This window comes from Pristiophorus japonicus, unplaced genomic scaffold, assembly GCF_044704955.1.
Source record: "Pristiophorus japonicus isolate sPriJap1 unplaced genomic scaffold, sPriJap1.hap1 HAP1_SCAFFOLD_718, whole genome shotgun sequence".
NCBI classification, from domain to species: Eukaryota; Metazoa; Chordata; class Chondrichthyes; family Pristiophoridae; genus Pristiophorus; species Pristiophorus japonicus.
Window position 1 is genome coordinate 50,403 of NW_027254633.1, and position 140,403 is coordinate 190,805.

Here is a 140,403-nt window from a genome sequence, read left to right on the forward strand (position 1 = left end):
CTCCCCTCCATCTGAGACACTCTCTCCTCGCCCCGAGACATTCTCCTCTCCCCCCGAGACACTCTCCCCTCCACCTGAGACACTCTCCCCTCCCCCCGAGACACTCTCCCCTCCCCCTGAGACACTCTCTCCTCCCCCCGGAACACTCTCCCCTCCCCTCCCCCCGAGACATTCTCCCCTCCCCTCCTCCCGGGACACTCTCCCCTCCCCCCAATACACTCGCCCCTTCCCTCCCCACGAGACACTCTCCCCTCCCCCCGGGACACTCTCCCTTCCTCCCGGGACACTCTCCCTTCCCCCCGGGACACTCTCCCCTACCCTCTCCTCGGGACACTCTCCCCTCCCCCCCGAGACACTCTCCCCTCCCCCCGGGACACTCTCCCCTCCCCCCGGGACACTCTCCCCTCCTCACGGGACACTCTCCCCTCCCCCCAGGACACTCTCCCCTCCCCCCGGGACACTCTCCCCTCCTCACGGGACACTCTCCCCTCCCCCCGGGACACTCTCCCCTACCCTCTCCTCGGGAGACTCTCCCCTCCCCCACGAGACACTCTCCCCTCCCCTCGGGACACTCTCCCCTCCCCCCGAGACACTCTCCCCTCCCCCCGGGACACTCACCCCGCCCCTCGGGACACTCTCCCCTCCCCGCGAGACACTCTCCACTCCCCTCCCCCCGGGACACACTCCACTCCCCCCGGGACACTCTCCCTTCCCCCGGGACACTCTCCCATGCCCCCGGAACACTCTCCCCTCTCCCCGGGACACTCACGCCACACCTCGGGACACTCTCCCCTCCCCTCCCCCTGGGAAACTCTCCACTCCCCTCGGGACACTCTCCCATCCCCTCCCCCCGGGACACTCTCCCCTCCCCTCGGGACACTCTCCCCTCCCCTCTCCTCGGGACACACTCCCCTACCTGCGGAGACACTCTCCCCTCCCCCCGGGACACTCTCCCCTCCCCCCGGGACACTCTCCCCTCTCCACGGTACACTCTCCACTCCCACTGAGACATTCTCCCCTCCCCTCGGGACACTCTCCCCTCCTCACGGGACACTCTCCCCTCCCCCACGAGACACTCTCCCCTACCCTCTCCTCGGGACACTCTCCCCACCCCCCGAGACACTCTCCCCTCCCCCCGGGACACTCACCCCGCCCCTCGGGACACTCTCCCCTCCCCGCGAGACACTCTCCACTCCCCTCCCCCCGGGACACTCTCCCCTCCCCCCGGGACACTCTCACGTCCCCTCCCCCCGAGACACACTCCACTCCCCCCGGGACACTCTCCCTTCCCCCGGGACACTCTCCCATCCCCCCGGAACACTCTCCCCTCCGCTCCCCCCGAGACATTCTCCCCTCCCCTCCCCTCGGGACACTCTCCCCTCCCCCCGAGACACTCTCCCCTCCCCCCGGCACACTCACCCCTCCCCCCGGGACACTCTCCCCTCTCCCCGTGACACTCTCCCCTCCAACTGAGACACTCTCTCCACCCCCTGAGACACTCTCCCCTCCCCCTGAGACACGCTCCCCTCCCCCGGGACACTCTCCCCTCCCCCGAGACACTCTCCCCTGCCGCCGGTACACACTCCCCTCCCCCCGAGACACTCTCCCCTACCCCCGAGACACTCTCCCCTCCCCCCGAGACACTCTCCCCTCCCCCCGGGACACTCTCCCCTCCTCACGGGACACTCTCCCCTCCCCCCGGGACACTCTCCCCTACCCTCTCCTCGGGACACTCTCCCCTCCCCCACGAGACACTCTCCCCTCCCCTCGGGACACTCTCCCCTCCCCCCGAGACACTCTCCCCTCCCCCCGGGACACTCACCCCGCCCCTCGGGACACTCTCCCCACCCCGCGAGACACTCTCCACTCCCCTCCCCCCGGGACACTCTCCCCTCCCCCCGGGACACTCTCACGTCCCCTCCCCCCGAGACACACTCCACTCCCCCCGGGACACTCTCCCTTCCCCCGGGACACTCTCCCATCCCCCCGGAACACTCTCCCCTCCCCTCCCCCCGATACATTCTCCCCTCCCCTCGGGACACTCTCCCCTCCCCCCGAGACACTCTCCCCTCCCCCCGGCACACTCAACCCTCCCCCCGGGACACTCTCCCCTCTCCCCGAGACACTCTCCCCTCCAACTGAGACACTCTCTCCACCCCCTGAGACACTCTCCCCTCCCCCTGAGACACGCTCCCCTCCCCCGGGACACTCTCCCCTCCCCCGAGACACTCTCCCCTGCCGCCGGTACACACTCCCCTCCCCCCGAGACACTCTCCCCTCCCCCCGAGACACTCTCCCCTCCCCCCGAGACACTCTCCCCTCCTCCCGAGACACTCTCCCCTCCACCTGAGACACTCTCTCCTCGCCCCGAGACACTCTCCCCTCCATCTGAGACACTCTCTCCTCGCCCCGGGACACTCTCCCCTCCCCCTGAGACACTCTCCCCTCCCCCCGAGACACTCGCCCCTTCCCCCGAGACACTCTCCCCTCCCCCTGAGACACTCTCTCCTCCCCCTGAGACACTCTCCCCTCCCCCTGAGACACGCTCCCCCCGCCCCCGGGACACTCTCCCCTCCCCCCGAGACACTATCCCCTGCCCCCGGTACACACTCCCCTCATCCGAGACACTCTCCCCTTCCCGCGAGACCCTCTCCCCTCCCCCCGAGACACTCTCCCCTCCCCCCGAGACACTCTCCCCTCCCCCTGAGACACTCTCCCCTCCATCTGAGACATTCTCCCCTCCCCCCGAGACACGCTCCTCTCCCCCCGAGACACTCTGCCCTCCCCCCGAGACACTCTCCCCACCCCCCGGGACACTCTCCCCTCCACCGGGGACACTCTCCCCTCCCCCCCGGGACACTCTCTCCTCCCCTCCCCCCGAGACACTCTCCCCTCCCCCGGTGACACTCTCCCCTCCCCTCCCCCCGGGACACTCTCCCCTCTCCACGGTACACTCTCCGGTCCCACTGAGACATTCTCCCCTCCCCTCTGGAAACTCTCCCCTCCCCCCGGGACACTCTCCATTCCCCCGGGACACGCTCCCCTCCCACCGGGACACTCTCCCCTCCACTCGGAACACTCTCCCCTCCCCTCTCCTCGGGACACTCTCCCCTCCCCCTGGGACACTCTACCCTCCCCTCCCCCCGGACACTCTCCCCTCTCCACGGGACAATCTCCGCTCCCCCTGAGACACTCTCCCCTCCCCCCGGGACACTCTCCCCTCCTCCCGGGACACTCTCCCCTCCCCCCGGGACACTCTCCCCTCCCCCCGGGACACTCTCACGTCCCCTCCCCCCGAGACACACTCCACTCCCCCCGGGACACTCTCCCTTCCCCCGGGACACTCTCCCATCCCCCCGGAACACTCTCCCCTCCACCGGGGACACTCTCCCCTCCCCCCCGGGACACTCTCCCCTCCCCCCGGGACACTCTCCCTCCTCACGGGACACTCTCCCCTCCCCCCGGGACACTCTCCCCTCCCCCCCGAGACACTCTCCCCTCCCCCCGGGACACTCTCCCCTCCCCCCGGGACTCTCTCCCCTCCTCACGGGACACTCTCCCCTCCCCCCGGGACACTCTCCCTTCCTCCCGGGACACTCTCCCCTCCCCCCGGGACACTCTCCGCTACCCTCTCCTCGGGACACTCTCCCCTCCCCCCCGAGACACTCTCCCCTCCCCCCGGGACACTCTCCCCTCCCCCCGGGACACTCTCCCCTCCTCACGGGACACTCTCCCCTCCCCCCGGGACACGCTCCCCTCCCCCCGGGACACTCTCCCCTCCTCACGGGACACTCTCCCCTCCCCCCGGGACACTCTCCCCTACCCTCTCCTCGGGACACTCTCCCCTCCCCCACGAGACACTCTCCCCTCCACTCGGGACACTCTCCCCTCCCCCCGAGACACTCTCCCCTCCCCCCGGGACACTCACCCCGCCCCTCGGGACACTCTCCCCTCCCCGCGAGACACTCTCCACTCCCCTCCCCCCGGGACACTCTCCCCTCCCCCCGGGACACTCTCACGTCCCCTCCCCCCGAGACACACTCCACTCCCCCCGGGACACTCTCCCTTCCCCCGGGACACTCTCCCATCCCCCCCGGAACACTCTCCCCTCCCCTCCCCCCGAGACATTCTCCCCTCCCCTCCCCTCGGGACACTCTCCCCTCCCCCCGAGACACTCTCCCCTCCCCCCGGCACACTCACCCCTCCCCCCGGGACACTCTCCGCTCTCCCCGAGACACTCTCCCCTCCAACTGAGACACTCTCTCCACCCCCTGAGACACTCTCCCCTCCCCCTGAGACACGCTCCCCTCCCCCGGGACACTCTCCCCTCCCCCGAGACACTCTCCCCTGCCGCCGGTACACACTCCCCTCCCCCCGAGACACTCTCCCCTACCCCCGAGACACTCTCCCCTCCCCCCGAGACACTCTCCCCTCCCCCCGAGACACTCTCCCCTCCCCCCGAGACACTCTCCCTTCCCCCTGAGACACTCTCCCCTCCATCTGAGACACTCTCTCCTCGCCCCGAGACATTCTCCTCTCCCCCGAGACACTCTCCCCTCCACCTGAGACACTCTCCCCTCCTCCCGAGACACTCGCCCCTTCCCCCGAGACACTCTCCCCTCCACCTGAGACACTCTTTCCTCCCCCTGAGACACTCTCCCCTCCCCCTGAGACACGCTCCCCTCCCCCGGGACACTCTTCCCTCCCCCCGAGACACTCTCCCCTGCCCCCGGTACACACTCCCCTCATCCGAGACACTCTCCCCTACCCCCGAGACACTCTCCCCTCCCCCCGAGACACTCTCCCCTCCCCCCGAGACACTCTCCCCTCCCCCTGAGACACTCTCCCCTCCATCTGAGACACTCTCCCCTCCCCCCGAGACACGCTCCTCTCCCCCCGAGACACTCTGCCCTCCCCCCGAGACACTCTCCCCACCCCCCGGGACACTCTCCCCTCCACCGGGGACACTCTCCCCTCCCCCCCGGGACACTCTCTCCTCCCCACCCCCCGAGACACTCTCCCCTCCCCCGGGGACACTCTCCCCTCCCCTCCCCCGGGAAACTCTCCCCTCTCCACGGTACACTCTCCGCTCCCACTGAGACATTCTCCCCTCCCCTCTGGAAACTCTCCCCTCCCCCCGGGTCACTCTCCCTTCCCCCGGGACACGCTCCCCTCCCACCGGGACACTCTCCCCTCAACTCGGGACACTCTCCCCTCCCCTCTCCTCGGGACACTCTCCCCTCCCCCGGGGACACTCTCCCCTCCCCCTCCCCCCGGAAACTCTCCCCTCTCCACGGGACAATCTCCGCTCCCCCTGAGACATCCTCCCCTCGCCCCGGGACACCCTCCCCTCCTCCCGGGACACTCTCCCCTCCCCCGGGGCACTCTCCCCTCCCCCCGGGACACTCTCACGTCCCCTCCCCCCGAGACACACTCCACTCCCCCCGGGACACTCTCCTTCCCCCGGGACACCTTTCCCATCCCCCCGGAACACTCTCCCCTCTACCCGGGACACTCACGCCACACCTCGGGACACTCTCCCCTCCCCTCCCCCTGGGAAACTCTCCACTCCCCTCGGGACACTCTCCCCTCCCCTCCCCCCGGGACACTCTCCCCTCCCCTCGGGACACTCTCCCCTCCCCTCTCCTCGGGACACACTCCCCTACCCGCGGAGACACTCTCCCCTCCCCCGGGACAGTCTCCCCTCCTCCCGGGACACTCTCCCCTCCCCCCGATACACTCGCCCCTTCCCTCCCCACGAGACACCTCTCCCCTCCCCCCGGGACACTCTCCCCTCTCCACGTACACTCTCCACTCCCACTGAGACATTCTCCCTCCCCTCGGGACACTCTCCCCTCCTCACGGGACACTCTCCCCTCCCCCACGAGACACTCTCCCCTACCCTCTCCTCGGGACACTCTCCCCACCCAACGAGACACTCTCCCCTCCCCCCGGGACACTCACCCCGCCCCTCGGGACACTCTCCCCTCCCGCGAGACACTCTCCACTCCCTCCCCCCGGCACACTCTCCCTCCCCCCGGGACACTCTCACGTCCCCTCCCCCCGAGACACACTCCACTCCCCCGGGACACTCTCCCTTCCCCGGGACCTCTCCCATCCCCCCGGAACACTCTCCCCTCCCCTCCCCCCGAGACATTCTCCCCTCCCCTCCCTCGGGACACTCTCCCCTCCCCCCGAGACACTCTCCCCTCCCCCCGGCACACTCACCCCTCCCCCCGGGACACTCTCCCCTCTCCCCGAGACACTCTCCCCTCCAACTGAGACACTCTCTCCACCCGCTGAGACACTCTCCCCTCCCCCTGAGACACGCTCCCCTCCCCCGGGACACTCTCCCCTCCCCCGAGACACTCTCCCCTGCCGCCGGTACACACTCCCCTCCCCCCGAGACACTCTCCCCTACCCCCGAGACACTCTCCCCTCCCCCCGAGACACTCTCCCCTCCCCCCGGGACACTCTCCCCTCCTCACGGGACACTCTCCCCTCCCCCCGGGACACTCTCCCCTCCCCTCGGGACACTCTCCCCTCCCCCACGAGACACTCTCCCCTCCCCTCGGGACACTCTCCACTCCCCCCGAGACACTCTCCCCTCCCCCCGGGACACTCACCCCGCCCCTCGGGACACTCTCCCCACCCCGCGAGACACTCTCCACTCCCCTCCCCCCGGGACACTCTCCCCTCCCCCCGGGGCACTCTCACGTCCCCTCCCCCCGAGACACACTCCACTCCCCCCGGGACACTCTCCCTTCCCCCGGGACACTCTCCCATCCCCCCGGAACACTCTCCCCTCCCCTCCCCCCGAGACATTCTCCCCTCCCCTCCCCTCGGGACACTCTCCCCTCCCCCCGAGACACTCTCCCCTCCCCCCGGCACACTCTCCCCTCTCCCCGGGACACTCTCCACCCCCTGAGACACACTCCCCTCCCCTGAGACACGCTCCCCTCCCCCGGGACACTCTCCCCTCCGCCGAGACACTCTCCCCTCCCCCGGGACACTCTCCCCGCCCCCGAGACACTCTCCCCTGCCGCCGGTACACACTCCCCTCCCCCCGAGACACTCTCCCCTACACCCGAGACACTCTCCCCACCCCCCGAGACACTCTCCCCTCCTCCCGAGACACTCTCCCCTCCCCCTGAGACACTCTCCCCTCCATCTGAGACACTCTCCCCTCCATCTGAGACACTCTCTCCTCGCCCCGAGACATTCTCCTCTCCCCCGAGACACTCTCCCCTCCACCTGAGACACTCTCCCCTCCCCCCGAGACACTCGCCCCTTCCCCCGAGACACTCTCCCCTCCCCCTGAGACACTCTCTCCTCCCCCTGAGACACTCTCCCCTCCCCCTGAGACACGCTCCCCCCCCCCCGGGACACTCTCCCCTCCCCCCGAGACACTCTCCCCTGCCCCCGGTACACACTCCCCTCATCCGAGACACTCTCCCCTTCCCGCGAGATACTCTCCCCTCCCCCCGAGACACTCTCCCCTCCCCCCGAGACACTCTCCCCTCCCCCTGAGACACTCTCCCCTCCATCTGAGACACTCTCCCCTCCCCCCGAGACACGCTCCTCTCCCCCCGAGACACTCTGCCCTCCCCCCGAGACACTCTCCCCACCCCCCGGGACACTCTCCCCTCCACCGGGGACACTCTCCCCTCCCCCCCGGGACACTCTCTCCTCCCCTCCCCCCGAGACACTCTCCCCTCCCCCGGGGACACTCTCCCCTCCCCTCCCCCCCGGGACACTCTCCCCTCTCCACGGTACACTCTCCGCTCCCACTGAGACATTCTCCCCTCCCCTCGGGAAACTCTCCCCTCCCCCCGGGACACTCTCCCTTCCCCCGGGACACGCTCCCCTCCCACCGGGACACTCTCCCCTCCACTCGGGACACTCTCCCCTCCCCTCTCCTCGGGACACTCTCCCCTCCCCCTGGGACACTCTCCCCTCCCCTCCCCCCGGACACTCTCCCCTCTCCACGGGACAATCTCCGCTCCCCCTGAGACACTCTCCCCTCCCCCCGGGACACTCTCCCCTCCTCCCGGGACACTCTCCCCTCCCCCCGGGACACTCTCCCCTCCCCCCGGGACACTCTCACGTCCCCTCCCCCCGAGACACACTCCACTCCCCCCGGGACACTCTCCCTTCCCCCGGGACACTCTCCCATCCCCCCGGAACACTCTCCCCTCTCCCCGGGACACTCACTCCACACCTCGGGACACTCTCCCCTCCCCTCCCCCTGGGAAACTCTCCACTCCCCTCGGGACACTCTCCCCTCCCCTCCCCCCGTGACACTCTCCCATCCCCTCGGGACACTCTCCCCTCCCCTCTCCTCGGGACACACTCCCCTACCCGCGGAGACACTCACCCCTCCCCCCGGGACAGTCTCCCCTCCTCCCGGGACACTCTCCCCTCCCCCCGATACACTCGCCCCTTCCCTCCCCACGAGACACTCTCCCCTCCCCCCGGGACACTCTCCCCTCTCCACGGTACACTCTCCACTCCCACTGAGACATTCTCCCCTCCCCTCGGGACACTCTCCCCTCCTCACGGGACACTCTCCCCTCCCCCACGAGACACTCTCCCCTACCCTCTCCTCGGGACACTCTCCCCTCCCCCCGAGACACTCTCCCCTCCCCCCGGGACACTCACCCCGCCCCTCGGGACACTCTCCCCTCCCCGCGAGACACTCTCCACTCCCCTCCCCCCGGGACACTCTCCCCTCCCCCCGGGACACTCTCACGTCCCCTGCCCCCGAGACACACTCCACTCCCCCCGGGACACTCTCCCTTCCCCCGGGACACTCTCCCATCCCCCCGGAACACTCTCCCCTCCCCTCCCCCCGAGACATTCTCCCCTCCCCTCCCCTCGGGACACTCTCCCCTCCCCCCGAGACACTCTCCCCTCCCCCCGGCACACTCACACCTCCCCCCGGGACACTCTCCCCTCTCCCCGAGACACTCTCCCCTCCAACTGAGACACTCTCTCCACCCCCTGAGACACTCTCCCCTCCCCCTGAGACACGCTCCCCTCCCCCGGGACACTCTCCCCTCCCCCGAGACACTCTCCCCTGCCGCCGGTACACACTCCCCTCCCCCCGAGACACTCTCCCCTACCCCCGAGACACTCTCCCCTCCCCCCGAGACACTCTCCCCTCTCCCCGAGACACTCTCCCCTCCCCCAGAGACACTCTCCCCTCCCCCTGAGACACTCTCCCCTCCATCTGAGACACTCTCTCCTCGCCCCGAGACATTCTCCTCTCCCCCCGAGACACTCTCCCCTCCACCTGAGACACTCTCCCCTCCCCCCGAGACACTCGCCCCTTCCCCCGAGACACTCTCCCCTCCCCCTGAGACACTCTCTCCTCCCCCTGAGACACTCTCCCCTCCCCCTGAGACACGCTCCCCTCCCCCGGGACACTCTCCCCGCCCCCCGAGACACTCTCCCCTGCCCCCGGTACACACTCCCCTCATCCGAGACACTCTCCCCTTCCCCCGAGACACTCTCCCCTCCCGCCGAGACACTCTCCCCTCCCCCCGAGACACTCTCCCCTCCCCCTGAGACACTCTCCCCTCCATCTGAGACACTCTCCCCTCCCCCCGAGACACGCTCCTCTCCCCCCGAGACACTCTGCCCTCCCCCCGAGACACTCTCCCCACCCCCCGGGACACTCTCCCCTCCACCGGGGACACACTCCCCTCCCCCCCGGGACACTCTATCCTCCCCTCCCCCCGAGACACTCACCCCTCCCCCGGGGACACTCTCCCCTCCCCTCCCCCCGGGATACTCTCCCCTCTCCACGGTACACTCTCCGCTCCCACTGAGACATTCTCCCCTCCCCTCGGGAAACTCTCCCCTCCCCCCGGTACACTCTCCCTTCCCCCGGGACACGCTCCCCTCCCACCGGGACACTCTCCCCTCCACTCGGGACACTCTCCCCTCCCCTCTCCTCGGGACACTCTCCCCTCCCCTCCCCCCGGGACACTCTCCCCTCCCCCTGGGACACTCTCCCCTCTCCTCCCCCCGGACACTCTCCCCTCTCCACGGGACAATCTCCGCTCCCCCTGGGACACTCTCCCCTCCCCCCGGGACACTCTCCCCTCCCCCCGGGACACTCTCCCCTCCCCCCGGGACACTCTCCCCTCCCCTCGGGACACTCTCACGTCCCCTCCCCCCGAGACACACTCCACTCTCCCCGGGACACTCTCCCTTCCCCCGGGACACTCTCCCATCCCCCCGGGACACTCTCCCCTCTCCCCGGGACACTCACGCCACACCTCGGGACACTCTCCCCTCCACCGGGGACACTCTCCCCTCCCCCCGAGACACTCTCCCCTCCCCCCGGCACACTCACCCCTCCCCCCGGGACACTCTCCCCTCTCGCCGAGACACTCTCCCCTCCAACTGAGACACTCTCTCCACCCCCTGAGACACTCTCCCCTCCCCCTGAGACACGCTCCCCTCCCCCGGGACACTCTCCCCTCCCCCGAGACACTCTCCCCTGCCGCCGGTACACAATCCCCTCCCCCGAGACACTCTCCCCTACTCCCGAGACACTCTCCCCTCCCCCCGAGACACTCTCCCCTCCCCCCGGGACACTCTCCCCTCCTCACGGGACACTCTCCCCTCCCCCCGGGACACTCTCCCCTACCCTCTCCTCGGGACACTCTCCCCTCCCCCACGAGACACTCTCCCCTCCCCTCGGGACACTCTCCCCTCCCCCCGAGACACTCTCCCCTCCCCCCGGGACACTCACCCCGCCCCTCGGGACACTCTCCCCACCCCGCGAGACGCTCTCCACTCCCCTCCCCCCGGGACACTCTCCCCTCCCCCCGGGACACTCTCACGTCCCCTCCCCCCGAGACACACTCCACTCCCCCCGGGACACTCTCCCATCCCCCCGGAACACTCTCCCCTCCCCTCCCCCCGAGACACACTCCACTCCCCCCGGGACACTCTCCCTTCCCCCGGGACACTCTCCCATCCCCTCCCCCCGAGACATTCTCCCCTCCCCTCCCCTCGGGACACTCTCCCCTCCCCTCCCCCCGAGACATTCTCCCCTCCCCTCCCCTCGGGACACTCTCCCCTCCCCCCGAGACACTCTCCCCTCCCCCCGGCACACTCACCCCTCCCCCCGGGACACTCTCCCCTCTCCCCGAGACACTCTCCCCTCCAACTGAGACACTCTCCCCTCCCCCCGAGACACTCTCCCCTCCAACTGAGACACTCTCCCCTCCCCCCGGGACACTCTCCCCTCCCCCCGGGACACTCTCCCATCCCCCCGGAACACTCTCCCCTCCCCTCCCCCCGAGACACTCTCCCCTCCCCCTGAGACACTCTCCCCTCCATCTGAGACACTCTCTCCTCGCCCCGAGACATTCTCCTCTCCCCCCGAGACACTCTACCCTCCACCTGAGACACTCTCCCCTCCCCCCGAGACACTCGCCCCTTCCCCCGAGACACTCTCCCCTCCCCCTGAGACACTCTCTCCTCCCCCTGAGACACTCTCCCCTCCCCCTGAGACACGTTCCCCCCCCCCGAGACACTCTCCCCTCCCCCCGAGACACTCTCCCCTGCCCCCGGTACACACTCCCCTCATCCGAGACACTCTCCCCTTCCCGCGAGACACTCTCCCCTCCCCCCGAGACACTCTCCCCTCCCCCCGAGACACTCTCCCCTCCCCCTGAGACACTCTCCCCTCCATCTGAGACACTCTCCCCTCCCCCCGAGACACGCTCCTCTCCCCCCGAGACACTCTGCCCTCCCCCCGAGACACTCTCCCCACCCCCCGGGACACTCTCACCTCCACCGGGGACACTCTCCCCTCCCCCCCGGGACACTCTCTCCTCCCCTCCCCCCGAGACACTCTCCCCTCCCCCGGGGACACTCTCCCCTCCCCTCCCCCCGGGACACTCTCCCCTCTCCACGGTACACTCTCCGCTCCCACTGAGACATTCTCCCCTCCCCTCTGGAAACTCTCCCCTCCCCCCGGGACACTCTCCCTTCCCCCGGGACACGCTCCCCTCCCACCGGGACACTCTCCCCTCCACTCGGGACACTCTCCCCTCCCCTCTCCTCGGGACACTCTCCCCTCCCCCTGGGACACTCTCCCCTCCCCTCCCCCCGGACACTCTCCCCTCTCCACGGGACAATCTCCGCTCCCCCTGAGACACCCTCCCCTCCCCCCCGGGACACTCTCCCCTCCTCCCGGGACACTCTCCCCTCCCCCCGGGACACTCTCCCCTCCCCCCGGGACACTCTCACGTCCACTCCCCCCGAGACACACTCCACTCCCCCCGGGACACTCTCCCTTCCCCCGGGACACTCTCCCATCCCCCCGGAACACTCTCCCCTCTCCCCGGGACACTCACGCCACACCTCGGGACACTCTCCCCTCCCCTCCCCCTGGGAAACTCTCCACTCCCCTCGGGACACTCTCCCCTCCCCTCCCCCCGGGACACTCTCCCCTCCCCTCGGGACACTCTCCCCTCCCCTCTCCTCGGGACACACTCCCCTACCCGCGGAGACACTCTCCCCTCCCCCCGCGACAGTCTCCCCTCCTCCCGGGACACTCTCCCCTCCCCCCGATACACTCGCCCCTTCCCTCCCCACGAGACACTCTCCCCTCCCCCCGGGACACTCTCCCCTCTCCACGGTACACTCTCCACTCCCACTGAGACATTCTCCCCTCCCCTCGGGACACACTACCCTCCTCACGGGACACTCTCCCCTCCCCCACGAGACACTCTCCCCTACCCTCTCCTCGGGACACTCTCCCCTCCCCCCGAGACACTCTCCCCTCCCCCCGGGACACTCACCCCGCCCCTCGGGACACTCTCCCCTCCCCGCGAGACACTCTCCACTCCCCTCCCCCCGGGACACTCTCCCCTCCCCCCGGGACACTCTCACGTCCCCTCCCCCCGAGACACACTCCACTCCCCCCGGGACACTCTCCCTTCCCCCGGGACACTCTCCCATCCCCCCGGAACACTCTCCCCTCCCCTCACCCCGAGACATTCTCCCCTCCCCTCCCCCCGGCACACTCACACCTCCGCCCGGGACACTCTCCCCTCTCCCCGAGACACTCTCCCCTCCAACTGAGACACTCTCTCCACCCCCTGAGACACTCTCCCCTCCCCCTGAGACACGCTCCCCTCCCCCGGGACACTCTCCCCTCCCCCGAGACACTCTCCCCTGCCGCCGGTACACACTCTCCTCCCCCCGAGACACTCTCCCCTACCCCCGAGACACTCTCCCCTCCCCCCGAGACACTCTCCCCTCCCCCCGAGACACTCTCCCCTCCCCCCGAGACACTCTCCCCTCCACCTGAGACACTCTCCCCTCCCCCCGAGACACTCGCCCCTTCCCCCGAGACACTCTCCCCTCCCCCTGAGACACTCTCTCCTCCCCCTGAGACACTCTCCCCTCCCCCTAAGACACGCTCCCCTCCCCCGGGACACTCTCCCCTCCCCGCGAGACACTCTCCCCTGCCCCCGGTACATACTCCCCTCATCCGAGACACTCTCCCCTTCCCCCGAGACACTCTCCCCTCCCCCCGAGACACTCTCCCCTCCCCCCGAGACACTCTCCCCTCCCCCTGAGACACTCTCCCCTCCATCTGAGACACTCTCCCCTCCCCCCGAGACACGCTCCTCTCCCCCCGAGACACTCTGCCCTCCCCCCGAGACACTCTCCCCACCCCCCGGGACACTCTCCCCTCCACCGGGGACACTCTCCCCTCCCCCCCGGGACACTCTCTCCTCCCCTCCCCCCGAGACACTCACCCCTCCCCCGGGGACACTCTCCCCTCCCCTCCCCCCGGGACACTCTCCCCTCTCCACGGTACACTCTCCGCTCCCACTGAGACATTCTCCCCTCCCCTCGGGAAACTCTCCCCTCCCCCCGGGACACTCTCCCTTCCCCCGGGACACGCTCCCCTCCCACCGGGACACTCTCCCCTCCACTCGGGACACTCTCCCCTCCCCTCTCCTCGGGACACTCTCCCCTCCCCTCCCCCCGGGACACTCTCCCCTCCCCCTGGGACACTCTCGCCTCCCCTCCCCCCGGACACTCTCCCCTCTCCACGGGACAATCTCCGCTCCCCCTGGGACACTCTCCCCTCCCCCAGGGACACTCTCCCCTCCCCCCGGGACACTCTCCCCTCCCCCCGGGACACTCTCCCCTCCCCCCGGGACACTCTCACGTCCCCTCCCCCCGAGACACACTCCACTCCCCCCGGGACACTCTCCCTTCCCCTGAGACACTCTCCCATCCCCCCGGGACACTCTCCCCTCTCCTCGGGACACTCTCCCCTCCCCCACGAGACACTCTCCCCTCCCCTCGGGACACTCTCCCCTCCCCCCGGCACACTTACCCCTCCCCCCGGGACACTCTCCCCTCCCCCGAGACACTCTCCCCTGCCGCCGGTACACAATCCCCTCCCCCCGAGACACTCTCCCCTCACCCCGAGACACTCTCCCCTCCCCCCGGGACACTCTCCCCTCCTCACGGGACACTCTCCCCTCCCCCCGGGACACTCTCCCCTACCCTCTCCTCGGGACACTCTCCCCTCCCCCACGAGACACTCTCCCCTCCCCTCGGGACACTCTCCCCTCCCCCCGAGACACTCTCCCCTCCCCCCGGGACACTCTCCCCACCCCGCGAGACACTCTCCACTCCCCTCCCCCCGGGACACTCTCCCCTCCTCCCGGGACACTCTCACGTCCCCTACCCCCGAGACACACTCCACTCCCCCCGGGACACTCTCCCTTCCCCCGGGACACTCTCCCATCCCCCCGGAACACTCTCCCCTCCCCTCCCCCCGAGACATTCTCCCCTCCCCTCCACCCGGGACACTCTCCCCTCCCCCCGAGACACTCTCCCCTCCCCCCGGCACACTCTCCCCTCCAACTGAGACACACTCTCCACCCCCTGAGACACTCTCCCCTCCCCCTGAGACACACTCCCCTCCCCCGGGACACTCTCCCCTCCCCCGAGACACTCTCCCCTGCCGCCGGTACACACTCCCCTCCCCCCGAGACACTCTCCCCTACCCCCGAGACACTCTCCCCTCCCCCCGAGACACTCTCCCCTCCTCCCGAGACACTCTCCCCTCCCCCTGAGACACTCGCCCCTTCCCCCGAGACACTCTCCCCTCCCCCTGAGACACTCTCTCCTCCCCCTGAGACACTCTCCCCTCCCCTTGAGACACGCTCCCCCCCCCCGAGACACTCTCCCCTCCCCCCGAGACACTCTCCCCTGCCCCCGGTACACACTCCCCTCATCCGAGACACTCTCCCCTTCCCGCGAAACACTCTCCCCTCCCCCCGAGACACTCTCCCCTCCCCCCGAGACACTCTCCCCTCCCCCTGAGACACTCTCCCCTCCATCTGAGACACTCTCCCCTCCCCCCGAGACACGCTCCTCTCCCCCCGAGACACTCTGCCCTCCCCCCGAGACACTCTCCCCACCCCCCGGGACACTCTCCCCTCCACCGGGGACACTCTCCCCTCCCCCCCGGGACACTCTCTCCTCCCCTCCCCCCGAGACACTCTCCCCTCCCCCGGGGACACTCTCCCCTCCCCTCCCCCCGGGACACTCTCCCCTCTCCACGGTACACTCTCCGCTCCCACTGAGACATTCTCCCCTCCCCTCTGGAAACTCTCCCCTCCCCCCGGGACACTCTCCCTTCCCCCGGGACACGCTCCCCTCCCACCGGGACACTCTCCCCTCCACTCGGGACACTCTCCCCTCCCCTCTCCTCGGGACACTCTCCCCTCCCCCCTGGGACACTCTCCCCTCCCCTCCCCCCGGACACTCTCCCCTCTCCACGGGACAATCTCCGCTCCACCTGAGACACTCTCCCCTCCCCCCGGGACACTCTCCCCTCCTCCCGGGACACTCTCCCCTCCCCCCGGGACACTCTCCCCTCCCCCCGGGACACTCTCCCGTCCACTCCCCCCGAGACACACTCCACTCCCCCCGGGACACTCTCCCTTCCCCCGGGACACTCTCCCATCCCCCCGGAACACTCTCCCCTCTCCCCGGGACACTCACGCCACACCTCGGGACACTCACCCCTCCTCTCCCCCTGGGAAACTCTCCACTCCCCTCGGGACACTCTCCCCTCCCCTCCCCCCGGGACACTCTCCCCTCCCCTCGGGACACTCTCCCCTCCCCTCTCCTCGGGACACACACCCCTACCCGCGGAGACACTCTCCCCTCCCCCCGGGACAGTCTCCCCTCCTCCCGGGACACTCACCCCTCCCCCCGATACACTCGCCCCTTCCCTCCCCACGAGACACTCTCCCCTCCCCCCGGGACGCTCTCCCCTCTCCACGGTACACTCTCCACTCCCACTGAGACATTCTCCCCTCCCCTCGGGACACTCTCCCCTCCTCACGGGACACTCTCCCCTCCCCCACGAGACACTCTCCCCTACCCTCTCCTCGGGACACTCTCCCCTCCCCCCGAGACACTCTCCCCTCCCACCGGGACACTCACCGCGCCCCTCGGGACACTCTCCCCTCCCCGCGAGACACTCTCCACTCCCCTCCCCCCGGGACACTCTCCCCTCCCCCCGGGACACTCTCACGTCCCCTCCCCCCGAGACACACGCCACTCCCCCCGGGACACTCTCCCTTCCCCCGGGACACTCTTCCATCCCCCCGGAACACTCTCCCCTCCCCTCCCCCCGAGACATTCTCCCCTCCCCTCCCCTCGGGACACTCTCCCCTCCCCCCGAGACACTCTCCCCTCCCACCGGCACACTCACCCCTCCCCCCGGGACACTCTCCCCTCTCCCCGAGACACTCTCCCCTCCAACTGAGACACTCTCTCCACCCCCTGAGACACTCTCCACTCCCCCTGAGACACGCTCCCCTCCCCCGGGACACTCTCCCCTCCCCCCGAGACACTCTCCCCTACCCCCGGGACACTCTCTCCTCCCCCCGAGACACTCTCCCCTCCCCCCGAGACACTCTCCCCTGCCGCCGGTACACACTCTCCTCCCCCCGAGACACTCTCCCCTACCCCCGAGACACTCTCCCCTCCCCCCGAGACACTCTCCCCTCCCCCCGAGACACTCTCCCCTCCCCCCGAGACACTCTCCCCTCCACCTGAGACACTCTCCCCTCCCCCCGAGACACTCGCCCCTTCCCCCGAGACACTCTCCCCTCCCCCTGAGACACTCTCTCCTCCCCCTGAGACACTCTCCCCTCCCCCTAAGACACGCTCCCCTCCCCCGGGACACTCTCCCCTCCCCGCGAGACACTCTCCCCTGCCCCCGGTACATACTCCCCTCATCCGAGACACTCTCCCCTTCCCCCGAGACACTCTCCCCTCCCCCCGAGACACTCTCCCCTCCCCCCGAGACACTCTCCCCTCCCCCTGAGACACTCTCCCCTCCATCTGAGACACTCTCCCCTCCCCCCGAGACACGCTCCTCTCCCCCCGAGACACTCTGCCCTCCCCCCGAGACACTCTCCCCACCCCCCGGGACACTCTCCCCTCCACCGGGGACACTCTCCCCTCCCCCCCGGGACACTCTCTCCTCCCCTCCCCCCGAGACACTCACCCCTCCCCCGGGGACACTCTCCCCTCCCCTCCCCCCGGGACACTCTCCCCTCTCCACGGTACACTCTCCGCTCCCACTGAGACATTCTCCCCTCCCCTCGGGAAACTCTCCCCTCCCCCCGGGACACTCTCCCTTCCCCCGGGACACGCTCCCCTCCCACCGGGACACTCTCCCCTCCACTCGGGACACTCTCCCCTCCCCTCTCCTCGGGACACTCTCCCCTCCCCTCCCCCCGGGACACTCTCCCCTCCCCCTGGGACACTCTCGCCTCCCCTCCCCCCGGACACTCTCCCCTCTCCACGGGACAATCTCCGCTCCCCCTGGGACACTCTCCCCTCCCCCAGGGACACTCTCCCCTCCCCCCGGGACACTCTCCCCTCCCCCCGGGACACTCTCCCCTCCCCCCGGGACACTCTCACGTCCCCTCCCCCCGAGACACACTCCACTCCCCCCGGGACACTCTCCCTTCCCCCGAGACACTCTCCCATCCCCCCGGGACACTCTCCCCTCTCCCCGGGACACTCACGCCACACCTCGGGACACTCTCCCCTCCCCTCCCCCTGGGAAACTCTCCACTCCCCTCGGGACACTCTCCCCTCTCCTCGGGACACTCTCCCCTCCCCCACGAGACACTCTCCCCTCCCCTCGGGACACTCTCCCCTCCCCCCGGCACACTTACCCCTCCCCCCGGGACACTCTCCCCTCCCCCGAGACACTCTCCCCTGCCGCCGGTACACAATCCCCTCCCCCCGAGACACTCTCCCCTCACCCCGAGACACTCTCCCCTCCCCCCGGGACACTCTCCCCTCCTCACGGGACACTCTCCCCTCCCCCCGGGACACTCTCCCCTACCCTCTCCTCGGGACACTCTCCCCTCCCCCACGAGACACTCTCCCCTCCCCTCGGGACACTCTCCCCTCCCCCCGAGACACTCTCCCCTCCCCCCGGGACACTCTCCCCACCCCGCGAGACACTCTCCACTCCCCTCCCCCCGGGACACTCTCCCCTCCTCCCGGGACACTCTCACGTCCCCTACCCCCGAGACACACTCCACTCCCCCCGGGACACTCTCCCTTCCCCCGGGACACTCTCCCATCCCCCCGGAACACTCTCCCCTCCCCTCCCCCCGAGACATTCTCCCCTCCCCTCCACCCGGGACACTCTCCCCTCCCCCCGAGACACTCTCCCCTCCCCCCGGCACACTCTCCCCTCCAACTGAGACACACTCTCCACCCCCTGAGACACTCTCCCCTCCCCCTGAGACACACTCCCCTCCCCCGGGACACTCTCCCCTCCCCCGAGACACTCTCCCCTGCCGCCGGTACACACTCCCCTCCCCCCGAGACACTCTCCCCTACCCCCGAGACACTCTCCCCTCCCCCCGAGACACTCTCCCCTCCTCCCGAGACACTCTCCCCTCCCCCTGAGACACTCGCCCCTTCCCCCGAGACACTCTCCCCTCCCCCTGAGACACTCTCTCCTCCCCCTGAGACACTCTCCCCTCCCCTTGAGACACGCTCCCCCCCCCCGAGACACTCTCCCCTCCCCCCGAGACACTCTCCCCTGCCCCCGGTACACACTCCCCTCATCCGAGACACTCTCCCCTTCCCGCGAAACACTCTCCCCTCCCCCCGAGACACTCTCCCCTCCCCCCGAGACACTCTCCCCTCCCCCTGAGACACTCTCCCCTCCATCTGAGACACTCTCCCCTCCCCCCGAGACACGCTCCTCTCCCCCCGAGACACTCTGCCCTCCCCCCGAGACACTCTCCCCACCCCCCGGGACACTCTCCCCTCCACCGGGGACACTCTCCCCTCCCCCCCGGGACACTCTCTCCTCCCCTCCCCCCGAGACACTCTCCCCTCCCCCGGGGACACTCTCCCCTCCCCTCCCCCCGGGACACTCTCCCCTCTCCACGGTACACTCTCCGCTCCCACTGAGACATTCTCCCCTCCCCTCTGGAAACTCTCCCCTCCCCCCGGGACACTCTCCCTTCCCCCGGGACACGCTCCCCTCCCACCGGGACACTCTCCCCTCCACTCGGGACACTCTCCCCTCCCCTCTCCTCGGGACACTCTCCCCTCCCCCCTGGGACACTCTCCCCTCCCCTCCCCCCGGACACTCTCCCCTCTCCACGGGACAATCTCCGCTCCACCTGAGACACTCTCCCCTCCCCCCGGGACACTCTCCCCTCCTCCCGGGACACTCTCCCCTCCCCCCGGGACACTCTCCCCTCCCCCCGGGACACTCTCCCGTCCACTCCCCCCGAGACACACTCCACTCCCCCCGGGACACTCTCCCTTCCCCCGGGACACTCTCCCATCCCCCCGGAACACTCTCCCCTCTCCCCGGGACACTCACGCCACACCTCGGGACACTCACCCCTCCTCTCCCCCTGGGAAACTCTCCACTCCCCTCGGGACACTCTCCCCTCCCCTCCCCCCGGGACACTCTCCCCTCCCCTCGGGACACTCTCCCCTCCCCTCTCCTCGGGACACACTCCCCTACCCGCGGAGACACTCTCCCCTCCCCCCGGGACAGTCTCCCCTCCTCCCGGGACACTCTCCCCTCCCCCCGATACACTCGCCCCTTCCCTCCCCACGAGACACTCTCCCCTCCCCCCGGGACGCTCTCCCCTCTCCACGGTACACTCTCCACTCCCACTGAGACATTCTCCCCTCCCCTCGGGACACTCTCCCCTCCTCACGGGACACTCTCCCCTCCCCCACGAGACACTCTCCCCTACCCTCTCCTCGGGACACTCTCCCCTCCCCCCGAGACACTCTCCCCTCCCACCGGGACACTCACCGCGCCCCTCGGGACACTCTCCCCTCCCCGCGAGACACTCTCCACTCCCCTCCCCCCGGGACACTCTCCCCTCCCCCCGGGACACTCTCACGTCCCCTCCCCCCGAGACACACTCCACTCCCCCCGGGACACTCTCCCTTCCCCCGGGACACTCTTCCATCCCCCCGGAACACTCTCCCCTCCCCTCCCCCCGAGACATTCTCCCCTCCCCTCCCCTCGGGACACTCTCCCCTCCCCCCGAGACACTCTCCCCTCCCACCGGCACACTCACCCCTCCCCCCGGGACACTCTCCCCTCTCCCCGAGACACTCTCCCCTCCAACTGAGACACTCTCTCCACCCCCTGAGACACTCTCCACTCCCCCTGAGACACGCTCCCCTCCCCCGGGACACTCTCCCCTCCCCCCGAGACACTCTCCCCTACCCCCGGGACACTCTCTCCTCCCCCCGAGACACTCTCCCCTCCCCCCGAGACACTCTCCCCTCCCCCCGAGACACTCTCCCCTCCCCCAGAGACACTCTCCCCTCCCCCTGAGACACTCTCCCCTCCATCTGAGACACTCTCTCCTCGCCCCGAGACATTCTCCTCTCCCCCCGAGACACTCTCCCCTCCCCCTGAGACACTCTCTCCTCCCCCTGAGACACTCTCCCCTCCCCCTGAGACACGCTCCCCTCCCCCGGGACACTCTCCCCTCCCCCCGAGACACTCTCCCCTGCCCCCGGTACACACTCCCCTCATCCGAGACACTCTCCCCTTCCCCCGAGACACTCTCCCCTCCCCCCGAGACACTCTCCCCTCCCCCCGAGACACTCTCCCCTCCCCCTGAGACACTCTCCCCTCCATCTGAGACACTCTCCCCTCCATCTGAGACACTCTCCCCTCCCCCCGAGACACTCTGCCCTCCCCCCGAGACACTCTCCCCACCCCCCGGGACACTCTCCCCTCCACCGGGGACACTCTCCCCTCCCCCCCGGGACACTCTCTCCTCCCCTCCCCCCGAGACACTCACCCCTCCCCCGGGGACACTCTCCCCTCCCGTCCCCCTGGGACACTCTCCCCTCTCCACGGTACACTCTCCGCTCCCACTGAGACATTCTCCCCTCCCCTCGGGAAACTCTCCCCTCCCCCCGGGACACTCTCCCTTCCCCCGGGACACGCTCCCCTCCCACCGGGACACTCTCCCCTCCACTCGGGACACTATCCCCTCCCCTCTCCTCGGGACACTCTCCCCTCCCCTCCCCCCGGGACACTCTCCCCTCCCCCTGGGACACTCTCCCCTCTCCACGGGACAATCTCCGCTCCCCCTGGGACACTCTCCCCTCCCCCCGGGACACTCTCCCCTCCCCCCGGGACACTCTCCCTTCCCCCGGGACACTCTCCCATCCCCCCGGGACACTCTCCCCTCTCCCCGGGACACTCACGCCACACCTCGGGACACTCTCCCCTCCACCGGGGACACTCTCCCCTCCCCCCCGGGACACTCTCTCCTCCCCTCCCCCCGAGACACTCTCCCCTCCCCCGGGGACACTCTCCCCTCCACTCCCCCCGGGACACTCTCCCCTCTCCACGGTACACTCTCCGCTCCCACTGAGACATTCTCCCCTCCCCTCGGGAAACTCTCCCCTCCCCCCGGGACACTCTCCCTTCCCCCGGGACACGCTCCCCTCCCACCGGGACACTCTCCCCTCCACTCGGGACACTCTCCCCTCCCCTCTCCTCGGGACACTCTCCCCTCCCCTCCCCCCGGGACACTCTCCCCTCCCCCTGGGACACTCTCCCCTCTCCTCCCCCCGGACACTCTCCCCTCTCCACGGGACAATCTCCGCTCCCCCTGGGACACTCTTCCCTCCCCCCGGGACACTCTCCCCTCCCCCCGGGACACTCTCCCCTCCCCCCGAGACACTCTCCCCTCCCCCCGGGACACTCACCCCGCCCCTCGGGACACTCTCCCCTCCCCGCGAGACACTCTCCACTCCCCTCCCCCCGGGACACTCTCCCCTCCCCCCGGGACACTCTCACGTCCCCTCCCCCCGAGACACACTCCACTCCCCTCCCCTCGGGACACTCTCACGTCCCCTCCCCCCGAGACACACTCCACTCCCCTCCCCCCGGGACACTCTCCCCTCCCACCGGGACACTCTCCCATCCCCCCGGAACACTCTCCCCTCCCCTCCCCCCGAGACATTCTCCCCTCCCCTCCCCTCGGGACACACTCCCCTCCCCCAGAGACACTCTCCCCTCCCCCCGGCACACTCACCCCTCCCCCCGGGACACTCTCCCCTCTCCCCGAGACACTCTCCCCTCCAACTGAGACACTCTCTCCACCCCCTGAGACACTCTCCCCTCCCCCTGAGACACGCTCCCCTCCCCCGGGACACTCTCCCCTCCCCCGAGACACTCTCCCCTGCCGCCGGTACACACTCCCCTCCCCCCGAGACACTCTCCCCTACCCCCGAGACACTCTCCCCTCCCCCCGAGACACTCTCCCCTCCCCCCGAGACACTCTCCCCTCCCCCCGAGACACTCTCCCCTCGCCCTGAGACACTCTCCCCTCCATCTGAGACACTCTCTCCTCGCCCCGAGACATTCTCCTCTCCCCCCGAGACACTCTAGCCTCCACCTGAGACACTCTCCCCTCCCCCCGAGACACTCGCCCCTTCCCCCGAGACACTCTCCCCTCCCCCTGAGACACTCTCTCCTCCCCCTGAGACACTCTCCCCTCCCCCTGAGACACGCTCCCCTCCCCCGGGACACTCTCCCCTCCCCCCGAGACACTCTCCCTTGCCCCCGGTACACACTCCTCTCATCCGAGACACTCTCCCCTTCCCCCGAGACACTCTCCCCTCCTCCCGAGACACTCTCCCCTCCCCCTGAGACACTCTCCCCTCCATCTGAGACACTCTCCCCTCCCCCCGAGACACGCTCCTCTCCCCCCGAGACACTCTGCCCTCCCCCCGAGACACTCTCCCCACCCCCCGGGACACTCTCCCCTCCACCGGGGACACTCTCCCCTCCCCCCCGGGACACTCTCTCCTCCCCTCCCCCCGTGACACTCTCCCCTCCCCCGGGGACACTCTCCCCTCCCCTCCCCCCGGGACACTCTCCCCTCTCCACGGTACACTCTCTGCTCCCACTGAGACATTCTCCCCTCCCCTCGGGAAACTCTCCCCTCCCCCCGGGACACTCTCCCTTCCCCCGGGACACGCTCCCCTCCCACCGGGACACTCTCCCCTCCACTCGGGACACTCTCCCCTCCCCTCTCCTCGGGACACTCTCCCCTCCCCCTGGGACACTCTCCCCTCCCCTCCCCCCGGACACTCTCCCCTCTCCACGGGACAATCTCCGCTCCCCCTGAGACACTCTCCCCTCCCCCCGGGACACTCACCCCTCCCCCCGGGACACTCTCCCCTCCCCCCGGGACACTCTCCCCTCCCCCCGGGACACTCTCACGTCCCCTCCCCCCGAGACACACTCCACTCCCACCGGGACACTCTCCCTTCCCCCGGGACACTCTCCCATCCCCCCGGAACACTCTCCCCTCTCCCCGGGACACTCACGCCATACCTCGGGACACTCTCCCCTCCCCTCCCCCTGGGAAACTCTCCACTCCCCTCGGGACACTCTGCCCTCCCCTCCCCCCGGGACACTCTCCCCTCCCCCCGGGACACTCTCCCCTCCCCCTGAGACACTCTCCCCTCCCCCCGGGACACTCTCCCCTCCCCCCGGGACACTCTCACGTCCCCTCCCCCCGAGACACACTCCACTCCCCCCGGGACACTCTCCCTTCCCCCGGGACACTCTCCCATCCCCCCGGGACACTCTCCCCTCTCCCCGGGACACTCACGCCACACCTCGGGACACTCTCCCCTCCCCTCCACCGGGGACACTCTCCCCTCCAACCCGGGACACTCTCTCCTCCCCTCCCCCCGAGACACTCTCCCCTCCCCCGGGGACACTCTCCCCTCCCCTCCCCCCGGGACACTCTCCCCTCTCCACGGTACACTCTCCGCTCCCACTGAGACATTCTCCCCTCCCCTCGGGAAACTCTCCCCTCCCCCCGGGACACTCTCCCTTCCCCCGGGACACGCTCCCCTCCCACCGGGACACTCTCCCCTCCACTCGGGACACTCGCCCCTCCCCTCTCCTCGGGACACTCTCCCCTCCCATCCCCCCGGAACACTCTCCCCTCCCCTCCCCCCGAGACATTCTCCCCTCCCCTCCCCTCGGGACACTCTCCCCTCCCCCCGAGACACTCTCCCCTCCCCCCGGCACACTCACCCCTCCCCGCGGGACACTCTCCCCTCTCCCCGAGACGCACTCCCCTCCAACTGAGACACTCTCTCCACCCCCTGAGACACTCTCCCCTCCCCCTGAGACACGCTCCCCTCCCCCGGGACACTCTCCCCTCCCCCGAGACACTCTCCCCTGCTGCCGGTACACACTCCCCTCCCCCCGAGACACTCTCCCCTACCCCCGAGACACTCTCCCCTCCCCCCGAGACACTCTCCCCTCCCCCCGAGACACTCTCCCCTCCCCTCCCCCCGAGACATTCTCCCCTCCCCTCCTCCCAGGACACTCTCCACTCCCCCCGATACACTCGCCCCTTTCCTCCCCACGAGACACTCTCCCCTCCCCCCGGGACACTCTCCCCTCCCCCCGGGACACTCTCCCGTACCCCCGGGACACTCTCCCCTCCTCACGGGACACTCTCCCCTCCCCCCGGGACACTCTCCCCTCCCCCCGGGACACTCTCCCCTCCTCACGGGACACTCTCCCCTCCCCCCGGGACACTCTTCCCTACCCTCTCCTCGGGACACTCTCCCCTCCCCCACGAGACACTCTCCCCTCCCCTCGGGACACTCTCCCCTCCCCCCGAGACACTCTCCCCTCCCCCCGGGACACTCACCCCGCCCCTCGGGACACTCTCCCCTCCCCGCGAGACACTCTCCACTCCCCTCCCCCCGGGACACTCTCCCCTCCCCCCGGGACACTCTCACGTCCCCTCCCCCCGAGACACACTCCACTCCCCCCGGGACACTCTCCCTTCCCCCGGGACACTCTCCCATCCCCCCGGAACACTCTCCCCTCCCCTCCCCCCGAGACATTCTCCCCTCCCCTCCCCTCGGGACACTCTCCCCTCCCCCCGAGACACTCTCCCCTCCCCCCGGCACACTCACCCCTCCCCCCGGGACACTCTCCCCTCTCCCCGAGACACTCTCCCCTCCAACTGAGACACTCTCTCCACCCCCTGAGACACTCTCCCCTCCCCCCAAGACACGCTCCCCTCCCCCCGGGACACTCTCCCTTCCTCCCGGGACTCTCTCCCCTCCCCCTGGGACACTCTCCCCTCCCCTCCCCCCGGACACTCTCCCCTCTCCACGGGACAATCTCCGCTCCCCCTGAGACACTCTCCCCTCCCCCCGGGACACTCTCCCCTCCCCCCGGGACACTCTCCCCTCCCCCCGGGACACTCTCACGTCCCCTCCCCCCGAGACACACTCCACTCCCCCCGGGACACTCTCCCTTCCCCCGGGACACTCTCCCATCCTCCCGGAACACTCCCCCTCTCCCCGGGACACTCACGCCACACCTCGGGACACTCTCCCCTCCCCTCCCCCTGGGAAACTCTCCACTCCCCTCGGGACACTCTCCCCTCCCCTCCCCCCGGGACACTCTCCCCTCCCCTCGGGACAGTCTCCCCTCCTCCCGGGACACTCTCCCCTCCCCCCGATACACTCGCCCCTTCCCTTCCCACGAGACACTCTCCCCTCCCCCCGGGACACTCTCCCCTCTCCACGGTACACTCTCCGCTCCCACTGAGACATTCTCCCCTCCCCTCGGGAAACTCTCCCCTCCCCCCGGGACACTCTCCCTTCCCCCGGGACACGCTCCCCTCCCACCGGGACACTCTCCCCTCCACTCGGGACACTCTCCCCTCCCCTCTCCTCTGGACACTCTCCCCTCCCATCCCCCCGGAACACTCTCCCCTCCCCTCCCCCCGAGACATTCTCCCCTCCCCTCCCCTCGGGACATTCTCCCCTGCCCCCGAGACACTCTCCCCTCCCCCCGGCACACTCACCCCTCCCCCCGGGACACTCTCCCCTCTCCCCGAGACACTCTCCCCTCCAACTGAGACACTCTCTCCACCCCCTGAGACACTCTCCCCTCCCCCTGAGACACGGCTCCCCTCCCCCGGGACACTCTCCCCTCCCCCGAGACACTCTCCCCTGCCGCCGGTACACACTCCCCTCCCCCCGAGACACTCTCCCCTACCCCCGAGACACTCTCCCCTCCCCCCGAGACACTCTCCCCTCCCCCCGAGACACTCTCCCCTCCTCCCGAGACACTCTCCCCTCCCCCTGAGACACTCTCCCCTCCATCTGAGACACTCTCTCCTCCCCCCGAGACACTCTCCCCTCCTCCCGAGACACTCTCCCCTCCCCCTGAGACACGGCTCCCCTCCCCCGGGACACTCTCCCCTCCCCCGAGACACTCTCCCCTGCCGCCGGTACACACTCCCCTCCCCCCGAGACACTCTCCCCTACCCCCGAGACACTCTCCCCTCCCCCCGAGACACTCTCCCCTCCCCCCGAGACACTCTCCCCTCCTCCCGAGACACTCTCCCCTCCCCCTGAGACACTCTCCCCTCCATCTGAGACACTCTCTCCTCGCCACGAGACATTCTCCTCTCCCCCCGAGACACTCTCCCCTCCACCTGAGACACTCTCCCCTCCCCCTGAGACACTCTCCCCTCCATCTGAGACACTCTCCCCTCCCCCTGAGACACGCTCCTCTCCCCCCGAGACACTCTGCCCTCCCCACGAGACACTCTCCGCTCCCACTGAGACATTCTCCCCTCCCCTCGGGAAACTCTCCCCTCCCCCCGGGACACTCTCCCTTCCCCCGGGACACGCTCCCCTCCCACCGGGACACTCTCCCCTCCACTCGGGACACTCTCCCCTCCCCTCTCCTCGGGACACTCTCCCATCCCCCCGGAACACTCTCCCCTCCCCTCCCCCTGAGACATTCTTCCCTCCCCTCCCCTCGGGACACTCTCCCCTCCCCCCGAGACACTCTCCCCTCCCCCCGGCACACTCACCCCTCCCCCCGGGATACTCTCCCCTCTCCCCGAGACACTCTCCCCTCCAACTGAGACACTCTCTCCACCCCCTGAGACACTCTCCCCTCAACCTGAGACACGCTCCCCTCCCCCGGGACACTCTCCCCTCCCCCGAGACACTCTCCCCTGCCGCCGGTACACACTCCCCTCCCCCCGAGATACTCTCCCCTCCCCTCCCCCCGAGACATTCTCCCCTCCCCTCCTCCCGGGACACTCTCCCGTCCCCCCGATACACTCGCCCCTTCCCTCCCCACGAGACACTCTCCCCTCCCCCCGGGACACTCTCCCTTCCTCCCGGGACACTCTCCCCTCCCCCCGGGACACTCTCCCCTACCCTCTCCTCGGGACACTCTCCCCTCCCCCCCGAGACACTCTCCCCTGCCCCCGGGACACTATCCCCTCCCCCCGGGACACTCTCCCTTCCCCCGGGACACTCTCCCATCCCCCCGGGACACTCTCCCCTCTCCCCGGGACACTCACGCCACACCTCGGGACACTCTCCCCTCCCCTCCACCGGGGACACTCTCCCCTCCAACCCGGGACACTCTCTCCTCCCCTCCCCCCGAGACACTCTCCCCTCCCCCGGGGACACTCTCCCCTCCCCTCCCCCCGGGACACTCTCCCCTCTCCACGGTACACTCTCCGCTCCCACTGAGACATTCTCCCCTCCCATCGGGAAACTCTCCCCTCCCCCCGGGACACTCTCCCTTCCCCCGGGACACGCTCCCCTCCCACCGGGACACTCTCCCCTCCACTCGGGACACTCTCCCCTCCCCTCTCCTCGGGACACTCTCCCATCCCCCCGGAACACTCTCCCCTCCCCTCCCCCTGAGACATTCTTCCCTCCCCTCCCCTCGGGACACTCTCCCCTCCCCCGAGACACTCTCCCCTGCCGCCGGTACACACTCCCCTCCCCCCGAGACACTCTCCCCTCCCCTCCCCCCGAGACATTCTCCCCTCCCCTCCCCTCGGGACACTCTCCCCTGCCCCCGAGACACTCTCCCCTCCCCCCGGCACACTCACCCCTCCCCCCGGGACACTCTCCCCTCTCCCCGAGACACTCTCCCCTCCAACTGAGACACTCTCTCCACCCCCTGAGACACTCTCCCCTCCCCCTGAGACACGGCTCCCCTCCCCCGGGACACTCTCCCCTCCCCCGAGACACTCTCCCCTGCCGCCGGTACACACTCCCCTCCCCCCGAGACACTCTCCCCTACCCCCGAGACACTCTCCCCTCCCCCCGAGACACTCTCCCCTCCCCCCGAGACACTCTCCCCTCCCCCCGAGACACTCTCCCCTCCCCCTGAGACACTCTCCCCTCCATCTGAGACACTCTCTCCTCGCCCCGAGACATTCTCCTCTCCCCCCGAGACACTCTCCCCTCCACCTGAGACACTCTCCCCTCCCCCTGAGACACTCTCCCCTCCATCTGAGACACTCTCCCCTCCCCCTGAGACACGCTCCTCTCCCCCCGAGACACTCTGCCCTCCCCACGAGACACTCTCCCCTCCACCGGGGACACTCTCCCCTCCCCCCCGGGACACACTCTCCTCCCCTCCCCCCGAGACACTCTCCCCTCCCCCGGGGACACTCTCCCCTCCCCTCCCCCCGGGACACTCTCCCCTCTCCACGGTACACTCTCCGCTCCCACTGAGACATTGTCCCCTCCCGTCGGGAAACTCTCCCCTCCCCCGGGGACACTCTCCCTTCCTCCGGGACACGCTCCCCTCCCACCGGGACACTCTCCCCTCCACTCGGGACACTCTCCCCTCCCCTCTCCTCGGGACACTCTCCCCTCCCCTCCCCCCGGGACACTCTCCCCTCCCCCTGGGACACTCTCCCCTCCCCTCCCCCCGGACACTCTCCCCTCTCAACGGGACAATCTCCGCTCCCCCTGAGACACTCTCCCCTCCCCCCGGGACACTCTCCCCTCCCCCCGGGACACTCTCCCCTCCCCCCGGGACACTCTCACGTCCCCTCCCCCCGAGACACACTCCACTCCCCCCGGGACACTCTCCCTTCCTCCCGGGACACTCTCCCCTCCCCCCGAGACATTCTCCCCTCCCCTCCTCCCGGGACACTCTCCCGTCCCCCCGATACACTCGCCCCTTCCCTCCCCACGAGACACTCTCCCCTCCCCCCGGGACACTCTCCCTTCCTCCCGGGACACTCTCCCCTCCCCCCGGGACACTCTCCCCTACCCTCTCCTCGGGACACTCTCCCCTCCCCCCCGAGACACTCTCCCCTGCCCCCGGGACACTATCCCCTCCCCCCGGGACACTCTCCCTTCCCCCGGGACACTCTCCCATCCCCCCGGGACACTCTCCCCTCTCCCCGGGACACTCACGCCACACCTCGGGACACTCTCCCCTCCCCTCCACCGGGGACACTCTCCCCTCCAACCCGGGACACTCTCTCCTCCCCTCCCCCCGAGACACTCTCCCCTCCCCCGGGGACACTCTCCCCTCCCCTCCCCCCGGGACACTCTCCCCTCTCCACGGTACACTCTCCGCTCCCACTGAGACATTCTCCCCTCCCCTCGGGAAACTCTCCCCTCCCCCCGGGACACTCTCCCTTCCCCCGGGACACGCTCCCCTCCTACCGGGACACTCTCCCCTCCACTCGGGACACTCTCCCCTCCCCTCTCCTCGGGACACTCTCCCATCCCCCCGGAACACTCTCCCCTCCCCTCCCCCTGAGACATTCTTCCCTCCCCTCCCCTCGGGACACTCTCCCCTCCCCCCGAGACACTCTCCCCTCCCCCCGGCACACTCACCCCTCCCCCCGGGACACTCTCCCCTCTCCCCGAGACACTCTCCCCTCCAACTGAGACACTCTCTCCACCCCCTGAGACACTCTCCCCTCCCCCTGAGACACGCTCCCCTCCCCCGGGACACTCTCCCCTCCCCCGAGACACTCTCCCCTGCCGCCGGTACACACTCCCCTCCCCCCGAGACACTCTCCCCTCCCCTCCCCCCGAGACATTCTCCCCTCCCCTCCTCCCGGGACACTCTCCCCACCCCCCGATACACTCGCCCCTTCCCTCCCCACGAGACACTCTCCCCTCCCCCCGGGACACTCTCCCTTCCTCCCGGGACACTCTCCCCTCCCCCCGGGACACTCTCCCCTACCCTCTCCTCGGGACACTCTCCCCTCCCCCCCGAGACACTCTCCCCTCCCCCCGGGACACTATCCCCTCCCCCCGGGACACTCTCCCCTCCTCACGGGACACTCTCCCCTCCCCCCGGGACACTCTCCCCTCCCCCCGGGACACTCTCCTCTCCTCATGGGACACTCTCCCCTCCCCCCGGGACACTCTCCCCTACCCTCTCCTCGGGACACTCTCCCCTCCCCCACAAGACACTCTCCCCTCCCCTCGGGACACTCTCCCCTCCCCCCGAGACACTCTCCCCTCCCCCCGGGACACTCACCCCGCCCCTCGGGACACTCTCCCCTTGCCGCGAGACACTCTCCACTCCCCTCCTCCCGGGACACTCTCCCCTCCCCCCGGGACACTCTCACGTCCCCTCCCCCCGGGACACACTCCACTCCCCCCGGGACACTCTCCCTTCCCCCGGGACACTCTCCCATCCCCCCGGAACACTCTCCCCTCCCCTCCCCCCGAGACATTCTCCCCTCCCCTCCCCTCGGGACACTCTCCCCTCCCCCCGAGACACTCTCCCCTCCCCCCGACACACTCACCCCTCCCCCCGGGACACTCTCCCCTCTCCCCGAGACACTCTCCCCTCCAACTGAGACACTCTCTCCACCCCCTGAGACACTCTCCCCTCCCCCTGAGACACCCTCCCCTCCCCCGGGACACTCTCCCCTCCCCCGAGACACTCTCCCCTCCCCCTGAGACACGCTCCCCTCCCCCGGGACACTCTCCCCTCCCCCCGAGACACTCTCCCCTGCCCCCGGTACACACTCCCCTCATCCGAGACACTCTCCCCTTCCCCCGAGACACTCTCCCCTCCCCCCGAGACACTCTCCCCTCCCCCCAAGATACTCTCCCCTCCCCCTGAGACACTCTCCCCTCCATCTGAGACACTCTCCCCTCCCCCCGAGACACGCTCCTCTCCCCCCGAGACACTCTGCCCTCCCCCCGAGACACTCTCCCCACCCCCCAGGACACTCTCCCCTCCACCGGGGACACTCTCCCCTCCCCCCCGGGACACTCTCTCCTCCCCTCCCCCCGAGACACTCTCCCCTCCCCCGGGGACACTCTCCCCTCCCCTCCCCCCGGGACACTCTCCCCTCTCCACGGTACACTCTCCGCTCCCACTGAGACATTCTCCCCTCCCCTCGGGAAACTCTCCCCTCCCCCCGGGACACTCTCCCTTCCCCCGGGTCACGCTCCCCTCCCACCGGGACACTCTCCCCTCCACTCGGGACACTCTCCCCTCCCCTGCCCTCGGGACACTCTCCCCTCCCCTCCCCCCGGGACACTCTCCCCTCCCCCTGGGACACTCTCCCCTCCCCTCCCCCCGGACACTCTCCCCTCTCCACGGGACAATCTCCGCTCCCCCTGAGACACTCTCCCCTCCCCCCGGGACACTCTCCCCTCCCCCCGGGACACTCACCCCTCCCCCCGGGACACTCTCCCCTCCCCCCGGGACACTCTCACGTCCACTCCCCCCGAGGCACACTCCACTCCCCCCGGGACACTCTCCCTTCCCCCGGGACACTCTCCCATCCCCCCGGAACACTCTCTCCTCCCCTCTCCCCGAGACACTCTCCCCTCCCCCGGGGACACTCTCCCCTCCCCTCCCCCCGGGACACTCTCCCCTCTCCACGGTACACTCTCCGCTCCCACTGAGACATTCTCCCCTCCCCTCGGGAAACTCTCCCCTCCTCCCGGGACACTCTCCCTTCCCCCGGGACACGCTCCCCTCCCACCGGGACACTCTCCCCTCCACTCGGGACACTCTCCCCTCCCCTCTCCTCGGGACACTCTCCCCTCCCATCCCCCCGGAACACTCTCCCCTCCCCTCCCCCCGAGACATTCTCCCCTCCCCTCCCCTCGGGACACTCTCCCCTCCCCCCGAGACACTCTCCCCTCCCCCCGGCACACTCACCCCTCCCCCCGGGACACTCTCCCCTCTCCCCGAGACACTCTCCCCTCCAAATGAGACACTCTCTCCACCCCCTGAGACACTCTCCCCTCCCCCTGAGACAAGTTCCCCTCCCCCGGGACACTCTCCCCTCCCCCGAGACACTCTCCCCTGCCGCCGGTACACACTCCCCTCCCCCCGAGACACTCTCCCCTACCCCCGAGACACTCTCCCCTCCCCCCGAGACACTCTCCCCTCCCCCCGAGACACTCTCCCCTCCCCTCCCCCCGAGACATTCTCCCCTCCCCTCCTCCCGAGACACTCTCCCCTCCCCCCGATACACTCGCCCCTTCCCTCCCCACGAGACACTCTCCCCTCCCCCCGGGAAACTCTCCCTTCCTCCCGGGACACTCTCCCCTCCCCCCGGGACACTCTCCCCTACCCTCTCCTCGGGACAATCTCCCCTCCCCCCCGAGACACTCTCCCCTCCCCCCGGGACACTCTCCCCTCCCCCCGGGACACTCTCCCCTCCTCACGGGACACTCTCCCCTCCCCCCGGGACACTCTCCCCTCCCCCCGGGACACTCTCCCCTACCCTTTCCTCGGGACACTCTCCCCTCCCCCACGAGACACTCTCCCCTCCCCTCGGGACACTCTCCCCTCCCCCCGAGACACTCTCCCCTCCCCCCGGGACACTCACCCCGCCCTTCGGGACACTCTCCCCTCCCCGCGAGACACTCTCCACTCCCCTCCCCCCGGGACACTCTCCCCTCCCCCCGGGACACTCTCACGTCCCCTCCCCCCGAGACACACTCCACTCCCCCTGGGACACTCTCCCTTCCCCCGGGACACTCTCCCATCCCCCCGGAACACTCTCCCCTCCCCTCCCCCCGAGACATTCTCCCCTCCCCTCCCCTCGGGACACTCTCCCCTCCCCCCGAGACACTCTCCCCTCCCCCCGGCACACTCACCCCTCCCCCCGGGACACTCTCCCCTCTCCCCGAGACACTCTCCCCTCCAACTGAGACACTCTCTCCACCCCCTGAGACACTCTCCCCTCCCCCTGAGACACGCTCCCCTCCCCCGGGACACTCTCCCCTCCCCCGAGACACTCTCCCCTGCCGCCGGTACACACTCCCCTCCCCCCGAGACACTCTCCCCTACCCCCGAGACACTCTCCCCTCCCCCCGAGACACACTCCCCTGCCCCCGGTACACACTCCCCTCCCCCCGACACACTCTCCCCTACCCCCGAGACACTCTCCCCTCCCCCCGGGACACTCTCCCCTCCCCCCGGGACACTCTCCCCTCCCCCCGAGACACTCTCCCCTTCCCCCGAGACACTCTCCCCTCCAACTGAGACACTCTCTCCACCCCCTGAGACACTCTCCCCTCCCCCTGAGACACGCTCCCCTCCCCCGGGACACTCTCCCCTCCCCCCGGGACACTCACCCCTCCCCCCGAGACACTCTCCCCTGCCGCCGGTACACAGTCCCCTCCCCCCGAGAAACTCTCCCCTACCCCCGAGACACTCTCCCCTCCCCCCAAGACACTCTCCCCTCCCCCCGAGACACTCTCCCCTCCCCCCGAGACACTCTCCCCTCCCCCTGAGACACTCTCCCCTCCCCTCGGGAAACTCTCCCCTCCCCCCGGGACACTCTCCCTTCCCCCGGGACACGCTCCCCTCCCACCGGGACACTCTCCCCTCCACTCGGGACACTCTCCCCTCCCCTCTCCTCGGGACACTCTCCCCTCCCCCTGGGACACTCTCCCCTCTCCACGGGACAATCTCCGCTCCCCCTGAGACACTCTCTCCTCGCCCCGAGACATTCTCCTCTCCCCCCGAGACACTCTCCCCTCCACCTGAGACACTCTCCCCTCCCCCCGAGACACTCGCCCCTTCCCCCGAGACACTCTCCCCTCCCCCTGAGACACTCTCCCCTCCCCCTGAGACACGCTCCCCTCCCCCGGGACGCTCTCCCCTCCCCCTGGTGGTCTAGTGGTTAGGATTCGGCGCTCTCACCGCCGCGGCCCGGGTTCGATTCCCGGTCAGGGAACATTGTATTTGCGGTGCTTGCAGCTCACCTCGCTGTTGTTGCCCCAATCATCAGCAGCGCGTCGTGAGACAACAGACACTTCTGTTTTAAAGTCTGCACTAAATGACAAGATCTCGCTCAACAAGTGGAACGACAATTGCTGAAAGACAACGTAAATTTTGCCAATCATGGCTTTCTTTCGTCTTCCAGGTACCTATTTCCGCCACATCACTCGAGCTTATCATCAATCAAAGCATTGCCACTGTGGAAATATTCAGCATTTTAAACTTTGCAAAGTGTGCAAGACTGGAATCAGGGAATGCCTGGACCATGGGCACTGAAAACTTATCCTTGAGCATTAATTTGGCCTGGGCCCCTCCTATATTGCACATTGGCTCACTGCGTGTCAATGTTTAGCGTTCACAAGCGATTTCCAAGATCTGAATTTCCCGGCAGAGAATTCCTGGAGTTTTTGATCGAACCGAGATTCACCATCACCAACGTTAAATCTCTCCTTGATTCGCGACTCTTCTCTCTTCATCATATCACTGCTAAGGACTGAACCTGCTTTAATTTCACCTTGGCTCGGGGTCAGTGCGGCTCAATAGGACTTCGGCTCGTCTCCCTTTCACAACCCATCAGTGCCGAGAACAGAACGGGGAATTTTACTGACATGTTATGTTCTGGAACAGTTATAAACTCTCCAGTATATTTCACTGTGTCTTCAACACTGTGAGATCTAGCCTGGTGTGCAATCTTTGTGTCTTTATGAACACTTGAGCAGAACATTAAATGAACATATGGAACTACAATTGCTGATTGACACTGTACGGTTTGCCAACATTTAAGTACAGTGTGAGAACAATCACAATGATCATTATTCTTCCATGTACGTTCTTGCGCGGCATCACCCGAACAAACCGAGCTGATCAAAGCCCGGCTATCAGTCAATTCATTGCCAGTGCGGAAAAATGCACATTTTCAACTTAGCAACTTGCACAATACCGGAATCAGAGAGTGCCTGGATCGTGGGCAGTGATAAATTAACATGAGCATTAAGATTTTCAATATCATTATACATTACATGAACACATCCGGAGCTCCGAGATGTGTTTGGGAGCCAGTGCCCCGAAATGAGGACTGAGTGTGCGGGGCAATTCCTTCCGGGGTTTAAGGTTTATTTCAAAAAGGTGTGAGAAAGTTTTGCTTCGTTCTCTGTCGGGCCGAAATAGCTCAGTTGGGAGAGCGTTAGACTGAAGAGCTAAAGATCCCTGGTTCAATCCTGGGTTTCTGCAATATCTGGTGATTTTGCGTTTCATTCATTTTAAGGGGAGCAGCCGGTTTGATATCGAGACAGTGCTTGAGGGATGGGCTGTTCAGTGTTTGCGTGATACTAATTTTCGACGTGATTTTTTTTAGATTCAGCGCTCTTTTTCTGTTACTTTCTCTTTATACTCTGCCCAGTTTTGTATATGAAGAGTGAACAATGTTTAAGCGATGCGATGTGTTCAATTCTTCTGCAGTAACTCTATGACCCAGTGTGTGCCGGATACAAAATCATCTCAGGCTGGGCTTTCACGCAGACCTAGGGCATTTTGTTGCCGGTTAAATCGGTCGTTTAGGGCGTGGTATTAATAAAGCCAAGAGCGCGGGCCCGAGCCCCGTATGGGCCATCCCAATTTTTCATAATTTTTATTCGGTTTTTAGTAACTTTTACAATCAAATCTTCATAACGAAACAAATCCACACGGAATCCCAAGGGATGGGAATTATTTGGAATAACAGCCATTGCTTCTTTGCCGACGGTGTGCAGAGCACAACTTTCTGTTTATAACGTGTTTCTTGCTTTGCTGAGAACCGATGCACTGGAGACCTGTTCCCGTCAATGTTTAAAAGCAGAACAGACAGACAGAACGGTTCTGTCGCCCTTGATGGGTAAAAGGCTGCAGTTCAGGACAAAAACACCAAATGAAATGTTCACACGGCACCGAGAGTGAAAATTCCCGGGAAAAGGAGAGAATGAAATGGATTTCAGTGGATGCCTAGCCGCACTTAACGCTGTGATTGCGCGGACATGTCTTTGGTGATCTCCACAAAAACTGCCATTTGCTGCGAACAGTTTTCCCTGGCGCGAATGTGATGAGAATTTCGAAACAGCAAGGAGGAAAGACTGGGTTGGTCTGTTTGCTGGCACAGACGTTTGCAGCAGCTTCCCTGGTGGTCTAGTGGTTAGGATTCGGCGCTCTCACCGCCGCGGCCCGGGTTCGATTCCCGGTCAGGGAACATTGTATTTGCGGTGCTTGCAGCTCACCTCGCTGTTGTTGCCCCAATCATCAGCAGCGCGTCGTGAGACAACAGACACTTCTGTTTTAAAGTCTGCACTAAATGACAAGATCTCGCTCAACAAGTGGAACGACAATTGCTGAAAGACAACGTAAATTTTGGCAATCATGGCTTTCTTTCGTCTTCCAGGTACCTATTTGCGCCACATCACTCGAGCCTATCATCTGTCAAAGCATTGCCACTGTGGAAATATTCAGCATTTTAAACTTGGCAAAGTGTGCAAGACTGGAATTTGGGAATGCCTGGACCATGGGCACTGAAAACTTATCCTTGAGCATTCATTTGGCCTGGGCCCCTTCTATATTGCACATTGGCTCACTGCGTGTCAATGTTTAGCGTTCACAGGCGATTTGCAAGATCTGAATTTCCCGGCAGAGAATTCCTGGAATATTTGATCGAACCGACATTCACCATCACTAACGTTAAATCTCTCCTTGATTCGCGACTCATCTCTCTTTTTCATATCACTGCTAAGGACTGAACCTGCTTTAATTTCACCTTGGCTCGGGGTCAGTGCGGCTCAATAGGACTTCGGCCCGTCTCCCTTTCACAACCCATCGGTGCCGAGAACAGAACGGGGAATTTTACTGACATGTTATGTTCTGGAACAGTTATAAACTCTCCAGTATATTTCACTGTGTCTTCAACACTGTGAGGTCTAGCCTGGTGTGCAATCTTTGTGTCTTTATGAACACTTGAGCAGAACATTAAATGAACATATGGAACTACAATTGCTGATTGACACTGTACGGTTTGCCAACATTTAAGTGCAGTGTGAGAACAATCACAATGATCATTATTCTTCCATGTACGTTCTTGCGCGGAATCACCCTAACAAATCGTGCTGATCACAGCCCGGCTATCAGTCAATTCATTGCCAGTGCGGAAAAATGCACATTTTCAACTTAGCAACTTGCACAATACCGGAATCAGAGAGTGCCTGGATCGTGGGCAGTGATAAATTAACATGAGCATTAAGATTTTCAATATCATTATACATTACATGAACACATCCGGAGCTCCGAGATGTGTTTGGGAGCCAGTGCCCCGAAATGAGGACTGAGTGTGCGGGGCAATTCCTTCCGGGGTTTAAGGTTTATTTCAAAAAGGTGTGAGAAAGTTTTGCTTCGTTCTCTGTCGGGCCAAAATAGCTCAGTTGGGAGAGCGTTAGACTGAAGATCTAAAGATCCCTGGTTCAATCCCGGGTTTCTGCAGTATCTGGTGATTTTGCGTTTCATTCATTTTAAGGGTAGTCGCCGGTTTGATATCGAGACAGTGCTTGAGGGATGGGCTGTTCAGTGTTTGCGTGATACTAATTTTCGACATTATTTTTTTTAGATTCAGCGCTCTTTTTCTGTTACTTTCTATTTATACTCTGCACAGTTTTGTATATGAAGAGTGAGCAATGTTCAAGGGATGCGATGTGTTCAATTCTGATGCAGTAACTCTACCACCCAGTGTGTGCCGGATACAAAATCATCTCAGTCTGGACTTTCACGCTGCCCGAGGGAATTTTGTTGCCGGTTAAATCGGTCGCTTAGGGCGTGGTATTAATAAAGCCAAGAGCGCGGGCCCGATCCCCGTATGGGCCATCCCAATTTTTCATAACTTTTATTCGGTTTTTAGTAACTTTTACAATCAAACCTTCATAACGAAACAAATCCACACGGAATCCCAAGGGATGGGAATTATTTGGAATAACAGCCAATGCTTCTTTGCCGAAGGTGTGCAGAGCACAACTTTCTGTTTAAAACGTGTTTTTTGCTTTGCTGAGAACCGATGAACTGGAGACCTGTTCCCGTCAATGTTTAAAAGCAGAACAGACAGACAGAACGGTTCTGTCGCCCTTGATGGGCAAAAGGCTGCAGTTCAGGACAAAAACACCAAATGAAATGTTCACACGGCACCGAGAGTGAAAATTCCCGGGAAAAGGAGAGAATGAAATGGATTTCAGTGGATGCCTAGCCGCACTTAACGCTGTGATTGCGCGGACATGTCTTTGGTGTTCTCCACAAAAACTGCCATTTGCTGCGAACAGTTTTCCCTGACGCGAATGTGATGAGAATTTCGAAACAGCAAGGAGGAAAGACTGGGTTGGTCTGTTTGCTGGCACAGACGTTTGCAGCAGCTTCCCTGGTGGTCTAGTGGTTAGGATTCGGCGCTCTCACCGCCGCGGCCCGGGTTCGATTCCCGGTCAGGGAACATTGTATTTGCGGTGCTTGCAGCTCACCTCGCTGTTGTTGCCCCAATCATCAGCAGCGCGTCGTGAGACAACAGACACTTCTGTTTTAAAGTCTGCACTAAATGACAAGATCTCGCTCAACAAGTGGAACTACAATTGCTGAAAGACAACGTAAATTTTGCCAATCATGGCTTTCTTTCATCATTCGAGCTTATCATCAATCAAAGCATTGCCACTGTGGAAATATTCAGCATTTTAAACTTTGCAAAGTGTGCAAGACTGGAATCAGGGAATGCCTGGACCATGGGCACTGATAACTTATCCTTGAGCATTCATTTGGCCTGGGCCCCTTCTATATTGCACATTGGCTCACTGCGTGTCAATGTTTAGCGTTCACAGGCGATTTGCAAGATCTGAATTTCCCGGCAGAGAATTCCTGGAGTATTTGATCGAACCGAGATTCACCATCACTAACGTTAAATCTCTCCTTGATTCGCGACTCTTATCTCTCTTCATCATATCACTGCTAAGGACTGAACCTGCTTTAATTTCACCTTGGCTCGGGGTCAGTGCGGCTCAATAGGACGTCGGCCCGTCTCCCTTTCACAACCCATCGGTGCCGAGAACAGAACGGGGAATTTTACTGACATGTTATGTTCTGAAACAGTTATAAACTCTCCAGTATATTTCACTGTGTCTTCAACACTGTGAGATCTAGCCTGGTGTGCAATCTTTGTGTCTTTATGAACACTTGAGCAGAACATTAAATGAACATATGGAACTACAATTGCTGATTGACACTGTACGGTTTGCCAAAATTTAAGTGCAGTGTGAGAACAATCACAATGATCATTATTCTTCCATGTTCGTTCTTGCGCGGAATCACCCTAACAAATCGTGCTGATCACAGCCCGGCTATCAGTCAATTCATTGCCAGTTCGGAAAAATGCACATTTTCAACTTAGCAACTTGCACAATACCGGAATCAGAGAGTGCCTGGATCGTGGGCAGTGATAAATTAACATGAGCATTAAGATTTTCAATATCATTATACATTACATGAACACATCCGGAGCTCCGAGATGTGTTTGGGAGCCATTGCCCCGAAATGAGGACTGAGTGTGCGGGGCAATTCCTTCCGGGGTTTAAGTTTTCTTTCAAAAAGGTGTGAGAAAGTATTGCTTCGTTTTCTGTCGAGCTGAAATAGCTCAGTTGGGAGAGCGTTAGACTGAAGATCTAAAGCTCCCTGGTTGAATCCCGGGTTTCGGCAATATCTGGTCATTTTGCGTTTCCTTCATTTTAAGGGGAGTCGCTGGTTTGATATCGAGACAGTGCTTGATGGATGGGCTGTTCAGCATTTGCGTGATACTAATTTTCGACATGATTTTTTTTAGATTCAGCGCTCTTTTTCTGTTACTTTCTATTTATACTCTGCCCAGTTTTGTATATGAAGAGTGAAAAATGTTTAAGGGATGCGATGTGTTCAATTCTTATGCAGTAACTCTATCACCCAGTGTGTGCCGGATACAAAATCATCTCAGGCTGGGCTTTCACGCAGACTTAGGGCATTTTGTTGCCGCTTAAATCGGTCGCTTAGGGCGTGGTATTAATAAAGCCAAGAGCGCGGGCCCGATCCCCGTATGGGCCATCCCAATTTTTCATAATTTTTATTAGGTTTTTAGTAACTTTTACAATCAAACCTTCATAACGAAACAAATCCACACGGAATCCCAAGGGATGGGAATTATTTGGAATAACAGCCATTGCTTCTTTGCCGACGGTGTGCAGAGCACAACTTTCTGTTTATAACGTGTTTCTTGCTTTGCTGAGAACCGATGAACTGGAGACCTGTTCCCGTCAATGTTTAAAAGCAGAACAGACAGACAGAACGGTTCTGTCGCCCTTGATGGGCAAAAGGCTGCAGTTCCGGACAAAAACACCAAATGAAATGTTCACACGGTACCGAGAGCGAAAATTCCCGGAAAAAGGAGAGAATGAAATGGATTTCAGTGGATACCTAGCCGCACTTAACGCTGTGATTGCGCGGACATGTCTTTGGTGATCTCCACAAAAACTGCCATTTGCTGGGAACAGCTTTCCCTGGCGCGAATATGATGAGAATTTCGAAACAGCAAGGAGGAAAGACTGGGTTGGTCTGTTTGCTGGCACAAACATTTGCAGCAGCTTCCCTGGTGGTCTAGTGGTTAGGATTCGGCGCTTTCACCGCCGCGGCCCGGGTTCGATTCCCGCTCAGGAAACATTGCATTTGCGGTGCTTGCAGCTCACCTCGCTGTTGTTGCCCCAATCATCAGCAGCGCGTCGTGAGACAACAGACACTTCTGTTTTAAAGTCTGCACTAAATGACAAGATATCGCTCAACAAGTGGAACTACAATTGCTGAAAGACAACGTAAATTTTGCCAATCATGGCTTTCTTTCATCTTCCAGGTACCTATTTGCTCCACATCACTCGAGCTTATCATCAATCAAAGCATTGCCACTGTGGAAATATTCAGCATTTTAAACTTTGCAAAGTGTGCAAGACTGGAATTTGGGAATGCCTGGACCAGGGGCACTGATAACTTATCCTTGAGCATTCATTTGGCCTGGGCCTCTTCTATATTGCACATTGGCTCACTGCGTGTCAACGTTTAGCGTTCACAGGCGATTTGCAAGATCTGAATTTCCCGGCAGAGAATTCCTGGAGTATTTGATCGAACCGAGATACACCATCATTAACGTTAAATCTCTCCTTGATTCGCGACTCTTATCTCTCTTCATCATATCACTGCTAAGGACTGAACCTGCTTTAATTTCACCTTGGCTCGGGGTCAGTGCGGCTCAATAGGACGTCGGCCCGTCTCCCTTTCACAACCCATCGGTGCCGAGAACAGAACGGGGAATTTTACTGACATGTTATGTTCTGAAACAGTTATAAACTCTCCAGTATATTTCACTGTGTCTTCAACACTGTGAGATCTAGCCTGGTGTGCAATCTTTGTGTCTTTATGTACAATTCAGCAGAACATTAAATGAACGTATGGAACTCCAATTGCTGATTGACACTGTACGGTTTGCCAACATTTAAGTACAGTGTGAGAACAATCACAATGATCATTATTCTTCCATGTACGTTCTTGCGCGGCATCACCCTAACAAACCGAGCTGGTCACAGCCCGGCTATCAGTCAATTCATTGCCAGTGCGGAAAAATGCACATTTTCAACTTAGCAACGTGCACAATACCGGAATAAGAGAGTGCCTGGATCGTGGGCAGGGATAAATTAACATGAACATTAAGATTTTCAATATCATTATACATTACATGAACACATCCGGAGCTCCGAGATGTGTTTGGGAGCCATTGCCCCGAAATGAGGACTGAGTGTGCGGGGCAATTCCTTCCGGGGTTTAAGTTTTATTTCAAAAAGGTGTGAGAAAGTTTTGCTTCGTTTTCTGTCGGGCCGAAATAGCTCAGTTGGGAGAGCGTTAGACTGAAGATCTAAAGATCCCTGGTTCAATCCCGGGTTTCTGCAATACCTGGTGATTTTGCGTTTCCTTCATTTTAAGGGGAGCAGTCGGTTTGATCTCGAGACAGTGCTTGAGGGATGGGCTGTTCAGTGTTTGCGCGATACTAATTTTCGACATGATTTTTTTTACATTCAGCGCTCTTTTTCTGTTACTTTCTATTTATACTCTGCCCAGTTTTGTATATGAAGAGTGAACAATGTTTAAGCGATGCGATGTGTTCAATTCTTATGCAGCAACTCTATCACCCAGTGTGTGCCGGATACAAAATCATCTCAGGCTGGTCTTTCACGCAGCCTTTGGGCATTTTGTTGCCGGTTAAATCGGTCGCTTAGGGCGTGGTATTAATAAAGCCAAGAGCGCGGGCCCGATCCCCGTATGGGCCATCCCAATTTTTCATAATTTTTATTAGGTTTTTAGTAACTTTTACAATCAAACCTTCATAACGAAACAAATCCACACGGAATCCCAAGGGATGGGAATTATTTGGAATAACAGCCATTGCTTCTTTGCCGACGGTGTGCAGAGCACAACTTTCTGTTTATAACGTGTTTCTTGCTTTGCTGAGAACCGATGAACTGGAGACCTGTTCCCGTCAATGTTTAAAAGCAGAACAGACAGACAGAACGGTTCTGTCGCCCTTGATGGGCAAAAGGCTGCAGTTCCGGACAAAAACACCAAATGAAATGTTCACACGGCACCGAGAGTGAAAATTCCCGGGAAAAGGAGAGAATGAAATGGATTTCAGTGGATGCCTAGCCGCACTTAACGCTGTGATTGCGCGGACATGTCTTTGGTGATCTCCACAAAAACTGCCATTTGCTGCGAACAGTTTTCCCTGGCGCGAATGTGATGAGAATTTCGAAACAGCAAGGAGTAAAGACTGGGTTGGTCTGTTTGCTGGTACAGACGTTTGCAGCAGCTTCCCTGGTGGTCTAGTGGTTAAGATTCGGCGCTCTCACCGCCGCGGCCCGGGTTCGATTCCCGGTCAGGGAACATTGTATTTGCGGTGCTTGCAGCTCACCTCGCTGTTGTTGCCCCAATCATCAGCAGCGCGTCGTCAGACAACAGACACTTCTGTTTTAAAGTCTGCACTAAATGACAAGATCTCGCTCAACAAGTGGAACGACAATTGCTGAAAGACAACGTAAATTTTGCCAATCATGGCTTTCTTTCGTCTTCCAGGTACCTATTTGCGCCACATCACTCGAGCTTATCATCAATCAAAGCATTGCCACTGTGCAAATATTCAGCATTTTAAACTTTGCAAAGTGTGCAAGACTGGAATCAGGGAATGCCTGGACCATGGGCATTGTTCACTTATCCTTGAGCATTCATTTGGCCTGGGCCCCTTCTATATTGCACATTGGCTCACTGCGTGTCAATGTTTAGCGTTCACAGGCGATTTGCAAGATCTGAATTTCCCGGCAGAGAATTCCTGGAATATTTGATCGAACCGAGATTCACCATCACTAACGTTAAATCTCTCCTTGATTCGCGACTCTTATCTCTCTTCATCATATCACTGCTAAGGACTGAACCTGCTTTAATTTCACCTTGGTCGGGGTCAGTGCGGCTCAATAGGACTTCGGCCCGTCTCCCTCCCTTCGGTGCCGAGAACAGAACGGGGAATTTTACTGACATGTTATTTTCTGAAACAGTTATAAACTCTCCAGTATATTTCACTGTGTCTTCAACACTGTGAGATCTAGCCTGGTGTGCAATCTTTGTGTCTTTATGAACAATTCAGCAGAACATTAAATGAACATATGGAACTCCAATTGCTGATTGACACTGTACGGTTTGCCAACATTTAAGTACAGTGTGAGAACAATCACAATGATCATTATTCTTCCATGTACCTTCTTGCGCGGCATCACCCTAACAAATCGTGCTGATCACATCGCGGCTATCAGTCAATTCATTGCCAGTGCGGAAAAATGCACATTTTCAACTTAGCAACTTGCACAATACCGGAATCAGAGAGTGCCTGGATCGTGGGCAGTGATAAATTAACATGAGCATTAAGATTTTCAATATCATTATACATTACATGAACACATCCGGAGCTCCGAGATGTGTTTGGGAGCCATTGCCCCGAAATGAGGACTGAGTGTGCGGGGCAATTCCTTCCGGGGTTTAAGTTTTATTTCAAAAAGGTGTGAGAAAATTTTGCTTCGTTTCCTCTCGGGCCGAAGTAGCTCAGTTGGGAGAGCGTTAGACTGAAGATCTAAAGATCCCTGGTTCAATCCTGGGTTTCTGCAATATCTGGTGATTTTGCATTTCCTTCATTTTAAGGGTAGTCGCCGGTTTGATATCGAGACAGTGCTTGAGGGATGGGCTGTTCAGCGTTTGCGTGATACTAATTTTCGACATGAATTTTTTTAGATTCAGCGCTCTTTTTCTGTTACTTTCTATTTATACTCTGCCCAGTTTTGTATATGAAGAGTGAACAATGTTTAAGCGATGCGATGTGTTCAATTCTTATGCAGTAACTCTATCACCCAGTGTGTGCCGGATACAAAATCATCTCAGTCTGGGCTTTCACGCTGCCCGAGGGAATTTTGTTGCCGGTTAAATCGGTCGCTTAGGGCGTGGTATTAATAAAGCCAAGAGCGCGGGCCCGATCCCCGTATGGGCCATCCCAATTTTTCATAACTTTTATTCGGTTTTTAGTAACTTTTACAATCAAACCTTCATAACGAAACAAATCCACACGGAATCCCAAGGGATGGGAATTATTTGGAATAACAGCCAATGCTTCTTTGCCGAAGGTGTGCAGAGCACAACTTTCTGTTTATAACGTGTTTCTTGCTTTGCTGAGAACCGATGCACTGGAGACCTGTTCCCGTCAATGTTTAAAAGCAGAACAGACAGAGAGAACGGTTCTGTCGCCCTTGATGGGTAAAAGGCTGCAGTTCAGGACAAAAACACCAAATGAAATGTTCACACGGTACCGAGAGTGAAAATTCCCGGGAAAAGGAGAGAATGAAATGGATTTCAGTGGATGCCTAGCCGCACTTAACGCTGTGATTGCGCGGACATGTCTTTGGTGTTCTCCACAAAAACTGCCATTTGCTGCGAACAGTTTTCCCTGACGCGAATGTGATGAGAATTTCGAAACAGCAAGGAGGAAAGACTGGGTTGGTCTGTTTGCTGGCACAGACGTTTGCAGCAGCTTCCCTGGTGGTCTAGTGGTTAGGATTCGGCGCTCTCACCGCCGCGGCCCGGGTTCGATTCCCGGTCAGGGAACATTGTATTTGCGGTGCTTGCAGCTCACCTCGCTGTTGTTGCCCCAATCATCAGCAGCGCGTCGTGAGACAACAGACACTTCTGTTTTAAAGTCTGCACTAAATGACAAGATCTCGCTCAACAAGTGGAACTACAATTGCTGAAAGACAACGTAAATTTTGCCAATCATGGCTTTCTTTCATCATTCGAGCTTATCATCAATCAAAGCATTGCCACTGTGGAAATATTCAGCATTTTAAACTTTGCAAAGTGTGCAAGACTGGAATCAGGGAATGCCTGGACCATGGGCACTGATAACTTATCCTTGAGCATTCATTTGGCCTGGGCCCCTTCTATATTGCACATTGGCTCACTGCGTGTCAATGTTTAGCGTTCACAGGCGATTTGCAAGATCTGAATTTCCCGGCAGAGAATTCCTGGAGTATTTGATCGAACCGAGATTCACCATCACTAACGTTAAATCTCTCCTTGATTCGCGACTCTTATCTCTCTTCATCATATCACTGCTAAGGACTGAACCTGCTTTAATTTCACCTTGGCTCGGGGTCAGTGCGGCTCAATAGGACGTCGGCCCGTCTCCCTTTCACAACCCATCGGTGCCGAGAACAGAACGGGGAATTTTACTGACATGTTATGTTCTGAAACAGTTATAAACTCTCCAGTATATTTCACTGTGTCTTCAACACTGTGAGATCTAGCCTGGTGTGCAATCTTTGTGTCTTTATGAACACTTGAGCAGAACATTAAATGAACATATGGAACTACAATTGCTGATTGACACTGTACGGTTTGCCAAAATTTAAGTGCAGTGTGAGAACAATCACAATGATCATTATTCTTCCATGTTCGTTCTTGCGCGGAATCACCCTAACAAATCGTGCTGATCACAGCCCGGCTATCAGTCAATTCATTGCCAGTTCGGAAAAATGCACATTTTCAACTTAGCAACTTGCACAATACCGGAATCAGAGAGTGCCTGGATCGTGGGCAGTGATAAATTAACATGAGCATTAAGATTTTCAATATCATTATACATTACATGAACACATCCGGAGCTCCGAGATGTGTTTGGGAGCCATTGCCCCGAAATGAGGACTGAGTGTGCGGGGCAATTCCTTCCGGGGTTTAAGTTTTCTTTCAAAAAGGTGTGAGAAAGTATTGCTTCGTTTTCTGTCGAGCTGAAATAGCTCAGTTGGGAGAGCGTTAGACTGAAGATCTAAAGCTCCCTGGTTGAATCCCGGGTTTCGGCAATATCTGGTCATTTTGCGTTTCCTTCATTTTAAGGGGAGTCGCTGGTTTGATATCGAGACAGTGCTTGATGGATGGGCTGTTCAGCATTTGCGTGATACTAATTTTCGACATGATTTTTTTTAGATTCAGCGCTCTTTTTCTGTTACTTTCTATTTATACTCTGCCCAGTTTTGTATATGAAGAGTGAACAATGTTTAAGCGATGCGATGTGTTCAATTGTTATGCAGTAACTCTATCACCCAGTGTGTGCCGGATACAAAATCATCTCAGGCTGGGCTTTCACGCAGACTTCGGGCATTTTGTTGCCGCTTAAATCGGTCGCTTAGGGCGTGGTATTAATAAAGCCAAGAGCGCGGGCCCGATCCCCGTATGGGCCATCCCAATTTTTCATAATTTTTATTAGGTTTTTAGTAACTTTTACAATCAAACCTTCATAACGAAACAAATCCACACGGAATCCCAAGGGATGGGAATTATTTGGATTAACAGCCATTGCTTCTTTGCCGAAGGTGTGCAGAGCACAACTTTCTGTTTATAACGTGTTTCTTGCTTTGCTGAGAACCGATGCACTGGAGACCTGTTCCCGTCAATGTTTAAAAGCAGAACAGACAGACAGAACGGTTCTGTCGCCCTTGATGGGTAAAAGGCTGCAGTTCAGGACAAAAACACCAAATGAAATGTTCACACGGTACCGAGAGTGAAAATTCCCGGGAAAAGGAGAGAATGAAATGGATTTCAGTGGATGCCTAGCCGCACTTAACGCTGTGATTGCGCGGACATGTCTTTGGTGATCTCCACAAAAACTGCCATTTGCTGCGAACAGTTTTCCCTGGCGCGAATGTGATGAGAATTTCGAAACAGCAAGGAGGAAAGACTGGGTTGGTCTGTTTGCTGGTACAGACGTTTGCAGCAGCTTCCCTGGTGGTCTAGTGGTTAGGATTCGGCGCTCTCACCGCCGCGGCCCGGGTTCGATTCCCGGTCAGGGAACATTGTATTTGCGGTGCTTGCAGCTCACCTCGCTGTTGTTTCCCCAATCATCAGCAGCGCGTCGTGAGACAACAGACACTTCTGTTTTAAAGTCTGCACTAAATGACAAGATCTCGCTCAACAAGTGGAACTACAATTGCTGAAAGACAACGTAAATTTTGCCAATCATGGCTTTCTTTCGTCTTCCAGGTACCTATTTGCGCCACATCACTCGAGCTTATCATCAATCAAAGCATTGCCACTGTGGAAATATTCAGCATTTTAAACTTCACAAAGTGTGCAAGACTGGAATCAGGGAATGCCTGGACCATGGGCACTGAACACTTATCCTTGAGCATTCATTTGGCCTGGGCCCCTTCTATATTGCACATTGGCTCACTGCGTGTTAATGTTTAGCGTTCACAGGCGATTTGCAAGATCTGAATTTCCCGGCAGAGAATTCCTGGAGTTTTTGATCGAACCGAGATTCACCATCACTGACGTTAAATCTCTCCTTGATTCGCGACTCTTATCTCTCTTCATCATATCACTGCTAAGGACTGAACCTGCTTTAATTTCACCTTGGTCGGGGTCAGTGCGGCTCAATAGGACTTCGGCCCGTCTCCCTTTCACAACCCATCGGTGCCGAGAACAGAGCGGGGAATTTTACTGACATGTTATGTTCTGAAACAGTTATAAACTCTCCAGTATATTTCACTGTGTCTTCAACACTGTGAGATCTAGCCTGGTGTGCAATCTTTGTGTCTATATGAACAATTCAGCAGAACATTAAATGAACATATGGAACTACAATTGCTGATTGACACTGTACGGTTTGCCAACATTTAAGTACAGTGTGAGAACAATCACAATGATCATTATTCTTCCATGTACGTTCTTGCGCGGCATCACCCTAACAAACCGAGCTGGTCACAGCCCGACTATCAGTCAATTCATTGCCAGTGCGGAAAAATGCACATTTTCAACTTAGCAATGTGCACAATACCGGAATCAGAGAGTGCCTGGATCGTGGGCAGTGATAAATTAAAATGAGCATTAAGATTTTTAATATCATTATACATTACATGAACACATCCGGAGCTCCGAGATGTGTTTGGGAGCCATTGCCCCGAAATGAGGACTGAGTGTGCGGGGCAATTCCTTCCGAGGTTTAAGTTTTATTTCAAAAAGGTGTGAGAAAATTTTGCTTCGTTTTATGTCGGGCCGAAATAGCTCAGTTGGGAGAGCGTTAGACTGAAGATTTAAAGATCCCTGGTTCAATCTCTGGTTTCTGCAATATCTGGTGATTTTGCGTTTCCTTCATTTTAAGGGGAGCAGCCGGTTTGATCTCGAGACAGTGCTTGATGGATGGGCTGTTCAGTGTTTGCGCGATACTAATTTTCGACATGATTTTTTTTACATTCAGCGCTCTTTTTCTGTTACTTTCTATTTATACTCTGCCCAGTTTTGTATATGAAGAGTGAACAATGTTTAAGCGATGCGATGTGTTCAATTCTTATGCAGCAACTCTATCACCCAGTGTGTGCCGGATACAAAATCATCTCAGGCTGGGCTTTCACGCAGCCTTAGGGCATTTTGTTGCCGCTTAAATCGGTCGCTTAGGGCGTGGTATTAATAAAGCCAAGAGCGCGGGCCCGATCCCCGTATGGGCCATGCCAATTTTTCATAATTTTTATTCGGTTTTTAGTAACTTTTACAATCAAACCTTCATAACGAAACAAATCCACACGGAATCCCAAGGGATGGGAATTATTTGGAAAAACAGCCATTGCTTCTTTGCCGACGGTGGGCAGAGCACAACTTTCTGTTTATAACGTGTTTCTTGCTTTGCTGAGAACCGATGAATTGGAGACCTGTTCCCGTCAATGTTTAAAAGCAGAACAGACAGACAGAACGGTTCTGTCGCCCTTGATGGGCAAAAGGCTGCAGTTCCGGACAAAAACACCAAATGAAATGTTCACACGGTACCGAGAGCGAAAATTCCCGGAAAAAGGAGAGAATGAAATGGATTTCAGTGGATGCCTAGCCGCACTTAACGCTGTGATTGCGCGGACATGTCTTTGGTGATCTCCACAAAAACTGCCATTTGCTGGGAACAGCTTTCCCTGGCGCGAATATGATGAGAATTTCGAAACAGCAAGGAGGAAAGACTGGGTTGGTCTGTATTGCTGGCACAAACATTTGCAGCAGCTTCCCTGGTGGTCTAGTGGTTAGGATTCGGCGCTCTCACCGCCGCGGCCCGGGTTCGATTCCCGCTCAGGAAACATTGCATTTGCGGTGCTTACAGCTCACCTCGCTGTTGTTGCCCCAATCATCAGCAGCGCGTCGTGAGACAACAGACACTTCTGTTTTAAAGTCTGCACTAAATGACAAGATCTCGCTCAACAAGTGGAACTACAATTGCTGAAAGACAACGTAAATTTTGCCAATCATGGCTTTCTTTCGTCTTCCAGGTACCTATTTGCTCCACATCACTCGAGCTTATCATCAATCAAAGCATTGCCACTGTGGAAATATTCAGCATTTTAAACTTTGCAAAGTGTGCAAGACTGGAATTTGGGAATGCCTGGACCAGGGGCACTGATAACTTATCCTTGAGCATTCATTTGGCCTGGGCCTCTTCTATATTGCACATTGGCTCACTGCGTGTCAACGTTTAGCGTTCACAGGCGATTTGCAAGATCTGAATTTCCCGGCAGAGAATTCCTGGAGTATTTGATCGAACCGAGATACACCATCACTAACGTTAAATCTCTCCTTGATTCGCGACTCTTATCTCTTTTTCATCATATCACTGCTGAGGACTGAACCTGCTTTAATTTCACCTTGGTAGGGGTCAGTGCGGCTCAATAGGACGTCGGCCCGTCTCCCTTTCACAACCCATCGGTGCCGAGAACAGAACGGGGAATTTTACTGACATGTTATGTTCTGAAACAGTTATAAACTCTCCAGTATATTTCACTGTGTCTTCAACACTGTGAGATCTAGCCTGGTGTGCAATCTTTGTGTCTTTATGTACAATTCAGCAGAACATTAAATGAACGTATGGAACTCCAATTGCTGATTGACACTGTACGGTTTGCCAACATTTAAGTACAGTGTGAGAACAATCACAATGATCATTATTCTTCCATGTACGTTCTTGCGCGGCATCACCCTAACAAACCGAGCTGGTCACAGCCCGGCTATCAGTCAATTCATTGCCAGTGCGGAAAAATGCACATTTTCAACTTAGCAACGTGCACAATACCGGAATAAGAGAGTGCCTGGATCGTGGGCAGTGATAAATTAACATGAGCATTAAGATTTTCAATATCATTATACATTACATGAACACATCCGGAGCTCCGAGATGTGTTTGGGAGCCATTGCCCCGAAATGAGGACTGAGTGTGCGGGGCAATTCCTTCCGGGGTTTAAGTTTTATTTCAAAAAGGTGTGAGAAAGTTTTGCTTCGTTTTCTGTCGGGCCGAAATAGCTCAGTTGGGAGAGCGTTAGACTGAAGATTTAAAGATCCCTGGTTCAATCCCGGGTTTCTGCAATACCTGGTGATTTTGCGTTTCCTTCATTTTAAGGGGAGCAGTCGGTTTGATCTCGAGACAGTGCTTGAGGGATGGGCTGTTCAGTGTTTGCGCGATACTAATTTTCGACATGATTTTTTTTACATTCAGCGCTCTTTTTCTGTTACTTTCTATTTATACTCTGCCCAGTTTTGTATATGAAGAGTGAACAATGTTTAAGCGATGCGATGTGTTCAATTTTTATGCAGTAACTCTATCACCCAGTGTGTGCCGGATACAAAATCATCTCAGGCTGGTCTTTCACGCAGCCTTTGGGCATTTTGTTGCCGCTTAAATCGGTCGCTTAGGGCGTGGTATTAATAAAGCCAAGAGCGCGGGCCCGATCCCCGTATGGGCCATGCCAATTTTTCATAATTTTTATTCGGTTTTTAGTAACTTTTACAATCAAACCTTCATAACGAAACAAATCCACACGGAATCCCAAGGGATGGGAATTATTTGGAAAAACAGCCATTGCTTCTTTGCCGACGGTGTGCAGAGCACAACTTTCTGTTTATAACGTGTTTCTTGCTTTGCTGAGAACCGATGCACTGGAGACCTGTTCCCGTCAATGTTTAAAAGCAGAACAGACAGACAGAACGGTTCTGTCGCCCTTGATGGGCAAAAGGCTGCAGTTCAGGACAAAAACACCAAATGAAATGTTCACACGGCACCGAGAGTGAAAATTCCCGGGAAAAGGAGAGAATGAAATGGATTTCAGTGGATACCTAGCCGCACTTAACGCTGTGATTGCGCGGACATGTCTTTGGTGTTCTCCACAAAAACTGCCATTTGCTGCGAACAGTTTTCCCTGGCGCGAATGTGATGAGAATTTCGAAACAGCAAGGAGGAAAGACTGGGTTGGTCTGTTTGCTGGTACAGATGTTTGTAGCAGCTTCCCTGGTGGTCTAGTGGTTAGGATTCGGCGCTCTCACCGCCGCGGCCCGGGTTCGATTCCCGGTCAGGGAACATTGTATTTGCGGTGCTTGCAGCTCACCTCGCTGTTGTTGCCCCAATCATCAGCAGCGTGTCGTGAGACAACAGACACTTCTGTTTTAAAGTCTGCACTAAATGACAAGATCTCGCTCAACAAGTGGAACTACAATTGCTGAAAGACAACGTAAATTTTGCCAATCATGGCTTTCTTTCGTCTTCCAGGTACCTATTTGCGCCACATCACTCGAGCTTATCATCAATCAAAGCATTGCCACTGTGGAAATATTCAGCATTTTAAACTTTGCAAAGTGTGCAAGACTGGAATCAGGGAATGCCTGGACCATGGGCATTGATCACTTATCCTTGAGCATTCATTTGGCCTGGGCCCCTTCTATATTGCACATTGGCTCACTGCGTGTCAATGTTTAGCGTTCACAGGCGATTTGCAAGATCTGAATTTCCCGGCAGAGAATTCCTGGAGTTTTTGATCGAACCGAGATTCACCATCACTGACGTTAAATCTCTCCTTGATTCGCGACTCTTATCTCTCTTCATCATATCACTGCTAAGGACTGAACCTGCTTTAATTTCACCTTGGCTCGGGGTCAGTGCGGCTCAATAGGACTTCGGCCCGTCTCCCTTTCACAACCCATCGGTGCCGAGAACAGAACGGGGAATTTTACTGACATGTTATGTTCTGAAACAGTTATAAACTCTCCAGTATATTTCACTGTGTCTTCAACACTGTGAGATCTAGCCTGGTGTGCAATCTTTGTGTCTTTATGAACAATTCAGCAGAACATTAAATGAACATATGGAACTACAATTGCTGATTGACACTGTACGGTTTGCCAACATTTAAGTACAGTGTGAGAACAATCACAATGATCATTATTCTTCCATGTACGTTCTTGCGCGGCATCACCCTAACAAACCGAGCTGGTCACAGCCCGGCTATCAGTCAATTCATTGCCAGTGCGGAAAAATGCACATTTTCAACTTAGCAATGTGCACAATACCGGAATCAGAGAGTGCCTGGATCGTGGGCAGTGATAAATTAACATGAGCATTAAGATTTTCAATATCATTATACATTACATGAACACATCTGGAGCTCCGAGATGTGTTTGGGAGCCATTGCCCCGAAATGAGGACTGAGTGTGCGGGGCAATTCGTTCCGGGGTTTAAGTTTTATTTCAAAAAGGTGTGAGAAAATTTTGCTTCGTTTTCTCTCGGGCCGAAGTAGCTCAGTTGGGAGAGCGTTAGACTGAAGATCTAAAGATCCCTGGTTCAATCCTGGGTTTCTGCAATATCTGGTGATTTTGCATTTCCTTCATTTTAAGGGTAGTCGCCGGTTTGATATCGAGACAGTGCTTGAGGGATGGGCTGTTCAGCGTTTGCGTGATACTAATTTTCGACATGAATTTTTTTAGATTCAGCGCTCTTTTTCTGTTACTTTCTATTTATACTCTGCCCAGTTTTGTATATGAAGAGTGAACAATGTTTAAGCGATGCGATGTGTTCAATTCTTATGCAGTAACTCTATCACCCAGTGTGTGCCGGATACAAAATCATCTCAGTCTGGGCTTTCACGCTGCCCGAGGGAATTTTGTTGCCGGTTAAATCGGTCGCTTAGGGCGTGGTATTAATAAAGCCAAGAGCGCGGGCCCGATCCCCGTATGGGCCATCCCAATTTTTCATAACTTTTATTCGGTTTTTAGTAACTTTTACAATCAAACCTTCATAACGAAACAAATCCACACGGAATCCCAAGGGATGGGAATTATTTGGAATAACAGCCAATGCTTCTTTGCCGAAGGTGTGCAGAGCACAACTTTCTGTTTATAACGTGTTTCTTGCTTTGCTGAGAACCGATGCACTGGAGACCTGTTCCCGTCAATGTTTAAAAGCAGAACAGACAGAGAGAACGGTTCTGTCGCCCTTGATGGGTAAAAGGCTGCAGTTCAGGACAAAAACACCAAATGAAATGTTCACACGGTACCGAGAGTGAAAATTCCCGGGAAAAGGAGAGAATGAAATGGATTTCAGTGGATGCCTAGCCGCACTTAACGCTGTGATTGCGCGGACATGTCTTTGGTGTTCTCCACAAAAACTGCCATTTGCTGCGAACAGTTTTCCCTGACGCGAATGTGATGAGAATTTCGAAACAGCAAGGAGGAAAGACTGGGTTGGTCTGTTTGCTGGCACAGACGTTTGCAGCAGCTTCCCTGGTGGTCTAGTGGTTAGGATTCGGCGCTCTCACCGCCGCGGCCCGGGTTCGATTCCCGGTCAGGGAACATTGTATTTGCGGTGCTTGCAGCTCACCTCGCTGTTGTTGCCCCAATCATCAGCAGCGCGTCGTGAGACAACAGACACTTCTGTTTTAAAGTCTGCACTAAATGACAAGATCTCGCTCAACAAGTGGAACTACAATTGCTGAAAGACAACGTAAATTTTGCCAATCATGGCTTTCTTTCATCATTCGAGCTTATCATCAATCAAAGCATTGCCACTGTGGAAATATTCAGCATTTTAAACTTTGCAAAGTGTGCAAGACTGGAATCAGGGAATGCCTGGACCATGGGCACTGATAACTTATCCTTGAGCATTCATTTGGCCTGGGCCCCTTCTATATTGCACATTGGCTCACTGCGTGTCAATGTTTAGCGTTCACAGGCGATTTGCAAGATCTGAATTTCCCGGCAGAGAATTCCTGGAGTATTTGATCGAACCGAGATTCACCATCACTAACGTTAAATCTCTCCTTGATTCGCGACTCTTATCTCTCTTCATCATATCACTGCTAAGGACTGAACCTGCTTTAATTTCACCTTGGCTCGGGGTCAGTGCGGCTCAATAGGACGTCGGCCCGTCTCCCTTTCACAACCCATCGGTGCCGAGAACAGAACGGGGAATTTTACTGACATGTTATGTTCTGAAACAGTTATAAACTCTCCAGTATATTTCACTGTGTCTTCAACACTGTGAGATCTAGCCTGGTGTGCAATCTTTGTGTCTTTATGAACACTTGAGCAGAACATTAAATGAACATATGGAACTACAATTGCTGATTGACACTGTACGGTTTGCCAAAATTTAAGTGCAGTGTGAGAACAATCACAATGATCATTATTCTTCCATGTTCGTTCTTGCGCGGAATCACCCTAACAAATCGTGCTGATCACAGCCCGGCTATCAGTCAATTCATTGCCAGTTCGGAAAAATGCACATTTTCAACTTAGCAACTTGCACAATACCGGAATCAGAGAGTGCCTGGATCGTGGGCAGTGATAAATTAACATGAGCATTAAGATTTTCAATATCATTATACATTACATGAACACATCCGGAGCTCCGAGATGTGTTTGGGAGCCATTGCCCCGAAATGAGGACTGAGTGTGCGGGGCAATTCCTTCCGGGGTTTAAGTTTTCTTTCAAAAAGGTGTGAGAAAGTATTGCTTCGTTTTCTGTCGAGCTGAAATAGCTCAGTTGGGAGAGCGTTAGACTGAAGATCTAAAGCTCCCTGGTTGAATCCCGGGTTTCGGCAATATCTGGTCATTTTGCGTTTCCTTCATTTTAAGGGGAGTCGCTGGTTTGATATCGAGACAGTGCTTGATGGATGGGCTGTTCAGCATTTGCGTGATACTAATTTTCGACATGATTTTTTTTAGATTCAGCGCTCTTTTTCTGTTACTTTCTATTTATACTCTGCCCAGTTTTGTATATGAAGAGTGAACAATGTTTAAGCGATGCGATGTGTTCAATTGTTATGCAGTAACTCTATCACCCAGTGTGTGCCGGATACAAAATCATCTCAGGCTGGGCTTTCACGCAGACTTCGGGCATTTTGTTGCCGCTTAAATCGGTCGCTTAGGGCGTGGTATTAATAAAGCCAAGAGCGCGGGCCCGATCCCCGTATGGGCCATCCCAATTTTTCATAATTTTTATTAGGTTTTTAGTAACTTTTACAATCAAACCTTCATAACGAAACAAATCCACACGGAATCCCAAGGGATGGGAATTATTTGGATTAACAGCCATTGCTTCTTTGCCGAAGGTGTGCAGAGCACAACTTTCTGTTTATAACGTGTTTCTTGCTTTGCTGAGAACCGATGCACTGGAGACCTGTTCCCGTCAATGTTTAAAAGCAGAACAGACAGACAGAACGGTTCTGTCGCCCTTGATGGGTAAAAGGCTGCAGTTCAGGACAAAAACACCAAATGAAATGTTCACACGGTACCGAGAGTGAAAATTCCCGGGAAAAGGAGAGAATGAAATGGATTTCAGTGGATGCCTAGCCGCACTTAACGCTGTGATTGCGCGGACATGTCTTTGGTGATCTCCACAAAAACTGCCATTTGCTGCGAACAGTTTTCCCTGGCGCGAATGTGATGAGAATTTCGAAACAGCAAGGAGGAAAGACTGGGTTGGTCTGTTTGCTGGTACAGACGTTTGCAGCAGCTTCCCTGGTGGTCTAGTGGTTAGGATTCGGCGCTCTCACCGCCGCGGCCCGGGTTCGATTCCCGGTCAGGGAACATTGTATTTGCGGTGCTTGCAGCTCACCTCGCTGTTGTTTCCCCAATCATCAGCAGCGCGTCGTGAGACAACAGACACTTCTGTTTTAAAGTCTGCACTAAATGACAAGATCTCGCTCAACAAGTGGAACTACAATTGCTGAAAGACAACGTAAATTTTGCCAATCATGGCTTTCTTTCGTCTTCCAGGTACCTATTTGCGCCACATCACTCGAGCTTATCATCAATCAAAGCATTGCCACTGTGGAAATATTCAGCATTTTAAACTTCACAAAGTGTGCAAGACTGGAATCAGGGAATGCCTGGACCATGGGCACTGAACACTTATCCTTGAGCATTCATTTGGCCTGGGCCCCTTCTATATTGCACATTGGCTCACTGCGTGTTAATGTTTAGCGTTCACAGGCGATTTGCAAGATCTGAATTTCCCGGCAGAGAATTCCTGGAGTTTTTGATCGAACCGAGATTCACCATCACTGACGTTAAATCTCTCCTTGATTCGCGACTCTTATCTCTCTTCATCATATCACTGCTAAGGACTGAACCTGCTTTAATTTCACCTTGGTCGGGGTCAGTGCGGCTCAATAGGACTTCGGCCCGTCTCCCTTTCACAACCCATCGGTGCCGAGAACAGAGCGGGGAATTTTACTGACATGTTATGTTCTGAAACAGTTATAAACTCTCCAGTATATTTCACTGTGTCTTCAACACTGTGAGATCTAGCCTGGTGTGCAATCTTTGTGTCTATATGAACAATTCAGCAGAACATTAAATGAACATATGGAACTACAATTGCTGATTGACACTGTACGGTTTGCCAACATTTAAGTACAGTGTGAGAACAATCACAATGATCATTATTCTTCCATGTACGTTCTTGCGCGGCATCACCCTAACAAACCGAGCTGGTCACAGCCCGACTATCAGTCAATTCATTGCCAGTGCGGAAAAATGCACATTTTCAACTTAGCAATGTGCACAATACCGGAATCAGAGAGTGCCTGGATCGTGGGCAGTGATAAATTAAAATGAGCATTAAGATTTTTAATATCATTATACATTACATGAACACATCCGGAGCTCCGAGATGTGTTTGGGAGCCATTGCCCCGAAATGAGGACTGAGTGTGCGGGGCAATTCCTTCCGAGGTTTAAGTTTTATTTCAAAAAGGTGTGAGAAAATTTTGCTTCGTTTTATGTCGGGCCGAAATAGCTCAGTTGGGAGAGCGTTAGACTGAAGATTTAAAGATCCCTGGTTCAATCTCTGGTTTCTGCAATATCTGGTGATTTTGCGTTTCCTTCATTTTAAGGGGAGCAGCCGGTTTGATCTCGAGACAGTGCTTGATGGATGGGCTGTTCAGTGTTTGCGCGATACTAATTTTCGACATGATTTTTTTTACATTCAGCGCTCTTTTTCTGTTACTTTCTATTTATACTCTGCCCAGTTTTGTATATGAAGAGTGAACAATGTTTAAGCGATGCGATGTGTTCAATTCTTATGCAGCAACTCTATCACCCAGTGTGTGCCGGATACAAAATCATCTCAGGCTGGGCTTTCACGCAGCCTTAGGGCATTTTGTTGCCGCTTAAATCGGTCGCTTAGGGCGTGGTATTAATAAAGCCAAGAGCGCGGGCCCGATCCCCGTATGGGCCATGCCAATTTTTCATAATTTTTATTCGGTTTTTAGTAACTTTTACAATCAAACCTTCATAACGAAACAAATCCACACGGAATCCCAAGGGATGGGAATTATTTGGAAAAACAGCCATTGCTTCTTTGCCGACGGTGGGCAGAGCACAACTTTCTGTTTATAACGTGTTTCTTGCTTTGCTGAGAACCGATGAATTGGAGACCTGTTCCCGTCAATGTTTAAAAGCAGAACAGACAGACAGAACGGTTCTGTCGCCCTTGATGGGCAAAAGGCTGCAGTTCCGGACAAAAACACCAAATGAAATGTTCACACGGTACCGAGAGCGAAAATTCCCGGAAAAAGGAGAGAATGAAATGGATTTCAGTGGATGCCTAGCCGCACTTAACGCTGTGATTGCGCGGACATGTCTTTGGTGATCTCCACAAAAACTGCCATTTGCTGGGAACAGCTTTCCCTGGCGCGAATATGATGAGAATTTCGAAACAGCAAGGAGGAAAGACTGGGTTGGTCTGTATTGCTGGCACAAACATTTGCAGCAGCTTCCCTGGTGGTCTAGTGGTTAGGATTCGGCGCTCTCACCGCCGCGGCCCGGGTTCGATTCCCGCTCAGGAAACATTGCATTTGCGGTGCTTACAGCTCACCTCGCTGTTGTTGCCCCAATCATCAGCAGCGCGTCGTGAGACAACAGACACTTCTGTTTTAAAGTCTGCACTAAATGACAAGATCTCGCTCAACAAGTGGAACTACAATTGCTGAAAGACAACGTAAATTTTGCCAATCATGGCTTTCTTTCGTCTTCCAGGTACCTATTTGCTCCACATCACTCGAGCTTATCATCAATCAAAGCATTGCCACTGTGGAAATATTCAGCATTTTAAACTTTGCAAAGTGTGCAAGACTGGAATTTGGGAATGCCTGGACCAGGGGCACTGATAACTTATCCTTGAGCATTCATTTGGCCTGGGCCTCTTCTATATTGCACATTGGCTCACTGCGTGTCAACGTTTAGCGTTCACAGGCGATTTGCAAGATCTGAATTTCCCGGCAGAGAATTCCTGGAGTATTTGATCGAACCGAGATACACCATCACTAACGTTAAATCTCTCCTTGATTCGCGACTCTTATCTCTTTTTCATCATATCACTGCTGAGGACTGAACCTGCTTTAATTTCACCTTGGTAGGGGTCAGTGCGGCTCAATAGGACGTCGGCCCGTCTCCCTTTCACAACCCATCGGTGCCGAGAACAGAACGGGGAATTTTACTGACATGTTATGTTCTGAAACAGTTATAAACTCTCCAGTATATTTCACTGTGTCTTCAACACTGTGAGATCTAGCCTGGTGTGCAATCTTTGTGTCTTTATGTACAATTCAGCAGAACATTAAATGAACGTATGGAACTCCAATTGCTGATTGACACTGTACGGTTTGCCAACATTTAAGTACAGTGTGAGAACAATCACAATGATCATTATTCTTCCATGTACGTTCTTGCGCGGCATCACCCTAACAAACCGAGCTGGTCACAGCCCGGCTATCAGTCAATTCATTGCCAGTGCGGAAAAATGCACATTTTCAACTTAGCAACGTGCACAATACCGGAATAAGAGAGTGCCTGGATCGTGGGCAGTGATAAATTAACATGAGCATTAAGATTTTCAATATCATTATACATTACATGAACACATCCGGAGCTCCGAGATGTGTTTGGGAGCCATTGCCCCGAAATGAGGACTGAGTGTGCGGGGCAATTCCTTCCGGGGTTTAAGTTTTATTTCAAAAAGGTGTGAGAAAGTTTTGCTTCGTTTTCTGTCGGGCCGAAATAGCTCAGTTGGGAGAGCGTTAGACTGAAGATTTAAAGATCCCTGGTTCAATCCCGGGTTTCTGCAATACCTGGTGATTTTGCGTTTCCTTCATTTTAAGGGGAGCAGTCGGTTTGATCTCGAGACAGTGCTTGAGGGATGGGCTGTTCAGTGTTTGCGCGATACTAATTTTCGACATGATTTTTTTTACATTCAGCGCTCTTTTTCTGTTACTTTCTATTTATACTCTGCCCAGTTTTGTATATGAAGAGTGAACAATGTTTAAGCGATGCGATGTGTTCAATTTTTATGCAGTAACTCTATCACCCAGTGTGTGCCGGATACAAAATCATCTCAGGCTGGTCTTTCACGCAGCCTTTGGGCATTTTGTTGCCGCTTAAATCGGTCGCTTAGGGCGTGGTATTAATAAAGCCAAGAGCGCGGGCCCGATCCCCGTATGGGCCATGCCAATTTTTCATAATTTTTATTCGGTTTTTAGTAACTTTTACAATCAAACCTTCATAACGAAACAAATCCACACGGAATCCCAAGGGATGGGAATTATTTGGAAAAACAGCCATTGCTTCTTTGCCGACGGTGTGCAGAGCACAACTTTCTGTTTATAACGTGTTTCTTGCTTTGCTGAGAACCGATGCACTGGAGACCTGTTCCCGTCAATGTTTAAAAGCAGAACAGACAGACAGAACGGTTCTGTCGCCCTTGATGGGCAAAAGGCTGCAGTTCAGGACAAAAACACCAAATGAAATGTTCACACGGCACCGAGAGTGAAAATTCCCGGGAAAAGGAGAGAATGAAATGGATTTCAGTGGATACCTAGCCGCACTTAACGCTGTGATTGCGCGGACATGTCTTTGGTGTTCTCCACAAAAACTGCCATTTGCTGCGAACAGTTTTCCCTGGCGCGAATGTGATGAGAATTTCGAAACAGCAAGGAGGAAAGACTGGGTTGGTCTGTTTGCTGGTACAGATGTTTGTAGCAGCTTCCCTGGTGGTCTAGTGGTTAGGATTCGGCGCTCTCACCGCCGCGGCCCGGGTTCGATTCCCGGTCAGGGAACATTGTATTTGCGGTGCTTGCAGCTCACCTCGCTGTTGTTGCCCCAATCATCAGCAGCGTGTCGTGAGACAACAGACACTTCTGTTTTAAAGTCTGCACTAAATGACAAGATCTCGCTCAACAAGTGGAACTACAATTGCTGAAAGACAACGTAAATTTTGCCAATCATGGCTTTCTTTCGTCTTCCAGGTACCTATTTGCGCCACATCACTCGAGCTTATCATCAATCAAAGCATTGCCACTGTGGAAATATTCAGCATTTTAAACTTTGCAAAGTGTGCAAGACTGGAATCAGGGAATGCCTGGACCATGGGCATTGATCACTTATCCTTGAGCATTCATTTGGCCTGGGCCCCTTCTATATTGCACATTGGCTCACTGCGTGTCAATGTTTAGCGTTCACAGGCGATTTGCAAGATCTGAATTTCCCGGCAGAGAATTCCTGGAGTTTTTGATCGAACCGAGATTCACCATCACTGACGTTAAATCTCTCCTTGATTCGCGACTCTTATCTCTCTTCATCATATCACTGCTAAGGACTGAACCTGCTTTAATTTCACCTTGGCTCGGGGTCAGTGCGGCTCAATAGGACTTCGGCCCGTCTCCCTTTCACAACCCATCGGTGCCGAGAACAGAACGGGGAATTTTACTGACATGTTATGTTCTGAAACAGTTATAAACTCTCCAGTATATTTCACTGTGTCTTCAACACTGTGAGATCTAGCCTGGTGTGCAATCTTTGTGTCTTTATGAACAATTCAGCAGAACATTAAATGAACATATGGAACTACAATTGCTGATTGACACTGTACGGTTTGCCAACATTTAAGTACAGTGTGAGAACAATCACAATGATCATTATTCTTCCATGTACGTTCTTGCGCGGCATCACCCTAACAAACCGAGCTGGTCACAGCCCGGCTATCAGTCAATTCATTGCCAGTGCGGAAAAATGCACATTTTCAACTTAGCAATGTGCACAATACCGGAATCAGAGAGTGCCTGGATCGTGGGCAGTGATAAATTAACATGAGCATTAAGATTTTCAATATCATTATACATTACATGAACACATCTGGAGCTCCGAGATGTGTTTGGGAGCCATTGCCCCGAAATGAGGACTGAGTGTGCGGGGCAATTCGTTCCGGGGTTTAAGTTTTATTTCAAAAAGGTGTGAGAAAATTTTGCTTCGTTTTCTCTCGGGCCGAAGTAGCTCAGTTGGGAGAGCGTTAGACTGAAGATCTAAAGATCCCTGGTTCAATCCTGGGTTTCTGCAATATCTGGTGATTTTGCATTTCCTTCATTTTAAGGGTAGTCGCCGGTTTGATATCGAGACAGTGCTTGAGGGATGGGCTGTTCAGCGTTTGCGTGATACTAATTTTCGACATGAATTTTTTTAGATTCAGCGCTCTTTTTCTGTTACTTTCTATTTATACTCTGCCCAGTTTTGTATATGAAGAGTGAACAATGTTTAAGCGATGCGATGTGTTCAATTCTTATGCAGTAACTCTATCACCCAGTGTGTGCCGGATACAAAATCATCTCAGTCTGGGCTTTCACGCTGCCCGAGGGAATTTTGTGGCCGGTTAAATCGGTCGCTTAGGGCGTGGTATTAATAAAGCCAAGAGCGCGGGCCCGATCCCCGTATGGGCCATCCCAATTTTTCATAACTTTTATTCGGTTTTTAGTAACTTTTACAATCAAACCTTCATAACGAAACAAATCCACACGGAATCCCAAGGGATGGGAATTATTTGGAATAACAGCCAATGCTTCTTTGCCGACGGTGTGCAGAGCACAACTTTCTGTTTATAACGTGTTTCTTGCTTTGCTGAGAACCGATGCACTGGAGACCTGTTCCCGTCAATGTTTAAAAGCAGAACAGACAGACAGAACGGTTCTGTCGCCCTTGATGGGCAAAAGGCTGCAGTTCAGGACAAAAACACCAAATGAAATGTTCACACGGCACCGAGAGTGAAAATTCCCGGGAAAAGGAGAGAATGAAATGGATTTCAGTGGATGCCTAGCCGCACTTAACGCTGTGATTGCGCGGACATGTCTTTGGTGTTCTCCACAAAAACTGCCATTTGCTGCGAACAGTTTTCCCTGACGCGAATGTGATGAGAATTTCGAAACAGCAAGGAGGAAAGACTGGGTTGGTCTGTTTGCTGGCACAGACGTTTGCAGCAGCTTCCCTGGTGGTCTAGTGGTTAGGATTCGGCGCTCTCACCGCCGCGGCCCGGGTTCGATTCCCGGTCAGGGAACATTGTATTTGCGGTGCTTGCAGCTCACCTCGCTGTTGTTGCCCCAATCATCAGCAGCGCGTCGTGAGACAACAGACACTTCTGTTTTAAAGTCTGCACTAAATGACAAGATCTCGCTCAACAAGTGGAACTACAATTGCTGAAAGACAACGTAAATTTTGCCAATCATGGCTTTCTTTCATCATTCGAGCTTATCATCAATCAAAGCATTGCCACTGTGGAAATATTCAGCATTTTAAACTTTGCAAAGTGTGCAAGACTGGACCATGGGCACTGATAACTTATCCTTGAGCATTCATTTGGCCTGGGCCCCTTCTATATTGCACATTGGCTCACTGCGTGTCAATGTTTAGCGTTCACAGGCGATTTGCAAGATCTGAATTTCCCGGCAGAGAATTCCTGGAGTATTTGATCGAACCGAGATTCACCATCACTAACGTTAAATCTCTCCTTGATTCGCGACTCTTATCTCTCTTCATCATATCACTGCTAAGGACTGAACCTGCTTTAATTTCACCTTGGCTCGGGGTCAGTGCGGCTCAATAGGACGTCGGCCCGTCTCCCTTTCACAACCCATCGGTGCCGAGAACAGAACGGGGAATTTTACTGACATGTTATGTTCTGAAACAGTTATAAACTCTCCAGTATATTTCACTGTGTCTTCAACACTGTGAGATCTAGCCTGGTGTGCAATCTTTGTGTCTTTATGAACACTTGAGCAGAACATTAAATGAACATATGGAACTACAATTGCTGATTGACACTGTACGGTTTGCCAAAATTTAAGTGCAGTGTGAGAACAATCACAATGATCATTATTCTTCCATGTTCGTTCTTGCGCGGAATCACCCTAACAAATCGTGCTGATCACAGCCCGGCTATCAGTCAATTCATTGCCAGTTCGGAAAAATGCACATTTTCAACTTAGCAACTTGCACAATACCGGAATCAGAGAGTGCCTGGATCGTGGGCAGTGATAAATTAACATGAGCATTAAGATTTTCAATATCATTATACATTACATGAACACATCCGGAGCTCCGAGATGTGTTTGGGAGCCATTGCCCTGAAATGAGGACTGAGTGTGCGGGGCAATTCCTTCCGGGGTTTAAGTTTTATTTCAAAAAGGTGTGAGAAAATTTTGCTTCGCTTTCTCTCGGGCCGAAGTAGCTCAGTTGGGAGAGCGTTAGCCTGAAAATCTAAAGATCCCTGGTTCAATCCCGGGTTTCTGCAATATCTGGTGATTTTGCATTTCCTTCATTTTAAGGGTAGTCGCCGGTTTGATATCGAGACAGTGCTTGAGGGATGGAATGTTCAGCGTTTGCGTGATACTAATTTTCGACATGAATTTTTTTAGATTCAGCGCTCTTTTTCTGTTACTTTCTATTTATACTCTGCCCAGTTTTGTATATGAAGAGTGAACAATGTTTAAGCGATGCGATGTGTTCAATTCTTATGCAGTAACTCTATCACCCAGTGTGTGCCGGATACAAAATCATCTCAGGCTGGGCTTTCACGCAGACTTCGGGCATTTTGTTGCCGCTTAAATCGGTCGCTTAGGGCGTGGTATTAATAAAGCCAAGAGCGCGGGCCCGATCCCCGTATGGGCCATCCCAATTTTTCATAATTTTTATTAGGTTTTTAGTAACTTTTACAATCAAACCTTCATAACGAAACAAATCCACACGGAATCCCAAGGGATGGGAATTATTTGGATTAACAGCCATTGCTTCTTTGCCGAAGGTGTGCAGAGCACAACTTTCTGTTTATAACGTGTTTCTTGCTTTGCTGAGAACCGATGCACTGGAGACCTGTTCCCGTCAATGTTTAAAAGCAGAACAGACAGACAGAACGGTTCTGTCGCCCTTGATGGGTAAAAGGCTGCAGTTCAGGACAAAAACACCAAATGAAATGTTCACACGGTACCGAGAGCGAAAATTCCCGGAAAAAGGAGAGAATGAAATGGATTTCAGTGGATGCCTAGCCGCACTTAACGCTGTGATTGCGCGGACATGTCTTTGGTGATCTCCACAAAAACTGCCATTTGCTGGGAACAGCTTTCCCTGGCGCGAATATGATGAGAATTTCGAAACAGCAAGGAGGAAAGACTGGGTTGGTCTGTATTGCTGGCACAAACATTTGCAGCAGCTTCCCTGGTGGTCTAGTGGTTAGGATTCGGCGCTCTCACCGCCGCGGCCCGGGTTCGATTCCCGCTCAGGAAACATTGCATTTGCGGTGCTTACAGCTCACCTCGCTGTTGTTGCCCCAATCATCAGCAGCGCGTCGTGAGACAACAGACACTTCTGTTTTAAAGTCTGCACTAAATGACAAGATCTCGCTCAACAAGTGGAACTACAATTGCTGAAAGACAACGTAAATTTTGCCAATCATGGCTTTCTTTCGTCTTCCAGGTACCTATTTGCTCCACATCACTCGAGCTTATCATCAATCAAAGCATTGCCACTGTGGAAATATTCAGCATTTTAAACTTTGCAAAGTGTGCAAGACTGGAATTTGGGAATGCCTGGACCAGGGGCACTGATAACTTATCCTTGAGCATTCATTTGGCCTGGGCCTCTTCTATATTGCACATTGGCTCACTGCGTGTCAACGTTTAGCGTTCACAGGCGATTTGCAAGATCTGAATTTCCCGGCAGAGAATTCCTGGAGTATTTGATCGAACCGAGATACACCATCACTAACGTTAAATCTCTCCTTGATTCGCGACTCTTATCTCTTTTTCATCATATCACTGCTGAGGACTGAACCTGCTTTAATTTCACCTTGGTAGGGGTCAGTGCGGCTCAATAGGACGTCGGCCCGTCTCCCTTTCACAACCCATCGGTGCCGAGAACAGAACGGGGAATTTTACTGACATGTTATGTTCTGAAACAGTTATAAACTCTCCAGTATATTTCACTGTGTCTTCAACACTGTGAGATCTAGCCTGGTGTGCAATCTTTGTGTCTTTATGTACAATTCAGCAGAACATTAAATGAACGTATGGAACTCCAATTGCTGATTGACACTGTACGGTTTGCCAACATTTAAGTACAGTGTGAGAACAATCACAATGATCATTATTCTTCCATGTACGTTCTTGCGCGGCATCACCCTAACAAACCGAGCTGGTCACAGCCCGGCTATCAGTCAATTCATTGCCAGTGCGGAAAAATGCACATTTTCAACTTAGCAACGTGCACAATACCGGAATAAGAGAGTGCCTGGATCGTGGGCAGTGATAAATTAACATGAGCATTAAGATTTTCAATATCATTATACATTACATGAACACATCCGGAGCTCCGAGATGTGTTTGGGAGCCATTGCCCCGAAATGAGGACTGAGTGTGCGGGGCAATTCCTTCCGGGGTTTAAGTTTTATTTCAAAAAGGTGTGAGAAAGTTTTGCTTCGTTTTCTGTCGGGCCGAAATAGCTCAGTTGGGAGAGCGTTAGACTGAAGATTTAAAGATCCCTGGTTCAATCCCGGGTTTCTGCAATACCTGGTGATGTTGCGTTTCCTTCATTTTAAGGGGAGCAGTCGGTTTGATCTCGAGACAGTGCTTGAGGGATGGGCTGTTCAGTGTTTGCGCGATACTAATTTTCGACATGATTTTTTTTACATTCAGCGCTCTTTTTCTGTTACTTTCTATTTATACTCTGCCCAGTTTTGTATATGAAGAGTGAACAATGTTTAAGCGATGCGATGTGTTCAATTTTTATGCAGTAACTCTATCACCCAGTGTGTGCCGGATACAAAATCATCTCAGGCTGGTCTTTCACGCAGCCTTTGGGCATTTTGTTGCCGCTTAAATCGGTCGCTTAGGGCGTGGTATTAATAAAGCCAAGAGCGCGGGCCCGATCCCCGTATGGGCCATGCCAATTTTTCATAATTTTTATTCGGTTTTTAGTAACTTTTACAATCAAACCTTCATAACGAAACAAATCCACACGGAATCCCAAGGGATGGGAATTATTTGGAAAAACAGCCATTGCTTCTTTGCCGACGGTGTGCAGAGCACAACTTTCTGTTTATAACGTGTTTCTTGCTTTGCTGAGAACCGATGCACTGGAGACCTGTTCCCGTCAATGTTTAAAAGCAGAACAGACAGACAGAACGGTTCTGTCGCCCTTGATGGGCAAAAGGCTGCAGTTCAGGACAAAAACACCAAATGAAATGTTCACACGGCACCGAGAGTGAAAATTCCCGGGAAAAGGAGAGAATGAAATGGATTTCAGTGGATACCTAGCCGCACTTAACGCTGTGATTGCGCGGACATGTCTTTGGTGTTCTCCACAAAAACTGCCATTTGCTGCGAACAGTTTTCCCTGGCGCGAATGTGATGAGAATTTCGAAACAGCAAGGAGGAAAGACTGGGTTGGTCTGTTTGCTGGTACAGACGTTTGTAGCAGCTTCCCTGGTGGTCTAGTGGTTAGGATTCGGCGCTCTCACCGCCGCGGCCCGGGTTCGATTCCCGGTCAGGGAACATTGTATTTGCGGTGCTTGCAGCTCACCTCGCTGTTGTTGCCCCAATCATCAGCAGCGTGTCGTGAGACAACAGACACTTCTGTTTTAAAGTCTGCACTAAATGACAAGATCTCGCTCAACAAGTGGAACTACAATTGCTGAAAGACAACGTAAATTTTGCCAATCATGGCTTTCTTTCGTCTTCCAGGTACCTATTTGCGCCACATCACTCGAGCTTATCATCAATCAAAGCATTGCCACTGTGGAAATATTCAGCATTTTAAACTTTGCAAAGTGTGCAAGACTGGAATCAGGGAATGCCTGGACCATGGGCATTGATCACTTATCCTTGAGCATTCATTTGGCCTGGGCCCCTTCTATATTGCACATTGGCTCACTGCGTGTCAATGTTTAGCGTTCACAGGCGATTTGCAAGATCTGAATTTCCCGGCAGAGAATTCCTGGAGTTTTTGATCGAACCGAGATTCACCATCACTGACGTTAAATCTCTCCTTGATTCGCGACTCTTATCTCTCTTCATCATATCACTGCTAAGGACTGAACCTGCTTTAATTTCACCTTGGCTCGGGGTCAGTGCGGCTCAATAGGACTTCGGCCCGTCTCCCTTTCACAACCCATCGGTGCCGAGAACAGAACGGGGAATTTTACTGACATGTTATGTTCTGAAACAGTTATAAACTCTCCAGTATATTTCACTGTGTCTTCAACACTGTGAGATCTAGCCTGGTGTGCAATCTTTGTGTCTTTATGAACAATTCAGCAGAACATTAAATGAACATATGGAACTACAATTGCTGATTGACACTGTACGGTTTGCCAACATTTAAGTACAGTGTGAGAACAATCACAATGATCATTATTCTTCCATGTACGTTCTTGCGCGGCATCACCCTAACAAACCGAGCTGGTCACAGCCCGGCTATCAGTCAATTCATTGCCAGTGCGGAAAAATGCACATTTTCAACTTAGCAATGTGCACAATACCGGAATCAGAGAGTGCCTGGATCGTGGGCAGTGATAAATTAACGTGAGCATTAAGATTTTCAATATCATTATACATTACATGAACACATCTGGAGCTCCGAGATGTGTTTGGGAGCCATTGCCCCGAAATGAGGACTGAGTGTGCGGGGCAATTCGTTCCGGGGTTTAAGTTTTATTTCAAAAAGGTGTGAGAAAATTTTGCTTCGTTTTCTCTCGGGCCGAAGTAGCTCAGTTGGGAGAGCGTTAGACTGAAGATCTAAAGATCCCTGGTTCAATCCTGGGTTTCTGCAATATCTGGTGATTTTGCATTTCCTTCATTTTAAGGGTAGTCGCCGGTTTGATATCGAGACAGTGCTTGAGGGATGGGCTGTTCAGCGTTTGCGTGATACTAATTTTCGACATGAATTTTTTTAGATTCAGCGCTCTTTTTCTGTTACTTTCTATTTATACTCTGCCCAGTTTTGTATATGAAGAGTGAACAATGTTTAAGCGATGCGATGTGTTCAATTCTTATGCAGTAACTCTATCACCCAGTGTGTGCCGGATACAAAATCATCTCAGTCTGGGCTTTCACGCTGCCCGAGGGAATTTTGTTGCCGGTTAAATCGGTCGCTTAGGGCGTGGTATTAATAAAGCCAAGAGCGCGGGCCCGATCCCCGTATGGGCCATCCCAATTTTTCATAACTTTTATTCGGTTTTTAGTAACTTTTACAATCAAACCTTCATAACGAAACAAATCCACACGGAATCCCAAGGGATGGGAATTATTTGGAATAACAGCCATTGCTTCTTTGCCGACGGTGTGCAGAGCACAACTTTCTGTTTATAACGTGTTTCTTGCTTTGCTGAGAACCGATGCACTGGAGACCTGTTCCCGTCAATGTTTAAAAGCAGAACAGACAGACAGAACGGTTCTGTCGCCCTTGATGGGCAAAAGGCTGCAGTTCAGGACAAAAACACCAAATGAAATGTTCACACGGCACCGAGAGTGAAAATTCCCGGGAAAAGGAGAGAATGAAATGGATTTCAGTGGATGCCTAGCCGCACTTAACGCTGTGATTGCGCGGACATGTCTTTGGTGTTCTCCACAAAAACTGCCATTTGCTGCGAACAGTTTTCCCTGACGCGAATGTGATGAGAATTTCGAAACAGCAAGGAGGAAAGACTGGGTTGGTCTGTTTGCTGGCACAGACGTTTGCAGCAGCTTCCCTGGTGGTCTAGTGGTTAGGATTCGGCGCTCTCACCGCCGCGGCCCGGGTTCGATTCCCGGTCAGGGAACATTGTATTTGCGGTGCTTGCAGCTCACCTCGCTGTTGTTGCCCCAATCATCAGCAGCGCGTCGTGAGACAACAGACACTTCTGTTTTAAAGTCTGCACTAAATGACAAGATCTCGCTCAACAAGTGGAACTACAATTGCTGAAAGACAACGTAAATTTTGCCAATCATGGCTTTCTTTCATCATTCGAGCTTATCATCAATCAAAGCATTGCCACTGTGGAAATATTCAGCATTTTAAACTTTGCAAAGTGTGCAAGACTGGACCATGGGCACTGATAACTTATCCTTGAGCATTCATTTGGCCTGGGCCCCTTCTATATTGCACATTGGCTCACTGCGTGTCAATGTTTAGCGTTCACAGGCGATTTGCAAGATCTGAATTTCCCGGCAGAGAATTCCTGGAGTATTTGATCGAACCGAGATTCACCATCACTAACGTTAAATCTCTCCTTGATTCGCGACTCTTATCTCTCTTCATCATATCACTGCTAAGGACTGAACCTGCTTTAATTTCACCTTGGCTCGGGGTCAGTGCGGCTCAATAGGACGTCGGCCCGTCTCCCTTTCACAACCCATCGGTGCCGAGAACAGAACGGGGAATTTTACTGACATGTTATGTTCTGAAACAGTTATAAACTCTCCAGTATATTTCACTGTGTCTTCAACACTGTGAGATCTAGCCTGGTGTGCAATCTTTGTGTCTTTATGAACACTTGAGCAGAACATTAAATGAACATATGGAACTACAATTGCTGATTGACACTGTACGGTTTGCCAACATTTAAGTACAGTGTGAGAACAATCACAATGATCATTATTCTTCCATGTACGTTCTTGCGCGGCATCACCCTAACAAACCGAGCTGGTCACAGCCCGGCTATCAGTCAATTCATTGCCAGTGCGGAAAAATGCACATTTTCAACTTAGCAACTTGCACAATACCGGAATCAGAGAGTGCCTGGATCGTGGGCAGTGATAAATTAACGTGAGCATTAAGATTTTCAATATCATTATACATTACATGAACACATCTGGAGCTCCGAGATGTGTTTGGGAGCCATTGCCCCGAAATGAGGACTGAGTGTGCGGGGCAATTCGTTCCGGGGTTTAAGTTTTATTTCAAAAAGGTGTGAGAAAATTTTGCTTCGTTTTCTCTCGGGCCGAAGTAGCTCAGTTGGGAGAGCGTTAGACTGAAGATCTAAAGATCCCTGGTTCAATCCTGGGTTTCTGCAATATCTGGTGATTTTGCATTTCCTTCATTTTAAGGGTAGTCGCCGGTTTGATATCGAGACAGTGCTTGAGGGATGGGCTGTTCAGCGTTTGCGTGATACTAATTTTCGACATGAATTTTTTTAGATTCAGCGCTCTTTTTCTGTTACTTTCTATTTATACTCTGCCCAGTTTTGTATATGAAGAGTGAACAATGTTTAAGCGATGCGATGTGTTCAATTCTTATGCAGTAACTCTATCACCCAGTGTGTGCCGGATACAAAATCATCTCAGTCTGGGCTTTCACGCTGCCCGAGGGAATTTTGTTGCCGGTTAAATCGGTCGCTTAGGGCGTGGTATTAATAAAGCCAAGAGCGCGGGCCCGATCCCCGTATGGGCCATCCCAATTTTTCATAACTTTTATTCGGTTTTTAGTAACTTTTACAATCAAACCTTCATAACGAAACAAATCCACACGGAATCCCAAGGGATGGGAATTATTTGGAATAACAGCCATTGCTTCTTTGCCGACGGTGTGCAGAGCACAACTTTCTGTTTATAACGTGTTTCTTGCTTTGCTGAGAACCGATGCACTGGAGACCTGTTCCCATCAATGTTTAAAAGCAGAACAGACAGACAGAACGGTTCTGTCGCCCTTGATGGGCAAAAGGCTGCAGTTCAGGACAAAAACACCAAATGAAATGTTCACACGGCACCGAGAGTGAAAATTCCCGGGAAAAGGAGAGAATGAAATGGATTTCAGTGGATGCCTAGCCGCACTTAACGCTGTGATTGCGCGGACATGTCTTTGGTGTTCTCCACAAAAACTGCCATTTGCTGCGAACAGTTTTCCCTGACGCGAATGTGATGAGAATTTCGAAACAGCAAGGAGGAAAGACTGGGTTGGTCTGTTTGCTGGCACAGACGTTTGCAGCAGCTTCCCTGGTGGTCTAGTGGTTAGGATTCGGCGCTCTCACCGCCGCGGCCCGGGTTCGATTCCCGGTCAGGGAACATTGTATTTGCGGTGCTTGCAGCTCACCTCGCTGTTGTTGCCCCAATCATCAGCAGCGCGTCGTGAGACAACAGACACTTCTGTTTTAAAGTCTGCACTAAATGACAAGATCTCGCTCAACAAGTGGAACTACAATTGCTGAAAGACAACGTAAATTTTGCCAATCATGGCTTTCTTTCATCATTCGAGCTTATCATCAATCAAAGCATTGCCACTGTGGAAATATTCAGCATTTTAAACTTTGCAAAGTGTGCAAGACTGGAATCAGGGAATGCCTGGACCATGGGCACTGATAACTTATCCTTGAGCATTCATTTGGCCTGGGCCCCTTCTATATTGCACATTGGCTCACTGCGTGTCAATGTTTAGCGTTCACAGGCGATTTGCAAGATCTGAATTTCCCGGCAGAGAATTCCTGGAGTATTTGATCGAACCGAGATTCACCATCACTAACGTTAAATCTCTCCTTGATTCGCGACTCTTATCTCTCTTCATCATATCACTGCTAAGGACTGAACCTGCTTTAATTTCACCTTGGCTCGGGGTCAGTGCGGCTCAATAGGACGTCGGCCCGTCTCCCTTTCACAACCCATCGGTGCCGAGAACAGAACGGGGAATTTTACTGACATGTTATGTTCTGAAACAGTTATAAACTCTCCAGTATATTTCACTGTGTCTTCAACACTGTGAGATCTAGCCTGGTGTGCAATCTTTGTGTCTTTATGAACACTTGAGCAGAACATTAAATGAACATATGGAACTACAATTGCTGATTGACACTGTACGGTTTGCCAAAATTTAAGTGCAGTGTGAGAACAATCACAATGATCATTATTCTTCCATGTTCGTTCTTGCGCGGAATCACCCTAACAAATCGTGCTGATCACAGCCCGGCTATCAGTCAATTCATTGCCAGTTCGGAAAAATGCACATTTTCAACTTAGCAACTTGCACAATACCGGAATCAGAGAGTGCCTGGATCGTGGGCAGTGATAAATTAACATGAGCATTAAGATTTTCAATATCATTATACATTACATGAACACATCCGGAGCTCCGAGATGTGTTTGGGAGCCATTGCCCTGAAATGAGGACTGAGTGTGCGGGGCAATTCCTTCCGGGGTTTAAGTTTTATTTCAAAAAGGTGTGAGAAAATTTTGCTTCGTTTTCTCTCGGGCCGAAGTAGCTCAGTTGGGAGAGCGTTAGCCTGAAAATCTAAAGATCCCTGGTTCAATCCCGGGTTTCTGCAATATCTGGTGATTTTGCATTTCCTTCATTTTAAGGGTAGTCGCCGGTTTGATATCGAGACAGTGCTTGAGGGATGGGCTGTTCAGCGTTTGCGTGATACTAATTTTCGACATGAATTTTTTTAGATTCAGCGCTCTTTTTCTGTTACTTTCTATTTATACTCTGCCCAGTTTTGTATATGAAGAGTGAACAATGTTTAAGCGATGCGATGTGTTCAATTGTTATGCAGTAACTCTATCACCCAGTGTGTGCCGGATACAAAATCATCTCAGGCTGGGCTTTCACGCAGACTTCGGGCATTTTGTTGCCGCTTAAATCGGTCGCTTAGGGCGTGGTATTAATAAAGCCAAGAGCGCGGGCCCGATCCCCGTATGGGCCATCCCAATTTTTCATAATTTTTATTAGGTTTTTAGTAACTTTTACAATCAAACCTTCATAACGAAACAAATCCACACGGAATCCCAAGGGATGGGAATTATTTGGATTAACAGCCATTGCTTCTTTGCCGAAGGTGTGCAGAGCACAACTTTCTGTTTATAACGTGTTTCTTGCTTTGCTGAGAACCGATGCACTGGAGACCTGTTCCCGTCAATGTTTAAAAGCAGAACAGACAGACAGAACGGTTCTGTCGCCCTTGATGGGTAAAAGGCTGCAGTTCAGGACAAAAACACCAAATGAAATGTTCACACGGTACCGAGAGTGAAAATTCCCGGGAAAAGGAGAGAATGAAATGGATTTCAGTGGATGCCTAGCCGCACTTAACGCTGTGATTGCGCGGACATGTCTTTGGTGATCTCCACAAAAACTGCCATTTGCTGCGAACAGTTTTCCCTGGCGCGAATGTGATGAGAATTTCGAAACAGCAAGGAGGAAAGACTGGGTTGGTCTGTTTGCTGGTACAGACGTTTGCAGCAGCTTCCCTGGTGGTCTAGTGGTTAGGATTCGGCGCTCTCACCGCCGCGGCCCGGGTTCGATTCCCGGTCAGGGAACATTGTATTTGCGGTGCTTGCAGCTCACCTCGCTGTTGTTTCCCCAATCATCAGCAGCGCGTCGTGAGACAACAGACACTTCTGTTTTAAAGTCTGCACTAAATGACAAGATCTCGCTCAACAAGTGGAACTACAATTGCTGAAAGACAACGTAAATTTTGCCAATCATGGCTTTCTTTCGTCTTCCAGGTACCTATTTGCGCCACATCACTCGAGCTTATCATCAATCAAAGCATTGCCACTGTGGAAATATTCAGCATTTTAAACTTCACAAAGTGTGCAAGACTGGAATCAGGGAATGCCTGGACCATGGGCACTGAACACTTATCCTTGAGCATTCATTTGGCCTGGGCCCCTTCTATATTGCACATTGGCTCACTGCGTGTTAATGTTTAGCGTTCACAGGCGATTTGCAAGATCTGAATTTCCCGGCAGAGAATTCCTGGAGTTTTTGATCGAACCGAGATTCACCATCACTGACGTTAAATCTCTCCTTGATTCGCGACTCTTATCTCTCTTCATCATATCACTGCTAAGGACTGAACCTGCTTTAATTTCACCTTGGTCGGGGTCAGTGCGGCTCAATAGGACTTCGGCCCGTCTCCCTTTCACAACCCATCGGTGCCGAGAACAGAGCGGGGAATTTTACTGACATGTTATGTTCTGAAACAGTTATAAACTCTCCAGTATATTTCACTGTGTCTTCAACACTGTGAGATCTAGCCTGGTGTGCAATCTTTGTGTCTATATGAACAATTCAGCAGAACATTAAATGAACATATGGAACTACAATTGCTGATTGACACTGTACGGTTTGCCAACATTTAAGTACAGTGTGAGAACAATCACAATGATCATTATTCTTCCATGTACGTTCTTGCGCGGCATCACCCTAACAAACCGAGCTGGTCACAGCCCGACTATCAGTCAATTCATTGCCAGTGCGGAAAAATGCACATTTTCAACTTAGCAATGTGCACAATACCGGAATCAGAGAGTGCCTGGATCGTGGGCAGTGATAAATTAAAATGAGCATTAAGATTTTTAATATCATTATACATTACATGAACACATCCGGAGCTCCGAGATGTGTTTGGGAGCCATTGCCCCGAAATGAGGACTGAGTGTGCGGGGCAATTCGTTCCGGGGTTTAAGTTTTATTTCAAAAAGGTGTGAGAAAATTTTGCTTCGTTTTCTCTCGGGCCGAAGTAGCTCAGTTGGGAGAGCGTTAGACTGAAGATCTAAAGATCCCTGGTTCAATCCTGGGTTTCTGCAATATCTGGTGATTTTGCATTTCCTTCATTTTAAGGGTAGTCGCCGGTTTGATATCGAGACAGTGCTTGAGGGATGGGCTGTTCAGCGTTTGCGTGATACTAATTTTCGACATGAATTTTTTTAGATTCAGCGCTCTTTTTCTGTTACTTTCTATTTATACTCTGCCCAGTTTTGTATATGAAGAGTGAACAATGTTTAAGCGATGCGATGTGTTCAATTCTTATGCAGTAACTCTATCACCCAGTGTGTGCCGGATACAAAATCATCTCAGTCTGGGCTTTCACGCTGCCCGAGGGAATTTTGTTGGCGGTTAAATCGGTCGCTTAGGGCGTGGTATTAATAAAGCCAAGAGCGCGGGCCCGATCCCCGTATGGGCCATCCCAATTTTTCATAACTTTTATTCGGTTTTTAGTAACTTTTACAATCAAACCTTCATAACGAAACAAATCCACACGGAATCCCAAGGGATGGGAATTATTTGGAATAACAGCCATTGCTTCTTTGCCGACGGTGTGCAGAGCACAACTTTCTGTTTATAACGTGTTTCTTGCTTTGCTGAGAACCGATGCACTGGAGACCTGTTCCCGTCAATGTTTAAAAGCAGAACAGACAGACAGAACGGTTCTGTCGCCCTTGATGGGTAAAAGGCTGCAGTTCAGGACACAAACACCAAATGAAATGTTCACACGGTACCGAGAGTGAAAATTCCCGGGAAAAGGAGAGAAAGAAATGGATTTCAGTGGATGCCTAGCCGCACTTAACGCTGTGATTGCGCGGAAATGTCTTTGGTGTTCTCCACAAAAACTGCCATTTGCTGCGAACAGTTTTCCCTGACGCGAATGTGATGAGAATTTCGAAACAGCGAGGAGGAAAGACTGGGTTGGTCTGTTTGCTGGCACAGACGTTTGCAGCAGCTTCCCTGGTGGTCTAGTGGTTAGGATTCGGCGCTCTCACCGCCGCGGCCCGGGTTCGGTTCCCTGTCAGGGAACATTGTATTTGCGGTGCTTGCAGCTCACCTCGCTGTTGTTGCCCCAATCATCAGCAGCGCGTCGTGAGACAACAGACACTTCTGTTTTAAAGTCTGCACTAAATGACAAGATCTCGCTCAACAAGTGGAACTACAATTGCTGAAAGACAACGTAAATTTTGCCAATCATGGCTTTCTTTCATCTTCCAGGTACCTATTTGCGCCACATCACTCGAGCTTATCATCAATCAAAGCATTGCCACTGTGGAAATATTCAGCATTTTAAACTTTGCAAAGTGTGCAAGACTGGAATCAGGGAATGCCTGGACCATGGGCATTGATCACTTATCCTTGAGCATTCATTTGGCCTGTGCCCCTTCTATATTGCACATTGGCTCACTGCCTGTCAATGTTTAGCGTTCACAGGCGATTTGCAAGATCTGAATTTCCCGGCAGAGAATTCCTGGAGTTTTTGATCGAACCGAGATTCACCATCACTGACGTTAAATCTCTCCTTGATTCGCGACTCTTATCTCTCTTCATCATATCACTGCTAAGGACTGAACCTGCTTTAATTTCACCTTGGCTCGGGGTCAGTGCGGCTCAATAGGACTTCGGCCCGTCTCCCTTTCACAACCCATCGGTGCCGAGAACAGAACGGGGAATTTTACTGACATGTTATGTTCTGAAACAGTTATAAACTCTCCAGTATATTTCACTGTGTCTTCAACACTGTGAGATCTAGCCTGGTGTGCAATCTTTGTGTCTTTATGAACAATTCAGCAGAACATTAAATGAACATATGGAACTACAATTGCTGATTGACACTGTACGGTTTGCCAACATTTAAGTACAGTGTGAGAACAATCACAATGATCATTATTCTTCCATGTACGTTCTTGCGCGGCATCACCCTAACAAACCGAGCTGGTCACAGCCCGGCTATCAGTCAATTCATTGCCAGTGCGGAAAAATGCACATTTTCAACTTAGCAATGTGCACAATACCGGAATCAGAGAGTGCCTGGATCGTGGGCAGTGATAAATTAACATGAGCATTAAGATTTTCAATATCATTATACATTACATGAACACATCTGGAGCTCCGAGATGTGTTTGGGAGCCATTGCCCCGAAATGAGGACTGAGTGTGCGGGGCAATTCGTTCCGGGGTTTAAGTTTTATTTCAAAAAGGTGTGAGAAAATTTTGCTTCGTTTTCTCTCGGGCCGAAGTAGCTCAGTTGGGAGAGCGTTAGACTGAAGATCTAAAGATCCCTGGTTCAATCCTGGGTTTCTGCAATATCTGGTGATTTTGCATTTCCTTCATTTTAAGGGTAGTCGCCGGTTTGATATCGAGACAGTGCTTGAGGGATGGGCTGTTCAGCGTTTGCGTGATACTAATTTTCGACATGAATTTTTTTAGATTCAGCGCTCTTTTTCTGTTACTTTCTATTTATACTCTGCCCAGTTTTGTATATGAAGAGTGAACAATGTTTAAGCGATGCGATGTGTTCAATTCTTATGCAGTAACTCTATCACCCAGTGTGTGCCGGATACAAAATCATCTCAGTCTGGGCTTTCACGCTGCCCGAGGGAATTTTGTTGCCGGTTAAATCGGTCGCTTAGGGCGTGGTATTAATAAAGCCAAGAGCGCGGGCCCGATCCCCGTATGGGCCATCCCAATTTTTCATAACTTTTATTCGGTTTTTAGTAACTTTTACAATCAAACCTTCATAACGAAACAAATCCACACGGAATCCCAAGGGATGGGAATTATTTGGAATAACAGCCATTGCTTCTTTGCCGACGGTGTGCAGAGCACAACTTTCTGTTTATAACGTGTTTCTTGCTTTGCTGAGAACCGATGCACTGGAGACCTGTTCCCGTCAATGTTTAAAAGCAGAACAGACAGACAGAACGGTTCTGTCGCCCTTGATGGGTAAAAGGCTGCAGTTCAGGACACAAACACCAAATGAAATGTTCACACGGTACCGAGAGTGAAAATTCCCGGGAAAAGGAGAGAAAGAAATGGATTTCAGTGGATGCCTAGCCGCACTTAACGCTGTGATTGCGCGGAAATGTCTTTGGTGTTCTCCACAAAAACTGCCATTTGCTGCGAACAGTTTTCCCTGACGCGAATGTGATGAGAATTTCGAAACAGCGAGGAGGAAAGACTGGGTTGGTCTGTTTGCTGGCACAGACGTTTGCAGCAGCTTCCCTGGTGGTCTAGTGGTTAGGATTCGGCGCTCTCACCGCCGCGGCCCGGGTTCGGTTCCCTGTCAGGGAACATTGTATTTGCGGTGCTTGCAGCTCACCTCGCTGTTGTTGCCCCAATCATCAGCAGCGCGTCGTGAGACAACAGACACTTCTGTTTTAAAGTCTGCACTAAATGACAAGATCTCGCTCAACAAGTGGAACTACAATTGCTGAAAGACAACGTAAATTTTGCCAATCATGGCTTTCTTTCATCTTCCAGGTACCTATTTGCGCCACATCACTCGAGCTTATCATCAATCAAAGCATTGCCACTGTGGAAATATTCAGCATTTTAAACTTTGCAAAGTGTGCAAGACTGGAATCAGGGAATGCCTGGACCATGGGCATTGATCACTTATCCTTGAGCATTCATTTGGCCTGTGCCCCTTCTATATTGCACATTGGCTCACTGCCTGTCAATGTTTAGCGTTCACAGGCGATTTGCAAGATCTGAATTTCCCGGCAGAGAATTCCTGGAGTTTTTGATCGAACCGAGATTCACCATCACTGACGTTAAATCTCTCCTTGATTCGCGACTCTTATCTCTCTTCATCATATCACTGCTAAGGACTGAACCTGCTTTAATTTCACCTTGGCTCGGGGTCAGTGCGGCTCAATAGGACTTCGGCCCGTCTCCCTTTCACAACCCATCGGTGCCGAGAACAGAACGGGGAATTTTACTGACATGTTATGTTCTGAAACAGTTATAAACTCTCCAGTATATTTCACTGTGTCTTCAACACTGTGAGATCTAGCCTGGTGTGCAATCTTTGTGTCTTTATGAACAATTCAGCAGAACATTAAATGAACATATGGAACTACAATTGCTGATTGACACTGTACGGTTTGCCAACATTTAAGTACAGTGTGAGAACAATCACAATGATCATTATTCTTCCATGTACGTTCTTGCGCGGCATCACCCTAACAAACCGAGCTGGTCACAGCCCGGCTATCAGTCAATTCATTGCCAGTGCGGAAAAATGCACATTTTCAACTTAGCAATGTGCACAATACCGGAATCAGAGAGTGCCTGGATCGTGGGCAGTGATAAATTAACATGAGCATTAAGATTTTCAATATCATTATACATTACATGAACACATCTGGAGCTCCGAGATGTGTTTGGGAGCCATTGCCCCGAAATGAGGACTGAGTGTGCGGGGCAATTCGTTCCGGGGTTTAAGTTTTATTTCAAAAAGGTGTGAGAAAATTTTGCTTCGTTTTCTCTCGGGCCGAAGTAGCTCAGTTGGGAGAGCGTTAGACTGAAGATCTAAAGATCCCTGGTTCAATCCTGGGTTTCTGCAATATCTGGTGATTTTGCATTTCCTTCATTTTAAGGGTAGTCGCCGGTTTGATATCGAGACAGTGCTTGAGGGATGGGCTGTTCAGCGTTTGCGTGATACTAATTTTCGACATGAATTTTTTTAGATTCAGCGCTCTTTTTCTGTTACTTTCTATTTATACTCTGCCCAGTTTTGTATATGAAGAGTGAACAATGTTTAAGCGATGCGATGTGTTCAATTCTTATGCAGTAACTCTATCACCCAGTGTGTGCCGGATACAAAATCATCTCAGTCTGGGCTTTCACGCTGCCCGAGGGAATTTTGTTGCCGGTTAAATCGGTCGCTTAGGGCGTGGTATTAATAAAGCCAAGAGCGCGGGCCCGATCCCCGTATGGGCCATCCCAATTTTTCATAACTTTTATTCGGTTTTTAGTAACTTTTACAATCAAACCTTCATAACGAAACAAATCCACACGGAATCCCAAGGGATGGGAATTATTTGGAATAACAGCCATTGCTTCTTTGCCGACGGTGTGCAGAGCACAACTTTCTGTTTATAACGTGTTTCTTGCTTTGCTGAGAACCGATGCACTGGAGACCTGTTCCCGTCAATGTTTAAAAGCAGAACAGACAGACAGAACGGTTCTGTCGCCCTTGATGGGTAAAAGGCTGCAGTTCAGGACACAAACACCAAATGAAATGTTCACACGGTACCGAGAGTGAAAATTCCCGGGAAAAGGAGAGAAAGAAATGGATTTCAGTGGATGCCTAGCCGCACTTAACGCTGTGATTGCGCGGAAATGTCTTTGGTGTTCTCCACAAAAACTGCCATTTGCTGCGAACAGTTTTCCCTGACGCGAATGTGATGAGAATTTCGAAACAGCGAGGAGGAAAGACTGGGTTGGTCTGTTTGCTGGCACAGACGTTTGCAGCAGCTTCCCTGGTGGTCTAGTGGTTAGGATTCGGCGCTCTCACCGCCGCGGCCCGGGTTCGGTTCCCTGTCAGGGAACATTGTATTTGCGGTGCTTGCAGCTCACCTCGCTGTTGTTGCCCCAATCATCAGCAGCGCGTCGTGAGACAACAGACACTTCTGTTTTAAAGTCTGCACTAAATGACAAGATCTCGCTCAACAAGTGGAACTACAATTGCTGAAAGACAACGTAAATTTTGCCAATCATGGCTTTCTTTCATCTTCCAGGTACCTATTTGCGCCACATCACTCGAGCTTATCATCAATCAAAGCATTGCCACTGTGGAAATATTCAGCATTTTAAACTTTGCAAAGTGTGCAAGACTGGAATCAGGGAATGCCTGGACCATGGGCATTGATCACTTATCCTTGAGCATTCATTTGGCCTGTGCCCCTTCTATATTGCACATTGGCTCACTGCCTGTCAATGTTTAGCGTTCACAGGCGATTTGCAAGATCTGAATTTCCCGGCAGAGAATTCCTGGAGTTTTTGATCGAACCGAGATTCACCATCACTGACGTTAAATCTCTCCTTGATTCGCGACTCTTATCTCTCTTCATCATATCACTGCTAAGGACTGAACCTGCTTTAATTTCACCTTGGCTCGGGGTCAGTGCGGCTCAATAGGACTTCGGCCCGTCTCCCTTTCACAACCCATCGGTGCCGAGAACAGAACGGGGAATTTTACTGACATGTTATGTTCTGAAACAGTTATAAACTCTCCAGTATATTTCACTGTGTCTTCAACACTGTGAGATCTAGCCTGGTGTGCAATCTTTGTGTCTTTATGAACAATTCAGCAGAACATTAAATGAACATATGGAACTACAATTGCTGATTGACACTGTACGGTTTGCCAACATTTAAGTGCAGTGTAAGAACAATCACAATGATCATTATTCTTCCATGTACGTTCTTGCGCGGCATCACCCTAACAAACCGAGCTGGTCACAGCCCGGCTATCAGTCAATTCATTGCCAGTGCGGAAAAATGCACATTTTCAACTTAGCAACGTGCACAATACCGGAATCAGAGAGTGCCTGGATCGTGGGCAGTGATAAATTAACATGAGCATTAAGATTTTCAATATCATTATACATTACATGAACACATCCGGAGCTCCGAGATGTGTTTGGGAGCCATTGCCCCGAAATGAGGACTGAGTTTGCGGGGCAATTCCTTCCGGGGTTTAAGTTTTATTTCAAAAAGGTGTGAGAAAATTTTGCTTCGTTTTCTCTCGGGCCGAAGTAGCTCAGTTGGGAGAGCGTTAGACTGAAGATCGAAAGATCCCTGGTTCAATCCTGGGTTTCTGCAATATCTGGTGATTTTGCATTTCCTTCATTTTAAGGGTAGTCGCCAGTTTGATATCGAGACAGTGCTTGAGGGATGGGCTGTTCAGCGTTTGCGTGATACTAATTTTCGACATGAATTTTTTTAGATTCAGCGCTCTTTTTCTGTTACTTTCTATTTATACTCTGCCCAGTTTTGTATATGAAGAGTGAACAATGTTTAAGCGATGCGATGTGTTCAATTCTTATGCAGTAACTCTATCACCCAGTGTGTGCCGGATACAAAATCATCTCAGTCTGGACTTTCACGCTGCCCGAGGGAATTTTGTTGCCGGTTAAATCGGTCGCTTAGGGCGTGGTATTAATAAAGCCAAGAGCGCGGGCCCGATCCCCGTATGGGCCATCCCAATTTTTCATAACTTTTATTCGGTTTTTAGCAACTTTTACAATCAAACCTTCATAACGAAACAAATCCACACGGAATCCCAAGGGATGGGAATTATTTGGAATAACAGCCAATGCTTCTTTGCCGACGGTGTGCAGAGCACAACTTTCTGTTTATAACGTGTTTCTTGCTTTGCTGAGAACCGATGCACTGGAGACCTGTTCCCGTCAATGTTTAAAAGCAGAACAGACAGACAGAACGGTTCTGTCGCCCTTGATGGGTAAAAGGCTGCAGTTCAGGACACAAACACCAAATGAAATGTTCACACGGTACCGAGAGTGAAAATTCCCGGGAAAAGGAGAGAATGAAATGGATTTCAGTGGATGCCTAGCCGCACTTAACGCTGTGATTGCGCGGAAATGTCTTTGGTGTTCTCCACAAAAACTGCCATTTGCTGCGAACAGTTTTCCCTGGCGCGAATGTGATGAGAATTTCGAAACAGCAAGGAGGAAAGACTGGGTTGGTCTGTTTGCTGGCACAGACGTTTGCAGCAGCTTCCCTGGTGGTCTAGTGGTTAGGATTCGGCGCTCTCACCGCCGCGGCTCGGGTTCGATTCCCGGTCAGGGAACATTATATTTGCGGTGCTTGCAGCTCACCTCGCTGTTGTTGCCCCAATCATCAGCAGCGCGTCGTGAGACAACAGACGCTTCTGTTTTAAAGTCTGCACTAAATGACAAGATCTCGCTCAACAAGTGGAACTACAATTGCTGAAAGACAACGTAAATTTTGCCAATCATGGCTTTCTTTCGTCTTCCAGGTACCTATTTGCGCCACATCACTCGAGCTTATCATCAATCAAAGCATTGCCACTGTGGAAATATTCAGCATTTTAAACTTTGCAAAGTGTGCAAGACTGGAATCAGGGAATGCCTGGACCATGGGCACTGAAAACTTATCCTTGAGCATTCATTTGGCCTGGGCCCCTTCTATATTGCACATTGGCTCACTGCGTGTCAATGTTTAGCGTTCACAGGCGATTTGCAAGATCTGAATTTCCCGGCTGAGAATTCATGGAGTTTTTGATCGAACCGAGATTCACCATCACTGACGTTAAATCTCTCCTTGATTCGCGACTCTTGTCTCTCTTCATCATATCACTGCTAAGGACTGAACCTGCTTTAATTTCACCTTTTCTCGGGGTCAGTGCGGCTCAATAGGACGTCGGCCCGTCTCCCTTTCACAACCCATCGGTGCCGAGAACAGAACGTGGAATTTTACTGACATGTTATGTTCTGAAACGGTTATAAACTCTCCAGTATATTTCACTGTGTCTTCAACACTGTGAGATCTAGCCTGGTGTGAAATCTTTGTGTCTTTATGAACACTTGAGCAGAACATTAAATGAACATATGGAACTACAATTGCTGATTGACACTGTACGGTTTGCCAACATTTAAGTGCAGTGTGAGAACAATCACAATGATCATTATTCTTCCATGTACGTTCTTGCGCGGCATCACCCGAACAAACCGAGCTGGTCACAGCCCGGCTATCAGTCAATTCATTGCCAGTGCGGAAACATGCACATTTTCAACTTAGCAACGTGCACAATACCGGAATCAGAGTGTGCCTGGATCGTGGGCAGTGATAAATTAACATGAGCATTAAGATTTTCAATATCATTATACATTACATGAACACATCCGGAGCTCCGAGATGTGTTTGTGAGCCATTGCCCCGAAATGAGGACTGAGTGTGCGGGGAAATTCCTTCCGGGGTTTAAGTTTTCTTTCAAAAAGGTGTGAGAAAGTTTTGCTTCGTTTTCTGTCGAGCCGAAATAGCTCAGTTGGCAGCGCGTTAGACTGAAGATCTAAAGGTCCCTGGTTCAATCTCGAGTTTTGGCAATGTCTGGTCATGTTGCGTTTCCTTCATTTTAAGGGGAGTCGCTGGTTTGATATCGAGACAGTGCTTGAGGGATGGGCTGTTCAGCGTTTGCGTGATACTAATTTTCGACATGATTTTTTTTAGATTCAGCGCTCTTTTTCTGTTACTTTCTATTTATACTCTGCCCAGTTTTGTATATGAAGAGTGAACAATGTTTAAGCGATGCGATGTGTTCAATTCTTCTGCAGTAACTCTATCACCCAGTGTGTGCCGGATACAAAATCATCTCAGGCTGGGCTTTCACGCAGACCTAGGGCATTTTGTTGCCGATTAAATCGGTCGTTTAGGGCGTGGTATTAATAAAGCCAAGAGCGCGGGCCCGAGCCCCGTATGGGCCATCCCAATTTTTCATAATTTTTATTCGGTTTTTAGTAACTTTTACAATCAAAACTTCATAACGAAACAAATCCACACGGAATCCCAAGGGATGGGAATTATTTGGAATAACAGCCATTGCTTCATTGCCGAAGGTGTGCAGAGCACAACTTTCTGTTTAAAACGTGTTTCTTGCTTTGCTGAAAACCGATGAACTGGAGACCTGTTCCCGTCAATGTTAAAAAGCAGAACAGACAGACAGAACGGTTCTGTCGCCCTTGATGGGCAAAAGGCTGCAGTTCAGGACAAAAACACCAAATGAAATGTTCACACGGCACCGAGAGTGAAAATTCCCGGGAAAAGGAGAGAATGAAATGGATTTCAGTGAATGCCTAGCCGCACTTAACGCTGTGATTGCGCGGACATGTCTTTGGTGTTCTCCACAAAAACTGCCATTTGCTGCGAACAGTTTTCCCTGGCGCGAATGTGATGAGAATTTCGAAACAGCAAGGAGGAAAGACTGGGTTGGTCTGTTTGCTGGCACAGACGTTTGCAGCAGCTTCATTGGTGGTCTAGTGGTTAGGATTCGGCGCTCTCACCGCCGCGGCTCGGGTTCGATTGCCGGTCAGGGAACATTATATTTGCGGTGCTTGCAGCTCACCTCGCTGTTGTTGCCCCAATCATCAGCAGCGCGTCGTGAGACAACAGACGCTTCTGTTTTAAAGTCTGCACTAAATGACAAGATCTCGCTCAACAAGTGGAACTACAATTGCTGAAAGACAACGTAAATTTTGCCAATCATGGCTTTCTTTCGTCTTCCAGGTACCTATTTGCGCCACATCACTCGAGCTTATCATCAATCAAAGCATTGCCACTGTGGAAATATTCAGCATTTTAAACTTTGCAAAGTGTGCAAGACTGGAATCAGGGAATGCCTGGACCATGGGCACTGAAAACTTATCCTTGAGCATTCATTTGGCCTGGGCCCCTTCTATATTGCACATTGGCTCACTGCGTGTCAATGTTTAGCGTTCACAGGCGATTTGCAAGATCTGAATTTCCCGGCTGAGAATTCATGGAGTTTTTGATCGAACCGAGATTCACCATCACTAACGTTAAATCTCTCCTTGATTCGCGACTCTTGTCTCTCTTCATCATATCACTGCTAAGGACTGAACCTGCTTTAATTTCACCTTTTCTCGGGGTCAGTGCGGCTCAATAGGACGTCGGCCCGTCTCCCTTTCACAACCCATCGGTGCCGAGAACAGAACGTGGAATTTTACTGACATGTTATGTTCTGAAACGGTTATAAACTCTCCAGTATATTTCACTGTGTCTTCAACACTGTGAGATCTAGCCTGGTGTGAAATCTTTGTGTCTTTATGAACACTTGAGCAGAACATTAAATGAACATATGGAACTACAATTGCTGATTGACACTGTACGGTTTGCCAACATTTAAGTGCAGTGTGAGAACAATCACAATGATCATTATTCTTCCATGTACGTTCTTGCGCGGCATCACCCGAACAAACCGAGCTGATCACAGCCCGGCTATCAGTCAATTCATTGCCAGTGCGGAAACATGCACATTTTCAACTTAGCAACGTGCACAATACCGGAATCAGAGTGTGCCTGGATCGTGGGCAGTGATAAATTAACATAAGCATTAAGATTTTCAATATCATTATACATTACATGAACACATCCGGAGCTCCGAGATGTGTTTGGGAGCCATTGCCCCGAAATGAGGACTGAGTGTGCGGGGCAATTCCTTCCGGGGTTTAAGTTTTCTTTCAAAAAGGTGTGAGAAAGTATTGCTTCGTTTTCTGTCGGGCCGAAATAGCTCAGTTGGGAGAGCGTTAGACTGAAGATCTAAAGGTCCCTGGTTCAATCCCGGGTTTCGGCAATATCTGGTCATTTTGCGTTTCCTTCATTTTAAGGGGAGTCGCTGGTTTGATATCGAGACAGTGCTTGATGGATGGGCTGTTCAGCATTTGCGTGATACTAATTTTCGACATGATTTTTTTTAGATTCAGCGCTCTTTTTCTGTTACTTTCTATTTATACTCTGCCCAGTTTTGTATATGAAGAGTGAAAAATGTTTAAGGGATGCGATGTGTTCAATTCTTATGCAGTAACTCTATCACCCAGTGTGTGCCGGATACAAAATCATCTCAGGCTGGGCTTTCACGCAGCCCTAGGGCATTTTGTTGCCGGTTAAATCGGTCGTTTAGGGCGTGGTATTAATAAAGCCAAGAGCGCGGGCCCGAGCCCCGTATGGGCCATCCCAATTTTTCATAATTTCTATTCGGTTTTTATTAACTTTTACAACAAATCTTCATAACGAAACATTTCCACAAGGAATCCCAAGGGATGGGATTTATTTGGAATAACAGCCATTGCTTCTTTGCCGACGGTGTGCAGAGCACATCTTTCTGTTTATAACGTGTTTCTTGCTTTGCTGAGAACCGATGAACTGGCGACCTGTTCCCATCAATGTTTAAAAGCAGATCACACAGACAGACAGAACGGTTCTGTCGCCCTTGATGGGCAAAAGGCTGCAGTTCAGGACAAAAACACCAAATGAAATGTTCACACGGTACCGAGAGTGAAAATACTCGGAAAAGGGAGAGAATGAAATGGATTTCAGTGGATGCCTAGCCGCACTTAACGCTGTGATTGCGCGGACATGTCTTTGGTGTTCTCCACAAAAACTGCCATTTGCTGCGAACAGTTTTCCCTGGCGCGAATGTGATGAGCATTTCGAAACTGCAAGGAGGAAAGACTGGGTTGGTCTGTTTGCTGGCACAGACGTTTGCAGCAGCTTCCCTGGTGGTCTAGTGGTTAGGATTCGGCGCTCTCACCGCCGCGGCCCGGGTTCGGTTCCCTGTCAGGGAACATTGTATTTGCGGTGCTTCGAAATGCAATGCTGTTCCTGAACAAGCTTGCAGCTCACCTCGCTGTTGTTGCCCCAATCATCAGCAGCGCGTCGTGAGACAACAGACACTTCTGTTTTAAAGTCTGCACTAAGTGACAAGATCTCGCTCAACAAGTGGAACTACAATTGCTGATAGACACCGTACATTTTGCCAATCATGGCTTTCTTTCGTCTTCCAGGTACCTATTTCCGCCACATCACTCGAGCTTATCATCAATCAAAGCATTGCCACTGTGGAAATATTCAACATTTTAAACTTTGCAAAGTGTGCAAGACTGGAATCAGGGAATGCCTGGACCATGGGCACTGATAACTTATCCTTGAGCATTAATTTGGCCTGGGCCCCTTCTATATTGCACATTGGCTCACTGCGTGTCAATGTTTAGCGTTCACAGGCGATTTGCAAGATCTGAATTTCCCGGCAGAGAATTCCTGGAGTTTTTGATCGAACCGAGATTCACCATCACTAACGTTAAATCTCTCCTTGATTCGCGACTCTTATCTCTCTTCATCATATCACTGCTAAGGACTGAACCTGCTTTAATTTCACCTTGGCTCGGGGTCAGTGCGGCTCAATAGGACTTCGGCCCGTCTCCCTTTCACAACCCATCGGTGCCGAGAACAGAACGGGGAATTTTACTTACATGTTATGTTCTGAAACAGTTATAAACTCTCCAGTATATTTCACTGTGTCTTCAACACTGTGAGATCTAGCCTGGTGTGCAATCTTTGTGTCTTTATGAACAATTCAGCAGAACATTAAATGAACGTATGGAACTACAATTGCTGATTGACACTGTACGGTTTGCCAACATTTAAGTACAGTGTGAGAACAATCACAATGATCATTATTCTTCCATGTAAGTTCTTGCGCGGCATCACCCTAACAAACCGAGTGATCATAGCCCGGCGATCAGTCAATTCATTGCCAGTGCGGAAAAATGCACATTTTCGACTTAGCAACGTGCACAATACCGGAATCAGAGAGTGCCTGGATCGTGGGCAGTGATAAATTAACATGAGCGTTAAGATTTTCAACACATCCGGAGCTCCGAGATGTGTTTGGGAGCCATTGCCCCGAAATGAGGACTGAGTGTGCGGGGCAATTACTTCCGGGGTTTAAGTTTTCTTTCAAAAAGGTGTGAGAAAATTTTGCTTCGTTTAGTGTCGGGCCGAATTACCTCAGTTGGGCGAGCGTTAGACTGAAGATCTAAAAGTCGCTGGTTCAATATCTGGTGATTTTGCGTTTCCTTCATTTTGAGGAGAGAAGCTGGTTTGATATCGAGACAGTGCTTGAGGGATGGGCTTTTCAGCGGTTGCGTGATATTAATTTTCGACATGATTTTTTTTTCAGATTCAGAGCTTTTTTTCTGTTACTTTCTATTTATACTCTGTCCAGTTTTGTATATGAAGAGTGAATAATGTTTAAGCGATGCGATGTCTTCAATTCTTATGCAGTAACTCTATCAGCCAGTGTGTGCAGGATACAAAATCCCCTCAGGCTGGGCTTTCATGCAGCCCGAGGGCATTTTGTTGCCGGTTAAATCGGTCGTTTAGGGCGTGGTATTAATAAAGCCAAGAGCGCGCGCCCGATCCCAGTATGGGCCATCCCAATTTTTCATAACAGCCATTGCTTCTTTGCCGACGGTGTGCAGAGCACAACTTTCTGTTTATACGTGTTTCTTGCTTTGCTGATAACCGATGAACTGGAGACCTGCTCCTGTCAATGGTTATAAGCAGAACAGACAGACAGAACAGTTCTGTCGCGCGGAGATGGGCAAAAGGCTGCAGTTCAGGACAAAAACACCAAATGAAATGTTCACACGGTACCGAGAGTGAAAATTCCCGGAAAAAGGAGAGAATGAAATGGATTTCAGTGGATGCCTAGCCGCACTTAACGCTGTGATTGCGCGGACATGTCTTTGGTGTTCTTCACAAAACCTGCCATTTGCTGCGAACAGTTTTCCCTGGCGCGAATGTGATGAGAATTTCGAAACAGCAAGGAGGAAAGACTGGGTTGGTCTGTTTGCTGGCACAGACGTTTGCAGCAGCTTCCCTGGTGGTCTAGTGGTTCCGATTCTGCGCTCTCACCGCCGCGGCCCGGGTTCGATTTCCGGTCAGGGAGCATTGTCTTTGCGGTGCTTCGAAATGCAATGCTGTTCCTGAACAAGCTTGCAGCTCACCTCGCTGTTGTTGCCCCAACCATCAGCAGCGTTTCGTGATACAACAGACACTTCTGTTTTAAAGTCTGCACTAAATGACAAGATCTCGCTCAACAAGTGGAACTACAATTGCTGATGGACAACTTAAATTTTGCCAATCATGGCTATCTTTAGTCTTCCAGTTACCTATTTGCTCCACATCACTCGAGCTTATCAACAATCAATGCATTGCCACTGTGGAAATATTCAGTATTTTGAACTTCGCAACGTGTGCAATACTGGAATCAGGGAATGCCTGGGCCATGGGCACGGATAACCTATCCTTGAGCATTCATTTTTGGACTGGGCCCGTCCTATATTGCACATTGGTTTACTCCCTGTCAATGTTTAACATTCACAGGCGATTTGCAAGATCTGAATTTCCCGGCTGAGAATTCATGGAGTTTTTGATCGAACCGAGATTCACCATCACTAACGTTAAATCTCTCCTTGATTCGCGACTCTTGTCTCTCTTCATCATATCACTGCTAAGGACTGAACCTGCTTTAATTTCACCTTTTCTCGGGGTCAGTGCGGCTCAATAGGACGTCGGCCCGTCTCCCTTTCACAACCCATCGGTGCCGAGAACAGAACGTGGAATTTTACTGACATGTTATGTTCTGAAACGGTTATAAACTCTCCAGTATATTTCACTGTGTCTTCAACACTGTGAGATCTAGCCTGGTGTGAAATCTTTGTGTCTTTATGAACACTTGAGCAGAACATTAAATGAACATATGGAACTACAATTGCTGATTGACACTGTACGGTTTGCCAACATTTAAGTGCAGTGTGAGAACAATCACAATGATCATTATTCTTCCATGTACGTTCTTGCGCGGCATCACCCGAACAAACCGAGCTGATCACAGCCCGGCTATCAGTCAATTCATTGCCAGTGCGGAAACATGCACATTTTCAACTTAGCAACGTGCACAATACCGGAATCAGAGTGTGCCTGGATCGTGGGCAGTGATAAATTAACATAAGCATTAAGATTTTCAATATCATTATACATTACATGAACACATCCGGAGCTCCGAGATGTGTTTGGGAGCCATTGCCCCGAAATGAGGACTGAGTGTGCGGGGCAATTCCTTCCGGGGTTTAAGTTTTCTTTCAAAAAGGTGTGAGAAAGTATTGCTTCGTTTTCTGTCGGGCCGAAATAGCTCAGTTGGGAGAGCGTTAGACTGAAGATCTAAAGGTCCCTGGTTCAATCCCGGGTTTCGGCAATATCTGGTCATTTTGCGTTTCCTTCATTTTAAGGGGAGTCGCTGGTTTGATATCGAGACAGTGCTTGATGGATGGGCTGTTCAGCATTTGCGTGATACTAATTTTCGACATGATTTTTTTTAGATTCAGCGCTCTTTTTCTGTTACTTTCTATTTATACTCTGCCCAGTTTTGTATATGAAGAGTGAACAATGTTTAAGCGATGCGATGTGTTCAATTCTTATGCAGTAACTCTATCACCCAGTGTGTGCCGGATACAAAATCATCTCAGGCTGGGCTTTCACGCAGCCCTAGGGCATTTTGTTGCCGGTTAAATCGGTCGTTTAGGGCGTGGTATTAATAAAGCCAAGAGCGCGGGCCCGAGCCCCGTATGGGCCATCCCAATTTTTCATAATTTCTATTCGGTTTTTATTAACTTTTACAACAAATCTTCATAACGAAACATTTCCACAAGGAATCCCAAGGGATGGGATTTATTTGGAATAACAGCCATTGCTTCTTTGCCGACGGTGTGCAGAGCACATCTTTCTGTTTATAACGTGTTTCTTGCTTTGCTGAGAACCGATGAACTGGCGACCTGTTCCCATCAATGTTTAAAAGCAGATCACACAGACAGACAGAACGGTTCTGTCGCCCTTGATGGGCAAAAGGCTGCAGTTCAGGACAAAAACACCAAATGAAATGTTCACACGGTACCGAGAGTGAAAATACTCGGAAAAGGGAGAGAATGAAATGGATTTCAGTGGATGCCTAGCCGCACTTAACGCTGTGATTGCGCGGACATGTCTTTGGTGTTCTCCACAAAAACTGCCATTTGCTGCGAACAGTTTTCCCTGGCGCGAATGTGATGAACATTTCGAAACTGCAAGGAGGAAAGACTGGGTTGGTCTGTTTGCTGGCACAGACGTTTGCAGCAGCTTCCCTGGTGGTCTAGTGGTTAGGATTCGGCGCTCTCACCGCCGCGGCCCGGGTTCGGTTCCCTGTCAGGGAACATTGTATTTGCGGTGCTTCGAAATGCAATGCTGTTCCTGAACAAGCTTGCAGCTCACCTCGCTGTTGTTGCCCCAATCATCAGCAGCGCGTCGTGAGACAACAGACACTTCTGTTTTAAAGTCTGCACTAAGTGACAAGATCTCGCTCAACAAGTGGAACTACAATTGCTGATAGACACCGTACATTTTGCCAATCATGGCTTTCTTTCGTCTTCCAGGTACCTATTTCCGCCACATCACTCGAGCTTATCATCAATCAAAGCATTGCCACTGTGGAAATATTCAACATTTTAAACTTTGCAAAGTGTGCAAGACTGGAATCAGGGAATGCCTGGACCATGGGCACTGATAACTTATCCTTGAGCATTAATTTGGCCTGGGCCCCTTCTATATTGCACATTGGCTCACTGCGTGTCAATGTTTAGCGTTCACAGGCGATTTGCAAGATCTGAATTTCCCGGCAGAGAATTCCTGGAGTTTTTGATCGAACCGAGATTCACCATCACTAACGTTAAATCTCTCCTTGATTCGCGACTCTTATCTCTCTTCATCATATCACTGCTAAGGACTGAACCTGCTTTAATTTCACCTTGGCTCGGGGTCAGTGCGGCTCAATAGGACTTCGGCCCGTCTCCCTTTCACAACCCATCGGTGCCGAGAACAGAACGGGGAATTTTACTTACATGTTATGTTCTGAAACAGTTATAAACTCTCCAGTATATTTCACTGTGTCTTCAACACTGTGAGATCTAGCCTGGTGTGCAATCTTTGTGTCTTTATGAACAATTCAGCAGAACATTAAATGAACGTATGGAACTACAATTGCTGATTGACACTGTACGGTTTGCCAACATTTAAGTACAGTGTGAGAACAATCACAATGATCATTATTCTTCCATGTAAGTTCTTGCGCGGCATCACCCTAACAAACCGAGTGATCATAGCCCGGCGATCAGTCAATTCATTGCCAGTGCGGAAAAATGCACATTTTCGACTTAGCAACGTGCACAATACCGGAATCAGAGAGTGCCTGGATCGTGGGCAGTGATAAATTAACATGAGCGTTAAGATTTTCAACACATCCGGAGCTCCGAGATGTGTTTGGGAGCCATTGCCCCGAAATGAGGACTGAGTGTGCGGGGCAATTACTTCCGGGGTTTAAGTTTTCTTTCAAAAAGGTGTGAGAAAATTTTGCTTCGTTTAGTGTCGGGCCGAATTACCTCAGTTGGGCGAGCGTTAGACTGAAGATCTAAAAGTCGCTGGTTCAATATCTGGTGATTTTGCGTTTCCTTCATTTTGAGGAGAGAAGCTGGTTTGATATCGAGACAGTGCTTGAGGGATGGGCTTTTCAGCGGTTGCGTGATATTAATTTTCGACATGATTTTTTTTTCAGATTCAGAGCTTTTTTTCTGTTACTTTCTATTTATACTCTGGCCAGTTTTGTATATGAAGAGTGAATAATGTTTAAGCGATGCGATGTCTTCAATTCTTATGCAGTAACTCTATCAGCCAGTGTGTGCAGGATACAAAATCCCCTCAGGCTGGGCTTTCATGCAGCCCGAGGGCATTTTGTTGCCGGTTAAATCGGTCGTTTAGGGCGTGGTATTAATAAAGCCAAGAGCGCGCGCCCGATCCCAGTATGGGCCATCCCAATTTTTCATAACAGCCATTGCTTCTTTGCCGACGGTGTGCAGAGCACAACTTTCTGTTTATACGTGTTTCTTGCTTTGCTGATAACCGATGAACTGGAGACCTGCTCCTGTCAATGGTTATAAGCAGAACAGACAGACAGAACAGTTCTGTCGCGCGGAGATGGGCAAAAGGCTGCAGTTCAGGACAAAAACACCAAATGAAATGTTCACACGGTACCGAGAGTGAAAATACATGGAAAAAGGAGAGAATGAAATGGATTTCAGTGGATGCCTAGCCGCACTTAACGCTGTGATTGCGCGGACATGTCTTTGGTGTTCTTCACAAAACCTGCCATTTGCTGCGAACAGTTTTCCCTGGCGCGAATGTGATGAGAATTTCGAAACAGCAAGGAGGAAAGACTGGGTTGGTCTGTTTGCTGGCACAGACGTTTGCAGCAGCTTCCCTGGTGGTCTAGTGGTTCCGATTCTGCGCTCTCACCGCCGCGGCCCGGGTTCGATTTCCGGTCAGGGAGCATTGTCTTTGCGGTGCTTCGAAATGCAATGCTGTTCCTGAACAAGCTTGCAGCTCACCTCGCTGTTGTTGCCCCAACCATCAGCAGCGTTTCGTGATACAACAGACACTTCTGTTTTAAAGTCTGCACTAAATGACAAGATCTCGCTCAACAAGTGGAACTACAATTGCTGATGGACAACTTAAATTTTGCCAATCATGGCTATCTTTAGTCTTCCAGTTACCTATTTGCTCCACATCACTCGAGCTTATCAACAATCAATGCATTGCCACTGTGGAAATATTCAGTATTTTGAACTTCGCAACGTGTGCAAGACTGGAATCAGGGAATGCCTGGGCCATGGGCACGGATAACCTATCCTTGAGCATTCATTTTTGGACTGGGCCCGTCCTATATTGCACATTGGTTTACTCCCTGTCAATGTTTAACATTCACAGGCGATTTGCAAGATCTGAATTTCCCGGCAGAGAATTCATGGAGTTTTTGATCTAACCGAGTTTCACCATCACTAACGTTAAATCTCTCCTTGATTATCTCTCTTCATCATATCACTGCTAAGGACTGAAGCTGCTTTAATTTCACCTTGGTTCGGGGTCAGTGCAGCTCAATAGGTCTTCGGCCCGTCTCCCTTTCACAACCCATCAGTGCCGAGAACAGAACGGGGATAAGTACTGACATTTGATGTCCTGAAACAGTTATAAACTCTCCAGTATATTTCACTGTGTCTTCAACACTGTGAGATCTAGCCTGGTGTGCAATCTTTGTGTCATTATGAACACTTCAGCAGAACATTAAATCAACATATTGAACTACAATTGCTGATTGACACTGTACGGTTTGCCAACATTTCACTGCAGTGTTAGAACAATCACAATGATCATTATTCTTCTCTGTACTTTCTTGCGCGGCATCACCCTAACAAACTGAGCTGATCACAGCCCAGCTATCAGTCAATTAATTTCCAATGCGGAAAAATGCACATTTTGAACTTTGCAACGTGTGCAAGACCGGAATTGGAAAGTGCCAGGATCGTGGGCAGTGATAACTTAACATAAGCATTAAGATTTTCGGTATCATTATACATTACATTAACACATCCAGAGCTCCGAGATGTTTTTGGGACCCATTGCCTTGAAATGAGGACTGAGTGGGCGGGGCAATATTTTCCGAGCTTAAGTTTTCTTTCAAAAATGTGTGAGAAAATTTTGCTTCGTCAACTGTCGGGCCGAAATAGTTCAGTTGGGAAGGCGTTCGACTGAAAATCCACATGGTTCCTGGTTCAATCCTGTGTTTCAGCCATTTCTGTTTTTTTCACGTTCCCTTCATTCTGAGGGGATAGACTGCTTTTATATTGGGACACTGCTTGAGGGATGTGCTCTTCAGCGGTTGCGTGATAATAATCTTCAACATGAATTTTTTTTAGATGCAGTGCTCTTTTTCTGTTACGTTCTATTTACACTCTGCCCAGTGTTGTATCTGAACAGTGAACAATGTTTAAGTGATGTGATGTGTTTAATGTTTATGCAGTAACTCTGTCACCCAGTGTGAGTCGGAAACACAAACCCCTCAGACTGGCCTTTCACGCAATTTTGACGTGCTTTGTGGCTGGTTAGCTCCGTTGTTTGGAGCCTCGCACTAATAATGCCAAGGTCGCGGGTTCCATTCTAGTGTTCATTATTTTTATTCGTTTTTTTATTAACGTTTAATAACAAATCTTTATAATGAAACAAATCCACACAGAATCCCAAGGGTTGGTAATTATTTTGAATAACAGTCATTGCTTCTTTGCCGACGGGGTGGAGAGGCACATCTTTCTGTTTATTTCTGTTTCTTGGTTTGCTGATAAACGATGAACCGGAGGCCTGTTCCCGTTAATGGTCAAAAGTAGGAACAGACAGACAGAACAATTCTGTCGCCCGGAGATGGGCAAAAGTCTGCAGTTCAGGACAAAACACCAAATGAAATGTTCACCCGGCACCGAGAGTGAAAAATCCCGAGAAACGGACAGAATTAAATAGATTACAGTGGATGCCTACCCGCACGTGATGCTGTGGATGCGCGGACATTTGCTGCCAACAGTTTTATCTGGCGCAAATGTGGTGAGATTTTCGATGGAGCAAGCAGGAAAGACTGGGTTGGTCTGCTTCTTCGCACACAAACTTGCAGTAGCTTCCTTGGTGGTCTCGAGATTCGGTTCGGCGCTCTTAATACTGCGATTTGGGTTCGATTCCTGGCCGCCGAGCATAGCATTTACCGCTGTTTTTACTGCAATGTGAACGGCTGTTTATGAACAAATTTGCAGTTGATCACACTGCTGCTGCTGCAACCATCAGCAGCGCATTATTCATTGTTGCGATAAAAAATACACTTCTGTGCCTGCTGTTTTAAAGTCAGCGTTCAATGACGAGATCTCTTTCATTGCTAATTGACAATGTAAATCTTGGCAATATTTAACTGCAAGTGTCAATACAATCTCGGTTATCTTTAGTCTTGACTTTTTCTTCTTACGCTGCATCACACTAGCTTCTCACTGCATGACTATCAGTCAATTCATTGCCAGTTAGAAAAATGCAACAGTTTGAACTTAGCAATGTGTCCAAATCTAGAATCAGGCAGTGCCCGGGCCGTGGCAGTGATAACGCAACCTGGGCATTAAGAGTTTCCTAATAGATTCACACAACCTGAACTCCGAGATCTGGTCGGGACTCATTGCCCTGAAGTGAGGGCTGTGTGGTCGGGGTAATTTCTCCAGATGTTAGGTTTTCTTTAAAAAAGTGGTGTGAAAGTTTTCTTTAATTTGTTGTAATGCCGAAATGGCTCATTTGAGTGAGTGTTGGAAGGTTGGTTTAAAGATTCCTGGTTCACTCCCAGGTTTCAGCAATTTCTGGTTATTTTGTATTCCCTTCATTTTTAGGGAAGAGGCTGGTTTCATATCAGGACATTGCTTGAGGGATGGGCGGTTCAGCGGTTGCGTGATAATAATTTTCAACATTAATTTTGTTAGAATCATTCGCTCTTTTTCTGTTACTTTCTATCGGCACTCTGCCCAGTTTTACGTCCCTTCACATTTTGGAGAAGGGCATTAGGCGATAAATTAAACGCTCCTCCCGTGCTGGCTGATCTCTCAGGCTCTGAGGGAGGGAAATGCAGCCCCGATATACCACGGCCCGGCCAAATCTTCCCAAACATCGAGCACAAGCACACTAAAAACAGGCACAGCAGCATTTGCCGAGGATTCGCAGCGAGTAAAATCTTTTTTGAGCTGTGATAGTTGTAAATATATTGTGGTGTATTTGTGTTCGTGAAACGTGTAGCTGTGAGTTGTGCTTTGGTATATAAATAAATATACTTACCTGCGTTAGTGTTTGTCTATTATAATGCAATAGTTTTTTTTAAATAATTGTATTGCAGAGAGCACCTGTTTGTTGTAAATGTATTTCCTGGTTATATCTTTGAATCTATATTACTCATCCTCCATTGCCAAATTATGTGCAAGAGGAACCTAAGCGATCGCACAGGACAGCTAATAAGTGGACAGAGTTTTGGACACATCAATTGAAGTAAAAACATAAAATGCTGGAAATCTCAGCAGGTCAGGCAGTATCTCCCGTGGAGAGGAAGCAATGATAACGTTTCTAGTCGATGACACTTTGTCAGAACTGGAGAGTGTTGGAAAAGAACCGATTCTTCGAAGCACTGATTGGGAGAGGGGAAGATCTATATTTTCTCTTTTCGTTTCAGATTCCAGCATCCCCAGTATTTTGCTTTTGTATTAGTTAATTCCTCTCCACAGATGCTGCCTGACCTGCTGAGATTTACAGCATTTTCAGTTTTCATTCCAGATTCCAGCATCATTGGCAGTCAGTCGAGGAGGCGGGAGCTCGGAGCAGCGCAAATCCGGGGTCGGCGAGAGGCGTACCGGTGCAGCGACAGGGAGAAGGCAAAGAAATAAACAAAGGTGACGTCACAACCTAGGGGTGAAGTGATTGGCTGGTGATTGGTGAGTAGTTTTTCTTTTTCTTCTTATATTAGTCAGTAACTTTTAACATTGTTATTACCAATTTAAGTGTATCTAAGGGTTAAGACATGGCAGGAGAGCTCGGTCGGGTGTTATGCTCCTCCTGTACCATGTGGAAACTCGGGGACACTTCCGGTGTCCCTGACGACGACGTGTGCAGGAAGTGTATCCACCTCCAGCTCCTGACTTTCCGCGTTGCGGAGTTGGAGCTGAGGGTGGATTCGCTCTGGAGCATCCACGATGCTGAGAATAACGTGAGAATCACGTGTAGTGAGTTGGTCTTACCGCAGGGAAAGGGTCCACAGCCAGCTAGGGAATGGAAGACCAGCAGGAAGAGTAGTGCAAGGAAGGTAGTGCAGGGGTCCCCTGCGGTCATCCCCCTGCAAAACAGATACACCGTTTTGAGTACTGTTGAGGGGGATGACTCAGCAGGGGAGGGCAGCAGCAGCCAAGTTCATGGCACTGTGGCTGGCTCTGCTGCACAGGAGGGCAAGAAAAAGAGTGGGACAGCAATAGTGGTAGGGGATTCAATGGTGAGGGGAATAGATAGGCGTTTCTGCGGCCGCGACCGAGACTCCACGATGGTATGTTGCCTCCCTGGTGCAAGGGTGAAGGATGTCTCGGAGCGGGTGCAGGACATTCTGAAATGTGAGGGAGAACAGCCAGTTGTCGTAGTGCACATTGCTACCAACGACATAGGTAAAAAAAGGATGAGGTCTTACGAAACGAATTTAAGGAGCTAGGAGCTAAATTAAAAAGTAGGACCACAAAAGTAGTAATCTCGGGATTGCTACCAGTGCCACGTGATAGTCAGAGTAGGAATCGCAGGATAGCGCAGATGAATACGTGGCTTGAGCAGTGGTGCAGCAGGGAGGGATTCAAATACCTGGGGCATTGGAACCGGTTCTGGGGGAGGTGGGACCAGTACAAATCGGACGGTCTGCACCTGGGCAGGACCGGAACCAATGTCCTAGGGGGAGTGTTTGCTAGTGCTGATGGGGAGGATTTAAACTAATATGGCAGGGGGATGGGAACCAATGCAGGGAGACAGAGGGAAAGAAAAAGGAGGCAAAAGCAAAAGACAGAAAGGAGATGAGGAAAAGTGGAGGGCGGAGAAACCCAAGGCAAAGAACAAAAAGGGCCACTGTACAGCAAAATTCTAAAAGGACAAAGGGTGTTAAAAAAACAAGCCTGAAGGCTTTGTGTCTTAATGCAAGGAGTATCCGCAATAAGGTGGATGAATTAATTGTGCAAATAAATGTTAATAAATATGATGTGATTGGGATTACGGAGACGTGGCTCCAGGATGATCAGGGCTGGGAACTCAACATTCAGGGATATTCAACATTCAGGAAGGATAGAATAAAAGCAAAAGGAGGTGGGGTAGCATTGTTGGTTAAAGAGGAGATTAATGCAATAGTTAGGAAAGACTTTAGCTTGGATGATGTGGAATCTATATGGGTAGAGCTGCAGAACACCAAAGGGCAGAAAACGATAGTAGGAGTTGTGTACAGACCTCCAAACAGTAATAGGAATGTTGGGGAGGGCATCAAACAGGAAATTAGGGGTGCATGCAATAAAGGTGTAGCAGTTATAATGGGTCACTTTAATATGCACAGAGATTGGGCAAGCCAAACTGGAAGCAATACGGTGGAGGAGGATTTCCTGGAGTGCATAAGGGATGGTTTTCTAGACCAATATGTTGAGGAACCAACTAGGGGGGAGGCCATCTTAGACTGGGTGTTGTGTAATGAGAGAGGATTAATTAGCAATCCCATCTGCGAGGCCCCTTGGGGAAGATTGACCATAATATGGTGGAATTCTGCATTAGGATGGAGAATGAAACAGTAAATTCAGAGACCATTGTCCAGAACTTAAAGAAGGGTAACTTTGAAGGTATGAGGCGTGAATTGGCTAGGATAGATTGGCGAATGATACTTAGGGGGTTGACTGTGGATGGGCAATGGCAGACATTTAGAGACCGCATGGATGAATTACAACACTTGTACATTCCTGTCTGGCGTAAAAATAAAAAAGGGAAGGTGGCTCTACCGTGGCTATCTAGGGAAATCAGGGATCGTATTAAAGCCAAGGAAGTGGCATACAAATTGGCCAGAAATAGCAGCGAACCTGGGGATTGGGAGAAATTTAGAACTCAGCAGAGGAGGACAAAGGGTTTGATTAGGGCAGGGAAAATTGAGTACGAGAAGAAGCTTGCAGGGAACATTAAGGTGGATTGCAAAAGTTTCTATAGGTATGTAAAGAGAAAAAGGTTAGTAAAGACAAACATAGGTCCCCTGCAGTCAGAATCAGGGGAAGTCATAACGGGGAACAAAGAAATGGCAGACCAATTGAACAAGTACATTGGTTCGGTATTCACTAAGGAGGATACAAACAACCTTCCGGATATAAAAGGGGTCAGAGAGTCTATTAAGGAGGGGGAACTGAGGGAAATCTTTATTAGTCGGGAAATTGTGTTGGGGAAATTGATGCGATTGAAGGCCAATAAATCCCCAGGGCCTGATGGACTGCATCCCAGAGTACTTAATGAGGTGGCCTTGGAAATAGCGGATGCATTGACAGTCATTTTCCAACATTCCATTGACTCTGGATCAGTTCCTATGGAGTGGACGGTAGGCAATGTAACCCCACTTTTTAAAAAAGGAGGGAGAGAGAAAACAAGTAATTATAGACCGGTCAGCCTGACCTCAGTCGTGGGTAAAATGATGGAATCAATTATTAAGGATTTCATAGCAGTGCATCTGGAAAATGGTGACATGATAGGTCCAAGTCAGCATGGATTTATGAAAGGGAAATCATGCTTGACAAATCTTCTGGAATTTTTTGAGGATGTTTCCAGTAAAGTGGACAAAGGAGAACCAGTTGATGTGGTATATTTGGACTTCAGAAGGCTTTCGACAAGGTCCCACACAAGAGATTAACGTGCAAAGTTAAAGCACATGGGATTGGGGGTAGTGTGCTGACGTGGATTGAGAACTGGTTGTCAGACAGGAAACAAAGTGTAGGAGTAAACGCGTACTTTTCAGAATGGCAGGCAGTGACTAGTGGGGTGCCACAAGGTTCTGTGCTGGGGCCCCAGCTGTTTACATTGTACATTAATGATTTAGACGAGGGGATTAAATGCAGTGTCTCCAGATTTGCGGATGACACAAAGTTGGGTGGCAGTGTGAGCTGCGAGGAGGATGCTATTAGGCTGCAGAATGACTTGGATAGCTTAGGTGACTGGGCAAATGCATGGCAGATGAAGTATAATGTGGATAAATGTGAGGTTATCCACTTTGGTGGTAAAAACAGAGAGACAGACTATTATCTGAATGGTGACAGATTAGGAAAAGGGAAAGTGCAACGAGACCTGGGTGTCATGATACATCAGTAATTGAAGGTTAGCATGCAGGTACAGCAGGCGGTTAAGAAAGCAAATGGTATGTTGGCCTTCATAGCGAGGGGATTTGAATACAGGGGCAGGGAGGTGTTCCTACAGTTGTACAGGGCCTTGGTGAGGCCACACCTGGAGTATTGCGTACAGTTTTGGTCTCCTAACTTGAGGAAGGACATTCTTGCTATTGAGGGAGTGCAGCGAAGGTTCACCAGACTGATTCCCGGGATGGCGGGACTGACCTATCAAGAAAGACTGCATCAACTGGGCTTGTATTCACTGGAGTTCAGAAGAATGAGAGGGGACCTCATAGAAACGTTTACAATTCTGACGGGTTTAGACAGGTTAGATGCAGGAAGAATGTTCCCAATGTTGGGGAAGTCCAGAACCAGGGATCACAGTCTAAGGATAAGGGGTAAGCCATTTAGGACCGAGATGAGGAGAAACTTCTTCACCCAGAGAGTGGTGAACCTGTGGAATTCTCTACCACAGAAAGTAGTTGAGGCCAATTCACTAAATATATTCAAAAGGGAGTTAGATGAAGTCCTTACTACTCGGGGGATCAAGGGTTATGGCGAGAAAGCAGGAAGGGGGTACTGAAGTTTCATGTTCAGCCATGAACTCATTGAATGGCGGTGCAGGCTAGAAGGGCTGAATGGCCTGCTCCTGCACCTATTTTCTATGTTTCTATGTTTCTATCCACAATATTTTGCTTTTGTATTCGTGTTTAATTCAAGAATCTGTTCTTTTCCAAGATTCTGCAGTTCTGACGAAGTGTCATCTACCCGAAACGTTAACTCTGCTTTTCAGCTGCCTCACCTGCTGAAATTTCACGCATTTTCTGTTATTATTCAAGAATCCAGCAGCCGCCTTATTTTTCTTTTACCTTCCATGTCTCCGGAGATCCCATTTCCCATGTTTATGGAGCCACTTCAGCTGTCTCTAGCGCTATATCTTCTGTTTCTAGTTAACATCCAGTTTCATCAGGAAATTACCCTGTTTCTGGAGTTATATTGAATATTTCTTGCGACCGCGTTAGGGCAATGGAGCTGCGGATGGATTCACTGTGGAGCATCCACGATGCTGAGGATTTCGAGAATAGCACGTTTAAAGAGTTGCTCACAACGCAGGTAAAGGTTCCACAGGCAGATAGGGAATGCGTTATCATCAATCAGAACAGGAACGGGAAGGCAGTGCGTGGCTCCCCTGAGTCATCTCCCTCCAAGACAAATATACCGTTTTGGATATTGTTGGGGGAGATGGCTCAACATGGGTAGCCAGCAGCAAAGTTCATGGCACCGTGGGTGGCTCTGATGCACAGGAGGGCAGGAAAAAGAATGGGAGAGCAATAGTGGTTGGGGATTCTATTTTAAGGGGAATAGATAGGCGTTTCTGCAGTCGCAACCGAGACTCCAGGATGGTATGTTGCCTCCATGGTGCAATGGTCAAGTATTTCCCGGAGTGGCTGCAGGAAATTCTGGAGGGGGAGCGTGACAAGCCAGTTGTCGCGGTGCATATAGGTACCAACGATATATGTGGAAAAACGGGATGAGGTCCTACAAGCTGAATTTAGGAATCTAGGAGTTAAATTAAAAGGTAGATCTCAAAGGTAGTAATCTCAAGATAGCTGCCAGTGCCACGTGCTAGTCAGAGTAGAGTTAGCAGGATAGCTAAGATGAATACGTGGCTTGAGGAGTGGTGCAGGAGGGAGCGACTCAAAGTCCTTGGATATTGGAACCGGTTCTGGGGGAATTGGGCCCAGTAAAACCGGATGGTCTGAACCTGGGAAGGACCAAAATCAATGTCTTAGGGGAAGTGTTTGTTAGTGCTGTTGAGGAGGTATTAAACTAATATAGCAGGCGGTAGGAACCTATGCAGGGAGATTGAGGGACGTCGAATGGGGGCAGAAGCAAATGATGGAAAGAAGAAAAGTAAAAATGGAGAGCAGAGAAACACAGGGTAAAAATTATAAACGGCCACATTACAGCCAAAATCTAAAGGGAGAAAGTTTGTTAAAAATACAAGCTTCAGGGCTCTGTGCCTCAATGCGAGGAGTATTCGTAATAAGGTAGATGAACTTACTGCGCATGCATATATTAACGAATATGATATAATTGGGATTTCGGAGATATGGCTGCAGGATGACCAAGGCTGGGAACACGACATACAGAGGTATTCAACATTCAGGAACCATAGACAAAAAGGAAAAGGAGGTGGGGTAGCGTTGCTGGTTAAAGAGGAAATTAACGCAATAGTAAGGAAGGACATTAGCTTGGATGATCTGGAATCGGTACGGGTAGAGCTGCGGAATACCAAAGGGCAGAAAACGCTCGTGGACGTTGTGTACAGACCACCAAGCAGTAGTAGTGAGGTTGGGGACAACAGAAAACAAGCAATTAGGGGTGCGTGCAATAAAGGTACAGCAGTTATCATGGGCGACTTTAATCCAAATATAGATTGGGTTAATCACACTGGTAGCAATAAGGTGGAGGAGGATTTCCTGGAGTGTACTAGGAATGGTTTTCGACACCAATATGTCGAGGAACCAACTAGAAGGCTGGCCATCCTAGACTGGGTGATATGTAATTAGAAAGGACTAATTAGCAATCTTGTTGTGCGAGGCCCCTTGGGGAAGAGTGACCATAATATGGTAGAAATCTTTATTAAGATGGAGAGCAACACAATTAATTCAGAGACTAGGGTCCTGGACTTAAGGAAAGTTAACTTCGATGGTACGAGACATGAATTGGCTGGAATAGACTGGCGAATGGTACATAAAGCATTGCCGTTGGATAGGCAATGGCAGATATTTAAAGATGTCATGGTTGAACTTCAACAATTGTACACCTGTGTCTGGAGTAAAACAAAGCGGGCAATGTGTCTCCAATGTGGCAAACAAGGCGAATTAGGGATAGTGTTAAATCCAAGGAAGAGGAATATAAATAGGCCAGAAAAAGGAGAAAACCTAAGAATTGGGTGAAATTTAGAATTCAGCAGAGGACATAGGGTTTAATTAGAAGTTGGAAAATAGAATATGAGAGGGAGCTTGCTGGGAACATAAAAACTGACTGCAAAAGCTTCGATAGATATGTGAAGAGAAAAATATTAGTGAAGACAAACGAAGGTCCCTTGCTGTCAGAATCAGATGAATTTATAATGGGGAACAAAGAAATGGCAGACCAATTGAACAAATACTTTAGTTCTGTCTTCATGAAGGAAGACACAAATAACCTTCTGGAAATACTGGGGGACCGAGTGTCGAGCGAGAAGGAAGAACTGAAGGAAATCCTTATTAGTCAGCAGAGTTTGTTATCGAAATTGCTGGGATTGAAGGCCGATAAATCCCAAGGGCCTGATAATCTGCATCCCAGAATACTTCAGGAAGTGGCCCCAGGAATAGTGGATGCATTAGTGATCATTGTCCAACAGCCTATCGACTCTGGATCAGTTACTATGGACTGGAGGGTAGCTAATGTAATACCACTTTTCAGAAAAGGAGGGAGAGAGAAAACGGGGAATTATAGACCAGTTAGCCTGACATCGGCAGTGGGGAAGATGTTGGAATCAGTTGTTAAAGATGAAATAGCAGCGCATTCGGAAAGCAGTGACAGGATCGGTCTAAGTAATCATTGGTTTTATGAAAGGGAAATCATGCTTAACAAATCTTCCAGAATTTTTTGAGGACATAACTAGTAGAGTGGACAAGGGAGAACCAGTGGATCTGGTGTATTTGGATTTTCAGAAAGGCTCTTGACAAGGGTCCACACAAGACATTAGTGGCAAAATTAAAGCACAAATATTGGGGGTAAGGTATTGAAGTGGATAGAGAACTGTATGGCAGACAGGACGCAGCGTGTCAGGATACACGGGTCCTTTTCAGAATGGCAGACAGTGAAAAGTGTGGTGCTGCAGGGTTCAGTGCTGGGGCCCCAGCTATTTACAATATACATCAATGATTTAGATGAAGGAATTGAGTGTAATATCTCCAAGCTTGCAGTTGATACCAAGCTGGTTTGCTGTCTGAGCTGTTAAGAGGATGCCAAGAGGCTGCAGGATGACTTGGACGGGTTAGTTGAGTGGGCAAATGCATGGCAGATGCAGTATAATGTGGATAAATGTGAGAATATCCACTTTGGTGGCAAAAACAGGAATGCAGAATATTATCTGAGTGGCGACAGATTAGGAAAAGGCGAGGTGCAACGAGATCTGGGAGTCATGGTACATCAGTCATTGAAAGTTGGCATTCATGTACAGCAGGCGGTGAAGAAGGCAAATGGTCTTCATAGCTAGGGGATTTGAGTATCGGAGCAGGGATATTTTAATACTTTTGTACAGGGCCTTGATGAGGCCTCACCTGGAATATTGTGTTAGTTTTGGTCTCCCAATCTGAGAAAGGACGTTCTTGCTATTGAAGGAGTGCAGCGAAGGTTCACCAGACTGATTCCCGGGATGGCAGGATTGACAAATGAGGAGAGACTGGATCGACTGTGCCTGTATTCACTGGAGTTTAGAAAAATGGGAATGGATCTCATAGAAACATAAACATACTGACGGGAGTGGACAGGTTAGAGGCAGAAGAATGTTCCCGATTCTGGTTTAGTCCAGAACCAGGGGTCACAGTCGAAGGATAATGGGTAAGCCATTTAAGACCGAAATGAGGAGAAACTTCTTGAGTCGGAGGGTTATTACCCTGTGGAAATCTCTATCACAGAAAGTTGTTGAGGCCAGTTATTTAGATCTATCCAAAGGGAGTTTGATATCGCCCTTACGGATAAAGGGATCAAGGAGTATGGAGGGAAAGCAGGAAAGGGGTGCTGAGATGCCCTTATGGATAACGGGATCAAGGGGTAAGGAGAGAAAGCAGGAAAGGGGTATTGAGGTGAATGATCAGCCATGATCTTACTGAATCATGCTGCAGGCTCGAAGAGCCGAATGGCCTACTCCTGCACCTATTGTCTATGTTTCTATGCAAAATCATGTTCCTGGAGCTATTTGCCCTGATGCTGTATCTCATAATTCCGCAATTTCTGCTGCTAGCTCCCTTGTCCTTGACCTAATTCCCCTGTTCCTGGAGCTTCAAGTTCCCCTTTACCGGGAGCTTCAAATTCCCCTGTTCCTCGAGTGAATTAACTTGTTCCGGAGCTAATTCACGCATTCCTGGAGCTGATACGGTAGCTATTTCTGCTGATCCTAATTTCCCTAATCCTGCTACTAATTCCCGTTTCTGGAGCTAATTCACCCTTTTCTGAGGCTCTTAATATCGTCCTAAATCCTATTTTCCTGGAGTAGTTCTGCACTTTCTCGAGCTAAGACGCCTGTTTATGGAGACTTTCGCCCTGCTTCTGAAGCGAATTCCCTTTTTTTAAGAAGCTCCAAAGTCAGATGTTTATGCAGTAGCTAATTGTTCTTTTTATGTGGCTGAGAATTTCCCGAAATTTGGAGCTCCGAATAGAATATAAAAAGTGTGCTCTCCTAATTCCCCTGCAACAGGAACACCTGGTTATATATACAACCTAAGTAATCTGTATCATACGGCCACCAGAGGGCATACTTGATGGAGTCCCAAGCGAGCCCAGCATCCCATGCCAGCAATTTATATAATCATGCCTCCCAATCTGTACCAACACTCTGGATTTTGTATAAAGGAGTTGGGTCCCACTTACTCATGTCAACAGTACCCAGGCTTATAATAAAGTAATGTAACTAACAACTGGCGAAGAGATAACGAACAATCACGTGAAAATGCAGAGAACTGTTTGTACCCTGAAGAAATTCTCAGAAGGGGACGATTGGGCGGCTTTCCTGGAGCGACTCGCCCAAAACTTCGTGGCCAACGAGCTGGAAGGGGACGAGAACGCTGCTAAACGAAGGGTGATCCTCCTCACTCTCTGTGGGGTAACATCCTATGGCCTCATGAAGAATCTTCTAGCTCTGGTGAAACCAACAACCACGTATGAAGAACTGTGTACGCTGGTCTGGGAGCACATAAATCCGAAGGAAAGCGTTCTGATGGCAAGCTATCGATTTTACACGTGTCAATGGTCTGAAGGCCAGGAAGTGGTGAGCTACGTCGCCGAGCTACATCGTCCAACTAACGCAACTTGCAGCCCATTGCGAATTCGATAGATTCCTTGAGCAAATGCTCCCTGTTTATGGAGTTGTTAGTTCCCCTCTTTAATGTACTTTCAATGTTCCTGTTTCTGAAGCTCAGGTTTGTCTGTTTTAGCAGCTCAAAATAACTTTTAACATAGCAAATATTTACCCTGCTTCGGGAGCTCTCTGTTAACTGCACTGGTTTGGGTTAACTCTACCAATACCCATTTCCTGACCTTGATTTTAGAGATCCCTATTGCCCCATTTCTGGATCTCCAAATCCCCCTCTTTCTGTAGCATTCTCATAATTCCGCCGATTTTGGAGACCTGGGTTGAGGGGTACGGGTGTGGGGCCGCAGGTCATAGAGTGAGATCAGTGAATAGCGACAGAGAATAGGGTCAGGCGTCAGATATTGGGGACAATTCAGCTATATATATAGCCGCACTCAGACACGTATAAAGTACAACCTGGTGCTCCAGGAACAGGGGGAAGGGGGAGTTCCAGGAAGAGGGGGAAGTGGGAGCTCCAGGAACAGGGGGAACTCACACTGTACAGCGAAATTAGCTGCAAAATAAGAGGAATTAAGATTAGAAAGAAGAGAGTTGCCTAAAGACACAGGTAAATTAGCTATTCCTGCAGCAGGAGGATTTGGAGATTGAACCTCAAGCAATATAATTCGGAGCTATATTTATCGTGGAAATGGTAGCCACGCAAAAAGCACAATTAGATGCTTCATAAACTATGCAATTTGGAGCTCCATAAACCGGGTAACTATGATGTCAACAAATGAAATATCTCCAGAAAAAGGGGAACAAGTTCATCTATAACCTAGAGTATTAGTCGCTCCAGTAACAGGAGCATTAGGAGCAATTGAAACATGGGAATTAGCAGCTTCAGGAACAGATAAATTTGCCCCTGAAACATGGAATGGGATGTCATTAAATACAGGAATGAATTCCACAAACACGGGAATTAACGCCTAAAACTTTGGAATAAACACCACAACCTGGGGAATTAGGTTCTCCACAAGCACCAGAATTATGAATTGCAGAAATAGAGGAATTATGTCCAGAAATATGTTAATTAGCTCCTGAATAAGGGGGAATCAGGTGCTCCAGAAACAAAGGACATTTCAGCCCCAGAAACGAGGAATTGTTTAGAGAAATTGGGAAATTACGAGATCCAGAAACAAGGGGACAATGATTCCATAAACAAAGTAGGTTCGAGCAAAAGAAACAGGAGATTCAAAACACATGGGGAATTAAGAGAGGGCATCATCAATGTGTAACGTTGGGGTTCCTTGTACCGGTTTCTGTCAGAGTGTAGCATAACGTGAGCATAGCTCTAATTCTCCAGCTGGGTTCAACTCTGCACAAAGGGATATGGCCGAAGGTCAGAGCTTCAGAATCCAAATCCTTTCATAATGCAGTGCGAAAACTGTTGATAAAGAATAGCATACAGATCTAACATTCTTGTAACATTCACAATCGAATAAAAGCAGTAATCGAGAAGTTATTTATCTTACCGTCCATCACACATACAACAATTCCAGAACAATTGGATGAGAAGCGTCTAACATCACTTTCCTTCTGGTTAGGTTTAATATAGAAGGAAGTTCTTTTTTAACTAAAATTTCACAATCTGAGCTAAAATGGATGCTTGTTAATCTGTGGCTGGTGGTTTCGTCTGGTTTTTCTTTCTCTGCTCTTTTCCGTTCAATCGGAAGAATGCCAGCCTATGGTTGGAGTACTTCATGTCAAGAATTAAACTCGCTCCAACCAATACACTCCCTGTTTAGAAACAAGGATTACAAATGTTTACTCAGTTCAGTTCCTCTTAGTGCGTGAGTTGGCTTCTAGGCGGGTGTCATCTTATGTGAGAGTTCAGTCTCGTATAGGTATGACACGTGCCACCGCGGCCAACCGTGACCTCCACCTTATGCACCCATCTGCCCTCGGCGGGGTAGGACCCAGAGGCACGGACAAGTGGCCAGTCGTTCCGGGGAATTTATTTGTCGGAGGAAAATGATTGGCATCTTTTCTGAAGCTGGTGTACGGAGCTAACTGCATAAAAGGACGCTGTGCGGTCTGGCTTCCTTTAAGAAATTTGGCCAGCTTAGTGAAATGAGTCGCTGCCAGTATCAGCCTTATGCTCCGATACATCTCTCGCCATGCGTTGCATAGGTAGACCTGGAGTTGTGAGTGTTGGGCGAAGATAGTTGGCATAATTGAGCAGCCACAATTTGGACAAGTCATCCATCTGCACTGCGATTTCTGTTAATAATTTAGCAAGTTCGGGAAGTTTGTGACTTCATCCGCTTTGAACTTCAGAAACTTGTCGAGCTTTCGAAGGATGTATGTGGTCATCTTGAACGTGTGCCAAAACTCTCCATTTCATTACACACTTCCTGGTAGGCCATTTTATGTTCCGCAAAGTACCAGTGTCGGAACGTTTACCAACTGTTTGAAGTTTTCTTTTTATATACTTGATGAGAAAAGCAAGTTTCTGCGTGGCCTGTCTACCATGGCTTCAAATGTGTGGCGCCAAGACTGAAACGTGATTGGGAGCCTGTCATAAACATCAGGCTCATGTGCAGGCTGGCGGTGACGAGTGTTGGCAAAGCCATTGTTAGGTCGAGGTTTGGTTCCCGCATGTTGGTTGCCGGCTCGAGATGACGGAGGCTCGAGTAGTTTGGTGCTACGCCACTGGCTGAGGGGACAGCTCTTCATTCCGTTCCGGCTGGCTGAATGATCAGTGCTGCTGGTTGAAGTCGGAATGCAGTGGCAGAGTGAGCCGACCTGGCTGTGAGGTGCCGAAACTGTGAGGCATGGTCATTTGAGTTCTGTTCCGGTGAGGTTTGGACACAAGACCTCCGTGTCTCTTACCCAGCTCGCTCCATCTCCTCTACCCTTGCTTGCTGTACGGCCATGGATTTCCTGGCTTGAAGTAACTGGAGGGCCACCTCGCCCTGGACTTCTGCCACTTTCGCCTCGACCGTTTATCTCGCTATGACCACCACTAAATCTGTGTTCTTTGTTGCAGCAGCAGCATAGTGTCGAGCATTTATCTAGGTAGGCTGACTTGAGGACGATGTCCTGGAGTTCTTGTCGAGTGTCCCGACCGCCTGCTGACGCTCGACCGTGATTGTAGGGCCATGGTGTGGAGCCGCTCCATAATGTGGGCAATATCGCTGTTCTCTAGGAAGATTTACTCAGTTTTTTGACCATCTTACGTGAATGCTCTCGCTTTATCTTGTGTGGAGGTCGCAGAGCGTAGCCCACAGATGCTGAATCGTCTGGAGTGCCGAACAAACCTCGGCCACGGCTGTTTGAAGGGTGTTCTCATCGTTTGGGTCAGCCAGTTCAAGAGTTATTTTGTTTCTCCAGCCAGTATAGATGGAATTTATTTTTACTCGCATCTATATCATTGCTGAGGGCTTTTAGGGTAGGGTGCCTCTCAGATCGACTCCGAGGGTTTTTCTCACGGGGAGAGATCTCCTCGAGCTCTAAGCTAAGAGTTTCCTCATGCAGGGTATTTGTGCTACCATTACTGTCCGACATGATATTCTGCTGGTGACCTGGGCGAATTTTTTGAGCAAATGGTCTTCCGTTACTTCAGGCGAGCACTGTCAGACAATCAGTTTGGGAAAATTCAGAATAGAGTATAAAAAATTACACTGAGTTAAACGACCGTGACAGGATTCGAACCTGCGATCTTCTGATAACGGCCTGGTAATTGCAGTCGGATTCTTGCCGCATGCTCAAATCTCTCAACTTCAAGAAAAATGCCTCATCTCATGGCTCAAGTCCTTTGCGGTCCTCGGCTTGCAGGTGTACGCCGGCGTAAAACCTCATGCATCACAGGGACGCATGCAGTGCCTGGGGTCACGGGAGTCAGGAAAACCAATGAGAAAGGAGGATTCTTTAATCCGTGCAAGCATATTGGAAATCACCTAAAAAAGCTATTCTGACTGAAATAGAAATAAAAATAGTTAGTTTCAAAATTAAAACTTTTAGAATAAAATTAAAAAATAAATCTAGGCATTTTTAACCAGGACAAATTGACCAGAACTTTTAAATGTACGCGTTTTTTTAAAATCATTTATAATATTTATATAAACCTTTATGCTGGTAAATGATCTTATTGCTTTTACCAAGTACAAGTGTTTAGTGGGTGTTCATTGGGCAGTAGTTTGGCAAATAGACCAATCCTGCACCAGCGAAAGGGAATTTACAGCAGACGGATTCGATCAGTCATGGACATATCGCAAGTTCTGTTTTTTTTTCTCCCCACATCCATATGCCGAAATCCCAGAAGGGCGCTTGCGAAAGTGTATGCTGTGCGTAGGCCGCCATAGGACCGGTTAAATGCAGCCCATTGTCTTTTGGATGATGTCACCGAGATGCAATATGTAGATGGATATAAGGAGGGGCCAAGCACTGAGATAACGCCGCCTCAGTTACTGAGGGTTAACGGAAGTTGCCAACAGCTCGAGCGGTTCAGTCTGCTCATTGAATATGGATCACTGACCGTGCTGGGACTGGGGAGTTGAGTCAGCACATTAAACTGCTGAAGCGGCTGTGCTTCCATTGGTCAGTGGGGCAAGCTCGTGAACAGGAGGAGCGGCCTAATGGGTATAAAGCAGGAGGAAAGGAATAGAGGCGTGAAAGGAAGGAGCAAAAATATTGACATGAGACCAGGAGTGCACATTGCCGAAATCTGTTGCTGCACCACCGATTGCAACACGATCCAAGCTAGAGTTCATCCGACTCCCGCCCAGGCTCATTTGTTATTCCTCTGACAATGAATTACTCACTTCACCCGGAATAAGCTCAAGCATCAGAGACGAGAACCTAAAAGAGTGTTAAACATAAATAATTAATTCGATGAACAATTTTGCCATCCCTGTCCACTTACTGCCTGGATGAAGAATATGAAGCGTCACATTGACATGCTGAGAACCAGCTTGGCCCGACACCAGAGAATTAAACTTCGGGCATAATCTGTTACCATTCGGGCCCTGGTCCATTTTCAAAACTCCACCCGAGGGAACAGTTCCGCTGCCTAGTTGGGGTTTGGAGACAATAAAGTGGACCGGAATCATTCAGGTAATGAAAGGTGGAGCTTTACACCGACTGCAGCCCAGGCAGCAGAGGTAAAACTGACCCAGAGAACAAACATATCTGAAAGGACCTTGGAATAGACCGAACTGAGCAACGAGAAATGTACACGGATCAGGAAATTCCGCCTGTCCACTTTTCACTGATCCCGGTTTCCACAATCGCCAGCCAGGCTGGACCTGCCTTGTTCACCTGTGAAGGTCAGAGGGAAAGAAAGGCGTTTTCAGTCTCAAGACAGTGGTAAGTGTCCAGTTATACTCCCACTCCCCCGCCCCCGATAATAATGTGTGTCCCGGACACCCCGCCCGGTCCCCTGGCAACAATCGAGAATCAGTCAGCAACACCTGGGATCTTCCCGTTCATGTCTCAATGGCTGTATCTCGCCCTCTGGGAGAAGTGACATAAATCCAGGCTTTGATCGTAAACCACGCCCTCCAGTTATTTCTGTCTAGTGCACACACCGTGCCCTCCACCCAGCCCACCGTGAGGATATAAAGAGCAATTGCTACATTCATTGGTGGGTGCAGCCCAATCAGGCAGACGGACAATGAGGAACAGTGCGGGCTTGTTGTTCAACCCACCACCTCAATAGTTCATCAGGAACAAGGCTCCAATCCCAAGGACCCTGCCGGGAAACATTAGTTTGAAACGTCCTACAGCTCAGACGCTGGATGTTTGCCTCGGTGTCAGATTCAAAACCAGCCCGGAGTTGCCGGAGGCCGCGCCCGCTTCTAAGATCACTGAGATTTGAGCCTGAAAGCAATTCTCAGTAGTCTTTTGTAACTCCCACTGGTTTAATGATATCTGCTCAGAGGTCCCTCGATCTCTTCTGCTTGAGTTCCGAGCTTCTAACCGAACAGAAATAATGATCCAACGTTCTCGGGATTTAAAGTCGACAATCTCACACTTCCCAGACTAAACGCCATCTTGGCAGTTTTGCTGCCTTACTTTAATAGCCTTTTAAAACTTAATTGCTTCCATATACACTAGTTACTGTGCCAGCCAACTTGCTGGCGTGAGAAAACTTGGATATACGGCTGTGTGTCGGCCGGCGCGGACACTATGGGCCGAAATGGCCTCCTTCTGCACTGTAAATTTCTATATTTATATGGTTTCATCTAAATCATTGAAAGTGAAAATCTGAGGCCCCAGTACAGATCCCTAAGAGGACCACAAATCACACCCTGCCAATTGCAGTAGATGGCCAGTATCGCTGTCCCCTGCCCCTAACCAATTTCTTACCACTGGCGACAGGTTGCCTTCGATTCCATGTACTGTCATTTATTCCCAGAGTCTAGTTCGTGAAACATAACGAATACCCATGATTATTACATGTATTCCACAGCACAGAAAGAGGCCGCTCAGCCCTGCTGCTTTATGCTACACAAGTGCGTCCTTCCAACCAATTCACCGAACCCAACACGTAAAACCTCATATTCCTTTCACCCATGTTAATTGCATCTATGCTACTTTCCTCAACTACTCCCCGTCGTATCCAGTTCCACATTTTATCCACCAAGTAGTTTCCCCTCAATCTTTATTGGTTAATTATTGACCATCATTTATTATGACAGTGTTGTATTCTCCACAAACCGCTTTATTTCTAATCTAGTATTTCAAAGCCCTTCTTTCGATTTTGATATACTTCCTCAGGTCACGTCAGTGCCCCACCCCGTTCAATCGCTTGTGTCGGATCATTTATGCAAAGACTGATGTATAAAATTCTGAGCTGCCTCGATAGAGTGGATAGGAAGGACCGATTTCCCGTAGAGGGGCCAACATGCAGGGGGCATAGATTTAAAGTAATTGGTAGGAGATTTAGAGAAGATGCGATGGGAATGTGTTCACCCAGAGGGTGATTGGGGTCTGGTACTCCCGGCCTGAAAAGGTGGTAGAGGCAGAAACGCTCAACTCTGCTAAAAAGTACTTGATGTGCACTTAAGTGCCACAACTTACAGGGCTACAGATCAAGAGCTGGAAATTTAGATTCGGCTGGGTAGCTTTGTCGGTCAGCGCAGACACGATGGGCTGCAATGGCCTCCTTCGGTGCTAAAAATTTCTATTATATTATCCATGTAATTCATTTATCATCCAGTGCCTCGGATATATATATTTGAAAGAGACCACAAATGTGCACAGCACACCACTGTCATCTACCCAGGGTTTGTTCTTAACCTGTGTTGCTGATACTTTTTAACGTGAATCCGTTCTAGATATTTCCTCCTATACTTCATTTAATTTGCCCCATTCCCCGCAAAGATTTTTGGCCTTTGGAATTGAGGCAAATCATTGACCTGATTAGGAATTTGGCTGAGAGGCAGGAGACAGTAGGGATAATTGGCAATGTTTGGCTATTGTCCCACAGGAATCAACGTTGGAGCCTCAACTATTCACTATTATCGACTTAGGATAGAGGATAGAAAAGCACACAGCCAAGTTCACGATGACAAAATAGGCAGCATTGCAAATGAAAGCATAACATTCCTAGGTATTAATAGATTAAGCGAGTGGGCAAAACTGTCATATTGTAAGCAAATGGGAGGTAATCCACTTTGGATGCAAGGATAGACCAAAGTACTTTCAAACTGGTGAAAAGGTAACAGTGGAGGTCTAAAGAGATTTAGGGGCTATGTATATAGGTTAAAATGTTATGGACAGGTACAGATAAAATCTAGAGGAATTGAATACAGGGGCCGGGGGAAGAGCGGAGAAGTAATGCTGCGGGTATACAAATCTCTGGTTCGACCATATCAGGAGTACTCTGCATAGTTCTGGGCACTACACCTTGATATATTGGCCTGCCCAGTGTTACCAGATTGAAAATTGGACGCAAGCTCTTAAATTACGAGGAAATATCACACAGAAAGTTGCACGTGTAACCTATTCCAGAGCGGACAGCCGCAGTCAGCCTGCTTACCTGCACCAGCGATCGCGAGACGCATCATTGCTTCGTTAAACTGTCTGTGCTCCGCTCTCTCCCTTTGCAATCGATCGATTGTGGTCATTCCCCGTTCCTCGAAGCTCATTGGCTCCAGTATTCGCTGCGCCTCCTGGGGAGCAAAGGCAAGCAGAGGTGGCAGTTTGTTCATCCATTCCGGAAAACAACAAGTGTTGGACTGCCCGTACTTCAACACAAGTCAACCTCCCAGTGCGAAAGAAAACTTTATAGCTCCTCACGACCAGCAGATGCCCAAAGCGCTTTACAATTAAATACTTTTGAAGTCTAGTTATAGTTGTAATGTGGGAAACGCGGCAGCCAATTTGCGCACAGCAAGCTTCCACAAACAGTGATGCGTTAGTGGCCAGATAATCTGCCTGTTACATTGATTGAGGATAAACGTTGGCCTAGTAAATATTCATCCCCAGACACTGGGGATAACACCCCTGCTCTTCAAAAGAATCACAGCGGACCCTTTCGTGCCACTCCCTCCCCCTACAAAAGTGGCAGATTAAGAAAAGCACCCCAACCCCAGGAATTTGCACAGGTATCAGGACCTGAACTATTAGGTTGCACCACTTCAGGTAATGGGAGTCAGTTCCCAGGTCGTATCACAAATCATAGAATGGTTACAGCGTGGAAGATGGCCATTCGAGCCCATGGCAACTCAGCTAATGCCACTCCCCAGCCCTTTCGCCATAGCCCTGCAATATGTTTCTTTCAGATACTTGTCCAACTCCCTTTTGGACAAGAAGAGTATTTCTCCACCAGCCTTTCAGGCAGTGCAATTCTGGTTCTTAACCACTCGCTGCATAAAAATGTTTTAGATCATTTTTTGGTTCTTTTGCCAATCACCTTGAATGTATCCTCTGGTTTTCGCCCCTTCTGCCAATGCGAACAGTTTCTCTATCTACTCTATCCAGATCCCTCATGAATGAGCGCCTAGCAAATCTCCTCTATTGAAAAGGAGAACAATCCCAGCTTCTCCAGTCTATCGATGTAACTGAAGTCCCTCATCCCTGGAATCATTCTCGTAAATCTTTTCTGGACCTTTAAAAAAGGTCTTCACATCCTTCCTTAAGTGCGGTTCCCAGAATTTCAGAATACTCCAGTTGGGCCCGGACCAGTGAACAGATTAATTATAATTTTCACTTGTACTCGGACCTCGAGGAAGTCCAGGATCCCGCAAGCCTTGTAACTGCTTTCTCAACCTGCCCTGCCACATTCAGCGATTTATGCAAACGTCTCTGCATGCACCTAATTTAGGATTGTACAATTTACTATACATGTGCTTCACTCATTATTCCAACCAAAATACATCATTTCACGCGAGTTAAATTTCATCTGCCACGTGTCTTCCCATTTCACCAGCCTGTCCATGTCGTCTTGAAGTCGATCACTATCCTCCACACATCACTTTACTTCCAAGGTTTGTGTCGGCTGAATTTTGAAATTGTGCCCTGTACACCCAAGTCCAAATCATTGATATACATCAAGAAAAGCAGTGGACCGCAGACAGACCCCTTTGGAACACCACCATATATCTTCCTGCAGTTTAACTAACCATTCACCACTGCTGTTTTATGTCACTTAGCAACTCGGTATCCAGACTGTCACTGTCCTTATTATTCAATGGGCTTCAACTTTGCTGGCATGTCCAATATTTGGCACTTCGTCAAACATCTTTTGGAAATCCATGTACATCAACTGTATTATCCTCAGGTACCATGTTACCTTATCAAAAACTTGATCAGGTTGGTTAAGCACAATTTGCCATTAACAAGTCCGTGCTGGCTTTCCTGATTTAATCCACCCAGGTTAATTGTCCGATTATTGTTTCTAAAAACCTCCCTATTACCAAGTTTAAACTGACTGGCCTGTATCTGTTGGGTTTTCAACAATGGCTTAATATTTTAATTTCCAGTCCGCTGCCAGCCTTCCCAATACCTCATTTTATCATATCAAGCCTCACCACTATCCTCTTCACTAGGTCTAGGACAGCATCCTCTTCCATGGTGAAGACAGATGCAAAATATTAATTTAATACCTGGCCATACCCTCTGCATCCATGCACAAGTCTCTTTGGACCCTAATTTTCAACATCTCTCCTCTCACTACCCATTTACTATTTGCATGCTTAAAGACTTTTGGATTAACTTATGTTGGCTGCTATTTTATTATCATCCTCAAATCTGAGCTTTGTATGTAGCCGGATGATCATATATTTGCAACTTGACATCCATCATGTGTTCTGATTCATCATTGTATTTGGTCATCCAGGGAGCTCCGACGTTAGTTATCCTACCTCCCTCTTTCCTCCCCGCGCCTCCCCCAGCAAACCTTGTGGGAATGTACTTCAAATGTACCTGAACTATTTCCTCTTTAATGCAGCCCATTGTCCTTTGCCTGCCAATCTTTTCATTCCAGTTGATCAGTTTTCGTCCCACTGAAATTGGTCTTCCCAGATAAACATGTTTACACTAGATTGCTCCCTGTCCTTTTCCATAGCTAATTTGAGCATATGATACTGTGATCGCTGTTCACTAAATATTCACCCATTTGACCCACCTCGTTTCCCCAGAACCAGATCCAGCATCATCGGATGGAAACGATCATTCTCCTGAAAACACTTCAGAAATGCATCCCCTTCTCTGCCCTTTATATTACTATAATTCATTCTACATTATGATTGTATGCCCCCCCCCCCCAATATTACTACTCTACGTTTGCACCTCTTATTGTGCTCGTCCATATAGTTCCCACTATTTGATTGTCCATAGAAAACGGATCGGGTGACCATTCCGAAGCTAAATATCGGGACACTTGCCTTGTGTTATTCGGAGGGAAAGAATTCCTCCATGATCGAGTTAAGGCTCAAGCCATCAGACTGACTGAGACCAGCTCGGAATGCTGTAGACTTTCCGAGCCCATTACTGAGGCTACGAGAGCTAGTAAAGTTCTGAACTTCAAAAGCACCGGGTCTGTTATTTCAATCAATTCGACGAGTCCTACGTCCTCACCTCCCCGCCCCCAGCATCACCGGAAGGTCGCTAGTTTCTCGTTAATAATTTGACCTTCACGGATTTGACCCTCACGCATTTGACAGAAGGTACCAGGAGTAAGCGCCTCAGATTCGCCAGACCAGCAGAACCAGACGGAGGTACTGACGCAACTTAGCCATTACCTATCCCCCAAAGGGAAAATGGATATCCAGTACACCCAATGGTACAAAACTCCAAGTCTCGTGAGTCTGAAGCGTTCGGAAGGGGCAGCAATCTCAGGTTCAGACCAAGCTCAGACCGTTTTGTAATTTAGACATCAATTATTGGTGTTCGTGGTGCCTTTACACATGGAGTCACAAAAGAAGCAGCGTGAAAAGAATTTGCACAAACCTCGAATTTTATACCCAAATTTACTCAACTAATCCGGATATAGCTCCAGAAGAAAGGAGGCTTGATTTGCGAGAGTAGCAGCTAGCAGGAGTGACAACAGCAGATGGACGCTCAATGTGATGACACTGGATTCGTGTAAATCAGAATTCGATCAGTTTTCGGCCCATCGTTTCCGTGCTGGCCTAAAAGAGCGATCTAACCTAACCCACATCCCAGCTCTTGGTCCATAGCCTTGTCGGGTCAGCAAGTGCACATCCAAGTCCATGTGTTGAGATTTTGTACCTCTACCAACCTTTCAGGCAGAGAGGTCCAGACTCTCCACCACCCACTGGGTGAAACAAAGTTCTCCTAATCCTCGTACCAATTGCTTAAAATCTATACCCCCTGGATATTGAATCCTCTGCCAAGAGAAATAGATCCTTCCTATCCATTTTATATAGGCCCCTCAGTAACGTACACCTCCAGCTTCCCTCGTTCGAAAGAAAAAACCTCAGCCATGCAATCTTTACTCAGCTAAAATTATCCAGTGCTGGCAACATCATCATAAATCTCCTGTGTACCCTGTCTAGTGCAATAGTGAATTTTATGTATAGTGGTGACCAGAACTGTATGCAGTGCGCTAGCTGTGGGGGAAAGTCTTCTCCCTGGTCCCCATCAAAACCACGGCATTGTCAAAAACAGAAGTTTCAATCAGAGCCTTGCCATTGTACCGCTGGTCCGATTCTTTAAGCTAGAGTCAGGTCAAAGGGGAAGCTGGATACTTAAGCAACAAGCCCGGTTCAGATCGCCGTGTTGGTTGCAAATTACTTCAGAATTGTGGGAGTTCGAGGCACCGTCACCTCCACATCAGATATATCCCTCCTTAAAACCGAAACTCTCCGCAGTACTCCAGGTGTGGTCTCACCGATGGCCTGTACCGTTGTTGCAGGACTTCCTTACTTTGCTACTCCATCCCCTTGCAATAAAGGCTAACATTCCTTTTGCCTTCCTAATTACTTGCTGTAGCTGCATGCTAACTTTTCGAGTTTCATGTACAAGGAGCCACAGATCCATCTGCACCACAACATTTTGTAATCACTCCCCATTTAAATAATAATTTGCTTTTTGATTGTTCCTACCATTGTGGATAACCGCACATTTTCCTACTTTATAATCCATCTGCCAAACGTTTGACCTCACTTAGGCTATCTATATCCCTTTGCAGTTTCTTTGAATCCTCCTCACAACGTGCTTTCCCACCTATCTTTGTCGCATCAGCAAACTTGGCTGCAATATACTCGCTCCCTTCATCCAAGTGATTAATATAGATTGTAAATAGTTGAGTCCCCCGCACTGATCCCTGTGGCATCCCACGAGTTACAGATTGCCGAACTGAAAATGAAACATTTATTCTGACTCTCTGTTTTCTGATAGTTCGTCCTACCTCTATCCATGCTAATATATTAACCCCCAACCCAGTGATCTTTTATCTTGTACAGTAAGCTCTTATGTGACACCTTATCGAATGTCTTCTGGAAATCCAAATGCACCACGTCCACTGGTTCCCTTTTATTCACCCTGCTCTTTACATCAGCAAATTTGTCAAACATGATTTCCCTTTCATCAAACCATGCTCAATCTGCTTCACTTTATTATAATTTTCTAAATGTCTTGCTACTACTAACTCCAACATTTTCCCAATGACAGATGTTAAGCTAATAGGTCGAAAGTTTCCTGCATTTTGTCTTCTTTAATTTCTTAAATAGAGCCATTACATTTTCGATGATCTGATCTGCTGGGACCTCTCCAGAATCAGGGCTTTTTAGTAGATTACACTCAAAATATCCACTATCTCTGCAGCCATTTATTTTAACGATGCTAGAATGCAGCCCATAAGATCCAGGGCACTTGTCCACCTTAAGTCCCATCAGTTTGCCTAGTACTTTTTCTCTAGTGCTAGTGATTGTTTTACAATCCCCCTTCCCCATAGCTGCTTGATTATCAATTATTGGGATTCTTTTAGTGTCTTTTGCCGTGAAGACCAATACAAAATATAGGTTAAATGTTCCTGCCATTTCCCTGTTCCCCATTATTAATTCTCCAGTCTCATTCTCGAAGTGACCAACGTTTAACTTTCTCAACAGCGATGTGTGGCTGACTGGCCTGTTCATAAATTAAAAAGCAAAAACTGAATTCAGAGGATATTGTCGCTCTTAAATAATCTACATGTCTCAAGCGGAGCTATATCAGAGACTATGGGATGAATTAGAATTGGATGGGATGGCAAAACTAGTGCTAGCATACCTGCCACCCTCCATGTCCCGTCCGATTTCAGTTCCATTTGATACTTATAACTGGTGGCAGATGCAAAACCGCCTGATTTTCATTCCTGCCACAGATGAAATTCACCACTTCAGTATATTCATAGATATGCATAATACTTACTAACATGAAGATTGTGCAGATTTACCCCTGCGGCTGTGAAACACTTGAGCAATTGTCTGGATAAAACAGGAAGAGACAAACTTCAGCAAATTGTGCAGTAAATATTGCGCTCCTACTGTTACAGCTGGTTTGGGTTTCTTTCATTAATCCCCAAACAGCAACATTTTCACTGATATTAATAATAAACTGTTACAAACGTGCATTAATATAAATCATTAAATATAAGAGTACTAATGCAAAAATAACATCTGGAAACCTTTTAGATAGTGCCATGCATTACACATCCACTATCTGATTACACCTTCACTTAGTAACCATTTGCCAGTTATTGTTCTGTTCCTCGCCCAGGTGCATTCCTTTTCAGAATGGAATGAGGGGAAACATTCCACAGCCCAGCAAGCTCAATTCATGACTGTTCTGAACTCATCAATGGAAATAATTCTTTGTTCTCCAGCCATCAGTAGGCATCTCCCTCCCAAATCTTACTCTCATATTTGGAATGCTGCAACTGAAAATGGAGGGGACTCAATCCCCTCACCTGACTGTGGAGACAATCACCTGCCCGTAAGACAATACTCACCTTGCTACTTATTATGAAGTTTGAAGAAAAATAACTTAATCAGGGCGGCGATAAGAAAAAGTAGAAGAACTGTTGCTGTGATCGACGTTGTGTGACTCTGCGCTGGAACCAAGTAAACATAATCCATGAATAACATAATACTCTCCAAGCATTACAGAGTCACCCTCGCATCAAGTGCCAAATTAAACTCCTTTTAAATCTGCACAAAATGGAATCCCTTTCCAATCAACTCAGTCCCTTCTCCCTGATATCCATGCATGTCTCAGCTCTAAGCTCTGTTATTACATTGACTGCCTTTCCGATCTCCAAATCCACTGTCCACAGACTCCAACTAATCCCAACTTCCCTGTCCCACACTAATTCCTACTCACCACTGTGTTCAACCATCTTCCTGTCCTCCAAAGTAACAAATTCAAACTCCTGGTCCACGTGGCCCTATGTTTCAGACAAATCTCCTCCCATTTTATATCTATTTTTACACCCTTCAGACAGATGAGTTGTGGCTTATTGGGCGTTTGCATTTCCTTTGTCTCACCATTAGTGGAAGTGTTTAGCTCTACTCTCTTAAACCATTTCATTAATCCTATTTCCATCTCTACTACATCCTGCTTCAAATGTCTTCACAGGACCGACATTTACAGCTAGGTTACTGATCTATCTCTCTCTCACTCACTTTCTAACGAGGGTGCCACATCATATATTTGTCCATTTCATTTTCAAAAGTCCCCTTGTGAAAAGCTGCTAGTTTATATCGGAACCATTTAACCCCTAATTAGGTTCACTTTATTGATCAGAATAATAACATATAAGTTTTCACCTGAGGTGCAATTTGTCATTTGTGGTATAAATCACGCAAATATAATATACTGATTGATTTGCTGAACAAAAACTAATTAATTAAATTAACACAAGCATCATGAATCGGTTACCTGATACCGTGAACTCCTTATAATTGCTGGTTGTGTTAAATCTCTTTTCATAGGTTCCCCTGTTGGTCGCTACACAGTGTTATCGCCCTCCATGGCCTATCTGGAATGAACTGATAATGAGCTCACTCCCGTCCGTGTTTAAGTGGTAAGATTCGGTGGTGATTTCTAACTGTTGGTTGTTCAGGTACCAGCAGAAATGTGGTGCAAAGCCTGACTTCACCCGGCACTGGAGAACGAGGCTCTCCCCCGCTGAAATCACAGTTTTGTTGGTTTTGGAAGTGAGAGAAGCACCAGCTACAGGAACTCGGAGGGTGACGCAGTGATCAGTGCTGGGACCCCAACTACTTACAATTTATATCTTAACAACTTGGAAGAAGGAACCGAGGGTACCCTAGCCAAGTTTGCTGATGATACAAAGATGGGAAGAAAAGCAATGTGTGAGGAAGACACAAAAATCTGCAAAAGGACAGAGACAGGCTTAGTGAATGGGCAAAAATTTGGCAGATGGAGTATAATCTTGGAAAGTGGTAATCTTGGCAGAAAAAAAGAGCAAGTTATTATTTAAATGGAGAAAGATTGCAAAGATCCGTAGTACAGCAGGACCTGGGGGTACTTGTGCATAAATCAGGATGGACAATGGTATCATGGCCTTTATTGCAACGTGAATGGAGTAAAAAAGCAAGGAATTCTTACTGCAGTTATTTAAGGAATTGATGAGAGTAAAATCAGAGAAGTAAATTAGACTGGTGCAAGTTGTAAATAGATTGTACTTATTTCAGAATGTCCCTTATGTTGTACCATCAATGATGTAGAATATTGATTCTCAATAATGTCTTGTACATGACTGCTAAAAGCAAATTTTCTTTGAAACATCTAAATCTTCAACAGGATTTTACATCAGGCGGGGAATAAAGCAGTTGAACGATCAGATATCGCCATATTTGCAACACCACAGAAGATGTTTTTTTTCCGGGAAGTTCATCACAGAATTATAGAATCATAGAAAGTTGCAGCACAGAAAGAAGCCATTTTGGCCCATCGTGTCCACACCGGCCGACCAAGAGCTACCCAGCCTAATCCCACTTTCCAGATCTTGGTCCATAGCCCTGTAGTTTACGGCATTATAAATGCACATCCAATTATTTGTTTTAATGTGCTGAGGCTTTCTGTCTCTACCATCCTTTCGGGCAATGAGTTCCCGACCCGCACCACCGTCTGGGTAAATACATTTCCCCTCATGTCTCCACTACACCTCCCCCCAATTATTTATGTCTATCCCCTGGTTATTGACTCCTCTGCCAAGGAAAACAGGTCTTTTCTATCCACTCTATCCAGGCTCCTCAATTTTCAACACCTCAGTCAGGTCTCCCCTCTGCCTCCTCTGTTCCAAAGAAAACAGACCCAACATCTCCAATCTTTCCTAAAAGGCAACATTCTACAGTCCTGACAACATTCTTCTAAATCTCCTCTGCACCCGTTCAGGTGCAATCACAGCTTTCCTGTAATGTGGTGAATAGAACAGCACACAGTACCCCAGCTGCGGCCTTACCACTGTTTTATACAGTTCAAGCATAACCTCCTTGCTCTTGCATGCTATGCCTCGATAATAAAGGAAAGTATTCCATATGCCTCCTTAACCACCTGACTTGATACCCTCAGCGATTTGTGGACCTGCATTCCAATGTCCCTTTGCACCATTTAATGTGTATTCCTTGGCCTTGTTAGCCGTCCCCAAATGCATTACCTCACACTTCTTCCGATTAAATTCCACTTGCCACTGTTCATTCTTACACTGAAACACTCATGTATATAACTGTTTTTGTCACCAACCTCAATGTCATGGTGACAATGAGCCAGTAATGCAACATGGACTGAATTTCACACGGAACAAATTTTGAATTTGGCAGGTGGCATGAAATGCGCGATGTGAAATTTTCCGCAGTCATATACCACATCCGGTTTCCCTTCTCAGTGAAGACAAAGAGGGGGATAGGGTGACGGTTATAATGGGTGGTCTCTACGACATGACCCATGTTTAACCTTCGCCTAAAGTTACAATTAACTCCTTCAGAGCGCTGCTTAACTCGGGACTGAAGACTGCGTGCTCCACTGCTGGCAATATTCCAATAATATCGTGCTGGAACCTATATTGTCCAATTGCACTTGAAGTACAGAAGTAACAACTATCGAAAAAAAATCTAAAATGTATTTCCCGTAAATTACTGCCTATATTATTATGCGTGGATGCATTAAACCTTTCGTGTAACTTTCCTCAATTTGCCAACGTAAACTGAGTGATCCACTTATTAAAACCTACCAATAACTGTTGCGTTTTATACTTCAATACTTGATGTGTCCAGATCGCATTCCTTGCTCGTTCTTGGCATTCATCTGTTTCATGTAAATGACTCCGTGCCTCACTTCAAACAGATGGAAGTCATAGATGATGTTACACCATCCAAGCTAATAGACAAGCAGTAATTCACGGACTGATCTGTCTTTGAGTCACTTATTTCGTTCTATCACCGAGGTATTTATAGTAACTCACCTATTACTGAAACCGCAATGGATTCGCTCTGCAGAGGAGGTCCTCCTGCCTCATATGAAACCCACAACTGAAATCTCCTTCGGTGCTGGTGTGGACTTTACCGATTTGGTAAGTAATTCCGGGTAGGTTGGACTCCTCTCGGTAGAGTTCTTTATCCGGGACCTTGTAGAAAATGTGGGTAATCGGGATAGAACCCTTGCTCACTGAGCAGGTTAACGACGCTGTTTCTCCTTCTATTAACTCTTCACCAGGGCTGATTGACAATTCCGGTTTTGACACTTTAAATATTTCCAATTGTTAATTACTTTGTTTTGCTTGAATTTGTCGTGTCAGTTTCTAAGTCAAATAGGACTCTCATCCTAATTAAGAGCCTCGCCATTCAGATTACCACACCAATATTGGACGCCCGTTTCCCTCGTCTACTTTACCAATAGGTATAGTGAATTCAGGAAATCCTGATATTGGAAAATTCATGATTCTTAATGCACTCTACGTGTAGCCAACCTACTACCTCTGGTCCGGTCCTGATTCTAATTGTCAAAGGCAGGAATTCTGCACTATTCCAGTGTCATAACTATTACTCTAACTAAAAGCAGTGGTGTCCAACTCCAGCTCTCCACGTGACAAATCATAACCTGCTCCAGTACTCGTCTTGATACATAAGTTCTTCTAAGCTCTACTCTCCTGTTTTAGTAATCATTATGCATTGATGAACCAAATTCCATATTTCACATTTAGACGAAACACGTTTTCCCGATTTACTTTATCCTCATCATTAACTTGTAAAAAGACCCACTAATACATGGCGTAGCTACCTTGGTTACTCTTGCAATATTGGTCCCAGTAGCTCAACTCTAACCTGAATAAAGGTTTCCATCCCAGCGACATCCTGTCCGTTTTCAGTGATTTTAATGTTCTCTTTCGAATTGAGGCCCAAAATTGCACGCAGTGACTGAGGCCTAATGATTGTGCCGTACAAATATACACTTCTTTATTACTGTGGTTTTCTATGCACAGATATATTAACTAATTTATTCAGTACATGTTAAACACATAGTAAGGCCTACATCTAGACTGAGGAATCACCTTGTGAAAATTTGTTGGAAATTATGTGGAAGAAAAATGATAATTGCAGTAAATGTTACTCACGCCTGACTAAAACTGAAACGGATTACTCCATTTTTTCACCTCATTGTGCAAAGTAGATGCTTCATAACTGTAACTCCCTGAATCGTTCCGCCAAGATGTCTCCTTGATGTAATAGGTATGCCCTTCTGCTGAATTGAGAGCTTGTCCATCTTTGTAAAATTCATATCTCAAGGAAGAAGTGTTGTGAAATATTTCATCCGAACACACGAGTGTTAACTGTTGGCCCTCAAATAATTGATCTTCAGACTCAGCCGTCAATGTAGGTTTGGAGAAGACTTCTATAAAATAGATCACTATTTGGATTTTCTGTCTAAAGCATCTATCTCAGACTTAAGAATTTGTGTTTAGGTAACAAAGGTTAATGATCAGAACATTGAAATGCCGACAACACCTCAGAGAATGAACCTTTCAATAATCCTTGATTTCTCTCTGCTTACAAGAATATTCATGCTGGGATACCGACAAAGATATCACATGAGATATGAACATCAGCTTTTGCACACTGTAATTTTCATTTTACCCACGAGTTTTCAAGTATAATCTATTTGCGTGGCAATAAGTGGTAAGGCATTTTCTGATTAAACACCCTGCTGCCTTTCACCAGGTTCTGCTCAGTGATGATTCAGCCAGACTGAAACAGAGGAGGTCATTTAACCTGGAGAACATGGGGTCAAACGGACGGTAGCGATTCTTGCATCAATTATACACCACGCACGGTTTTCCGATCCAATGCGGGGCAAAAACGGGAAATACATGTAAAAGAGAGGTAGAGATTTACAGCACAGGAGCCGATTTAGGCCATCGTTTCCAGGCTGGCCAAACAAGAGCGATCCGGCCTAATGCCACTTTCCAGCTCTTGGTCAGTAACCCTGTAGGTTACTGCACTTTAATGCGCAACCAAGTATTTTTTTTAAATGTGGCGAGGGTGTCTGCCTCTAACATCCTTTAACGCAGTGAGTTCTAGACTCCCACTACCCTCTGGTGGAAATGTCCCCTCAAATCCCCTCTTACCAATTACTTTTAATCTATTTAACGTGCAGCAATTTCGATATGGTCCATTCTACGATTGCAGAAAGCTAATATTACCCACTTGCAATGTATACTGTTCATCATAGTTTGCACCATTTACAAGTGCAGCGTATATAAAATGTATGGATTGTGCTGGCAACACATGCCACTCTGATTTAAACAGTTCTGCTCCAATATTGATTTGTTGCCTGATAAACTTGTGGGTAAGTCCTTTTCGCGACTGGTTCCCCCCTTATGTTTATTAAACTGAAATCCCCTGAAGATTTCTTTAAATGAAAGATGAACAATAATTATTGCTGGTTACACTGACCATTTACCGTAATTACAATGTTATCGTTTTCTTTTGCACCCCACGGTGGATAGCATTTGCTTCACAGAAACATAGAATCAGAGAAAATAGGTGCAGGATTAGGCCATTCGGCCCTTCGAGTCTGCACCACCATTCAATAAGATCATGGCTGATCATTCCCTCAGTACCTCTTTCCTTTTTCTCTCCATACCCCTTGATCCCCTTTGCCATAAGGGCCATATCGAACTCCCTCTTGAATATATCCAATGAACTGGCATCAACAACTCTCTATGGCAGGGAATTTCACAGTTTAACAACTCTCTGCAGCAGGGAATTCCACTGTTTACCTACTCTCTGAGTGAAGAATTTTCTCCTCATCTCAGTTTTAAATGGCCTACCCCTTATCCTAAAACTGTGTCCCTTGGTTCTGGACTTCCCAAAAATCGGGAACATTCTACCCACATCTAATCTGTCCAGTCCCGTCAGAATCTTATATGTTTCTGTGAGATTCTCCCCCTAATCCTTCTAAACTCCAATGTATAATGGCCCATTGATCCAGTTTCTCCTCATATGTCAGTTCTACCATCACGGGAATCAGTCTGGTGAATCTTCGCTGCACTCCCTCAATAGCAAGAACGTCCTTCCTCAGATTAGGAGACCAAAACTGAACACACTATTCCAGGTGAGGCCTCACCAAGGCCCTGTACAACTGCAGTAAGACCTCCCTACTCCTATACTCAAATCCCCTAGTTATGAAAGCCAACATATTATTTGCCTTCTTCATTGCCTGCTGTACCTGCATGCTAACTTTCAATGACTGAGGATCCATGACACCCAGGTCTTGTTGCATCTCCCCTTTTCCTAATCTGCCGCCATTCAGGTAATATTCTGCCTTCATGTTTTTGCCTCCAAAGTGGATAACCTCACATTTATCCACATTATACTGCATCTGCCATGCATTTACCCCTCACCTAACCTGTCCAAATCACCCTGCAGCCTCCGAGCGTCCCCCTCATAGCTCACACTGCCACCCAGTTTAGTATCATCTGCAATCTTGGAGATATTACACTCAATTCCTTCATCCAAATCATTGATGTATTTCTTAAAGAGCTGGGGTGCCAGCACTGAGCCCTGCAGCACTCCATTAGTCACTACCTGCCATTCTGAAAAGGGCCCGTTTATCCCGACTCTGCTTCCTGTCTGCCAACCAGTTCTCTATCCACATCAGTATATTACCCCCAGTAGCATGTGCTTTGATTTCACACCAATCTCTTGTGTGGGACCTTGTCAAAAGCCTTTTGAAAGTCCAAATACACCGGTTCTCCCTTGTCTACTCTACTAGTCACATCCTCAAAAAATTACAGATCTGTCAAGCATGATTTCCCCTTCATAAATCCATGCTGACTTGGACCGATTCTGTCACTGCTTTCCAAAGTGCTGCTATTTCATTCTTAATAATTGATTCCAACATTTTCCCCACGACTGATGTCAGGCGAACCGGTCTATAATTACGTGCTTCCATCGCCCTCTCTTTTTAAAAAGTCGTGTTATATTAGCTATCCTCCAGTCCATAGGAACTGATCCACAGTCGATAGATTGTTGGAAAATGATCAATAATGCATCACTATTTCTAGGGACACTTCATTAAATACTCTGGGATGCAGACTATCAGGCCCCGTGGATTTATCGGCCTTCAATCCCATCAATTTCCCTCACACAATTTCCGGCCAAATAAGGATATCCTTCAATTCCTCCTTCTCACGAGACCCTCGGTCCCCGAGTACTTCCGAAAGATTATTTGTGTCTTCCTTCGTGAAGAAAGAACCAAAGTATTTGTTCAAGTGATCTATCCTTTATTTGTTCCCCATTATAAATTCACCTGAATCCGACTGCAAGGGACCGACGTTTGTCTTCACTAATCTTTTTCTCTTCACATATCTATAGAAGCTTTTGCAGTCAGTTTTTATGTTCCTGGCAAGCTTCTTCTCTTATTCTATTTTCCCCCTCTTACTTAAATCCTTTGTCCTCCTCAGCTGAAATCTAAATTTCTCCCAGTCCTCAGGTGTGTTGCTTTTTCTGGCCAATTTATAAGCCTCTTCCTTGGAGATAACACTATCCTTAATTTCCCTTGTTAGCCACGGTTGAGCCACCTTCCCCGTTTTATTTTTATTCCAGACAGGGATGTACAATTGCTGAAGTTCATCCATATGATCTTTAAATGTTTGCGATTGCCTAACGACCGTCAACCCTTTAAGTATCATTTGCCAGGCTATTCTCGCTGCACAGGTATCTCCCCGAGTCGTTCAACGAAGCTGCCCCATATGCTTATAGTTGTCACATGAATTAACATGCAGAGCCGCACCATTTTTATAAATTGAGTATAGAAGCAAAATATGGGACCAGATATTTTCAACAAAGCTGATCAATTTTAACTGTTTTCCCTCAAATAATTCCACTGCAGGCTCAGTCCTCAGATTAGGTTTGGAGAAGAGTTCTGTGAAAACAGAATCTGGATTGACAGATAAAGATTTCTATCACAGTTAACTAAATAGCAAAGATGAATAATGAGAGCGAGGCAATACCTATAATCGCCAGGAGGGGAGTATATACATAATGATAACCAGCAACTGTATTGTGGAACATCAGAGCAGGCAGCATTACTGCATTGTTGTGGTATTCTTCTCGCTGCTTTGTGTGTGGAGAACTTAATCCACTTAATATATTCTGCTGAAAGAAGAAATCCTCCCTGGCAAGACTTATTCAAGAAGGAATCCATCAATGGAACTTTTGTCATTTATTTATTCCCTGCATCATCTCACCACTTACTCTGACTCGGTGAATTGCGCCAATTCTGCGCCACACTCGGTTTTCCTGTCCATTGAAGATAATGGGAGGAAACAAACTGGTGGAACGTATAATGGGCGGCAAATTCGATATCGCCCACTCTACACTATTGTAGGGAGCTAATATTACCCACTGGGAGTGTGTCCTGTTCTTCAAACTTTGCAGTTGTTACAACTGCAGCATTTATCAAATGTATGCATCATGTAAGAACCACATGGTGCGATGATTTAAAAGATCTCAGTGAACATTGATTTATTGTGTGATTAACGAGTGGGTAAGTCCTTACCAGCCTGCATTCCTCCCTTATGTTTATTTAACTAAAATCCGCTGAAACGGGAACGCCGCGCATGGCAATTATTATATATACCTGGGCATATTCCAATCAAAATTTGCTCTATTCCTCGTTCATGGTTCCCATCAACTATGAATTCCAAAAGTATTTTCAGCAACATGTATCTCAGACACCTCTCAGACGCTAGTTCAGCTGGCCTGAGCTGGAAATAAAGAGAAGTGAGCGTCACCTGGCCAAGGCAAGGCATTGTTGATTGGACAATACACCCGCTTCCACAACATGAAGAGAGGAGGCGGTGTTCAAAGGGCTAGATTTTCCGAAAGACCTTCTCTCAGATTTTGTTAAATGTCTGCGACTGAGCGCCACATCAAAAAATTAACAGAGATGAGCAAAACGGCAGAGAAAGGAGCACTTTTCTAGATTCTCATCAAAGACACCAGAGTGCTGTAGATGCTGAGTCTGTGTATATATTCATAGGATATAAAGCACAAGAAACACCATCAGCATAACCACCTATTCCCTTCTCCTCCTTCTCAAATTCAGAAATTATATCCTTTGTGAATGCGACAAAGGTAAACTATCCCTCCTTATCCTTCTTCACTTGTCTGCAGCCTTCGACACCGTTGTCTCATGTTAGCTGACATTGTTAAACGTTCTCTCTCCTAAGGTACTGTACCCCTCACCTAAGATCTGTGGTCATCTCCCCTCTCCTCAAAAAACAACGTTATACCCCACTGCTTGCAAGCTACCACCACATCTCCCACCTCCCTTTCCTCGCCAAAGTCCTTGAACGTGTTGTTGCCTCCCAAATTCGTGCCCATCTTTCCCAGAACTCTCTGTTTGAATCCCTTCAAACTGGTGACCGCCCCTGCCACAGAACTGAAACGCCACTCATCAAAGTCACAAATTACATTATTTGTGAGCGTGACAAAGGCAGACTTTCCCTTCACTTCCTCCTTGACTTGTCTGCAGCCTTTGACATGGTTGACCAGCCATCCTCCTCCAACGCCTCTCCACCATTATCCAGCTGGGTGGGACTGCACTCGGCTGGTTCCATCCTTAGTTATTTAATGTTAGCCAGAGATTGACCTGCAATGCGTTCTCTTCCCGCCTCTCATTCTGGCCTTCCGCCCTTCAGGTTATCTCTGGTGCCCCAATGATCTAGCCTTGCCCCCTCCAATTTCTCGTCAACATATTATCCTTTGTCGACATCATCCAGATACACAGCATTAGTTTCCGCATGTATGCTGATGACACTCAGCTCTGTCTCACTACCAGTTCTCTCGATCCCTCCACTCTCTCTAAATTGTCAGACTGCTTGTCCGACATCCTGTTCTGAATGAGCAGAAATTTTCGACAATTGAATATTGGGAAGAACGGAGCCATTGTTTTCAGATCCTGCCACAAACTCTGTTCCCGAGCTACTGATTCCATCCCTCTCCCCAATATTGGTCTGAAGGTGAACCAGACTGTTCACAATCCTGGTGTCAGTTTGGAACCTGAAAAGAGCTTTTGACCACATATACGCAGCATAAATAAGGCTGTCTATCTGCACTTCTGTAATATTGCCCATCTCCAACCTTTCATAGAAACATAGAAAATAGTTGCAGGATTAGCCCATTCGTCCTTCGAGCCTGCACCGCCATTCAATGAGTTCATGGCTGAACATGCAACTTCAGTACCCCATTCCTGCTTTCTCGCCATACCCCTTGATCACCCTAGTAGTAAGGACGACATTTTCTCCTTTTTGAATATATTTAGTGAATTGGCCTCAACAACTTTCTGTGGTAGAGAATTCCACAGTTTCACCACTCTCTTGGTGAAGAGGTTTCTCCTCATCTCGGTTCTAATGGGTTACCCCTTATCCTTAGACTGCGACCCCTGGTTCTGGACTTCCCCACCATTGGGAACATTCTTCCTGCATCTAACCTGTCGAAACCCGACAGAATTTTAAACGTTTCTATGAGATCCCCTCTCATTCTTCTGAACTGCAGTAAATACAAGCCCAGTTGATCCAGTCTTTCTTGATATGTCAGTCCTGCGATCCCGGGAATCAGTCTTGTGAACCTTCGCTGCACTCCCTCAATAGCAAAAATGTCCTTCCTCAAGTTAGAAGACCAAAACTGTAAACAATACTCCAGGTGTGGACTCACCAAGGCCCTGTTCAACTGTAGCAACACCTCCCTGCCACTGTACTCAAATCCCCTCGCTACGAAGGACAACATGCCATTTGCATTCTTAACCACCTGCTGTACCTGCAAGCCAAACTTCAATGACTGATGTACCATGACACCGAGGTCTCGTTGACCCTCCCCTTTTCCTAAACTGTCACCATTCAGATAATAGTCTTTCTCTCTGTTTTTACCACCAAAGTGGATAAACTCACATTTATCCACATTATACTTCACCTGCCATGCATTTGCTCACTCACCTAACCTATCCAAGTCACTCTGCTGCCTCATAGCATCCTCCTCGCAGCTCACACTGCCACCCAACTTAGTGCCATCCGCAAATTTGGAGATACTACTTTTAATCCCCTCGTCTAAATCATTAATGTACAATGTAAACAGCTGGGGCCCCAGCATAGAACCTTGCGGTACCCCACTAGTCACTGCCTGCCATTCTGAAAAGTACCCATTTACTCCGACTCTTTGCTTCCTGTCTGACAACCAGTTCTCAAACCACGTCAGCACACTACCTCCCAATCCCATGTGCTTTAACTTTGCACATTGATCTCTTGTGTGGGACATTGTCGAAACCCTTCTGAAATTCCAAATACACCACATCAACTGGTTCTCCCTTGTCCACTCTACAGGAAACATCCTCACAAAATTCCAGAAGGTTTGTCAAAAATGATTCCCCTTTCACAAATCCATGCTGACTTGGACCTATCATGTCACCTCTTTCCAAATGCGCTGCTCTGACATTCTTAATAATTGATTCCTTCATTTTACCCACTACTGAGGTCAGGCTGTACGGTCTATAATTCACTGCTTTCTCACTCCCTCCTTTATTAAAAGTTGTGATTTCATTGGCTACTCTCCGCTCCATAGGAACTGATCCAGAGTCAATGGAATGTTGGAAAATGACTGTCAATGCATCCGCTATTTCCAAGGCCACCTCCTTAAGGACTCTGGGATGCTGTCCATCAGGCCCTGGGGATTTATCGGCCTTCAATCCCATCAACTCCCCCAAAACAATGTCACGACTAATAAGGATTTCCCTCAGTTCCTCCTTCTTACTAGACCCTCTGACGCCTTTTATATCCAGAAGGTTATTGGTGTCCCCCTTAGTGAATACCGAAACAAAGTACTTGTTCAATTAGTCTGCCATTTCTTTGTTCCCCGTTATGACTTCTCCTGATTATGACTGTAGGGGACCTACGATTGTCTTCACTAACCTTTTTTTCTTTACATATTTATAGAAGCTTTTGCAGTCCGTCTTAATGGTCCCTGCAAGCTTCCTCTCGTACTCTATTTTCCCTGCCCTAATCAAACATTTTGTCCTCATCTGCTGAGTTCTAAATTTCTCCCAGTCCCCGGGTTCACTGATATTTCTGGCCAATTTGTATGCCATTTCCTTGGCTTTACTACTATCCCTGATTTCCATTGATAGACACAGTTGAATCTCCTTCCCTTTTTTATTTTTACGCCAGACAGGAATGTACAATTGTTGTAGTTCATCCATGCGGTCTCTAAATGTCTGCCATTGCCCATCCACTGTCAACCCCTTAAGTATCATTCGCCAATCTATCCTAGCCAATTCACGCCTCATACCTTCAAAGATACCCTTCTTTAAGTTGTGGACCATGGACTCTGAATTAACTGTTTCATTCTCCATCCTAATGTAGAATTCCACCATATTATGGTCACTCTTCCCCAAAGGGTCTCGCACAACAAGATTGCTAATTAATCCTCTCTCACTACACAACACCCAGTCTAAGATGGCCTTCCCCTAGTTGATTCCTCGACATATTGGTCTGGAAAACCATCCATTATGCACTCCAGGAAATCCTCCTCCAACGTATTGCTGCCAGTTTGGTTAGCCCAATGTAAATGCATACTAATGTCACCCAGAATAACTGCTTCACCTTTATTGCATGCACCCCCAATTTCCTGTTTGATGCCCTCCCCAACATCACTACTACTGTTTGGAGGTCTGTACACAACTCCCACTCACGTTTTTTGTCCTTTGGTGTTCTTCAGCTCTACCCATATAGATTCCACATCATCCAAGCTCATGTCTTTCCTAACTATTTCCTCAGCTCATCCGCAGCAGAAGCTCTCATCCATGCCTTTGTTACCTCTAGACTTGACTATTCCAACGCAGTTCAGGCTATTTTCCCACATTCTACCCTAGGTAAACAAGAGGTGATCCAAAACTCGGCTTCCCGTGTCCTAACTGAACGAAGTCTTGGCCACTAATCACTCTGTGCTCGCTGTCATTTATCGGCACAGCTTAAGCATTGCCTCGATTTCAAAATCTTCATCCTTCTTTTCAAATTCCTCCCTAGCCTCACCCCACCTGATCTCTGTAATCTTCTCCAGCCCCACAACCCCCAGAGATATCTGCACCACTCTGACTCTGCTCTCTTGCGCATCGCTGATTATAATCGCTCAACAGTTGGTGGCCGTGCCTTCTTTGCCTCGGCCTTAAACTCAAACTCGCTGTCTGAACATATCCGCTTCTCTACCTCTTTCCTGCATCAAGATGCTCCTTAAAAACCTATCTGTTTTACCAAACCTTTGGCCATCTGCGCCAATTTCTACTTATTCAGCACGGTATCAAGTATTTAACTTATAATACTCTTGGGTAGCAGCTTGTGACGTTTTATTACGTTAAAGGCGCTATATATTTAAAGTAGTTGTTGTTGTTTTGCTTATCCAGGCTCCCTTTAAGTGCATCTATACTATTCGCTTCAACCACTGCCTGTGGTAGTGAGTTCCACATTCTCGCCACTCTCCAGGTAAACAACTTTCTTTGAATTCCCTATTTGATTTCTTGGTGTCTCTCTGATATTAATGGGACTAGTTATGTTCTTCGCCACAAGAGTGAAATGCTCTCTGTGCATCTACTCTATCAAATCCTTTCATAATGGTATTACCACAATAAGTTCACCCCTCAGTCTTCTACTTCACTGGACAAAAGAGACCCAGCTTGTTCACCTTTTCGTGGTTGGAATAACTTTGCCTTTCTGGGATCATCCATTTCAATATTTCTTGCATCTTCATGAAATAGTGTAGTCAGGTCGAGAAGTTAATCATGGAGAAACATGGGTAATGGGCAGAGCAAAGGGTGGAAGGACTGGGGAAGGGAGGAAGGAGAAGCAGGGCAACCTGGCGAACACATTTTTTAAAATTCCAATTAGGTCAACAGGTGTTGTTTACGAAAAAGTAATAATATTAACATAAGTGCCCCCTTTTAAAGGGACAGAAACAATAAGCAACAAATTATCAATTAAACTTTACAAACTGAAATGTGTATGCGATGAAATCTGAGTTATTATGAAACGCCGGTTCAAGTAGCATGTGTTTAGAAAATATTATGTACGATCTAACACCAACATCTTTGGTGTTCACATCGATATGTATACTTCAGTACAGATTTAGAAATTCTCAGATGTGTACACCAGTAATATGAAGAAACACAATTCAGGTGTAAGAGATATTTGGCATTAGGGGTACCGGCAGGACAAGGGTTAAATTGCTGGTTCCTGCACCGACCCATAAGGAGGTAAAAGGCCTCCCTTCGGCCCTGCACATTCCAGTACCAAGGCTCCAGAAGTTATTAATTCAATATGTTCGAGGACATTAGATAATATCCCGACAGGATACGATGTGAGAACCTCAACAGACATGGATAAGACCTTGCGAAGAGGCTCGAGGTAGACTCACGGGCAGCAATGAAAATCAGCAAATTCTAACCTGATGAAGTTATCTGAGTAGTGTCTAAGGCTGCCTTGGTATCTGTCAATCCAAAGTATTACTGATAAGGTAACCCAATTGGAGATCGGGGAGGGTCGTACCAGGGGGCGAAGGGGTCTGTCAAATGTATAAGTGATGTGTGGTTTTGCTACACGAGGAGCATCTTAACTCACCGACGGCTGTGATGAGAGGTGTTTGCAATTAAAGATCGTTATACCTTGCCATCTGTCTGTCTGCTAACTTCGAGAAATGCTACATGGGTTGGGGCAAGCGTCGACTCACTATATCAGGGGGCCTGCTCGTGGGAGGAGAAGCCTTACCATTTTCCCCCTAAATTTGGTGCTGCGAGCAGGGTGTGCAAGAACTTCCCAAAAGGAACAATGATCCAGCTGTTGGGGTGAGTCTGTTTAATTTACCTCTTTCAAGGTAGAGTTGTGGCATTGTAAACCGGAAGGGAAGAACTTCTGTACAAGAACCATTTGTAGCAGGTCCCGGAGGCACAGAGACAGAGGACAAGGACGATCTAGGGGCGGGAGGGGTGTAAAAGGCATACTGTGAGACGTGCGTGTGTAGGTAGCGTGGCAATGCGAGGGTGCAACGCAAGGGAAGAAACACCTTGGTCACCGCCTTTCTTGTTTTCTTGTGAACTTTCTGGTTGATAAGTTGCTGAAAGATGGAAACTTTTTTAAGAACATTTTTGCCAGAACAATTCTGTTGAAATTGAAAATATTTGCAATTATGGAGCAAACATTCAGATGTGTAAACTTTACGAAAGCATCTGGGATGCATGTGGCAAAATTCCACACTCGGTTAACTGTAAGGGTGTCGAGTGCACAATGAAGCCTCATGAAACCCACTACCTGTACCTTCTTATGAGTTCGCAACGATATGATGCCTCTTCTGTAATTTCCGCTTTAGTTATGATGTACTGGGCTCAATAAGTTTTTTGCATGAACTTTTAATTTCGATACCACAGGAAGGATCTTGTCCCTTTCCGGTAAGGCACCAAACACTCGAGCTCAATTCTGTCACCCGAAAACGCGGCTCTTGGTTTGACTTCCAAAGTTAAACTGGTCTCAGTAGCTGATACTATAAAATAAATATAACGCAAGTACAAATTGGAATATATTAAAGTTCAGGTATTACATCCTGAAGAACATTTAATTTAAAGTGCATGTATCGCTATGATCCCAGTAATGAACAACACAGCTATTACCCGGAAATGAGGCAAAAGCAAAAGACAGAAAGGAGATGAGGAAAAGTGGAGGGCAGAGAAACCCAAGGCAAAGAACAAAAAGGGCCACTGTACAGCAAAATTCTAGAAGGACAAAGGGTGTTAAAAAAGCAAGCCTGAAGGCTTTGTGTCTTAATGCAAGGAGTATCCGCAATAAGGTGGATGAATTAACTGTGCAAATAGATGTTAACAAATATGATGTGATTGGGATTACGGAGACGTGGCTCCAGGATGATCAGGGCTGGGAACTCAACATCCAGGGGTATTCAACATTCAGGAAGGATAGAATAAAAGGAAATGGAGGTGGGGTAGCATTGCTGGTTAAAGAGGAGATTAATGCAATAGTTAGGAAAGACATTAGCTTGGATGATGTGGAATCTATATGGGTAGAGCTGCAGAAAACTAAAGGGCAAAAATCGTTAGTGGGAGTTGTGTACAGACCTCCAAACAGTAGTAGTGATGTTGGGGAGGGCATCAAACAGGAAATTAGGAGTGCATGCAATAAAGGTGCAGCAGTTATAATGGGTGACTTTAATATGCACATAGATTGGGCTAGCCAAACTGGAAGCAATACGTTGGAGGAGGATTTCCTGGAATGCATAAGGGATGGTTTTCTAGACCAATATGTCGAGGAACCAACTAGGGGGGAGACCATCTTAGACTGGGTGTTGTGTAATGAGAGAGGATTAATTAGCAATCTCATTGTGGGAGGCCCCTTGGGGAAGAGTGACCATAATATGGTGGAATTCTGCATTAGGATGGAGAATGAAACAGTTAATTCAGAGACCATGGTCCAGAACTTAAAGAATGGTAA

At 50.6% G+C, this 140,403-nt stretch overlaps 50 non-coding genes across 50 annotated transcripts; all 50 read left to right on the plus strand.

The window, feature by feature from the left end:
* The first annotated feature begins 34,550 nt into the window (after positions 1–34,550).
* On the plus strand, positions 34,551–34,622 carry trnae-cuc (transfer RNA glutamic acid (anticodon CUC)). The gene has a single exon. It is a non-coding gene; the product is annotated as a tRNA-Glu (tRNA).
* A 1,201-nt stretch (positions 34,623–35,823) lies between these two features.
* trnaf-gaa (transfer RNA phenylalanine (anticodon GAA)) lies at positions 35,824–35,896 on the plus strand. Its single transcript has one exon. It is a non-coding gene; the product is annotated as a tRNA-Phe (tRNA).
* A 916-nt stretch (positions 35,897–36,812) lies between these two features.
* Positions 36,813–36,884, plus strand: trnae-cuc (transfer RNA glutamic acid (anticodon CUC)). Its single transcript has one exon. It is a non-coding gene; the product is annotated as a tRNA-Glu (tRNA).
* A 1,201-nt stretch (positions 36,885–38,085) lies between these two features.
* Positions 38,086–38,158, plus strand: trnaf-gaa (transfer RNA phenylalanine (anticodon GAA)). Its single transcript has one exon. It is a non-coding gene; the product is annotated as a tRNA-Phe (tRNA).
* Positions 38,159–39,074: 916 nt separating this feature from the next.
* Positions 39,075–39,146, plus strand: trnae-cuc (transfer RNA glutamic acid (anticodon CUC)). Its single transcript has one exon. It is a non-coding gene; the product is annotated as a tRNA-Glu (tRNA).
* A 1,177-nt stretch (positions 39,147–40,323) lies between these two features.
* trnaf-gaa (transfer RNA phenylalanine (anticodon GAA)) lies at positions 40,324–40,396 on the plus strand. Its single transcript has one exon. It is a non-coding gene; the product is annotated as a tRNA-Phe (tRNA).
* Positions 40,397–41,312: 916 nt separating this feature from the next.
* On the plus strand, positions 41,313–41,384 carry trnae-uuc (transfer RNA glutamic acid (anticodon UUC)). Its single transcript has one exon. It is a non-coding gene; the product is annotated as a tRNA-Glu (tRNA).
* Positions 41,385–42,587: 1,203 nt separating this feature from the next.
* On the plus strand, positions 42,588–42,660 carry trnaf-gaa (transfer RNA phenylalanine (anticodon GAA)). Its single transcript has one exon. It is a non-coding gene; the product is annotated as a tRNA-Phe (tRNA).
* Positions 42,661–43,576: 916 nt separating this feature from the next.
* trnae-cuc (transfer RNA glutamic acid (anticodon CUC)) lies at positions 43,577–43,648 on the plus strand. The gene has a single exon. It is a non-coding gene; the product is annotated as a tRNA-Glu (tRNA).
* A 1,195-nt stretch (positions 43,649–44,843) lies between these two features.
* trnaf-gaa (transfer RNA phenylalanine (anticodon GAA)) lies at positions 44,844–44,916 on the plus strand. The gene has a single exon. It is a non-coding gene; the product is annotated as a tRNA-Phe (tRNA).
* A 916-nt stretch (positions 44,917–45,832) lies between these two features.
* Positions 45,833–45,904, plus strand: trnae-cuc (transfer RNA glutamic acid (anticodon CUC)). The gene has a single exon. It is a non-coding gene; the product is annotated as a tRNA-Glu (tRNA).
* Positions 45,905–47,081: 1,177 nt separating this feature from the next.
* Positions 47,082–47,154, plus strand: trnaf-gaa (transfer RNA phenylalanine (anticodon GAA)). Its single transcript has one exon. It is a non-coding gene; the product is annotated as a tRNA-Phe (tRNA).
* Positions 47,155–48,070: 916 nt separating this feature from the next.
* On the plus strand, positions 48,071–48,142 carry trnae-cuc (transfer RNA glutamic acid (anticodon CUC)). The gene has a single exon. It is a non-coding gene; the product is annotated as a tRNA-Glu (tRNA).
* A 1,202-nt stretch (positions 48,143–49,344) lies between these two features.
* On the plus strand, positions 49,345–49,417 carry trnaf-gaa (transfer RNA phenylalanine (anticodon GAA)). The gene has a single exon. It is a non-coding gene; the product is annotated as a tRNA-Phe (tRNA).
* A 917-nt stretch (positions 49,418–50,334) lies between these two features.
* On the plus strand, positions 50,335–50,406 carry trnae-cuc (transfer RNA glutamic acid (anticodon CUC)). The gene has a single exon. It is a non-coding gene; the product is annotated as a tRNA-Glu (tRNA).
* A 1,203-nt stretch (positions 50,407–51,609) lies between these two features.
* trnaf-gaa (transfer RNA phenylalanine (anticodon GAA)) lies at positions 51,610–51,682 on the plus strand. Its single transcript has one exon. It is a non-coding gene; the product is annotated as a tRNA-Phe (tRNA).
* A 916-nt stretch (positions 51,683–52,598) lies between these two features.
* Positions 52,599–52,670, plus strand: trnae-cuc (transfer RNA glutamic acid (anticodon CUC)). Its single transcript has one exon. It is a non-coding gene; the product is annotated as a tRNA-Glu (tRNA).
* A 1,203-nt stretch (positions 52,671–53,873) lies between these two features.
* On the plus strand, positions 53,874–53,946 carry trnaf-gaa (transfer RNA phenylalanine (anticodon GAA)). Its single transcript has one exon. It is a non-coding gene; the product is annotated as a tRNA-Phe (tRNA).
* Positions 53,947–54,862: 916 nt separating this feature from the next.
* Positions 54,863–54,934, plus strand: trnae-cuc (transfer RNA glutamic acid (anticodon CUC)). The gene has a single exon. It is a non-coding gene; the product is annotated as a tRNA-Glu (tRNA).
* A 1,177-nt stretch (positions 54,935–56,111) lies between these two features.
* Positions 56,112–56,184, plus strand: trnaf-gaa (transfer RNA phenylalanine (anticodon GAA)). The gene has a single exon. It is a non-coding gene; the product is annotated as a tRNA-Phe (tRNA).
* A 916-nt stretch (positions 56,185–57,100) lies between these two features.
* Positions 57,101–57,172, plus strand: trnae-cuc (transfer RNA glutamic acid (anticodon CUC)). The gene has a single exon. It is a non-coding gene; the product is annotated as a tRNA-Glu (tRNA).
* Positions 57,173–58,374: 1,202 nt separating this feature from the next.
* Positions 58,375–58,447, plus strand: trnaf-gaa (transfer RNA phenylalanine (anticodon GAA)). Its single transcript has one exon. It is a non-coding gene; the product is annotated as a tRNA-Phe (tRNA).
* A 917-nt stretch (positions 58,448–59,364) lies between these two features.
* Positions 59,365–59,436, plus strand: trnae-cuc (transfer RNA glutamic acid (anticodon CUC)). Its single transcript has one exon. It is a non-coding gene; the product is annotated as a tRNA-Glu (tRNA).
* Positions 59,437–60,639: 1,203 nt separating this feature from the next.
* On the plus strand, positions 60,640–60,712 carry trnaf-gaa (transfer RNA phenylalanine (anticodon GAA)). The gene has a single exon. It is a non-coding gene; the product is annotated as a tRNA-Phe (tRNA).
* Positions 60,713–61,628: 916 nt separating this feature from the next.
* trnae-cuc (transfer RNA glutamic acid (anticodon CUC)) lies at positions 61,629–61,700 on the plus strand. Its single transcript has one exon. It is a non-coding gene; the product is annotated as a tRNA-Glu (tRNA).
* A 1,203-nt stretch (positions 61,701–62,903) lies between these two features.
* Positions 62,904–62,976, plus strand: trnaf-gaa (transfer RNA phenylalanine (anticodon GAA)). The gene has a single exon. It is a non-coding gene; the product is annotated as a tRNA-Phe (tRNA).
* A 916-nt stretch (positions 62,977–63,892) lies between these two features.
* trnae-cuc (transfer RNA glutamic acid (anticodon CUC)) lies at positions 63,893–63,964 on the plus strand. Its single transcript has one exon. It is a non-coding gene; the product is annotated as a tRNA-Glu (tRNA).
* A 1,160-nt stretch (positions 63,965–65,124) lies between these two features.
* trnaf-gaa (transfer RNA phenylalanine (anticodon GAA)) lies at positions 65,125–65,197 on the plus strand. The gene has a single exon. It is a non-coding gene; the product is annotated as a tRNA-Phe (tRNA).
* Positions 65,198–66,114: 917 nt separating this feature from the next.
* Positions 66,115–66,186, plus strand: trnae-cuc (transfer RNA glutamic acid (anticodon CUC)). The gene has a single exon. It is a non-coding gene; the product is annotated as a tRNA-Glu (tRNA).
* Positions 66,187–67,389: 1,203 nt separating this feature from the next.
* trnaf-gaa (transfer RNA phenylalanine (anticodon GAA)) lies at positions 67,390–67,462 on the plus strand. Its single transcript has one exon. It is a non-coding gene; the product is annotated as a tRNA-Phe (tRNA).
* A 916-nt stretch (positions 67,463–68,378) lies between these two features.
* trnae-cuc (transfer RNA glutamic acid (anticodon CUC)) lies at positions 68,379–68,450 on the plus strand. Its single transcript has one exon. It is a non-coding gene; the product is annotated as a tRNA-Glu (tRNA).
* Positions 68,451–69,653: 1,203 nt separating this feature from the next.
* On the plus strand, positions 69,654–69,726 carry trnaf-gaa (transfer RNA phenylalanine (anticodon GAA)). Its single transcript has one exon. It is a non-coding gene; the product is annotated as a tRNA-Phe (tRNA).
* A 916-nt stretch (positions 69,727–70,642) lies between these two features.
* On the plus strand, positions 70,643–70,714 carry trnae-cuc (transfer RNA glutamic acid (anticodon CUC)). The gene has a single exon. It is a non-coding gene; the product is annotated as a tRNA-Glu (tRNA).
* Positions 70,715–71,874: 1,160 nt separating this feature from the next.
* Positions 71,875–71,947, plus strand: trnaf-gaa (transfer RNA phenylalanine (anticodon GAA)). The gene has a single exon. It is a non-coding gene; the product is annotated as a tRNA-Phe (tRNA).
* A 916-nt stretch (positions 71,948–72,863) lies between these two features.
* trnae-cuc (transfer RNA glutamic acid (anticodon CUC)) lies at positions 72,864–72,935 on the plus strand. Its single transcript has one exon. It is a non-coding gene; the product is annotated as a tRNA-Glu (tRNA).
* Positions 72,936–74,112: 1,177 nt separating this feature from the next.
* On the plus strand, positions 74,113–74,185 carry trnaf-gaa (transfer RNA phenylalanine (anticodon GAA)). Its single transcript has one exon. It is a non-coding gene; the product is annotated as a tRNA-Phe (tRNA).
* A 916-nt stretch (positions 74,186–75,101) lies between these two features.
* On the plus strand, positions 75,102–75,173 carry trnae-cuc (transfer RNA glutamic acid (anticodon CUC)). Its single transcript has one exon. It is a non-coding gene; the product is annotated as a tRNA-Glu (tRNA).
* A 1,202-nt stretch (positions 75,174–76,375) lies between these two features.
* trnaf-gaa (transfer RNA phenylalanine (anticodon GAA)) lies at positions 76,376–76,448 on the plus strand. The gene has a single exon. It is a non-coding gene; the product is annotated as a tRNA-Phe (tRNA).
* A 916-nt stretch (positions 76,449–77,364) lies between these two features.
* Positions 77,365–77,436, plus strand: trnae-cuc (transfer RNA glutamic acid (anticodon CUC)). Its single transcript has one exon. It is a non-coding gene; the product is annotated as a tRNA-Glu (tRNA).
* A 1,203-nt stretch (positions 77,437–78,639) lies between these two features.
* On the plus strand, positions 78,640–78,712 carry trnaf-gaa (transfer RNA phenylalanine (anticodon GAA)). Its single transcript has one exon. It is a non-coding gene; the product is annotated as a tRNA-Phe (tRNA).
* Positions 78,713–79,628: 916 nt separating this feature from the next.
* On the plus strand, positions 79,629–79,700 carry trnae-cuc (transfer RNA glutamic acid (anticodon CUC)). Its single transcript has one exon. It is a non-coding gene; the product is annotated as a tRNA-Glu (tRNA).
* A 1,203-nt stretch (positions 79,701–80,903) lies between these two features.
* trnaf-gaa (transfer RNA phenylalanine (anticodon GAA)) lies at positions 80,904–80,976 on the plus strand. The gene has a single exon. It is a non-coding gene; the product is annotated as a tRNA-Phe (tRNA).
* A 916-nt stretch (positions 80,977–81,892) lies between these two features.
* On the plus strand, positions 81,893–81,964 carry trnae-cuc (transfer RNA glutamic acid (anticodon CUC)). Its single transcript has one exon. It is a non-coding gene; the product is annotated as a tRNA-Glu (tRNA).
* Positions 81,965–83,167: 1,203 nt separating this feature from the next.
* Positions 83,168–83,240, plus strand: trnaf-gaa (transfer RNA phenylalanine (anticodon GAA)). The gene has a single exon. It is a non-coding gene; the product is annotated as a tRNA-Phe (tRNA).
* A 916-nt stretch (positions 83,241–84,156) lies between these two features.
* Positions 84,157–84,228, plus strand: trnae-cuc (transfer RNA glutamic acid (anticodon CUC)). The gene has a single exon. It is a non-coding gene; the product is annotated as a tRNA-Glu (tRNA).
* A 1,203-nt stretch (positions 84,229–85,431) lies between these two features.
* Positions 85,432–85,504, plus strand: trnaf-gaa (transfer RNA phenylalanine (anticodon GAA)). The gene has a single exon. It is a non-coding gene; the product is annotated as a tRNA-Phe (tRNA).
* A 2,191-nt stretch (positions 85,505–87,695) lies between these two features.
* On the plus strand, positions 87,696–87,768 carry trnaf-gaa (transfer RNA phenylalanine (anticodon GAA)). Its single transcript has one exon. It is a non-coding gene; the product is annotated as a tRNA-Phe (tRNA).
* Positions 87,769–88,687: 919 nt separating this feature from the next.
* On the plus strand, positions 88,688–88,759 carry trnae-cuc (transfer RNA glutamic acid (anticodon CUC)). Its single transcript has one exon. It is a non-coding gene; the product is annotated as a tRNA-Glu (tRNA).
* A 3,400-nt stretch (positions 88,760–92,159) lies between these two features.
* On the plus strand, positions 92,160–92,232 carry trnaf-gaa (transfer RNA phenylalanine (anticodon GAA)). Its single transcript has one exon. It is a non-coding gene; the product is annotated as a tRNA-Phe (tRNA).
* Positions 92,233–93,151: 919 nt separating this feature from the next.
* trnae-cuc (transfer RNA glutamic acid (anticodon CUC)) lies at positions 93,152–93,223 on the plus strand. Its single transcript has one exon. It is a non-coding gene; the product is annotated as a tRNA-Glu (tRNA).
* Positions 93,224–140,403: the final 47,180 nt, after the last annotated feature.